The sequence below is a fragment of the Bufo gargarizans genome, chromosome 2 (genome assembly GCF_014858855.1).
Source record: "Bufo gargarizans isolate SCDJY-AF-19 chromosome 2, ASM1485885v1, whole genome shotgun sequence".
NCBI lineage: Eukaryota > Metazoa > Chordata > Amphibia > Anura > Bufonidae > Bufo > Bufo gargarizans.
This window is the reverse complement of record NC_058081.1, coordinates 717,906,547-718,050,725: the sequence shown is the minus strand read 5'-3', so window position 1 is coordinate 718,050,725 and position 144,179 is coordinate 717,906,547. Positions and strand designations below refer to the sequence as shown.

Here is a 144,179-nt window from a genome sequence, read left to right as displayed (position 1 = left end):
TTTGTACATCCCACCACTAGATGGGGATAACACTTAGGTTCTATATATACATAGGTCAGGCCTAGTTAGTCAGATGAGAATGGGATTCAAATTCAAACAGAGATGAGAGTGCAGAGTGAAGACTCCACACCACAGATTAGTGAGTGGAGCCAACTTCACTATGAGGTAGTACCAAGGTGTGAGGCGCAGAAGAGCGTTTTGCTTCTGTGGCAGGACTATACACTTGCATCCCTGACCAGTAGGCGAGAGTTTGCCTCCCTGGAATAGAAACAAGCATCAGAAAGATTCATCGGTGATAATAGCCATTATTTAGGGCCACAGACACCTTTGCGCATGGTGGAGGACTTATAGCTTCTGTCAGCCACACCATACTTCTGGGAAACAGAGTAGTTACCTGTCCCAATATTCAGCTTGGAGTGAAAGGACAAGGTATAGGACTGAGCACATCAACAGGAACAAGGTACTCCATAACCACAGCTCAAATCAAACTGCAAGGTAACCCAAACTGACTCTAAATTGGTCTTGCTAACTTGTATTAAGTTAGATTTTATGCTATCTTTCACATACAGGGCCACCCCTCCCCCCTTCTTGCCTTCTCTGTCTTTCCTATATAGAGAGAACCCTGGTATTGTTATATCCCAGTCATTACTTCCATTGAACCACGTCTCAGTAACATGTATGGATATATGCCGGAATGGGGATTGTAGTACTTCTTCCCTCTATATCTCCAAGTCTCTCTCTGCAGAATCTAAGGCTGGCAATATAACTCTTGCAGTGGGGGCTGTAATTCCCAGCTGAGGGGTACAGGATTAGGATACGGTGGGCCCAACCATGTCCTAGAGTGAAAGGTGTTTTAATAATGTCCCTCTCTCTACAGTAAAGCCTCTATCTATCAGCCTTAAAAGGTTATTTCCATCTCAGACATGGGGGGCATATTGCTAGGATATGCCCCCAATGTCTGATAGGTGTGGGTCCTACATCTTAGAATGGAACCTGCAAAGTCCTGGAGGGCGCACCGTGCATGTGCGCCCGCCCTCTATTCATTCCTATGAGTTCTTCCGTCAGCCCCATTGAAGCAAATACCGTACTGACTGACTCCAATGCTAGGCCATGCTGTGTTATTATGTAATTAATAGTAAACGTACATATGTTCTATATTGATGAAGGGTGGGCCATCCGAACCATTTCCCAAATGCCCTCCACTTTGGCACTAATCTGATATGAGATTATCAGAAATGAATCTTGAATTTCTGTTGCCCATTCTGAAATACTGCACCATGTAGAGTGACACATGGCTAGAACGAGTGCCCTGCTTCTCACAAGCCTCTAACAAGGCAAATATTTGCGGAGACTCAGGGGGATGTTTACCAAGTTACATTAAAAGATATTTAAAATTAGTCATAAAATAAAATGTCAGTGAGATTACGAAACATTTATAGATTGCATAGACGTCACTGGAGTTCATACTCTTGCCACACAATCATTACAGGTCCTGCTTTGGCCCCGGATAAAACATTTCTATAACTGCATAGAGCAGAGTATTTCTCTGAATGGATTAAATGTGGTTTTAGGGAACTAGACATAGATGACCTATCCTCCGGATAGAAAATGAAAAACAAAGTTGGCATGAGATAGAGGACCAATAAAAAAAGCAATTGATTAAATATAAGCAAAAAACAACACAAAGGACTACAGTTAAAAACAATTAAAAAGGAATAATGAAAATAGACTAGGGCATACATCATAAGTGACCTGCCCCAAGACTGATCCCCCTGTTTCCTTACTATAGTACAAATATATCACAAAATGTACAACAATGAGTGAACACCTATAAAAATAAGTACCAAAAATGAAACAAACACAGCCAAACAGCTAATTATGAGGTAAGATGATAATGAAAATATCGCCAAGATGAGTAATGAAAATAAAGGGAGTCTGGTCTGGAATGTCGCCGATATTGTCTGGATATTGTCTGGATATTCTCAGGATAGGTTATCAATATCTGATTAGTGAGGGTTTGACTCCCAAACACCCCTCTGATCAGCTGTTTGAAAAGGCTGCAGCCTCTTCCTAGGACTGTGACATGATACCCATCCATTCCGGTGAACTGCCATACCAAATACAACTGCTATACAATGTATGGGGCTTTATTTGGTATAGTGCAAAGAGGGCACAGCACTGCAGGCTCTTCAAATAGCTGATTGGTGAGGTTACCAGGACTGTGACCCCAATCAGATATTAATGACCTCCCCTGAGGATTGGCCATCAAAATGTAATTCCTTGAAAACCTCTTTAACAAATTTTCTTTGTGGCAGAGTTGAGGCAAGGCATACAGTGGAGAAGCAGACACTAGGGACGAAGTTTCCTCTCCAGCTAAAGAAAATCTGAATGCTCGTCAACTTGAGCTACCGTAATGATCATACAGCATTACTGCTCATCACACATGGTCGAGTCACATTATTATGACGTGTCGTGGGCTAGCCTGGTGGGTATATAAGGTGTGTCTGCACACATATCCCTCTTTGCTGTCATGAGTAAAAAGGGGCGATTATTGGCTATCAAGCCAAGGGTAGCCGTATATCTCAGACTGCGCTGTTTGTGAACTTTTCTCATGCTGCTGTGGTGAAATTGCATAGTGAGTGGACAAATTGCACTATTGAGAATAAGCGACATGGAAATGCGGAGCATGTGCCACTGATGTGAACATCGGCTACGAAGGTGCGCAAGAGTAGACTAACACACTACAGTGGAGCTGCTCACTGCCAGAATGAACCAGGGGGCTACTAGACGTGTGTCTTAAACAACAGTTCAGTGAATTTCCATACTGTGTATGGGCTTCTGAAGCAGACGGATGGTCACTGCACCTCTGCTTGCAAAATTGCATCTGCAGTAAAGGCTTCGGTTTTCACAGCAGTATCGGAATTGGACCTCCACTGATTGGCAAAGGTTTGCCTTCTCCAATGAATCCAGTTTTCTGCTTCATCAAACCATTGCTGGAAGAACTCAAGCTGAAGGTGGCAGCATTATGGTCTGGGGAATGTTTTCATGGCATTTTCTGGGCCCACTCATCCATGTGGAAGGCTCTGTCAACTTATTTGGCTATGAGTCCATCATTGCCGGTCATGTACACCCAAGCTGATTGTCTTCCATAGGGTGGATGGGATTTTCCAGCAAGACAATCTGACAAACTGCTTGAAATGTTCAACATTGGTTGGAAGGGCATGACCAAGACGTCCAAGAACTACCCTGGCCTCCTGATTCCACAGCCTTGAACACAAATGAGCATCTGTAGGACCACCTTGTTTGTTGTGTTCACTCTATGGATTCTCCAGCAGCTGTGCGATGTACTGCAGTCAGCATGGTCCCAGGTACCTGCGACAACCTACTAGGACCCTACTGAATCACTCCCAGCCCATGTAGCTGCTGTCCATGTTCCACATACAGTAGTGGTTACTCTGGTTATTAGCTAGTGGTCATAATAATGTGACTCGACTGTGGCACATATTGAGAAATGTGAACTGTACTTCCTGTGACATGGACTATGAACTGTGATGGTCTAAGTTCAGTTCAGTAGATATATAGTCTGGGCACCATGCAGCTCCCCTAGACTGTGGACCTCAGAGGACCTCCTAATGCTGTAGTAATGCCTACATTTCTCACTGTAATATATCTCAGGAAGTGAAGACATGGATTAGAGGATGGTAACAAAGAAATCATTCTACTAGCAAAATATACTGTATGACAGCAATCTGTGAATGGAGAAATCTAGTATTAGCAATACTTGGACCAAGTGATAAATGCCTAGTTCCCTGCTTAGTTGACATCTATGATCTCTGTTTCCTGATAATCACATGTATATTGTATATTTAAGGCTTCATGGGAAAATATCTGAGATCAATAAAAGACCATTAACACTGGGTACTTATACTCACAATTTGCTTGCTTTAGTTGATTTTGGCTTTTATTTTGTATTTTTGAATGCATAATGGCCAGTTCTTTGTGAACCTACTTTAATCAAATATTTGAGTATATGTTGATAAGGATTGTTTTATTTAGAAAAGAGATTCTGAAGATACTGAGCAGTAAACAGCATGTAGAGATCCGCAGTCCGCAGGCCACCTGATGACATCATCAGTGACTGCTTATTTCATGGCCATTTTAATGTTTCTGTAACCAGTCATTTAGCATGCCTTTCATTTCCTGACCAGGCACATTAGGGGTCATTTAATTTCCAGAAATATGCCTATATTAGGTGTGTTTCAGGAGCAGATTGTGGCGTAACAGTTAGTTGCGACGCAATCTGCAACTTTTCCCCGATCATGCCATGTCTAAAACATAGGGTGTGGTGCGTAAGGGGCGGGGCCGGAAGCCTGTTTTAGGCATAGAAAATGGTATAAATGTAAGCCAGTTGGAAGCTGGCTTTACATTTAGACTGGAGCAGGATACACCAAAGTTATGTAGAGGCTCGTGCCTCTTCATAACTTCAGTGGATCCACCTCCAGATATAGGGGTCACTAAAACCTGGCATCTAAAACACCTGTCTTAATAAATGACCCCCATTGTTTTTAGTGTATGTTTCTTAAAGCCATAACTTTTTTCCTCCTGCTCCCTTTTTGGTGGTTTTATTTACTTATTTTTTTGGTATTTTTCTTTTTGTTTTTATTTTTTATACACAGGAAATGTTAAAAAGGGGAAAATTGTCTCTTTTTTTTAAATATTTTTTTGAAACTAAAAAAGTGCAATTAAATTCTTTATTATTGTATTCCCTTTCCATAAAGAAAATTGTGGTGTAGGGGGTATATAGTTATGACCACTGGGAGCAGGGCTAGAAGGTATTTATTAAATGTGTCCATTTTTAGTGGTCAGAGAGGCTTGATAGCTCAATCAGATCCCTGAGATCCTCTTGTAGATATAGATCCTCAGAGTAATCCCTGCTATTATGCAGGCTGATCAATAAGAATCTGCAAACTATTCATCAACACATTAAGTGAATATTCTGAAGGGGAATACAAAAATCATCAGGGGACGTCATAACAGTTATGTAACAGCAATATCTACTGTATACACAAGAGGTAGTATGCGAATGTTCCTGCTTATTGGAGTCATTCAGATACTAGCAATGTATTAAGGAGCTAGAAAAAGCTCCCAAATGTAATTAGTATAGTGGGAAAGTGAATGTAAACTGTAACTTTGTGCCCTTCGTGTAATGCTGAACAATAGCAGACGTGATGCCCAGTAAATGAGTAATATGTCCACAAGGCATTGTCAGTGACCCAGATCTTTCTGCTTTGCTCACAATGAACATGTTAAATGTAGTTATTGTACAGTAATTTGTAGTACCTTGACTGGGAAAATTACCAGTTCCTTCACAAAGTGCTTCTACCTGTATTCAAACTCTGTAAACTAGGAAGTTATCGTATTCCCAAATAAAACCAAGAAAGATAAAATTGCTGACTGACCACGTGGGCATCTGGGATATGCCTGGGGGGGCCCATGGCCAGAAGAAGTTCCCAGTGGCTTTGTCAGATGTAGGAAGTGCAAAAAATAAAGAGATGTGTGCTTATCAAATGCAATATAATACATAGAATATATTAAAGGGTTTTCCAAGATTTTTATACTGATGACCAGAGATGTGTGAAGTTTAGAAAAATTGTATTCGGACGATTTGCCAAGAAATTTGATTAGTACCGAATTAATTTGTCACGAATCACAATAAATCTGGTGTACCCAGGCCACTCTGTCTAATCATAGAGATTTTGCCACAGCACGGCAAACATGCCAAGAGGAAGCCAGACAATTATATATTATAGTGAATGGGGCCCGTGGCGAACTTCTGGCAGGACATGTGTGCAAGCGTTCGTATGGATCCAGCAGGATGTTCCCTTGCCGAAGCAGCCTGCCGGACATGCCTAACGCTAATGTGAGATCGTGAAAACTCATTTCCGACAGTATATTCTAACACAGAGGCGTTCCCATGGTGATGGGGACGCTTCTAGTTAGAATATACTACAAACTGTGTACATGACTGCCCCCTGCTGCCTGGCAGCACCCGATCTCTTACAGGGGGCCGTGATCAGCACAATTAACCCCTCAGGTGCCGCACCAGAAGGGGTTAACTGTACTATCATATCCCCCTGTAAGAGATCAGGGCTGCCAGGCAGCAGGGGGCATCCCCCTCCCTCCCCAGTTTGAATATCATTGGTGGCCAGTGCGGCCACCCCTCCCTCCCTCTATTGTAATAATAGGTTGGTGGCACAGTGTGCGGCCCCCTCCCTCCCTCTATTGTAATAATTCATTGGTGGCACAGTGTGTGCCCCCCATTGGCCCCCCTTCCTCCCTCTATTGTAATAATTCGTTGGTGGCACAGTGTGCGCCCCACATCGGCCCCCCCTCCCTCTATAGCATTAACAACATTGGTGGCCAGTGTGCGGCCTCCCATCCCCCCCCCCCCCGATCATTGGTGGCAGCGGAGTTCCGATCGGAGTCCCAGTTTAATCGCTGGGGCTCCGATCGGTAACCATGGCAACCAGGACGCTACTGCAGCCCTGGTTGCCATGGTTACTTAGCAATAGTACAATAGTAAAAGATTCATACTTACCTGGGAGCTGCGATGTCTGTGTCCGGCCGTGAGCTCCTCCTACTGGTAAGTGACAGTTCATTTAGCAATGCGCCGCACAGACCTGTCACTTACCAGTAGGTGGAGCTCCCGGCCGGACACGAACATCGCAGCAGCCAGCAGGTAAGTATGAATCTTCTACTATTGTACTATTGCTAAGTAACCATGGCAACCAGGACTGCAGTAGTGTCCTGGTTGCCATGGTTACCGATCGGAGCCCCAGCGATTAAACTGGGACTCCGATCAGAACTCCGCTGCCACCAATGATCGGGGGGGGGGGGGGGGAGATGGGAGGCCGCACACTGCCACCAATGTTGTTAATGCTATAGAGGGAGGGGGGGCCGATGGGCGGCACACACTGTGCCACCAACAAATTATTACAATAGAGGGAGGAAGGGGGGGCGGGGGGAAGGCGCACGCTGTGCCACCAACAAATTATTACAATAGAGGGAGGGGGGGGCGGGGGGGCGCACACTGTGCCACCAACGAATTATTACAATAGAGGGGGGGAGGGGGCCGCACTGGCCACCAATGATATTCAAACTGGGGAGGGGGGAAGTCTGCCCCCTGCTGCCTGGCAGCCCTGATCTCTTACAGGGGGATATGATAGTACAATTAACCCCTTCAGGTGCCTCACCTGAAGGGGTTAATTGTGCTGATCACGGCCCCCTGTAAGAGATCGGGTGCTGCCAGGCAGCAGGGGGCAGTCTTTTACACAGTTTGTAGTGTATTCTAACTAGAAGCGTCCCCATCACCATGGGAACGCTTCTGTGTTAGAATATACTGTCGGATATGAGTTTTCACGAAGTGAAAACTTAGATCTGAAAAAGCTTTTATGCAGACGGATCTTTGGATCCGTCTGTATGAAAGTAACCTACAGCCACGGATCACGGACACGGATGCCAATCTTGTGTGCATCCGTGTTCTTTCACGGACCCATTGACTTGAATGGGTCCGTGAACCGTTGTCCGTCAAAAAAATAGGACAGGTCATATTTTTTTGACGGACAGGATACACGGATCACGGTCTCGGCTGCAAAACGGTGCATTTTCCGATTTTTCCACGGACCCATTGAAAGTCAATGGGTCCGCGAAAAAAACGGAAAACGGCACAACGGCCACGGATGCACACAACGGTCGTGTGCATGAGGCCTTATACTGACTTTAAAACCAGCCTCCAGGGCAAATTAACTGGTCAGGTGTGCATGACTGGTTGGAGATCACCATGCCTCCAATATATACTACAAAGAAAAAATGTGGGGGGTTCAGCCCGCACAACCCTATGCAGGTGCGCATTGCTATGGCGAAATACAGATATCCCTGGATCCGATGAAAGCTGTAATGGCACCGGACGGGGTTAAAAGCAGAGTGTGCCGGCTGAACCCCCCACATTTTTTCTTTATATTAAAATCTACAATAAAAGATGACATTTTTGGGAGGGTTTTTCTAATTTTAATGTGTCTGTTAGGCCTCTTTCACATGGGCGTGTGCGCCCTGTTGCCATATATAGCGGACCGCATTTGCGGATCCACAATACACGGGTGGCGTTCCGTGGGCATTCCGCATCCCGGATGTATCAACGGAAGAAACACCTTCCATACATAGGAGGTAAAAGCATATATACTTTAGTAAAATAAAGTGTTCACTACTTCAACTGAAAGCACAGCTGAATATGGTGAACTGTTGGAGGGGAGATTCACAACCCCTTCAAACAGCTGATCGGTAGGGGTACTGGGAAACGGACCCCCGCTGATCTAAAACTGAACTTTCCTGAGCATAGGTTATTAATATTATCACTTATTTGGTCTGTTATTTCCATCAGTTATTGTGAGCCAAAACCAAGTGTGCTTCAAAAGCACAGAACGGGGGCAAATCTTTTCATTATACTAGTTCATTGACCAGTTTGTTTCTACAGATGTAGCCACTGTTATTTTGACTGGTGTAACACTTTAACGCAATATAAATACATTCCAGTAATACAACAAATCACGTTAACGTGACCATCCTGCCGCAGCTCGTGTCAATATAACGCTGGCTACATCTGTATGAAGAGGTGAGTAGAAGCCTGGACAGAGGGGTGGGCTCTCGATATAGTATTTCCATATCATCCATATACAGATGAGTGGAGGGCCGACTCCGTATTGTCTACGGAGTATATAGTATTTTGACATTGCAAAGTCATTCATCACTAAGACTTAATAGGCAAAAAAATAAATAAACTATTCTATTGGTTTGGTTTGTAACTAGACGGCCTCCAGAGAGTCATGGCCAATGATTCCCGTTCTGAAGGTGTATGTTCCCCAAGGTTCAGTGCAGGTCCGATATTATTTAAGTTCTACAGTAATGATAAATATGATGAGAATAATAAGACAGTTTCTATATTTATGGATGACTCTAATCTTTGTAGTAGTGCAGTGCAGTCTATGGAAGAGGTTTAGAAATGAAAATAATTTTTTATTAACTACGAACTGAATATTTTCAAGAACTTGATGCTGAAAAAGTCTAGAGAGCTCCCTCTAGTGTGATAATGTTGAAATGACAATATCTTTCATGAAGTAGGGTTTCCAGCTACAGGCAGATGACTTATCTATCACCATATAGGAGTAGTTGGATGGATACAGTGCATCCTAGCTGAGCAAATATCAGAACCTTGTGTAGGCAGAGTCTTCATAGGGGACAGAGCTTGCTTGGCCTCATCCACTATACAGACATTGAGTTAAATGGAGAGCTCCCCATAGACATTTATATGATTGAGTTAAATATGAGAGCAGTATGCAGTGAGATCCTACATCCCCTTTAGTAGTGGGTGCAGGCAGAATATTACTGTGTTTTACACTGTTTTTGCACGGATTTTGAGGCTCTATATCATAGAAAACATAGCTGGATCCCTATAAAGGTATATTAAGAAATTAATCAGCACAGAATTTTGGACACATTCACATAAAAATACCTGGTGATTAAGGTTGGACATAAGGTCAGGTTGAACATGTTGTCTGATCTGTGGGCAGCTTGTTATGTAGCAGGATGAGCGGATATATAGTTCTCTACAAAACTACATATAAATCTTCGTAGCTCATTCTGCTCCATGACATAACATGCTGCTGACAGACAGGACTGCGTGAGAGTAGGGGCAGTTTTTTATTTTTTTATCATTGCATTTTATTTCATTTTATTCAGTTTCCCTCTGCAACTTTCAGGTCCATGCAATATCTTTGATTCAGAGGTAGGTCGGATTAGGTTCATTATGATCTCCCGATTCTTACTTAGACCTGAGGACCTAAGCCTTCACTAAAGCCACAAAGGTGCAGGGCCGTGCTCCGCTTTTCCAGCATGTGGAATTCAGATCCATAGTAAGTATTCGGGATCCGTACACTAGAAAAGTCCAGCAGAAGCAAAGCTGAAAGTGCAGAGTGGATTGAGAAATGCTGCTGCACCTCCGTTGTTTCAGTAAAGGCTTCGATTTATAATTATCTTGGACAACCCCTTTAACACAACAAAAGCCATTAACGGTGTCAAGTGAAGAAGTTTTCAGTGCCTGGCCCTGTCAATCGAACTGGAGATGGTGCGGCACTTTCAGAGAGAGCTGAGTCTCTGGGTGTAATGACAACACCCCCATTGCTCCTAGAAGCCCATTAGCTTATATTAAAACATAATGTTTCTCAGCAATGTGGTCACATATGAACATGGAACCAACACAGATGCCTTCAGCTGCCAAGCACACATGGTACAGGTCAGCCAGTTTTATAGGTACAAAACTGCTGACAGATGCCCTTTAATGTGTCAAGTTAACATGTGTATGTCCATTACACAAGACTTGTCCTTCATTATTTGTGTAAGGAATGTCTAGTGGTGAGTAAGTCCAAGTGGCAATAAAGACAGGTCAAGTTACCGTCTGGCCTTTGTCTCGCATTCATCTTGTTTGCCTGTATGGTGTATAATAAAGCCCAGAGTGGGATTACTGGGTCCTTACATCAGAACATGATGGTATGGAATAGAATAATGTCTGGTCTGAAGTTTGGTTCACACAACAAAGTTCTCTATTTTCATGGCAACCTTTCAAGTTCTTCTAAAGTGAACATTACCCGATCTCACCCTTAAAGTAATCAGGTCTGGGATAAGCCGGCCATTACATGTATTGATGAAACCATCAAGATTTACACGAACCACACTGGACTCTTTGTGAACAGCTGAGTAGTTTTTCTTTCAGCAGACATGTCTTGGGTTAATGAGTAATCTCTATACCACAGGCGATATGAAAGGTGTGTGCAGATCCTGCAAAAACAAATGTGAGAAGTCATTTCTCACTGATGGCTTTGAATACATTTCTCAGAGCAAAGGGCTCTGATCCATCCGTGTCATCTCTGTGACTGGGTTCACGTCCTCTATCTCCAGTCACACCTAAAATACACCATATTCCACACTGCAATACCCGGATATTGACATAAAAAGGAAATTATCCAGTCAAACAAAGCCTTGCACAGCAGCTGTCATGTTCCAGGAACTGCAATTGTTGCTTTGAGTATCTAGGTGGTATCTTTTGATACCTCTGTGATGGCAACCGTGGACAACCCGCAACAAAAGCATGATATAAAAGGTAAAAAAAATGATATGAATATTCTGTGGAAAAACTATTAAAGAAAACTTAAGGAAAATTATTGCAAAAACCTAAAGTATATCCGTACTCATAGTGACATATCAAAAGTTTGAGTGCTGTGCAGTGGGGGTTTAAGTGCTGAGACCCCTGCAATCACCAAATTGGGGAGAGAGAAGCATTCTCAAAGAGCACTGTCTCTCCTCACAGCAGGGGCACACTTGAGATGGGTACATAGGGGGTTTTAGGTGTAGAAAGTGGTCTAAATGTAACCCAGCTAGGAAGCTGTCTTCCCAGCTAGATGGCCGTTAGCAGATCCGCAATACCCGGTCCCCATAGCTCTGTGTGCTTTTATTGTATTTAAAAACGCTGATTTGATACATATGCAAATTAACCTGAGATGAGTCCTGTCCCTGACTCATCTCAAGAACAGGACTTATCTCAGGTTAATTTGCATATGTATCAAATCGTTTTTTTTTACACAATAAAAGCACACAGAGCTATGGGGACTGGGTATAGCGGATGTGCCAGCGGCCATCTAGCAACCAATGTCCTCAGCTCTAGACACAAAATCCCAGTGACAGGTTCCCTTTAAGCCCATCTCGTGCAGACAGGAGAGACAGTGCTCTGAGTGAGTGCTTTTTCATTAGTGATCAGCAGGTGCCTCAGAACTTGGACCCCAGCAGATCTAAAGCTTTGATATGTCACTATGAGTAAAATGTATTATAAACTCACTGCTGAGTTAAGCTTGGTTTCAAATCAGGCCTAAATCTAAGGGCTCTATCACATCAGCCTTCTTTATTTCCGTTGTTCTGCTCCGTTATAGGAGCAGAACAACGAAAATAATGGAAGTGCTGAATCATTATGTGCATTTGGCACATAACTGGCAGGAACTGAGCCAAGCAGATCCCACTGACTATAATGGGATCCATTTAGTTTCCACTTGGTAGAACACTGCTTTTAGCTGAGAAAAAACTCCTGCATGCAGGACTTTTCTCTCCGCTATTTCGGATAAAAGCTGTGATGGAGGTTCTGAACAGAGCCCTCAATGCAGATGTGAACATGCCCTTAACTTAGCTGTTTTGCCTGTTATCTGCTTGAAAAGTGGCTCTTGTTTTAGGAATCATTCCCATAGCCATGTCCTTACTTCAGTCTACAAACCATGGATCAGCAAAATATAGATACCTCCTGTATGCATTCTTCATTTTTCTCACTCTCATGAACAAAAATAGATAAAACGGCCAAAAAATATGGTTTTCTTCATAAGGCCTAAGTCTGAAACATTGCATATCTATGTGTGTCATGGTGCACACACGGTTGGTGTAAAAATTCACAAGAAAGAAAGAATTTGGAGAGATATCTCTATGTTATAATGCCCCCAGTAGTACAGAGAGACAAAAAAAAAACCAGAATACTCACCCGATACCCCATCCATGATGCCATCTGTGAAGCGGGCCACAGGCCTCTTCTGGCCTGTGGCTTAGGTACTGGTGCATGTGGTCATTGTGTTGCCTGCATCCTGTCTCAGGCGGTTGAGATGATGTCATTGCGCAGCCTGAGACATAGAGTAGGCGGTCACAATGATGTCATCCCTACTGCCACATAGGCTTCAGGCCTAGTGACCTGTGGCTTGTAAGCATAATTGGCGGGGACAGAGGCCAAAGGTTCACAGCTGCTGTCCCCTCTTTGCAGATGCAGCGCTGCCTGGCTCTCTCGTAGGCCATAGGTTGTCACAGGTCTAGATCAGCATGTGGCCTGTGAAAGTGAAAGAAAGGACAGGGAGCTGGCTAATGCCAAGCGCCTCCTTGCAATTTAGCCTTTGGGAAACCATCCCTCAAGATCCCCTCCATGCTATGCTATTGAGTTAACTCTTTAAATACCTTGATCAATCTCAATCCTGGTATTAAAGAAGTTTTACAGAGAGATGAAGCCCCCTCATCAGACCATCAGTGCTACACAATGCGATCATGGAGGAACTGATTCTTTACTGTGGGGCCTGACACCGAAACAATGTTATAGATTGAGTCTTTTTGCTATTAGAATCAGCTTTAAGTTGTATTTGGAGTCGGCCCCGGGACTAGACACTTGTCAACAGAGTCTATTTCTTATGGGGGTGATTTACCAATATCCTATCAGACTTTATTGAGGATGTGTAGAGATGCAAAAGTTCACCTACAGATGGAGAATGGGCCATTAGATTCATTTTTCTAAACTTCACACAGTGAGCAGGCCAGATGACTTTCAGCAGACATTATCCTTTCCTAAATGCTCTAATGGGAGACATATGTCTTAAGTTTTCGTGAGATTTATCAAACTGGTGTAAAATACAACTGGCATAATTGCCCATAGAAACCAATCAGATTCCACCTTTATTTTTCACAGCTCTTTGGAAAATGAAAGGTGGAATCTGATTGGTTGCTATGGACAACTAAGCCACTTGTTCTTTACACCAGTTTGATAAATCTTACCCCCAAAGGGGTTGTCTCACAAAACATATTCTACAGTTTTCTAACCAGCACCTGGATCTTAATTCTTTTGTAATTGCATGTAATTAAAAATTTAGCATAGCCACTGAGTTGTTTAATAAAATGTATCTGTATATCGCCACCTGCTGTTTGTTCTTTTCTTATTTATTTGACCTGCTCACTGAGAAGGCCGCACATGCTCAGTTTCATCCTTCAACTGCCTCCTGAGCTGTGATAGGGAGAGCATGGACACGCCCCCTGAGCTGTGATAGGGAGAGCATGGACACGCCCCCTGAGCTGTGATAGGGAGAGCATGGACACACCCCCTTAGCTGCAAGCAGAAAAGACACTCTCCTCGAGCTGCCAGCTTGATATAAATCTAGCAGAGCAATAAATGGGGAGATCTCTGGATCCATGTAAGGTACAGGGCTGGTTCTAGCTTTGTTAGGCTTCATTCACATCAGCGTTCAGCCTTTCCGTTCTCCTACTCCGTCATAGGGGCAGGAAAAACAGAAAGGACGGATTCGGCAAATAACTGAGCCGAACGGAGCCTACGGACCCCATAGACCCCCATAGACTATAATGAGGTCCATTAGGTTTACACTCAGAAGATGATTTTGGAGCGGAGACAAAAGTAGTGCATGCAGGATTTTTATCTCCGCTTCAAAAATCTTCCTCTGGGCCTAAACCTAATGGACCCCATTATAGTCTATGGGGGTCTATGGGGTCCGTAGGCTCTGTTCGGCTCAGTTATGTACCGAATCCATCCTTTCCGTTTTCCCTGCCCCATAACGGAGTAGGAGAACGGGAAGGCTGAACGCTGATGTGAACAAAGCCTTAGAAAGAGATTGTCTTGTAGTAATAGTATATGCTGCCTAATTTTCATTTTTCACATTAGTCATGGGATCACCCCTTTAACGCTGTAGTATTTTTATTTCACAGAGCTTCAACTCAGGATTATTCATTGTAGAAGAAACAAAAATACCTGTGCCAGATATACACCATAATATTTCATAACTGCGGATAAGACAAAGTCGATGATTTCAGCCCTGAACACAGCACCCTTTTCTCTTCGGGATTAATGTCTGTGTGCTTGTTTTATGCTTCATTGCTCTCTTTCACTTATTTCTATGGCTAGATTAATCTACAAATCTGGGTGACTACGAAAGCTTTATGTGCTTATGTATCAGAAACACTTCACCAGCAGTATTAGTATCTAGATGTAGAATATTTGAAGGCCCTCACATTCCATTATCACTAAAAAGTCCTTCTTTTTTAATGGTGTATTAACATAATTGATTAGGTCATGTGACCAACTTAGTAGGGTATATGTATCCGGTTCTTAGTTCACATTGTTAAATTGCTTGAGAAAGATCACACAGATCGAAACGTCGCATTTGTATTGGTGAAATAAAGTTTGGAAAGATCAAGGCTGGAGAGTGCTGCAGTTTTCTATTATAATCGCATCTAAAAAGCTAATGAAAGAGTTGTTAAACTATTAAATATCGTAGTCATTGTAAAGATCCGAAAAAATGAACAGTGTTTGACAGTTACTTGTCATTACTTGTTTAAAAATGACCTAGTGATGAATTATGACATTTACATATCTAGTTTATCTTCTAAAGTGTATAACAATGTGCAGGGGTGTAGCTAGTACACAGCGGGGAGGCTGTCATGTACTGACAGAGCGCACAGTCTGGTCCTGGTGGCCAGCGGTGACTGTATTCCCAAGGCTCATTTACTCTATTGGGAAATACAGGACACACAACAGTATAATATACTGGAATCTATATACTGTATATATTAGCCCTACCCCCAAAGAATAATACATTCAGTGACTATATATTACCGACATACAGAGACTAAATAATATCACCATACTGGATAATAGCTTGTACAACGACTGGATAACAAACGGTGTAACATTATGGCTAGAGTTGAGGGAATTTTTCAAAAATTCGAATTGCGGTTTGATCCGAATAAATTTGCGGCAAATTCGATTAAAAATGTCTATTTCCTGGCTGCAGAGAGCTTTTATAGTGGTGTAGAACACTGTGCCTTGCAGTAACTCGCATAGGGAGCCTGCTTTGGTAGTGAAATAATACTGTGAGTCCGTATGACATGCAGATAACAGGCGTCGCTATTAGAATCATTGCACACTTCACTTATTTGGACAGTCACGGGGCCAAAACTGACCAAATAACTCACGTATGAACTCAGCCTTACAGGTCGATGTTAGCGCCAAGAAGAAGCGCACTCCCTTTACACCGTCATCATCTGATTCCACATAGATGTCTACAGACCCTGTTCTATTAAACGCTTATACAAGTAGAGCCTCCCGACAAAGTGGAGAGGGTGTCAGCAGTAAGTTTGCCAGGGTGCCCACCAAAGTAATAATGCTCCCCAAAATCTCACCAATAGAAATAATTATCTGTCAGAGCACACCTAGTAGTAATAATGGCCCCATAATGCCCATACTAGTAATCTTGTTCTCCATAGCCCACCAGTAGTAGTAAAGCTCACCATAATGTCCCCTAGTAGTAATAATTCTCCTTATAATGTAACAGTAGAATGTACTAAAATGCCCCTTTAAACGTGTGCCAGTGCAAAAAAGTCCCCCTAAGGCCTCTTGCACATGAACGTTTTTTTCCCGTTTCTGTTCTGTTTTTTTGTGTTCCGTATACGGAACCATTCATTTCAATGGATCTGCAAAAAGAACAGAAGGTACTCCGTATGCCTTCCGTTTTACGTCCCATACAAATATAGAACATGTCTTATTATTTTCCGCATAATGGACAAGGATAGTACTGTTCTATCAGGGGCCAGCTGTATTTTTTGCGGATTGCAAAACACTGAAAAAGCCAGTGTGCAAGAGGCCTAATAATGTGAACTAGTAAAAAAAAAGCCTCCGTTCTGTGTGCCAGTACAAAAAATACCTCTTCTTAGTGCCCACAGTTGCGCTAATGTCCCCATCGTGCCCCCATAATGTATGCCAGTATAAAATACTATATAGTTCCCCCAGTAAATTCCCCCATAGTGCTTCTCTCCCCCTTCCCCATAGTGCCCCCTAAAATGTGCCAGTAAAAAATGCCCCTTCTTTGTGTCCCCATCAGATGCCCCTATAGTTCTCCTCTCCTCCATAGTGCCCTCCAAAATATACCAGTAAAAAATGCCCTTTACTGCCACCAGATTCCCCCATAGTGCTTCTCTCTCCCATAGTGCCCCCTATAATGTGCCAGTAAAAAAAATCCCCTTCTTACTGTCCCTAGATGCCCCCATAGTTCTTCTCCCCTGTATTGGGCCAACTAAAAAAAAAAATTAAAAAAAATAAGCACTAATACTTACCTCCATGCGGCTGTCACTGATGCGATGCAGGTCTCTTCCTGCCTGTGTCCCGCACTGTAAGCTGCCCGGCTCAGGCGGTGCAATGATAATGATGTCATTGCACCGCCTGTGCTGGCCTCTGATAGGCTGCAAAAATTAGTCCAGACCAGTTGGAAAACTGGATAACACCATCATACAGGGACTGCATATAACTGCTCAGAAGGGGCCCATGTGCTATAGGCAGCCCCCTAATCTCAGAAACATCATCGTCAGAAGTTCACTGTCCTCTCCAAAAACAACAGGAACTTTCCCATGCAACCGGACTACTACATAATGACCATCAACAAGGTACAGATACAGTATCTAATACACATCAGAAGTACAAGATCTCAGGTACCTTCACCTGTGCCATGCCAAATGTAGTCTGGGGGTCTTTGTGTTGTTGAAATTGGTCAAAAGCTTAGAAGAAAAATGAACTTCCATCGCCACACAATAAAAGAGGAAAGGAAAGATCTGCCTGTACCAAAACACTTTTGCAGCAATAACCAAAACATCCCAGACATGAAAGTCTTGATTACAAAAGGGAAATTTTAAATCTCAGAAAGACAGGCGAGTCTAGGAAAACAATCTGACGATCTTTGACACAGTAAGATCTTGTGGATTTATGTCCTTCTACATCTCTAAAGGAATGTGCCCTTCAGACCTCTTGGGTTCATCACATTCATGGACTTGATGTCTATTAGAGATCGATTAAAACTTTCATTCTTTATCTATAATTACTACAATTTACTGCTACAACTGTTTGTTTCCTCCCCCACTCATATTGATCTGCTTAACATCACTTGTCTAATCTATCTCATTATTCCTATGTACTTTGGTGTATAAATATGTGAATCTTCAGATATTGTCTTAACCCGTAGGATACCAGCGCCTTAGCTGTACGGTGCTGGGAACTGGGTTTAACATACCAGCGCCGTGTTCACCCGGTCCTTGAGCGAAATCGCTCAGTGACCGGATGATGATGGTTCGCCCAGTGGTCGGTTCGCGGCAAACTTTGCTTGTTTGCGATTCGCCGAACATGTGAACATATGGCAATATTCGCGCCCGCCATATTCTTTTAGATTATGAAGAAATTTGACCCATGACACATCCATCATGTGGTACAGGACAGCCAATTGAAAGTTTCAGCACATGGACATACCCCCTACCTTATAAATAGACCCTGATCTGGCCGCCATTTTACATTCAGTCTTTTGCCAGTGTAGGGAGAGGTTGCTGTGTGGAGCAGGGCCAGACTATTAGGGACCAAAACGCTATCAATAGGTCCACAAAAGTCCTTTTAAGGACTGGTATAGGTGTACTATTGATAGGTGTGCAGTACAGAGGGGTGTAATACACTTACTTATAATATACTTTCTAACATAGAAATAATATTATAGTGGATTTGTATTGTGCAGCAGTTGTGTGCGGTTCTGCAGCGATACTGCAGCCTACACAGAGTGACAAACGCTATTAGAAAAAATAATTATAACTGGTGTGATATACCTAGTCGACTCCCCAAAAAACTGATAGAAGCGGGGTGTATATACCAATAATATACTTTCTATATAGTGCATTTGGGTACAGCAGCATTTGTTTGCGGTTTTGCTGCGTTCCCTCTGCTACACACAGTGACAAATGGTATTGGAAAAAATAATTATAACTGGTGTGCGCATGCGCGTACGTGAAAATTATATTGCTGATATTTCGCATAAAAAAAAATAATGAATGGCGATCGCAAATTCGAATAAAACATCTGGTATGTCACTGTCCATGTTGTTGGACTATTTGTGCACTTCTAGTAATTATTTCTTGGCTGCAAATATGAGCTGAAGGTTTTTCAGGTTCGCTTGTCATTAAAATGAATAGGACCCGCCGCGAAATTGCAGTTTGATCGCGTTCGCGAACCATCCCGACAGAGACCATCCCGACAGATGTTCATCCATCACTACTCAGGAGGGCAGGCAGCCATCTTCCAAAGGGGCAGAGGGAGGTTTTTCGGCCCCCCTGCAACATGGATCGCTGCGATTGGCCGATTTCTGCAGACCGGCCAAGAGCAAATCCGGATGATTTCTCATTCATCCAGGAAGCTACAGGGGGGTGGAACACGGTTAGTACAGGGGTGACTGGTGCTGAACTGGTCAGCACCTGTCTCCCCTGGGTCAGGCAGGGGACACCAGTGTTTGGCGTCCCCTGCCAGCGCTGCTATTGGTTGGAACAACGCTCCAGCCAATGGCAGCGCTACAGCTGCACAGGAAAGGGCAGATCCTCCCTGCATGCAGCCATTCTATCTGGTGACTGCATGCAAAGTAGACCTGTGCCCCTCTGTGCTGTATCTGACCTGCTGGGATTTGTGGTTCCACACTACTGCTCTTTTCCTGCGATTCTACCTGCTGAAAGAAGAAGAAAGAAAAAGGAAGAAAATAAGAAGAACATCTGGAACTGCTGCAGTGATTTTCCCCCCCCCATTTGCATCAGTTCAAGATCCCTAAACCATCCTCCGTCCATGTCCCCTCCCTCCCCCCCACCCCCCGTCCTTTTTTTACGGACACCATTTGGTCCGTGCTTTAAAAAAAAACAAAAAACGTTTTTTTTTCAATTTTCTAGCTCTGCACAACTTTTTCTGTGCAGCTCTATATTTTTATATATATAGATATAAGTAAATTTTTTTGCTAGTTTTCACTTTTTAACCACTGTAGTGAGTTTTTATACTACAGTTTTTGCACGCACGCACGCACGATCTGTGTGCGTATGTGCGTGCTGCAGAGCACCGATTACTAGTGTGCTCATTTGCATCTGCACATTTTTGTGGGTTTTTTTCTGTGAAAAAGACCTGCAGTTAGTGGTAGGTAGTTAGTTTTAAATATATATATATATATATATATATATATATATATATATATTATATTTATAGTCCAGAAAATGAACGGCACTCCGGTAAATTAATGCAGCACGCCAGACCTGCAGGTAGTGAGGTCACGGTTATGGGCAATCGAGGGTTACTCACTTTTTAGGGGAGAACCCTGTGCAGGCATGCGGCAGTGAAGGAGAGGTAGACACTAGTTCCTCTGGGGCACACTCTGTATGGAGGGACCAGGCCTGATGGTGTGTGAGGTGCCCTGGATGTTGCAGGTATTTTGAGTGCCTGGGGCAAGGTCCCTTTAAGGATCGTGACGCCAGTGCCTGTAACGGTGGCACACCGATTGATAGTAGTAGTAATTAAGGTACACAGATGGTATGGTGAATTAAACGTTGCTTTTACTTGGAAAACAGTCCAACTTTGTACAGACAGTTGATTATGCAGTCCCTTGAATCATATAATACACAAGCAGGTTTATTGCAGTAAGATGGCAGGTATTAATCTTGCAAGATACTTGGATGGTAAACAGTTAATGCTTCACAGACAATGCTGCACTATCCCCACAGCAATTCTGGCTGGCTGGATCCCAAGGCCCGGATGCCTAAATGCTGGCTTTAATCCTTGGTATACAAATTCCTTCCTCCCGCATTGACCCTTGCTTCTATCTTATAGTACCTCTGCCCATCAGCTTACTTATCTGAGCTGGTTGTATTGTTCCTGTTGTGAGGGAAGCTGCAGGTTTCTCCCAGGAGGTTCATCCCTACTACTGGGGTTACTCTTCTGAGCTAATTTTAGACTCAGGAACTTCAGGCTGACTAGGTTATACTTCTAGCCACCTGGACTGAACTAACTCTTCCCTGTCTGGGCCTACATATATATACTTAGGGCTCTCTAGCTCCCTCTAACGTCTGGGAGGCTGAACTACCCCCCTAACAGGCCTGACACCAGATAATATAGGGAAATTAACATTTAACATCACATGAATGCAATAGACATGTTAACCTTTGTGTAGTGCCCACCTTTACCTAGTGGGACACTACATTAAGAACAAATTACTCCTTTATTCACCCGTGCGGTGCAACGTTTCGGCTCAATACTAGAGCCTTTTATTAAAGCAGAGAACTCATAACAATGGTGACATATATATAGGTGAAACAATCAGCATACAAATCATGTGATCCCAATCCAACCAGTGGGTGTGTATCAAAATAATACAATAGAAAAAAGTGCATACAATGTATACAAAATACAATATAGATTAAGTACATGGTCATATATATCAATCGTGATACATAATATATTAATCTTGTGACAAAAACATATTAGGGCTCTTTCACACTTGCGTTCTTTTGTTCCGGCATAGAGTTCCGTTCAGGATGCATCAGGATGTCTTCAGTTCAGGACCGGAACGTTTTTTGGCTGGAGAAAATGCCGCAGCATGCTGCGCTTTTTGCTCCGGCCAAAAATCCTGAAGACTTGCTGCAAGGCCGGATCCGGAATTAATGCCTATTGAAAGGCATTAATCCAGATCCGGCCTTAAGCTAAACGTCGTTTTGGCGCATTACCGGATCCGACGTTTAGCTTTTTCTGAATGGTTACCATGGCTGCCAGGACGCTAAAGTCCTGTTTGCCATGGTAAAGTGTAGTGGAGAGCGGGGGAGCAGTATACTTACCGTCCATGCGGCTCCTGGGGTGCTTCATTAATGCGATTATCTAGTCAACCAATCACATGGCAGTTGCTTCAATGCATGTAGGGCTGTGGTCCTGGTCAAGACAATCTCCTGAACTCCAAACTGAATGTCAGAATGGGAAAGAAAGGTGGGCTACAACAGCAGAAGACCCCACCGGGTACCACTCATCTCCCCTACAAATAGAAAAAAGAGGCTACAATTGCACGACCTCACCAAAATTGGACTGTTGAAGACTGGAAAAATGTTGCCTGGTCTGATGAGTCTCGATTTCTGTTGAGACATTCAAATGGTAGAGTCCGAATTTGGCGTAAACAGAATGAGAACATGTATCCATCATGCCTTGTTACCACTGTGCAGGCTGGTGGTGGTTGTGTAATGGTGTGGGGGATGTTTTCTGGGCACACTTTAGGCCCCTTAGTGCCAATTGGCCATCGTTTAAATGCCACGGGCTACATGAGCATTGTTTCTGACCATGTCCATCCCTTCATGACCACCATGTACCCATCCTCTGATGGCTACTTCCAGCAGGATAATGCAACATGTCACAAAGCTCGAATCATTTCAAATTGGTTTCTTGAACATGACAATGAGTTCACTGTACTAAAATGGCCCCCACAGTCACCAGATCTCAAACCAATAGAGCATCTTTGGGATGAGGTGGAACGGGTGCTTCGTGCCCTGGATGTGCATCCCTCAAATCTCCATCAACTGCAAGATGCTATCCTATTAATATGGGCCAACATTTCTAAAGAATGCTATCAGCACCTTGTTGAATCAATGCCACGTAGAATTAAGGCAGTTCTGAAGGCAAAATGGGGTCCAACACCGTATTAGTATGGTGTTCCTAATAATTCTTTAGGTGAGTGTATAGTGCTCTTACATTTTTCTGTGGTTTAGTTTCTTTAAAAACGGCACTTTTATAATATGTTAATTACCTGGTTACCAACAAGTAGAGCGGTTGCTTGCTGGTAGCCGCCGCATCATCCTTTTAAAAAAATGCCCCCTCCTCCTGTTGAATGACAGGGCCAGCGAGCGCTCTCCTCCTTCGGCTGGCACTGTCTGCGTTCCAAATCTCACACCTGCGCTGTACCGGTCTTCAGTCGGCGCAGTCGCACTAAGAGGAGGACCTCACTCGGCCGCTCCTTCCTCAGTGCGCCTGCGCCAATGACGTCACATCTACACCCGGCGCAGGCGCACTGAGGATGGAGCGGCCGAGCGAGCGTCCTCCTCTCAGTGCGCCTGCGTCGACTGAAGACCGGTACGGCGCAGGCGCGAGATTTGGAACGCAGACAGGGCCAGCCGAAGGAGCAGAGCGCTCGCTGGCCCTGTCAATCAACAGGAGGAGGGGGCGTTTTTTTTAAAGGAGGATGCGGCGGCTACCAGCAAGCAACCGCCCTACTTGCTAGTAGCCAGGTAATTAACATATTATAAAAGTGCAGTTTTTAAAGAAACTAAACCACAGAAAAATTTAATAGCACTATATATTGAATAATCGCAATATAAGGATTTGAACCGCTTGCCATCACACTAACGCCGAAAGGCATGAGTGCGGGGGCTCTCTCAGGTCACACTAACACCGAAAGGCGTCATCTCGTGAGACCCGAGATTTCCTGTGAACGCGCGCTCACAGGAGCGCACGATCACAGGATCGCGCAGTTCAGAAGTTCATCTACAGCCTGCCAGCCGCGATCATTGGCTGGCAGGCTGTAGTTTTTTAAAAGATCCAATCAAAGAGGTATGTCAGACGCTATTTTGTAAATAGCGTCTGATATACCTGCTACCTGCTCCTCTGGTGGTCCCTTTTGCTTGGATCGACCACCAGAGGACACAGGCAGACGAGATTTCTCCTCTGCAGTAAAAAAGATATGTTTGCCAAGGCTTATGAGCTGAGGGGCGGTGTTCATATGCTTTGGCAAACATTTTTTATAAAAAAAATAAAAATTCTGGCAAAGATTTATTCTTGTACCACACTCCAATTTACAGTAATGTCATGGCCCATAATCGATTCCAAGCAATTCTGAAATTTTTGCATTACAACGATAATGCACAGTGTCCACCCCACAATGACCCCGCATTTGACCGTTTGATCAAAATAAGGCCCATCCTTGACCACTTCAACGTAAAGTTCTCAGAAGTGTACACCCCAGAACAAAATGTCTGCGTAGACAAATTCCTATTACTTTTCAAAGGGAGGGTAAGATTCTGCCAGTCCGTGCCCAGCAAGCGGGCAAGGTATGGCATAAAAATGTATAAAGTCTGTGAGAGTAGCTCTGGGTACACTCAGAAGTTCCGGGTTTACGAAGGGAGGGACACCCGGATTGAACCCCCAGAATGCCCCCCTGTCCTAGGAGTTAGTGGGAAGATAGTGTAGGACTTACTGCACCCACTGCTGGATAAGGGTTACCATCTCTACGTGGATAATTAGTACACCAGTCTACCACTGTTACTGCCCCTAGCTTCCAGATGTACTGTGGCGTGCGGCACAGTACGCAACTATAAGAGAGGCCTCCCTAGATCCCTGTTAGGGCAACCACTAAGAAAAGGAGAAAGCCATGCTCTCCTCAATCAGAACACGTTGGCGGTTAAGTACAAGGACAAGAGGAATGTCCTTTTACTGACCACCATTCACAGTAACACCAGCTCCCCTGCCGCTGTACAACCACTGTCCCCAAGCCAGACTGCATCCTGGACTACAATAAACACATAGGAGGGTTGACCTTTCAGAGATCAAGTTCTGAAGCCCTACAATGCAACACGAAAAACAAAAGTGTGGTACAAAAACCTGGCCGTACACATTGTACAGATGGCGCTGTACAATGCGTTGATGCTATTTAAATCTAGAGGCCATCCAAGAACATTCCTACAATTTCAAGAGGTGGTGATAAAGGCCCTAATTTTTTCAAACCAAGCAATGGAGGGTCCCAGTACTTCTGTGCCCGAGTTGTACCAGGGCAACATTTTCCTGGTGTAGTCCCACAAACAGAAAGAACGGGAAGGACCCATAAAGATGGGTGTGTTCCAAAAGAGGGATAAGGAAAGACACCATTCACCATTGCGAAACCTGCCCTGAAAATCGTGGCCTGTGCATCAAGGATTGTTTCAGAATCTATCACTCATCTATGGAATAATTTCATCCTTGAGGTACCCTGTAATTTTATTACCTTATAACTGATTTTGTCCACAGAGCTTGCATATCCACTTTTAACCAACCACTACTTATTAATTTCTGTAATACACCTTTTTGGTCAAAGGTGCCCTTTCCACCACTTAAAATGTTTGTACGGGGGTGCTCTTTTCAAAATGGGGTCACTTCTTGGGTTTTTTTATTTTTGGGGACCTCAGGAATTTTTTTAACATGCGACATGTCACCTAAAATCCATGTCTAGTTACTCAGTCCTGCCAAATCCATATTTTGCAGTTTGCCTCTACAGCCCTGCTGTGCGCCTATACAGCAGGCTACGTGCACATATGGGGTGTTTCCTGAATGGGGAGAAAATGGGGAACACATACAGTGGTGCATTTTCTCCTTTAACCCCTTGTGAAAGTGAAAAATTGGGGTCTGCTAGTAATTTTTCATTTTCACAAATATGTGCTTTGAAATCCTTTAACAAGTGTTTCTGCCTTCTGTGAGACAACTATTTCCTGACAACTACCCTTTCCACCACTTGAAATGTTCGTACGGGGGTGCTCTTTCCAGAATGGGGTCACTTTTTGGGGGTTTTAAATTCTGGGGACCTTAGGAACTTTTTAACATGCGACATGGCACCTAAAATCCATGTCTGTTTATTCAAGCCTGCAAAATCCATATTTTACACTTTGCTTCTAGAGCCCTGCTGTGCGCCCATACGGCAGGCTACAAGCCTATATGGGGTGTTGCCGTATTTATGGGGAACTTGGTAAGAAAATGTGTGGTGCATTTTGTCCTGTTACCCCTTGTGAAAAATGTGGGTGTAAAGAAACTTTTTCTGGAAAAAAAAAATATTTTTCATTTTCAAAGCCAAGTATTTCCAAATTCGGTGAAAAGCCTGATAGGTCAAAGTGCTCACTACACACCTTGAAATACTCCTTGAGGGGTCTAGTTTCCAGAATGGGGTCACGTTTTGGGGGTTTCCATTGTAGGGGTACCTCAGGGTGTCTTCATATGCGACATAGCTCCAAAAAGCCAATGCTGCAAAATCTGTCCTCCAAAAGCCCTCTGGTGCCCCTTCCCTTTTGAACCCTGCCATGTGCTCAAAAATCAGTTTTTGAGCACATATGGGGCGTTGCCATATTCAGGGGGAAATAGGTAACAAAATGTGGGGTGCATCTTGTCCTGTTACCCCTTGTGAAAGTGAAAAATGTGAGTGTAAAGCAACTTTTTCTGGAAAAAATTTAATTTTTTAATTTTCACAGCCAAGTATTTCCTAATTCTGTGAAACGCCTGATGGGTCAAAGTGCTCACTACACAGCTTGAAATACTCCTTGAGGGACTTTTTGGGGGTTTCCACTGTAGGGCCACCTCAGGGTGTCTTCAAATACAAAATGGTGCCTAAAACCATTTTAGCAAAATCTGCCTCCAAAATCCATATGGCGCTGCTTTCCTTATGACTACTGACACATGCCCATAGAGAAGTTTACCGCCACATATGAGGTATTTCTGTAAACTGCATATTGAGGTTTACTTCGCTGTTAACCCTTGTTGTGTTGCAAGCAAAAAATGATTAACATAAAAAAATCTACCAAAAAAGTGAAATTTTTAAATTCAATCTCCATTTTCATTTCATTCTTGTGGAACACATCAAGGGTTAACAAAGTTTGTAACATCAGTTTTGAATAATTTGAGGGATGTAGTTTCTAAAATGGGGTCAATGATGGGGGGTTTATAACTGAATTGGTGCTTAAAAAATGGTTTTGGAAATTTTGGTGAAATTTTTAAAAAATTGCTTTTAAAATTTGAAGCCTTCTAACGTCCTAAAAAGTAAAATTACATTTACAAATTGATGTCAACATAAAGTAGACATATGGGGAATGTTGATTGGTAACTATTTTATGAAGTATTGCTATCTGTCTTAACCACTTCAGCCCCGCTAGCTGAAACCCCCTTCATGACCAGAGCACTTTTTACACTTCTGCACTACACTACTTTCACCGTTTATCGCTCGGTCATGCAACTTACCACCCAAATGAATTTTACCTCCTTTTCTTCTCACTAATAGAGCTTTCATTGGGTGGTATTTTATTGGTGCTGACATTTTAACTTTTTTTGTTATTAATCGAAATGTAACGATTTTTTTGCAAAAAAATGAAATTTTTCACTTTCAGCTGTAAAATTTTGCAAAACAAACGACATCCATATATAAATTTATCGCAAAATTTATAGTTCTACATGTCTTTGATAAAAAAAAATGTTTGGGCAAAAAAAAAAATGGTTTGGGTAAAAGTTATAGCGTTTACAAACTATGGTACAAAAATGTGAATTTCCGCTTTTTGAAGCAGCTCTGACTTTCTGAGCACCTGTCATGATTCCTGAGGTTCTACAATGCCCAGACAGTAGAAAACCCCCACAAATGACCCCATTTCGGAAAGTAGACACCCTAAGGTATTCGCTGATGGGCATAGTGAGTTCATAGAACTTTTTATTTTTTGTCACAAGTTAGCGGAAAATGATGATGATTTTTTATTTTTATTTTTTTCTTACAAAGTCTCATATTCCACTAACTTGCGACAAAAAATAAAAAATTCTAGGAACTCACCATGCCCCTCACGGAATACCTTGGGGTGTCTTCTTTCCAAAATGGGGTCACTTTGGGTGTAGTTATACTGCCCTGGCAATTTAGGGGCCCAAATGTGTGAGAAGAACTTTGCAATCAAAATGTGTAAAAAATGACCGGTGAAATCCGAAAGGTGCACTTTGGAATATGTGCCCCTTTGCCCACCTAGGCTGCAAAAAAGTGTGACACATCTGGTATCGCCGTACTCAGGAGAAGTTGGGGAATGTGTTTTGGGGTGTCATTTTACATATACCCATGCTGGGTGAGAGAAATATCTTGGCAAAAGACAACTTTTCCAATTTTTTTATACAAAGTTGGCATTTGACCAAGATATTTTTCTCACCCAGCATGGGTATATGTAAAATGACACCCCAAAACACATTCCCCAACTTCTCCTGAGTACGGCGATACCAGATGTGTGACACTTTTTTGCAGCCAAGGTGGGCAAAGGGGCACATATTCCAAAGTGCACCTTTCGGATTTCGCAGGCCATTTTTTACACATTTTGATTGCAAAGTTCTTCTCACACATTTGGGCCCCTAAATTGCCAGGGCAGTATAACTACGCCACAAGTGACCCCATTTTGGAAAGAAGACACGCCAAGGTATTCCGTGAGGGGCATGGCGAGTTCCTAGAATTTTTTATTTTTTGTCGCAAGTTAGTGGAATATGAGACTTTGTAAGGAAAAAAGAAAAAAAAAGAAAAATCTTAATTTTCCGCTAACTTGTGACAAAAAATAAAAAATTCTAGGAACTCGCCGTGCCCCTCACGGAATACCTTGGGGTGTCTTCTTTCCAAAATGGGGTCACTTGTGGCGTAGTTATACTGCCCTGGCAATTTAGGGGCCCAAATGTGTAAGAAGTACTTTGCAATCAAAATGTGTAAAAAATGGCCTGTGAATTCCGAAAGGTGCACTTTGGAATATGCGCCCCTTTGCCCACCTTGGCTGCAAAAAAGTGTCACACATCTGGTATCGCCGTACTCAGGAGACGTTGGGGAATGTGTTTTGGGGTGTCATTTTACATATAACCATGCTGGGTGAGAGAAATATCTTGGCAAAAGATAACTTTTCCCATTTTTTTATACAAAGTTGGCATTTGACCAAGATATTTTTCTCACCCAGCATGGGTATATGTAAAATGACACCCCAAAACACATTGCCCAACTTCTCCTGAGTACGGCGATACCAGATGTGTGACACTTTTTTGCAGCCTAGATGCGCAAAGGGGCCCAAATTCCTTTTAGGAGGGCATTTTTAGACATTTGGATCCCAGACTTCTTCTCACACTTTCGGGCCCCTAAAAAGCCAGGGCAGTATAAATACCCCACATGTGACCCCACTTTGGAAAGAAGACACCCCAAGGTATTCAATGAGGGGCCTGGCGAGTTCATAGAATTTTTTTTTTTTTTGCATAAGTTAGCGGAAATTGTTTTTTTTTGTTTTTTTCTCACAAAGTCTCACTTTCCGCTAACTTAGGACAAAAATTTCAATCTTTCATGGACTCAATATGCCCCTCACGGAATACCTTGGGGTGTCTTCTTTCCGAAATGGGGTCACATGTGGGGTATTTATACTGCCCTGGCTTTTTAGGGGCCCTAAAGCGTGGGAAGAAGTCTGGAATATAAATGTCTAAAAATGTTTACGCATTTGGATTCCGTGAGGGGTATGGTGAGTTCATGTGAGATTTTATTTTTTGACACAAGTTAGTGGAATATGAGACTTAGTAAGAAAAAACAAAAACAAAAACAAACAAAAAATTTCCGCTAACTTGGGCCAAAAAAATGTCTGAATGGAGCCTTACAGGGGGGGGGGGTGATCAATGACAGGGGGGTGATCAATGACAGGGGGGTGATCAATGACAGGGGGGTGATCACCCATATAGACTCCCTGATCACCCCCCTGTCATTGATCACCCCCCCTGGTAAGGCTCCATTCAGACGTCCGTATGATTTTTACGGATCCATGGATCGGATCCGCAAAACACATGCGGACGTCTGAATGGAGCCTTACAGGGGGATGATCAATGACAGGGGGTGATCAGGGAGTGTATATGGGTGATCACCCCCCTGTCATTGATCACCCCCCTGTAAGGCTTCATTCAGACGTCCGTATGATTTTTACGGATCCATGGATACATGGATCGGATCCGCAAAACACATGCGGACGTCTGAATGGAGCCTTACAGGGGGGTGATCAATGACAGGGGGGTGATCAATGACAGGGGGTGATCAGGGAGTGTATATGCGTGATCACCCGCCTGTCATTGATCACCCCCCTGTAAGGCTCCATTCAGACGTCCGCATGTGTTTTGCGGATCCGATCCATGTATCCGTGGATCCGTAAAAATCATACGGACGTCTGAACGGAGCCTGACAGGGGGGTGATCAATGACAGGGGGGGTGATCAATGACAGGGGGGTGATCAGGGAGTTTATATGGGGTGATCATGGGTGATCAGGGGTTCATAAAGGGTTAATAAGTGACGGGGGGGGGTGTAGTGTAGTGTGGTGTTTGGTGCGACTTTACTGACCTACCTGTGTCCTCTGGTGGTCGATCCTAACAAAAGGGACCACCAGAGGACCAGGTAGCAGGTATATTAGACGCTGTTATCAAAACAGCGTCTAATATACCTGTTAGGGGTTAAAAAAATCAGATCTCCAGCCTGCCAGCGAGCGATCGCCGCTGGCAGGCTGGAGATCCACTCGCTTACCTTCCGTTCCTGTGAGCGCGCGCGCCTGTGTGCGCGCGTTCACAGGAAATCTCGGCTCTCGCGGGAGGACGCGTATATGCGTCCACCCAGAAGAGCAGGGCCGCCGGCAGGACGCAATCCTGCGTACGGCGGTCCTGAGGAGGTTAAGAGTAGAGAAATTCAAATTTAGAAAATTGTGAATTTTTAAAAATTTGTGTTAAATTTGGGATTTTTCATAAATAAAGGTGTAATATATTGACTCAAATTTATGACTGTCATGAAGTACAATGTGTCACGAGAAAACTCAGAACGGCTTGGATAAGTAAATGCTTTCCAAAGGTATTAGCACATAAAGTGACACATGTCTGATTTGCAAAAATCGGCCTGGGATTTAAGGTGAAAAGTGGCTCGGTACTGAAAGCTTGCGATTGTGTCATCTTTTCAGTTAGCCATTAAGAGGAATCAACCGCTGAGGAATATAATATTTTTCTTCTATTTACTGGCTAGCAAAGTACAAATATTTTTTCATAATATCACAGTTAGGGGTTGTTCACACAAAAGTTTTTTTTGCATTCTGTATACAGGCCGTTTTTTGTGTTCCGTATATGGTCCGTATACGGAACCATTTATTTCTATGGGTCCACAAAAAAAACCGGAATGTACTCATTGTGCATTCCATTTCCGTATGTTCGCATTTCCGTTCCGCTACATTTTGAGTCTTGTCCTATTATTGTCCGCAAATCATGTTCCGTGGCTCCATTCAAGTCAATGGGTCAGCAAAAAAATCGGAACAGATACGGAAATGCATCCGTATGTCCTCCGTATCTGTTCCGTTTTTGTGGAACCATCTATTGAAAATTTTATGCCCAACCCAATTTTTTCTATGTAATTACTGTATACTGTATATGCCATACAGAAAAACGGAAGAGAAACGTAAACACAACGGAAACAAAAAAAGGAACAACAGATCAGTGAAAAACAGACCGCAAAACACTGAAAAAGCTATGTGGTTGTGTGAACAAGCCCTTATGTGCCATTTATAATACTTGGTGTCTTCTTATGTGGCATGGGGGCTACAGATGTAACTGTTATCTCTGTGCCCTCTATAGCTGCCCCTGATCATACGATTGATATAGACAGACCAATTCAATACCTTTGGAAACCCCCACCTCCCTCTTTAAACATTTTTTTTGTAATGTATGTCTGAAAACAAGAAATTTACTACTCAATATAGTTTTTGTCTTATGCATATTCCACAACATTTTGAATAATAAAATTACACATCTAAGCTATGAAGAGGAACCATGGAGCATCAAAATGTTCTATACCCCATAACTGTGCTAGTTAAAGTCTACTGACATTAATACTGTCCCCACTGCTAGCACTCGAGGGCTTAGGCATCCCTATTACTAGACCACCAGTGATGCTGACATTAACTCCTGCTGTAGACAACCAAAAACAATTGTATATAGCACCTGCCCTAGACCTCCTTGAAACTTGACATTAAGCCCATATTGTCAAAGAGAATCAGGGACACTGACATTGAACCTCTGACAGGCTCTTTCAGCAAATAACAGATTGCCGGAGCTCTCTGGATCCGGCATTCATGGAAGACATCTGCTTGCCCCATTGACTATAATGGGGACTAGCAGAAATCTGTCTGCTACCTGGCAAATATGTATACTGAGAATCGACCGGACTAAAACTGCTGCATGCAGCGGTATTTGTCCGGCTGATTCTCTGCATGTTTGCCTCCTTGTGCCCAGATCTCCACCAGTCCCCATTATAGTCGCATATTCGGGTAGCTTTCGGCAATGCCGGATCCAGAGAACTCTCAAACACTAGTGTGAAACTAGCCTTACACTACCAAGTAAGTTGGCATTGCCCTTTAAGTACTTAGACCACCAGGGAAGCTGCCTCTTAGTTATCCAAGTCCAGTAGGGATATTTGTATTACAGCCTTTGACTATCCTAGACTCAATCAACATTGAGTCTATCCTAGACTTTATCACACAGTTTTTTTTATCTGGCTGGTATTTTTTGGTTGTAATGGAGCCAACCTGAGCAACCAGTTGGGTTGGTGCACTTTTAACCACTGCATTCCTGTTACTACATCCAACCTATAATGAGACAGGGATGTATGATAAATGTTTTTTAAATTAAGATATATACTTTAACCTACTTTTTCTAAGGTGTATTCATTTTCTGATGGTGGATTTTTTTTGCTGTGAATTTACCCAAGTTGTAAATACAATAGTCCTTGACAAGCTATATCTTACTGGAGTGGCAAGGTAAGATAGTCCTCCAGGTAACTAGTCCTTTCCTAGAACCGTACCACCCCTTCCCCCAGATCATATTGTAATACATGAGGTAAGTAGTTCCCAAATTTGTAGCTGTGTTTCCAAATGGCTGTCAAACTGAATTCTGAAAAATCTATCTACCCACGGTATCTATCATAACTAGTTTATTGTGTGCTACTCAGAATTCCTTATCATTTGACATGGAGATAGCTGATACTGAGCTTAGTATAAAGTGTTGCTTGGCCTTTCACAAGAATGCATATCTTTCTTTAAAATCCCTCCCGAATAGCTTATTATTAGAAAAAAGGAATGTTTATCTCAATTGTAGAGATTAAATATTCTGTCTCCCCGGAGTGATGTCACCAAACACTGCCTAATCCTATAAAATTCTTGGTGTGAATATCACTAATACTATTGAGCTTCCTTCACAACAGCATGGACAATGGAGTATAGGACTGCAAGTTTGTGGTTGTTTTGTCTGACTTTGGGGTTCTCAAGAGCCATTGATGTGATAACAGGCAAGTATCTCAAAGTCTTTAATATACCTACTAATGCACATTACAGTTTTTCTCCTTTGTGTCTCTGTATGCAGAACTCTCATCTTAACAGTATGTTCATATATAGTAAACTTGGACTGTCCTAATATATTAACAGTTCTAACAATTTGTGACTCAACAGGTCGAATCCGTAATCATGGTCACTATGTCTGCAGTACCTGGGGGAACTATCATTTTAAGACTTTTGATGGTGGTTTTTACCAGTTTCCTGGCGTCTGCAGCTACAACTTGGCCTCTCATTGCCAAGACTCCTATCAAGAATTCTCTGTCCATATTCACCGGTCATTGGTCAATGGTCATCCGTTTATAGACAAGATCACCATCACCATCAAAGATGTGACTCTTCAGATTAAGAGTAACTTAGTAGTGGTGAATGGAGCTATGTGAGTCAAAGTTTATAATGTTCACATCTTTCATGTGTTTAGTTGGTTGGTTGTTTGGGTTTTTGATTCCATTTTCTTTATTAAACCTTTTATGGGGGAGGGTTCATACCATGGGTTAATGAAAATTGGAAGTTGTAGTGGAAGCAAAAACAGAGGGGCTCTATCATACCTCTTCCATTGTGGATTTCAAGTTAATATTTTTGCGAGGAGATGCTGAGAGACACAATGAACTGTACACTGACACATTTCTGGTTCAAGTTGAAGTAGGATGCTAAATATGCATATGAGTGTGTATATATTCACACATGTGAGTCCATGTTGAGGCTCCTTAGGTATTCTATTTGCCACCATATCACACCTCTGTGGAATGCCTCCAGAATTTAATTCAGAGGAGCATATTTTTAAATTTCTTCTGGAATTCTGTATGGAGGAACATTGTAGGCACATAGAAGTTTATAGACTCCACAAAATTGATTTTCTGTATATCACATGGATCGATAATGCAATATATGAACCTTACCTCACCAATCTATTGGATATCCCTTATTCAGTCGATAGGGGATAACTTTCAAGATTGGAAAAACCGCAAAGGTTACGTCCACACGTTCAGGTTCCTGGATGCAGTTTTCGAAGTCAAAATCAGGAGTGAATCATAAAAGGAGAGAAAGTGTATATGACAGATACTATTCCTCTTTTTTGTAATTCACTTCTGATTTTGGCGTTCAAAAGTGAATAAGGAAACCTGACCAAGCTATATATGGAACTACTGTAGCACAATTGCATTTATTCTAGGAATAAATACTATATGTTCATCTGCTTGACTGTTCTTAGGGTGTCAATACATGTAGATTAGCAGCTGTATACCTTGTTTTTGCAATGTGGTTCTTCGGCATGTGGCTTGTATAGGTGAAACACATTATAACCATGAACTTCGCCTTTCCAAAATTCTAGCAACTCATGGTAAAACCTTGTGTGGTCTTGTCATGAGAGTCTTGGCTTCACATCACATTACCATACATGTACAGGCACCTTTATGCCCACACTATTGGATGTTCTTCATTTCTTCCATTCTTCTAGCCCCAACTGTGTAACATAATTGACTTTCTTAGTAACCTATTAGTTTGCTAATATTAGGGAAATAGCCCTGTATTCACTTTTAATACAATGGCGTCTAAAGGCCAACAATCGAAGGGAATAAAGTTCGAAAGCCTAGAGCCTAAGATAGTGTCTGAAAATGATTATGAGATGGGATTTTTGGTCATAAAAATATTCATATACACACTAATAGCCAGCAGTGCTAGAGTCTGGACTGCCTAAAGAGTTAATTTATAGTGATGTTTTTGATAGGAGAACATTTACCGTAATTTTCCATAATCTTGAATACAACAGTTTTTGTAGTCTTGATCTGCATTCCTACAATAATTCAGTGATTAGATTTCATGATCTCTTAATTTCCCCATAAAGCTTCTTGATATGGGGCAGCATTACATGGTTATTTGGCAAAGACTAATTTAATCGGTTTTATATTCTTAAAATAACTATTGTCTCAGGACACCTGAGAAGTTGCTGGAATTGTCCCATGCTTTTATTCCCCTTATCCTCTGGATTATTTTCCCCAGCATTGCATAGCAGCCCAATACTGTTCACCTCATAGTGATGATCATGCAAAACATCTTGTACTCATGCATTCAAGGAAAATCAATTCTCAGATTTTCTTTTTAATATCTTATCTATAGATCTTAACTGCTAAATCGTCTTTTCCCAGAATTGTCTATTGAGCTCGGGAACATATAGTTTTCCATGATTTGTCAGTATTTTCCTATAAAAGGTTGTTTAACTGCCGCCAGAACTCCCCATGCCAACACACATTGATTGACTGTATACTCATATAGTACTTGCCAACAGTCCACAATTATGGACTGTTCCAAATTTTCAGAGACAGTTCTAGCAGTCTCAGGCTGTCCCAGTCAGAAGATAGCCAGAGGTTACGTAAGCCTCTGCCATAAATGGGTAATTATTCTTATTGGAGTTGGGACGTTCCCATGACTAGACTTATATGCCCCAAATTTACCAACAGCAGTGTTGGTAAGTATGCATAGTTCTGGCAGCATCTAAATACCTTTATTGCACTTTGAAGGGTTGACTTGCACTGTGACTGTGATGTTGTGTGCACTTATACTGTTTCTTATTGTTGAACTGCATTTATATGTCTATTGCAATATATCCTGTTCATTTGCACTGTTATTACACTATAGCTGCACTGCACGGTGGAAAGGTTGAATGCACAGACAGCTAATACTGAGAGACTGTATGACTTTCTGCCGATGCAAAACTTTGGAGGAAAAAATTCAGACACATTGATGGACATTTATTAAGCTAATTATGCCATTATTGTGGAGTAAAAAAGTTGCACATTATGGTGCGTGCCATATGTGCGTTATAATTTGCGACTTTTTAGACTTCTCGACACTTTTCCAGGGCAGGGATTAGCGGAAGTAGGTGAGGCTTTGTGCCGCCTGCTGCATTTTTCTATAACTTTTGCAAGAAACTGGCGTAAGTTATAGCTGAAGTCTACACCAGCCTGTAGCTGGCATAGAATTCAGTTTCTAGTGCGCGGCTTCTGCCTCTTAATTAATTAGGCACCTCTCACACCAATGCAGGGAGATCAAGACTGGCGGATGGATATACCAGTCTTGATATATCTCCCCCACAAGTCTAAAGACTTGTTTATAACTGGAAAAACTGCTTATTCATTCCATTATACTTACATTGAATGTCTATAAAAGTCTATGATAGAAATTGTAACAATGTTTTTGCTTAGGCTGTGCTTCTCCACTCCACCACTCGCACTAGAAGGTTCTAGATTAGCAGATCTGATTAAGTCCCAGGGCCGTTTTGTTTAAAACAACTTTATTTTTAGATTCTGAACTTAAATGGGGTTATCCTATGAAAAATATTTATGATCTATCCACAGGACAGGTGATTAAAGAGGACCTTTCATCTGTTTAACCCTAATCTAATTTGGGTCTTACCTTATAGGGCGGTCCCTACTGATGTCATCACACTTTTTTTTTCCAAAGAGCTCCTCCCTGGCTGTGAGCGGTGCGATATGATTGGATGCGCTCACAGCCAGGGAGAAGAGAAGCATTAGAATATAAGGCACCGGAATCAACGGGGGAAAAAAAAAAAAGTGTGATGACATCAGTGGGGGCTGCCCTATAAGATAAGACCCTAATTATACTAGGGCTAAACAGATGAAAGGTCCTCTTTGATATGGGCTTATGTGGGTTCTGACCATTGGAACCCCAACAATACACGCGACAGTGCAAGTGTTCATTCCATTCACTTCTATGGGACTGATGGAGTGCTAAATGGAAGTGTACATTTCATGGTGGAACCCCTTTAAGAAGCATAACTCATGTATAAAACATCTTGAATTCACAGCTTAATGATTCATTTTCAGTGCCAGGACACCTTTCTACAAATTTGGTATTCTCATGCATGAAAACGATGGCTATTTTAAGATGTACACAAAGGTTGGCTTGACCCTCATGTGGAACAGAGAAGATGCTATCATGGTGAGCTATTATTAAGAAGTACCACCAGTTATGAATAATTTGTCTCCAAAATGTCCTAACTAGAAATGAGCTAATTTAAGATGGCAAGATTTGTTTAGTCGTGTATAGAACCTAAAAGACAGTGGAGGCTGAAATGCTGAATATAGATCCTTATTTCAGCCTCGGTTGCTTCACATGTGGGAAGTACGGCTCTGTAATAGGAAATTCTCCAGTGGGCAAAATGCTGTAAAACAGAGTTTCACTAATCTGTAGTTCTCACTTGTGTCTACAGGGTTCTTGATACCAAATACATAATTTATGTGACAGTATCTTGTTTTGTTTCTAAGTGGCCTTTTAGCTATTTTCTTTCAACGCTTCCAGGTATATTTGTCATTTCCAAAGAGCCAAATCCACTCATATCTCCAATACAGTCATGAAATGTCTGTCCAAAAATTTCACGCTTCCTATTGCAGGTAGAAGGTTTAGCCTTTTAAAGGTAATCAGCGACCTCTCTGTCAAACTGTTTGCCTCAGATCACCAAAAGAAAAACAGCATTTTAATCAGGTGAACCACAGCTACAGTGGATATAAAAAGTCTACACACCCCTGTTAAAATGTCAGGCTTCTGTGATGTAAAAAAATGAGACAAAGATGAATCATTTCAGAACTTTTTCCACCTTTAATGTGACCTATAAACTGTACAACTCAATTAAAAAACAAACTGAAATCATTTAGGTGGAGGGAAGAAAAAATAAATAAAATAATGTGGTTGCATAAGTGTGCAAACCCTTAAACTAATACTTTGTTGAAGCACCTTTTGATTTTATTACAGCACTCAGTCTTTTTGGGTATGAGTCTATCAGCATGGCACATTTTGACTTGGCAAGATTTGCCAACGCTTCTTTGCAAAAAAACTCAAAATCTTTAAAAAAACTTAAAATTCTGTTTTTCTTTTTGTGATCTGAGGCTCTGTTCCCAAATTATGATTGTTTTTCTTAATATACAAATTAGGTCTTTGGTGCAACGATGGTGTCACCATTGCTCTTGTTGCACCCAAGCTCCACTTATTTTGATGGCCAGCCCCTCTCTGGCTGCTTTGCCACTGCCTTGCCCTGTCAATCAAAGTAGTCAGGGAAGGGGTGGCCACAGAAATAAATGGAGCTTGGGTGCAAGAAGAGCAATGTTGACGCCCTCATTGCAGGCCTAATTTGCATATTAAGAAAAAGTATAATGGGGAACGGAGCCTCAGATCACCAAAAGAAAAACAGCATTTTAATTGGGTGAACCACAGCTTTGCGTCAATGCAAATGGTTCGATAGGGATGTCGCTGGTAACAGATTTGCTTTAAGGATGAGTAACTTGAAGCTCCTAGACCCTAATGCCCCTAAATCTGCCAAAGGGCCCTTATATGCTAAGTACTATTTATAATACTGGTGTCTTTTTATGTGGAACAGTGGACGATGGGCTCCCTTCCAGCACCAAGGCCTGCAACTGACAACGGCACAAAAAATCTGCTTTGATGTATAATATTTTGAACACAATTTTAAGTAACCCTGTATCTTTCTTCTTCAGGTGGAGTTGGACCCAAGGTTTCTCAATCATACTTGTGGCCTATGTGGGGATTATAATGGAGATCCCACAAAAAATGAATTTCTCTCAGGGGGTAAGTGGGTTAGGAAAAATGTCTCAATGAAACATTCAATCTTACTTACCATTATCTACCACATATTGAGCTATTGTCCATAAAAGTAGTAAAGGAGCGCAAAACCTAGGAGTGAATAATAAAAGTAAAATAGAGATAAACTGACCCAGAGTGTTTGTCAGTCTGCAGGATTTTCTGCATGTCCTCGAAACAAACAGTCTTGTAGAAATCCTGCAGAGAGCACAGGGGTTAATGACTGAGAGGTGGAGCTTAGACAAAGGGCGGGGCTTATTGTTTTGTATTCTACTGCAGACAGAGCAGTGGGGGACGCCCCTGCTGAAACCAGTTGTCCAATAGCCAGACACAGGAGGAAGGGGAGGGGGCATGAATGATCTCCTTTAAATATTTAAGTTTCATTATCATTTTCTCAGTTTTAATTGGAACATGAGAAAAATATAGGATCAAAGGAAAAGATCAGATTACGAAAACTGCTGCTTTTTTATTTTTATTATTTTTGTTAGTGTTTGCTTAATAGTTTATAATTTACTAAGACTGGGCTCACATGATGCTTCTGTTTTATATAGACGTCTATGTTAAAAAAAAAAAAAAAAACTATATCAAATTCGTCATTGTCCTTTTACCAAAGCATAGCAGACTCTGCTTTTGTATGTATGCTTTTTCTTAACACAGAAGTATGTGTAAAATGGATACAAATGGATGGCCTTTTGTTGGCATCTGTTTGTATACGTTTTTGGACATCAGTTGAACAGATCTACGTAATGTGAACCCAGCCTTATCTGTATCGGGGTAGTAAAAACCTAAATGAATGGTGGAACATAATAAGGTTTGAAGAAGAAGTCACCATCAACTGATGTTCTGGAAGTCATAATGTATTCAGTGTATGAGGCATCAGACAGGTTGGGCCACAAAGACCAGACCCCTGTTTCCCTCATGTGGTTTGCACAGGATAATGCTTATTGGATCTCCTTCATCAAAACTGTTTTAAAGTAAGGCTGTCATTGTTGCCCATAGGAACCAATCAGAGCTCAGCTTTGATTTTACCAGAGCATTTTAAAGCTGTCACCAGGATCAACCCTATTAAATCAGACATACTGCCTGGTAGGGTTGATCATGCTGATTAAAACGGTACCTTTCTCAGCTAGATAGCTGCAGAGATATCTGCCTTTTTATTCATATGCAAATAAGCAATTGGAGCACCAGGAGGCGGAGCTGAATCCTTTGAGCACTGCTATGTAACACCCCCTGTGCTCTGCACACTCCCCCTCCACTTGATTGACAGGGCTAGATGTCATACTGAGGGCAGAGCTGTGTCCTACCATCTAAAATCATATACTCTATGTACTATAGCTTCACCACACTGAGATCTGCTCAGAAAGCTAATATACATATCACTGCTGTATTCACAAGCACAATATATGATTATAAAGATACTAGTAAAATGTGTTAGCTTGGAATCAGAGGCAGCTATTGAGCACGGATAGCATCACCGTGAATTAAATGTGGAGAGAAAAAAAATGGGGGTACCCTGGATTCTGGAGTATAACCCCCAACAACCCTGTTTGAGATAATTCCTTCCGCCCTCAGGTCTTACATTAACGGTATCAAACCTCTCCAAATTAATTAACTAACTATTCGCATGTTCAGATACGCCCGGATTTTAGGTCCTGAGCCATAATTCCCCAAGGAAATTATCTTTTTTGGTCAAGGTCCCGACTAACACCACTAACTTTCCTTTTCCCCCTTTGAACTGACTTTTGTGCTTAAATGTGTTTAAATGTGGATATAATTCATTGTCCATATCTGATTGTTTGTGACCAATGTGATCAATGTGATTAATTTAAGAAGGGGACTATATTTGTTATAAAAGAGTTGGAGAACTCCAAATGCCGTCTAAAAAAAGGGAGGAACAGCGCGGCCCTACGGGGAGCACCGCCAGGCGATCAACAGGAGGGTTGGAAAGTGGGTCTAAACAGTTGGGTCTAAATAAGTATTTGGTTCCGAACTCACCCGGGCCTAGATCCCCACAAAAAGAAAAAACTGTGGATCCTAGACTGCAGGGTCCGACACATGAGATGTCAGCCGAAGGGGGAGAGGGGAAGAGGGGAACCCCAGTGACATATACAGAAACAGATGTAAAAATGGTGCAGGATATACTTGGCACGGTTTCACGGATGGAAAATCTAATGGGTAATTTGGTAACTCAGCTTGGGGCAGTACAGACGGATGTTATGGTTATACGAGCTGAGATGGAAAAAGTAAGGCAGCGGTTGCAAGAGATTTAAAAAAGGATCCCTACCCTAGAGAAATCCGTTCAGAAATTAGAGAAGGAGGTGACACTTCTAAAACAGACAAATGTCAAGATGGAACAAAAATTGGCAGACCAGGAGGATAGATCAAGAAGGTCAAATATAAGATGTGTGGGGATCCCAGAGCGAGCGGAGGGAGAAAACTGTACTGAATTTATGGAAAAATGGTTAAGGGAGAATAGTAGAGAAGGTACTCTTTCTCCCCTGTTTTCTATCGAAAGAGCACATAGGGTCCCCACAAAAAATAGGGTGCCAGGGGACTACCCCAGACCGATACTGGTGAAATGCCTTTTATCTAAGGACCGAGACGGAATATTAGCTGACGCTAGAATCTCAGAAAGATACCATATACATGGGGTAAAGATTAAACTCTTCCCAGATTATTCATATAGAACTAACGCACAAAGAAGAGAGTTTATATCGGTCAAAAAAAGATTAAGGGAGGCAGGTATAAAGTACAGCTTATTTTTTCCGGCTAAACTAAGGGTAGAATATAATGGCAAGTTTGTTTTCTTTCAGACTCCGGAGGAAGTTAGCGAATGGGCGGATGGGGAGGGTCTTTGAGGCGGGGGGGGAGGAGGTGATAGGAGCCATAATGCTAAGTTATGGAGTCGCCCGGACTGCTGATCAGCAGAAAGGGGGACTATTTAGATGGGAGGGTATATAGGGGATATGGGTGGGGGGGGGCGTGGAAAGAAAAACGTTTATTTTTTTTATTATTTTTTTTCTTCCCCCTCTGTTAGATGGTTAGGGTCCTTTCATTGAATGTGAGAGGGCTCCGTGAGAGGGTTAAAAGGTACGCTATCCTTGAGTGGATGAAGAGGTTTCTGCCAGCCATCATCTGCCTCCAGGAGACACACCTGGATAAGGAATCAGTGAGATGGTTGGAGAGGGGTTGGATGGTGGCGGGATATCATTCTGTACACACTACTTATTCCAGAGGGGTTTCAATTTTGATACATAACAAGATTAGATTTGAGGCTCTGGCATGTGAGGCCGATGACTATGGCAGATACCTTTTTTTATATTGCTATGTAGAAGGGAGAAAAACCGTACTCGCAAATATATATGTTCCACCACCATATAAACCAGATGTTTTGTATCAGTTGTATGGATTTATGTTGAATAAACAGGAATGTATACTGATTGCGGTCGGCGATTATAATGCGGTTATGGATCCACCCAGGGATAGGATGTCTGGCAGAGGGGGAGGAGCACAAAATGTAGATTTATGTAAACTAGTCTATGAATTTAATTGGGTAGATGTTTGGCGGGTTCAGAACCCAGATGAAATTATGTACTCTTGTTATTCAAAAACACACCAAACTTGGTCGAGAATAGATATGATTTTTGGAAACAAAAATCTAATATCCCAAAACAGGATTAGGACAAAGTATATACCTATGGCCCTGTCGGACCATAGTGCAATGGTAATTGAGTTGGATTTAAAAAATAATAATATTTTGCCGTTTTTTAAATTTAATCCCCATTGGCTATTATTGATCTCAGATAATGAGAGTATAATGGAGGAGTCAAAACTCTTCTTCATGGAAAATAATGGTTCTGTCGGTAGACTTGTGGTTTGGGACACTTTTAAGGCATTTTTGAGGGGTATATTGTTTAAAAAAGTAAATTATTGGAAAAAAAGTACTAGAGAGAACGGGAAGGTACTGGAGAAAAAATTGCAAGAGGCTGGAATGGCATGTATGAGATATCCTACTGTACTCAATAAGAGAGTTTGGGAGGAAGAACAGGAAAAGTTGAAGATATATCAATTAGAAAAAAGTAAGAAAGAATTGCTCTTTCAATGGATTCGGTTAGCCTCGGAGGGTGAAAAGGTTGGTAAAATATTAGCAAATATAGTGAGAAATCAAAAAGGGAAATCATGGATCGGTGTGATCAAAGATAAAACGGGCAAATTATTTACCATATCCGAAGATATCAAAAAAGTGTTCGGGGACTATTTCCAAGAGCTATATAAGTCTAGGGTACAATATTCAAAACAAGAGTTAGATTTATATCTAGACAAGATTGCCTTTAGTAGAATATCTAAGGTCCAAAAAGAATATTTGGAAAAAGAAATAACGGCGGCAGAAATAAATTTAGCTCTGGGGAAGGTTAAACTTGAGAAAACACCAGGTGGAGACGGGCTCCCCTTTGAAATATATAAAACCTTCTTCCAGGTATTAGTTCCAGAATTAAAAACAACACTGGATGAGGCGCGAAAATTAGGCGATCTACCGGATTCTATGAAAGAAGCAATTATTGCATTAATTCCAAAAAAGGGGAAAGAACAAACAGATCCCGGCTCATATAGGCCAATATCCCTCTTGAACACGGACGTCAAAATTTTGGCAAAAGTTTTGGCGGATAGGCTCTCAGGGGTTATTAAGGTAATAATAAATAAAGATCAGACTGGATTTATACCGGGTAGAACAATATACTCCAATACAAGAAGGTTATTCCTTAACATTGAAGCCAATAGATCACACGCAGGAGAGAAAGCGATACTCTCATTGGATGCCCAAAAGGCATTCGATTGCATCGAATGGGAGTATCTATGGGCAGTACTAAGGAGGTTTAATATAGGGGAGGGTTTTATAGGGTGGATCCAGCTAATATATCGTAATCCTAGGGCCAGAGTGGTTGTGGATGGGAGCTTGTCCCTGCCGTTTGCCCTTTCACGAGGCACAAGGCAGGGATGCCCTCTCTCCCCACTGTTATTTGCAATTGCAATTGAACCTTTGGCAAATATAATAAGAAATGACAGGGAGATTAAAAGTTTTTCATATGTGGGTGGAGAAGAAAAACTGTTAATGTATGCAGATGATATTTAACTTTTTTTGCAAAACACTGGGGATCAATTTAACAAAGTGGTAGAGATAATAGATAAGTTTGGGTTTTTTTCTGGCCTAAATATCAATTGGGGGAAATCACACATGTTATTATTAGGAGATGGGCAACTACAGAGAGATACACGGGTGCACGTTCTTAAAAAACACGAAAACTTTAAATATCTCGGCATACAAATTTCCGGAAATATAGAAGAATATGAAAAACTAAATGTCCTCCCCTTAATAAAAGAATTAAGAACTAAAATACACATATGGAAAAGACTACCAATGTCAATGCAGGGTAGGATAAATTTAATAAAAATGGTCTTTCTCCCAAAGATACTTTATGTACTGCAAAACGCCCCAGTAAGAATACCGCAGAATATTTTTAAACTATTTGATAGATTGATGGGGGATTTTGTTTGGAAGGGTGCGATGCCTCGGATAAAGAAGGAAGTCCTTCAGCTTCCAGTGCAAGAAGGAGGATTAGCGCTTCCCAATCTGTTTTTTTATTACTTAATAACACAATATGGGAACATAAAGGATAGTTTAGATAGTCAAGTGGGTAGGCAAGAATTAAATAGATGGGGATGGAAAGAGAAATGTAATCACTTAGAGGTGTTGGAGTCAGGTTTTTTGGGGAAAAAAAATACTGGTAATAGGATACTAAATTTAGTAGAATATGTATGGGGGGAAATTAAGAAGATATTGGAGATTAAAGGGTTTTTGAAGTATACACCGATATGGAAAAATCTTAATTTAAAGGAATTGGAAACAATAAGAGATTATATAGATTGGGGGAAAAAAGGAATGAAATATCTAGATCTGATTTTTGAGGAAGATAAGCTGAAGGATTTTAACATAATGGTGTCGGAATTTGGGATCCCCTATAGTGATATGTATAAATATTTCCAGCTTAGGAACGCATTGCGGACAGTAGTACAGGAGGATAGGTACAGAAGGGAAAAATCAGATAGGTTGGATAAGTTTATTGTAGTAGGGGAAGGAGGTGGAATAACTGCAAAGAGATATAGGCTTTTGATGGAGGGAAAAATAAAAACGATTACAATGCTTGCTGTGAAAAAATGGGAGAAAGATCTAGATTCCTTTACAGAAGAAAAATGGAGAGATGCTCTTGGAAACTATGCGACAGTTTCGGATAGGGGTTCGCACAAGATTTCACAATTTTTTATAGTGCATAGACTACATCGATCTCCATGGATGTTGAAAAGAATGGGAGTTAGAGTAACAGATAAGTGTCCAAAATGCTGGGAGGAGAGAGCCGATTTGATACATTGTTTTTGGAGGTGTCCCAAACTTCATAGATATTGGACGGATATAATAGAAACCGTGTTTTTGCTCCTGAAGGTTCGGTTGCCCAATGATCCAGTAATTTGTATTTTAGGGGCAATTGAACATTTGAAATTAAATAAAAAAATACGACTGGTTTTGAATAAAGTATTATTTCAGGCCAGGCTCCTTATACTTAGGAAATGGATAAAGGTAGATTTACCGACGGTGGGACAGTGGAGAAAAGCAATAGATAATCTAATCAAAGAAGAACGTGGGATGAAGAATTATACTAAAAAGTCACCAAATCTCGACCAGGTTTGGAAAAATTGGTTACTTTAGTTTTTTTTTTTTTTTCTCTTCCACGCTCCCTCGCGTCCTTTTGGGGGTGGGAGGGAAGGGTATGGGGGGGTGGATGGGAAGGGGGAGGGGGAAAGAAAGAAAAAAATGAATAGTATTTATCAATTACCAATAACTGTTTTTCATGTATTGTTGGAGCAATATGTTTTTTTGTTATGGATGTATTTATTGTATGAAATTGAAATAAAGACATATATAAAAAAAAAATAATAATAATGTGTTAGCTTATAAGCATAGAAAAAACATGCATCTCTATGTAGTAATGTTATAGTTTGGTGGTAAGTGCTTATATTGTATATAGATATCCCAAGTTCAAGTCATGGAGAGACTTACGATAAATAAACTATTTTTTTCTGTTATTTTTTCTCTCTCATTTAACATGTAATAAAAGGCTATTCTATAATAAATAATATATAATCATAAAAATAGCAATAAAAGGTCTTACTATATTGAGAATTTTTTTTTTACTTAGAAACTGAAAACTATTACTGGTTTATTCACAGGCACAATATAGGATTATAAAGAAACCAGCAATATTTATTAGCTTTTTAAGCCTAAAAACATTCTCAATAGGATAAGGATATAGGGGGTCATTTATCAAACAGAAAAATACACAGAATTTAGGCATATTTCTGGTGCAGATTGCATGCAAGGGTCCTTTGCGCCACAATCTGCAACTTCTCTTCGCTTGCGCCAGGTCTAAAAAAGTGGGTGTGGAGCGGGCACGCTTGTTTTAGACATAGAAAATGGTCTAAATGTAAGACAGCTGTCTTACATTTAGATGTGGCGGAGGACCCGCTGAAGTTATCTAGAGTTCAGCGCCTCTTCATAAGTCTAGAGAATCCACCACCAGGTATAATACACCGGTCTTAATAAATGTGCCCCGTAGACTATTATTATATAGGTTAAATGTGGAAGAAAAAAACCTTCAAGTCTCTACCAAGATTCAAACCTGGGATCTCTACATACAAAACCCACTTATCACTGAGCTATAGCCTTTCCACAGAGAAAGGATGTGTTTTTTTTCTATGCTTCATCGATCCGAAGTCGATTCCTTCAAACACTTTGTTGTAAGCCTGTCAGAGACCTGTCTCCGTTCAGCATTAAAATACATTGCCTCATTGTAGCCAAACTTAGTTTCAGCCAAAGTTGCGCGAGACTTTGGTGAATTAATTCGATATTTATTTCTGCATGTTGAAAACATTTAAAATCAGGAATCTGAAGTCGGGTTTGGTAATGAGGTACCATCTGGTACCAAACCCCACTTCAGATTCCTAATTTTAAATGTTTTTAAAGATGCAGAAATGAATACCGAATTTATTCATCGAAGTCTCGCACGACTTTGGAAGAAATTAAGTTTGGCTCCAATGAGGTAATACATTTTAATGCTGTACGGAGACAGGATTAAAATCGAAGTGTTTGACCAAATCGACTTTGGTTCGATGATCTGAAGCTCTATTCGCTCAACAAAACTTATAAGCTATCACATATTACTAATGTCCTTATTATCATATATTGTGCCTGTGAATAAAGCAGTAAGAAGTATATCAGCTTTCTGAGCAGATCTCAGTGTGGTGAAGCTATTGTACATAGAGTATATGATATGTAGATGGTAGGACACTCTGCCCTCAGAATGCTGATGTCTAGCCCTGCCAATCAAGTGGAGGGGGAGTGTGCAGAGCACAGGGGTGTTACAAAGAAGTGCTCAAAGGATTCATCCCTGCCCTCTGGTGCTCGAACTTCTCATTTGAATAAGAATACAAATGCAGATATCTCTGCATTTTCTGCCTTCCTCTGGATCAACCTGCAGGTTAACAGGCTGAACTGGATGGACAAATGTCTTTTTTCGGCCATATGTACTATGTTACCATGTATTATACAAAAGAAAGGAAAAAAAGGAGTAGTGTGTAAACTTGCACTCTCCATGTATGCGGTACCCCACAGATTGGAGTGTCCACTGTGCTCTCCAGGAAATTGGAGAAAACTGTGTCAGTCCAGTCCAACTATTCCACCATACTCCAAATGAATCCTCTGGCACTTGTGGTCTAAAACTTAATAGTCTTTATTAGAAACGCATTCAAAACATCCACATTGCATAGGATAAAAAATAGCAGCACTTGGAATGCAGATAGAATGCCAGAGGATTCATTTCCGAGTATGGTGGAATAGCTGAGAGGTTAATCAGGGGAGGGTTTTCTGTCTGACCTCCAGTCAGCGATGCCATACAGGGCCTCCACAGTCATCAGACCTAATGGGGTGCGACTTTAATCTGTGGGAATGTTAAGGCTAGGGGTTAAGAAACGAATCCTCAGACAGTTTTCAAACTGAAATAGCAAATTGACATGCATGTTCGGAATATGGAACAAGTGGTGTAGAAGAAGGTGTTCCTGAACTTGACAGGCACAACTTTGATTAGTCGCTCATGAGACTAATTCCTGCATCTCTTCAAATGGGTAAGTAGGTCCGTATTCCATTATCCATTATTCCATACAAATGACACAAGGGAAAACATTTTTTTTTGTGGCCCACACTGTATATGTTCGTGATCACTATCTTTGTGATGTTTAGATTTTCTAATGGTTTTTTAACCACTTTAACCCCGCTAGCTAAAACCCCCTTAATGACCAGACCACTTTTTACACTTCTGCACTACACTACTTTCACCATTTATTGCTCGGTCATGCAACTTACCACCCAAATGAATTTTACCTCCTTTTCTTCTCACTAATAGAGCTTTCATTTGGTGGTATTTTATTGCTGCTGACATTTTTACTTTTTTTGTTATTAATCGAAATGTAATAATTTTTTTGCAAAAAAATGACATTTTTCACTTTCAGCTGTAAAATTTTGCAAAAAAAACGACATCCATATATAAATTTTTCGCTAAATATATTGTTCTACATGTCTTTGATAAAAAAAAAATGTTTGGGCAAAAAATAAATGGTTTGGGTAAAAGTTATAGCGTTTACAAACTATGGTACAAAAATGTGAATTTCCGCTTTTTGAAGCAGCTCTATCTTTCTGAGCACCTGTCATGTTTCTTGAGGTTCTACAATGTCCAGACAGTAGAAAAACCCCACAAATGACCCTATTTCGGAAAGTATACACCCTAAGGTATTCGCTGATGGGCATAGTGAGTTCATAGAACTTTTTATTTTTTGTCACAAGTTAGCGGAAAATGATGATTTTTTTCTTTATTTTTTTTTTCTTACAAAGTCTCATATTCCACTAACTTGCGACAAAAAATAAAATATTCTAGGAACTCGCCATGCTCCTCACGGAATACCTTGGGGTGTCTTCTTTCCAAAATGGGGTCACTTGTGGCGTAGTTATACTGCCCTGGCAATTTAGGGGCCCATATGTGTGAGAAGTACTTTGCAATCAAAATGTGTAAAAAATGGCCTGCGAAATCCGAAAGGTGCTCTTTGGAATGTGTGCCCCTTTGCCCACCTAGGCTGCAATAAAGTGTCACACATCTGGTATCGCCGTAGTCAGGAGAAGTTGGGGAATGTGTTTTGGGGTGTCATTTTACATATACCCATGCTGGGTGAGAGAAATATCTTGGCAAAAGAAAACTTTTCCCATTTTTTTATACAAAGTTGGCATTTGACCAAGATATTTATCTCACCAAGCATGGGTATATGTAAAAAGACACCCCAAAACACATTGCCCAACTTCTCCTGAGTACGGCGATACCAGATGTGTGACAATTTTTTGCAGCCTAGATGCGCAAAGCGTCCCAAATTCCTTTTAGGAGGGCATTTTTAGACATTTGGATCCCAGACTTCTTCTCACGCTTTCGGGCCCCTAACATGCCAGAACAGTATAAATACCCCACATGTGACCCCATTTTGGAAAGAAGACATCCCAAGGTATTCCGTGAGGGGCATGGCGAGTTCCTAGAATTTTTTTTTTTTTTGGCACAAGTTAGCGGAAATAGATTTTTTTTGTATTTTCTCACAAAGTCTCCCTTTCCGCTAACTTGGGACAAAAATGTCAATCTTTCATGGATTCAATATGCCCCTCACGGAATACCTTGGGGTGTCTTCTTTCCGAAATGGGGTCACATGTGGGGTATTTATACTGCCCTGGCATTTTATGGGCCCTAAAGCGTGAGAAGAAGTCTGGAATATAAATGTCTAAAAAATGTTACGCATTTGGATTCCGTGAGGGGTATGGTGAGTTCATGGGAGATTTTATTTTTTGACACAAGTTAGTGGAATATGAGACTTAGTAAGAAAAAACAAAAACAAAAACAAACAAAAAATTTCCACTAACTTGGGCCCAAAAAAATGTCTGAATGGAGCCTTACAGGGGGGTGATCAATGACAGGGGGGTGATCAGGGAGTCTATATGGGGTGATCACCCCCCCTGTCATTGATCACCCCCCTTGTAAGGCTCCATTCAGACGTCCGTATGATTTTTTACGGATCCACGGATACATGGATCGGATCCGCAAAACGCATACGGACGTCTGAATGGAGCCTTACAGGGGGTGATCAATGACAGGGGGGTGATCAGGGAGTCTATATGGGGTGATCACCCCCCTGTCATTGATCACCCCCCTGTAAGGCTCCATTCAGACGTCCGTATGATTTTTTACGGATCCACGGATACATGGATCGGATCCGCAAAACGCATACGGACGTCTGAATGGAGCCTTACAGGGCGGTGATCAATGACAGGGGGGTGATCAGGGAGTCTATATGGGTGATCACCCCCCTGTCATTGATCACCCTCCTGTAAGGCTCCATTCAGACGTCCGTATGTGTTTTGCGGATCCGATCCATGTATCCGTGGATCCGTAAAAATCATACGGATGTCTGAATGGAGCCTTACAGGGGGGTGATCAATGACAGGGGGGTGATCAATGACAGGGAAGTGATCAGGAAGTCTATATGCGTGATCACCCCCTTGTCATTGATCACCCCCCTGTAAGGCTCCATTCAGAGGTCCGCATGTGTTTTGCGGATCCGATCCATGTATCAGTGGATCCGTAAAAATCATACGGACGTCTGAATGGAGCCTTACAGGGGGGTGATCAATGACGGAGGTGATCAGGGAGTCTATATGGGTGATCACCCCTCTGTCATTGATCACCCCCCTGTAAGGCTCCTTTCAGAGGTCCGCATGTGTTTTGCAGATCCGATCCATGTATCAGTGGATCCGTAAAAATCATACGGACCTCTGAATGGAGCCTTACAGGGGGGTGATTAATGACAGGGGGGTGATCAGGGAGTCTATATGGGGTGATCAGTGGTTCATAAAGGGTTAATAAGTGACGGGGGGGTGTAGTGTAGTGTAGTGTTTTGTGGTACTTTACTGAGCTGCCTGAGTCCTCTGGTGGTCGATCCAAACAAAAGGGACCACCAGAGGACCAGGTAGCAGGTATATTAGACACTGTTATCAAAACAGCGTCTAATATACCTGTTAGGGGTTAAAAAAAATCACATCTCCAGCCTGCCAGCGAACGATCGCCGCTGGCAGGCTGGAGATCCACTCGCTTACCTTCAGTTCCTGTGAGCGCGCGCGCCTTTGTGCGCGCGTTCACAGGAAATCTCGGCTATCGCAAGATGACGCACGGATGCATCCAGGAGGAATAGATCAACCACCTTCCGGACCGTCCGGACGCATCCGTGCGTTAGGCGGTCCGGAGGTGGTTAAAGTGTATGTTGACCTTTAGAATAAGCTGTCCAGTGTGTGTACCTCAGAAATAACACTATTTCTGACCTTTACACATCTATAATTGTCAGTTTTCCCATACATAAAGCTGCTACGATGTCTCCCATACACATCACACAGAAAAGTCAGAAGCAGCAGCATGGAGGACATTGTATGGTAGTACTGAGCGGAGTATCTGGGAACCCAGCCCTGGGATGAGATATCACACTCACTAGAAATTGCAGCCTCGTCTCTGTGTGTCTCTCTGTCTGTCCATTATGTTTTCACCTTCTATCTAATATTATTATCTCCCACTCAGACAAAATTCTCAGTCCGATAAATTTTGGAAATCAGCAGAATGTGAATGATCCAAATGAAGTGTGTAAGGACACAGATGACACTGAAATCATAAACCCAACACATTGTTCTAAATATGTAAGTATGTAACACTGAACACACCAGATGACACGAAGAAGACAGAAAAGAAGAGACAAGACTAGAAATGTCAATCACCCAGTAGATCAAACCATTAGATACATAAACTCCCACATAGAGTGATATAAAGGTGCATAAAATATATTGCTTTTTCAAGTCGTAAGAATGGACAGCTACTATAAATATCTGTGATGACTTTGGTTCCTTATGAGAGAACAGTCAACTGGATCATACATGAAATCATAACTATAGTATGTCAAAGATTTTTGTCATTAATTTGGTATTTTATATATTATTATCTTCCCTTTAGCTCTCTGTATGTAAGGAACATCTAGTCCAAGCTGTGTTCTCTGACTGTATGAACGTTCTGAATCTGGAAGCCTACACCCAGGCCTGTATGATTGACATGTGCTCCTGTGACCAATCCCAAGACTACTTCTGCCTGTGTAGTACCATCTCTGAGTATTCCAGACAATGCTCTCATGCTGGCGGACACCCAAGAAACTGGAGAACTAAGAACTTTTGTCGTAAGCATTTCATACATTAGATAGGATAGATACAATTTAGGTAAAAAACATAAAGCTAGAAGCTTAGATACACAAATATGGCTCCGCACTCATCTAAATGACCATGCTAACAGAGCAAGATGCACAGATACCATCTCACACACATCTAAAGGACCAGGCAAACCAACCACTAGAAATGCAAGTAAAGGTGGAAGTGTGGTTCCTTTCCTCCCATGGTGTCCACAACATGGTCCACGTTTAACAGGCCCTGGCCTCATTCACCTTCCTACACTACCAGTGCAAACCTTGTGTCTCCTCCCTCCAAACCCAGTAATTAGTTTTATTTTTTTTTAAACTTTATTTATAATCAGTTGTCAGATGTATACAATACATATTGTGACACAGAGCAGACTGTAACATAGTACAAATATTACATGCATCCTAGGCTATATATCTTACAGAAGGGTGAAGGAAACTGCACTATGTATATGACACACTGCACTACACTGAAATTCTAATAAAGCTGCACACGTCAATTATATATTAATATATTATATATATATTATTAATAATAATAGTAATAATAATACAATTTATTTATATAGCGCCACTATGTTCCACAGTGCTTTACAAATTCATAGGGTTCATGTATGAAACAAAACTAACTGGAGTCAGGGCCCTGCTCACAAGAGCTTAAGGTAGTTGATTGTGATAAGTAGGATTTGAGCCATTATTGAACTGACAGGAGTGGTGCCGGCCGATCTGCTTCGGGTTTGGGACTACTAGAGGATCGAGTTTAGGGCAGAGGAGTTGGTTTGGGAAAGCTTTAGTCTGGAAAAAGTCATTTTAGGTAGCTTGATAAGCCTGCCTGAAAAGATGTGTTTTCAAGGCACGTTTGAAGGTGGAGAAGTTGTGAATTGACCTAGTATTTCGGGGCAGAGTATTCCAGAGAGTAGGTGCATCTCGAGAAAAGTCTTGAAGACGGGAGTGAGAGGTACGAATTATGGAGGTTATTAATCTTAGGTCGCTATCAGAAAGGAGAGCACAAGTAGGGTGGTAGATGGAGATGAGGGAGGAGATATATGGAGGTGCAGCACTGTGGAGAGCTTTGTGGGTGAGGGTGAGACGTTTGAACTGTATTCTGTGGTGAATAGGGAACCAGTAAAGTGATTGGCACAGACTAGCGTCAGTGTAGCGGTTGGATGGATAGATGAGCCTGGCTGCAATATATATTATATATCAATAAAAAAACAGACAAGTGATAGGGGCTGAGGGAACAAGGGAAAAGGGCCACATCTTTACTGAAAGACAGACACATGAAAAGAAGAGGGAGAAGTAGAGGAGTATCAGTTTGTTGACATGAGGGCTCTCTACAATAGCATAGTCTTTGAGTAGGCTGTGAATTGGTCTATGGTATTCCCACTTGGTCATCCTTACAGAGTTCATTTACCAGGTGTTTCATGGCAAGCCACAAAGAGTCCCTAAAGAGTTGTACAGTGTCAGTGTGTTGATGACCCATCCTCGGAATATGTCATCAATATCAGATTGGCAGAGGTCCAACTGCCGTTCAGCTGTTGTAAGGGGTACTAGTGGCGCTCGTGCAAGCATTGTGTCCTCTTCAGTGTTCACCTGTATGCAGTCCAGATTGTAGCGGCGGTGAAGTGTAATTATAGATTCCTCTCCCGTTCACTTGAATGGAATAAGCAATTGTAATTACACTTGCACCACCGCTATAATCTATACACTGTGCAAGGAAGCATTGAAAACGGTACAGTGCTGGCCTGAGCGCCGCTACCCCTTCTAAAAGCTATTCGAGGGACCATCAATATCCTGACTGCACAACCCCTTTATCATACCGGCAAACAATGAACTTCCACTATTGTTTGTAGTTGCAGCTGTCTCTAAGAAATGTTATGTATACTGTATATGTAGCTTTTCAGCATTTTTATAATTACAGTGGTTTATTGACAACATTTCTGTGTATTTCCAAGCTAAGAAATGTCCTGCTAATATGGTCTATCAAGAAAGCGCCTCACCCTGCACAAATTCCTGTTCCCACCAAGAGGTGCACAATCTGTGTGAGGAGCATTACATGGATGGCTGCTTCTGTCCTGCGGGTGAGTCACGTTGTCTGAATACAGCAATCACTAAAAAAATATGGGGGAGATTTATCAAAACTGGTGCAAAGGAAAACTGCCTTAGTTGTCCATAGCAATCAAGCAGATTCCACCTTTGATGTTTCAGACCGCCTTTGGAAAATGAATTATTTTAGAGGAGAACTTTTTAGACTACTAAAACATGCCTCACTGGTGAGGTACCACCTAGTTATTTATGAGGCGCAACTTGCTTTCCATGCATGCTGGGATCAGAGGAATGGCATTAAGCAGAATTCATACACAGAAGATTTCTTGTCAAAATTTCTGCAATTGTGCTATTTATCTGAACCAGTCTTTTAGACGCCCATGCACATGCTGTAGAAAAAGCCTCACTGAGATGTATTCAATAGATTTTTCAGTTTCTACCGCAATCTACCCATTACACTGGGTTCACACCTGAGCGTTTTACAGCGCGTTCCTACGCGCTGTAAAACGCTCAACAAGGAGAAACCAATGATTCCCTATGGGAATGGTTCACACCTGGGCGTTTTACAGCGCGTACGATCGCGCTGTAAAACGCCCTACGCTCAAAAAAGTACATGAGCTTCTTTGGGGCGTTTTGTCGCGCGTTCCCGTACATAGACATTCGGGAACGCGCGACAATGGGCGTTCGCTTGTCTCTGTATGCGCGATTGCAAACGCCGGTACAATCGCGCATACAGAGCGCTCCTTTCAGAACGCTCAGGTGTGAACCCAGGGTTAATGTACGATGTTTCTGTCCATCCTGTGATCTATAATATTAAAACGCTTGTTCACACCTGGTGACCTTTCAGGCAGACCTTCCAGGTTGGCCAGAGGGACTCATACTTACCTGATCCCTGCAACTCAGTTCCAACTCTTTCGTTTCCCCACTGCTGCTGCAGATATTTGGTCTCCCCACATCAAACTAGATGTTGACTGCTGCAGACCAGAGATCTGCAGCAGAGGTAGTGGAGCCGAAACCCAGCGGTGGGATTAGGTAATTATGACTGGCCGCAGTAGTGATGTGTCCACCATGTGTGATGTCACTGAGTCCCATCAGGCATGAGGGACATGTCACTGTTGTGACCAGTCACTGGCTGCAGAGGCCACGTGACCCGCGTCAAACAGGATGTTGACAAAGACCAGAGATCTACAGCAATGGTGGGGGATCGAAGGAACTGAAACACAGCAGTGGGAATAAGGCAAATATTATTCCCTCCGCAGGTCCAACCACCTTGAAGGGTCTGCTTGAAAGGCTCCCTGGGAAAAACAATTTCCTGTGCAGATTGACAGAAAAATGTATATCTTCTTGTAACAGAATCATGGAGAAAGTGTGTGTTGTGAAAAAGCTCCTAGCTTATTTGTGAAATGGACCCATAGACCCCCATTACGCTTCAAAAAGTTACTGAGTTAGTGCATGGAATAGCACAACAAACTACACGATTCTATACAGAGTCATCCACTTTAAAATGTATATCATTTTGTATATAATCTTCCAGACAGAAGGCTTGGCTACACTCCCCTATGCAGTATGAAAGTCATTATTGCTTCTCGTGTGCTGCTTTACCACGAGGACACATTTAAAAAAAATATAAATCGTGATAATGGGTTAAAGGGGTTATGCAGGGTGATGATATTGAAGACTTTTCAGGATAAGTCATCAAGATCAGTCTGGTGGGGACCCGACTCCTGGCTCACAAGCACCCATAACCACTACAAACATCTAATTGTTTGGGGGGGGGGGGGGGGGAGAAGTAAACTTAAGTGTCACGGCCACAGTTATGGCCTTGACTCCTTGGGAGCCGCATACAGTTGCCCGCGGTTTGGGTAGTTGTTTCAACCGCAGCTTGAGGCATGTTGTTGTTTGCCTCAAGTGCGGTTGCCGCGGACAACAGTGATGTGTGCGGTTCCCTTGGAGTTATGCACGTTTGGTATGTCGGTGTGCACTTTGTGTTGTTTGGTGCGCACGGACATCTTCTAAAAAAGAAAAAAAAACTCGTGAGGGACTCAGACAAGGGGATAGGAGAAGGGAACGTCAACTCTCAGGAATTCCCAAGGAGTCACGGCCATAACCGTGGCCGTGACACTAATATAGATGATCTATCCTGAGGATGGGTCATCAATATCATAGCACTGCACAACCTTCTCAAGAGTCAAAATTACTGTACTTTCTTTTAATTCACCTCAGGTACGGTGCAGGATGATTACACTGACAGGGGCTGCCTACCGGTTGATGAGTGCCATTGCAAACACCAAGGGAAACTCTATGCCCCAGGAGAGTTGATTCTAAATGATTGTGCCAAATGGTAAGTCATGAAAACTTCACAATCCCAGTTGTGATATTGTCATTCAGTGGTTAATGTAAGATACAACGTAAATGTCAAAGTTGAAAGATCATTGAGATTTCACAAAATTCCAAAACTTAGTAGGACAATTATAAGTGGCTTTATGGCACTAGTTTAACAATTTGATCAGACGTTGCACATTGTTTTATACATTTGGCAAATCTTTGGTCTGCAGATGTTAGTCTAGTGTTTTCGCCACCCTCCTACTGGAACGAAATTCAAAAAGTTGCATTTGATAAATCTCCGGTACACCTAGTTTCTTAGGCAGCGTTCACATCTGTGCTGTAAGCTCTGTCTGTATCCGGCATAGCTCCATTCACTGTAATGGGATCTGTCTGGGATCTGTCCGCTTTCCGGAATATACTGTTTACTGTATACGTATGCTTTGTGTAGTATTCCTAATATCCATGGATTTATTGTAATGTTGCAGCCTGTCGGTATTTTATGCTGCCTGTGGTTAGGTGGCATGATTCTACTGACAGGTTCCCTTTAAGTGTATCACAGAGCTTTCATGTAGTGGGGTATTAGGCTGCGACGACACGGCGACTTGTGTCGTGTGACAAAAACTGAGACGGCTACAATGGCGACGTGTCACTTGACTTTGCACAAAAATACAACTTGGATGGATTTTTTACGACTGTCACATCCCAGTTGCAGTATGTTGCATGTCGGAGGGTGAGAATATTGACTCTCATTGCAAAAAATGTCGCACAAATTTTCAGCAACACGTCGCTGTGTAGCCTTAGACTTAATCATTGCTATGCGTTACTTGTTGTCTCTGAAAAGTCTCTGAAAATGGTGTCGCAGCATGTCACATGTCATATTGCAACACCATTGACTTTCATATTAAAAAATGTTGCGCAATATTGCTGCATCATAAATGTCGCGTGACACATGTCGCGGTGTAGCTGTACCCTTAAGCTACTATTACACCAGTAGATGTTATACAGATCACAATAAACGATCGAAGATGTAGTGACTCATTAACCAGGAAAAATTCGTGGATAATCGTTTGTACTGGCGGTCGTTACTCGTTCACTTTTAAATCGTTCCTTTTTATTACATGTAAAGATTAGAGATTGCTAGCAAGTAGACAACTCCATATTATACGAACGGATCTATTAATGAGAAGCCAATTTCTCGCTCGTCTTTGAATCATTCATACTTATTACATCGCACGATTCTAGTTCATTTTCGCTCGCATGCACGAGAATGTGTACGATATTCGCTCCGTGTAATAGGGCCTTTAGTCGGATATGATCAATATCAGCTTTCAGCCTCTGGATATGAACAATGATGTTATCATTCACTGCCAGCAAGCATAGAGCCTGGTTAGGAATTGAAATGTATTAGAAAGTTGCATAACTTATCATCATGCAGTAGTTAATATTAGTTTACATAAATTCAGAAAGCCCCTTTAGAGTGGTTTTTACATAATGGGCAGTGGTCTCGACTCTCTGGTGGGTATCCTGGAGATTCGATTGACAGCATTTTCTATTGCAGTGACTGTGTTGCCGGAAGATGGAACTGCACAGATCTCCCCTGTCCTAAAGTTTGCTCAGTTGAAGGTGGAGCCCATTTTACCACTTTTGATGGGAAGACATATACTTTCCATGGGAACTGTTACTATGCGCTGGTGAAGGTAAGACGTAGTTAAGGGGAATGTCAAAACCAGATAGTGACACTTGTCATTTTTTCTGATCTGTTATTATTTTATGTTAATAGCCTTTTTATTTTATTTCTGAGCATGAGTACTGGGGTGGCTGTCTTGCATGAGCAGTTGTTACAGCATTTAGAGATATACTTTACAGCAACGACCATGCACCATATGCCGCAAGCCCAGGAGGAGCAGAGGATGGGAGTTGTAGTAGCTCTGGCTGAAATAATCATGCACAGTGGCAATCCTCACACCAATGCTCCCTAGGGCCAGTGATAGGAGTTGGACTGCAGCTAACGATTATTTTAGCAATCGAGTATTCTACCGATTATTTTTACAATTAATCGAGTAATCGAATTAGAAAAAATTAATTAATAGACTGTTTTCCTTTATAAAAACTCATCAGACCCCCTGCCATCAGTCCCCAACACCCTTTGTTCCCCCCTGTGCGATCAGCCCAAATGCATCAGTTCCCCCCAGTGCCATCAGCTCCACTATCCCCCAGTGCCATCAGCTTCACCCTGTGCCATCAGCTCCGTTCCCCCAGTGCCTTCAGCTCTCCCCCACCCCAGTGCCTTCAGCTCCACTCCCCCAGTGCCTTCAGCTCTCCCCACCCAGTGCCATCAGCTCTCCCCCACCCCAGTGCTATCATCTCCACTCCCCCAGTGCCTTCAGCTCTCCCCACCCAGTGCCATCAGCTCTCCACCACCCTGGTGCCATCAGCTCCACTCCTCCAGTGCCTTCAGCTCGCCCCCACCCAGTGCCATCAGCTCCACTCCCCCAGCGCCTTCAGCTCTCCCCACCCAGTGCCATTGGCTCTTCCCCACCCAGTGCCTTCAGCTCTCCCCCACCCAGTGCCATCAGCTCCACTCCCACAGCGCCTTCTGCTCTCCCCACCCAGTGCGATCGGCTCTCCCCCACCCCAGTGCCTTCAGCTCTCCCCACCCAGTGCCATCAGCTCCACTCCCCCTTGTGCCATCATCTCTCCCTACTTGTGTCATCATCTCTCCCCCTTGTGCCATTGTCTCTCTCCCCCTTGTGTCATAGTCTCAGCTCCCCTTGTGCCATCTCTCCCCTAAGTCCATCTCTCCAGCGAGTCGTGCGCTCCTGATAAGCCTGTCTGCCCCATAGGCTGATTTTAATTAGTTTCAGTATAAAGCTGTGGCCTGCTCTCACAACATTCATTGGAAGCCATCTGGCGCCAGGAGAGGTATGGAGTGGGCTCGGCATGCATGTTGGTACCTGCATCCCCTGGAAGTAATGGAGGCCTTTATGGCATCAAAAATTGTAAAAGGCAGAGTGGACCCAGCATGCTTGTGGAACCAACACTTCCTATACTTTATGGTGGCCATTACAGCGCATAACAGGTAGTATTTAGTGTTAGGTTCCCATCTTACAGAGATCGCCTTGACATTTCGCAAACGGGCTCAAATGGTTTAGTACAAGATGCATTTGCCAAACATCTCGCTTTATAAATAAGCGTAGCAGTAGCACTTGAATGTTTTTTGTGACTATGGCATTATTGTACTTTATCTGGTTTGCAGAGTGCTGTTGCATTGTCTTTTTTCTCCCCTAAAGCCGGGCCACACTTCAGTTAAACCACGGACACACGGTCCGTGAAAGCCCAGCCTGCCCTCCTCCTGACACCCAGAGAGTGCAGAGTCATTGGTTGCTATGACGCTGTGCACTCCGGCACCCGGCCTTAGTCACGCCCCACCCCTTTGGTGTCACCAAGTTACGTTTCCAGCAGGGGCGCCGCCGACACTCCATCTTTCTGCGCTGCTCTGGGCCTGATGTCACACAGCGCGTCAGGTCACGGTGTGCATATGTCAGGAGGTCAGTGCAGCGTGGGACCATGGACATGCTGTGGAGTGTCCGGAGGCCCCTTGCTGGAAAGGTGAGTATTCCCAGCACATTAAGGGCCAGGCCAGCGGGGGACCAAAAAGTGGGAGTTATAGCAAGCGCTTCACTCCCGCTCCGTGGTCACGTGATACAAACGAATCCTCGATGCAAAACTATTTTTTGTGTTGAATGACTCTATTTAATCGAGTACTCGTTGCAGCCCTAGATAGGAGGGTGCACTCTTTCTTCTCTCAGTGGACACTCCTATGTTGGGGCCTCTATCTGGTGGTACTTGGGTGGTGCTTTGCACACTCTTGGCATTCTCTTGATGAGCTTCAAGAGGTAGTCACCTGAAATGGTCTTCCAACAGTCTTGAAGGAGTTCCCAGAGATGCTTAGCACTTGTTGGCCCTTTTGCCTTCACTCTGCGGTCCAGCTCACCCCAAACCATCTCGTTTAGGTTCCGGTCCGGTGACTGTGGAGGCCAGGTCATCTGGCGCAGCACCCCATCACTCTCCTTCATGGTCAAATAGCCCTTACACAGCCTGGAGGTGTGTTTGGGGTCATTGTCCTGTTGAAAAATAAATGATGGTCCAACTAAATGCAAACCGGATGGAATAGCATGCCGCTGCAAGATGCTGTGGTAGCCATGCTGGTTCAGTATGCCTTCAATTTTGAATAAATCCCCAACAGTGTCACCAGCAAAGCACCCCCACACCATCACACCTCCTCCTCCATGCTTCACGGTGGGAACCAGGCATGTAGAGTCCATCCGTTCACCTTTTCTGCGTCGCACAAAGACACGGTGGTTGGAACCAAAGATCTCAAATTTGGACTCATCAGATCAAAGCACAGATTTCCACTGGTCTAAATGTCTGTTCTTTAGCCCAAACAAGTCTCTTCTGCTTGTTGCCTGTCCTTAGCAGTGGTTTCCTAGCAGATATTCTACCATGAAGGCCTGATTCACACAGTCTCCTCTTAACAGTTGTTCTAAAGATGTGTCTGCTGCTAGAACTCTGTGTGGCATTGACCTGGTCTCTAATCTGAGCTACTGTTAACCTGCGATTTCTGAGGCTGGTGACTCGGATGAACTTATCCTCCGCAGCAGAGGTGACTCTTGGTCTTCCTTTCCTGGGGCGGTCCGCATGTGAGCCAGTTTCTTTGTAGCGCTTGATGGTTTTGTTCTTAAAGTAATGATGACCACTAGTTTTTCTTTACTTAGCTGCTTTTTTCTTGACATAATACAAATTCTAACAGTCTATTAAGTAGGACTGTGTATCCACCTGACTTCTCCACAACGCAACTGATGGTCCCAACCCCATTTATAAGGCAAGAAATCCCACTTATTAAACCTGACAGGGCACACCTGTGAAGTGAAAACCATTTCAGGTGACTACCTCTTGAAGCTCATCAAGAGAATGCCAAGAGTGTGCAAAGCAGTAATCAAAGCAAAAGGTGGCTACTTTGAAGAACCTAGAATATGACATATTTTCAGTTGTTTCACACTTTTTTGTTATGTATATAATTCCACATATGTTAATTCATAGTTTTGATGCCTTCAGTGTGAGTCTACAATTTTCATAGTCATGAAAATGAAGAAAACTCTTTGAATGAGAAAATGTGTCCAAACTTTTGGTCTGTACTGTACGTGCTGTAGTCGGTGAATGGTGCTGGAGTCAGTAACCAGGCCAGATCAAAAATAAACATATATTTTTACTAAAGTACAATATCAAAACACAGCTCCAAGGCAAGTGCAGTGCAGTCTCTTCACAATAACTGTATATAGACAAAGGGCAATAATGATGATAATAGGAGTGGTAGTCCCTGAGCTCCTTCTAAACACTTTGCAACCTTTCCAAAATGATCACAGGCATGCAAAACTCTCAAAAATAAGTATTGCAGTTCCCACAGAAGGGTGAAAATCCTACAAACTGTTGTCCAATCCATGATATTGGTGTGAAAGGTGCTGTTTAATTGTTAATCCTTCCACAAGCAGCAAAGTCTATAGCAATAATAAGCATATACCTTGCTAATATGCATGGCTTTGCATAGACAGGGTTTGGACATCCATTTTTCCTTCCCTCAAGGATTCTCTCCTTCATAGGAATGCTGTATCTTCTGGAGAAATAGTCTCTTTCCTTGCCTACAGCTTCACACAGGTTCATAGGCATCTGCTTCTCTCACAAGCAAAGCCCAAACCAATCTTTTAGCATCTGCCCTGAATGGCAGGCAGAGATAAACTGAACTGGCTGATGCAATACTTACTAGAAAGACCCTCCCTCAGAGGGGAAAGCTAGTTCCCTCTGCTGAGTCAGGGCACAATTAACTAAATAGTGGCACCTATAGACAGCTTTTAGGAAAACATCCAAAGCATAAAAGAAAGCATGAATCATTTTAGTAATGTACGAAATTAACACTTTGCAGGTGTTGGTTCTGGAGTACCGCACATAGACACAGTGGACAGAAGAGAACCTCATTGATTTATATGGGAGAGTTTTCTAGATGTGCTTTGTGGCCTCTCTGTTTCACATCTGTGCTTTGGCTTCCGGTTTTGAGATCCGGCAGAGGATCTCAAAACTGGACCAAAACTGTTCTGTTTGATTTAACACATCAGGATGCATCCGTTCCGTTAAGATGCAGTTGTGTTAAATTGAAATGGAACAAACTGGATCCGTCAGTAAAAACAATGTAAGTCAATGGGTGACGGTTACCGGATCCAGTGCCATTTACTCATTTTGATTTTAGTGACGGATCCGGTTTGTTCCGTTTTGATGACCGGATACTAAACCACAGCTTGCAGCGGTTCTGTGTCCGGTCACAAAACGAAATGCTAGTGGAATTCACAATACATTGGTCCTAAATGGAACCGTTTTGGCCCGATTTTTAGATCCTCTGATCTCAAAGCCAGAATGCCTAAACACTGATGTGAGAGTAGCCTCTCTGTCATTCTAATCCAACTTGTAATAGGTATAAAACTGCAGTAGCGACGCTTATTGATCAGTGTGAAAACTGCTGGATTTAGGATATTGATATGAAAAATATTTTTTTTAGCAGAAATTAAAAAAATATAACATAACACATAAAAGCTTGATTTAAACAGTGGGTCATTTAATGACACATTCGATTTAAATCATTTCATGGCATTGTTCAACTTTATATTTTCTAACCATGGGACAATCTCATGGATGGTTTATATCATCAAGGTTTATTTAAAGTGGCTCGTAAGATATGTAGGCTTGCTTAATAAATAGTAATATGGGACTAATGAAAAAAGAATAATTTAATTCCAGTTAAACCTCCATAGGGGTGGTGTCACACTGAGGTTTTTTGTTTCTGATGGATTTTTTTTAGCAAAATCCAGAAATGGGTTAGGAAGAAATGGAAAATATAAAGGAGGGACCTATATCTCTCCTTCCTGCTGGATCCACTTCTTGCTTTGGGTCAAAAATCTATATTGTACAAACTACCATGGGAGGCTATGTGTAACACTACCCTTAGACAAACGTTTACTAAATTACGTTATCTGCAATGTCAATTAGGGGTTTTTAATGTATTTTTTAATGGGTCACAAAGGGTTAAAAAAAATACTGCCTGACTATTGTCATTTTGATGTTTGTCTGGTCTTCACTGATCTTCACTTCCTGGTCCCAGTTTGACACACTGAAAATACCAGAAGAAGGTCAGCTAAAAAAAAAAAAAAAAAGGCCAGTCATTGGCTGAGGCAGGTCACCATTATGGTCAGTGATTGGCTGAGTGTGATTTTTGAAATGGGTGTACTGAAAACATCTGAATGCAATAATTTGGTTGTACAGTGTAGAACACGGTAACTGCAAAGGGGTTTGTTGGCATGTTAATTGGTTTAATGTAATGCTCTGATTTACTGTATTGTACAGTCCCTAGTTTTGTATAGATAGGTCAGGGTTAACAATCCTGACTCAGCCCCTTTTAAGATGCTAGAAGATGGACTTAGGTCCACCCCTTGTTCAATGTGAGAGAGTGTTGTGTGCTAGCTGAGGAAGAGAGAGAGGAGTTATATGTGCTCATTTTCAGAAAACTAGGCCTGAGTTCTGGAGAACCATCATCTCTGAGACATTTAAAGCACTACATTAAAGTACTGTAGCAAGAAAAGGAAGAACTAGGTCCAGAATCTGCAAGGCTGTGCACTGGAGTCAGTCAGTAAGGTATTGTGCTCGTTTAAGGCTGATCAAGACTTTGCTGCTGTGAAAGGGACATTGCTAATACACCCTTACACATTCTGACATAGTTTTGGCCAGCCATATCTTAATCCTGTACCCCTCAGCCTGCGAATTTCAGGCAAGTTTTCAAGAACTTTACTGACAGCCTTAGATTGTACAGAGAGAGCAAGAGACCTTGGAAAGATAGATGAAAGGAGTACCACAACCCCCATCATTGCTGCTATCCATACATTGCTACTCAGGAAAAACTGCACTGTTATTCGTTTGGAAATGCGCTTTACCACTGTTGGAAGTAATACCACTCCCATTCTACACTTTAGTAAAAAAAGAGACTTTTCTACCACTTGCCTGGTTACTGGCTCCAGGTAGGATGGAGAATGCTTACAAAGAGTATCTCTCACTCTGGAGGACCTGCCTTGTCCTGACATCTCATTGACATGAATGGACACCATGTCATGCTTAATTTCCCCTGTGGAGGCAAGTAAGTAACTGAACACTTACTACCAGGTTTATTGCAGTTTACAGAAGATTGCTGGGAGTATCAGTAGAGTACACTATGTGGTAAGCTTATTGTCAAGGGACCTCCTGTCTAACAAGTAGAGATTGTCCAAAGCCTACTTATTATTTGTGTATACTGTAATAATTCTTTACATAATTGCATGGATCTTAATTTTTACTTTACCCTTGATGTGGTTGCCGAAATTAAAACATGGTCAATCTAATTACACCTTATGCTTCAACTTGTAGGACAGCAAGAGAAATCTGATCTTGGGCAAGCTGATGCCTTGCGGTTCCTCTGAGAGAGAGACTTGCCTCCAGTCTGTTATACTAGTCACAGACAACTTAAAAAACGTGAGTATGGCAGTGCTGACAAGAAAATGACAGCGAAAAACCATATGCTGTGCAGACCTAAAATTAGAGAAAAGTGCTTGACATACTTCATACAGTATATACATAGTAAGAGATTGAAGTAAAAGAGCGGAAGTGTAGCATCACCACTTACTTTATAATGTGCTCGAGCAGGTGGTGCAGTGGGTAGTAATGTCTGTTTTCATATCCTGTCAGACGGTTATATACTGTATACAGGGGCATATGCTGTGAAGATACGAGATGTGCAGCACCTGAAACTACGGATACTGGAAGCCTGTGCTAGCATTTCTCCTGCGGTGTTGCTATTAGTGTGTGAAGAGTGGGAGAAGAGGGTTGCATTGACAATCCAACACAATGGGCAGCACATTGAACACATTTTATAAGTGGTCAGAAACTTGTAAATAACTCATGAAAGAATAAAGTTACGTTAAAACCAAGCACATCATTGTTTTTCTTGTGAAATTCCCAATAAGTTTGTTGTGTCACATGACCCTCTTCCTATTGAAAAAACTAAAGTTGGATTCAAAATGTCCGACTTTAAAATGGTTGCCATGGTCACCACCCATCTTGAAAAGTTTCCCCCCTCACATATACTAATGTGCCACAAAAAGGAAGTTAATATCACCAACCATTCCCATTTTATTAAGGTGTATCCATATAAATGGCCCACCCTGTACATGTATATACTGTATAGACCAGGGATGGCCAACCTGCGGCTCTCCAGCTGTTGCAAAACTACAACTCCCAGCATGCCCAGCCTGCCTACAACTATCAGCCTACAGCAGGGCATGGTGGGAATTGTAGTTTTACAACAGCTGGAGAGCCGCAGGTTGACCAGCCCTGGTATAGACCATATGGAAAGGTCAAAATGGTCCCTGAAATCACTACATTGGTTATTAAAAGGTTTGTTGCACCATAAGAACCTACCTTCTGTCTAGAGAACCCTAGCAATCGGATACTTATCACATTTACTTTGGGTAAGTGATAGGTTCTTATGGTAGGACATCCACTTTATGCCGTAGACTACAATAGATACAAATCTTCCAATTAACTTTTCCAGAGTAATTCCTTATTATTTCAGGTTGTGAAACTCAAATCAGATGGAACAGTTGTCCACAATGACCTTAAGGTTATGCTTCCTTATATCACAGGTAAGGTGTCCAATAGTAGGGTATGTCAAGTGCACATATATAAAATAAGTCCGTAGCTACAGTAAGTACTACATGGTCCTTAGTTGACTGAAAGGGATTTTCTGGGATTACTATGGTTTTTATCAGATAGGCTCACGTAGTTGCTTACATCATGTACACCTTCCCCATGCTTTATCTTTTTCAATTTCGACTCTTCTGACCTGTTTTCACCATGTAAACCAATCCCTCTGGTTTGTTTACGTCCTGTATGTAGCACTTCTTGTTGCTGTATCCATCCAAACCCATGATGCCCTTCACCTTTCTCTGTCACAGCTGTAGCCCCAAACCTTACAACATCAACCTAGTTTACACCTCCTTCCTCCCAGCTAGTTACATGGAAACTCTCCTATCACTTCCCGACCCAGAGCTGCATGGACATGGCCATGTGACCACAGCCCAGAACGGGAGATAAAATCAAATAAAATTACATTACAGCTACCTTCATAAATGATTACTTCAAAGGATGTTGATGCAACCCAGAAAACCCCTTTAAACTCACTCAAAAGTTTGTAGAATTTGACCAAGGTGCTTATAGAACATTCTGAGCAGGTCTCACTATGGGTTCATCTGAGTGATGGAGCATAATTCAAAGAACACAAAATATACCTCCCTGTCATACTCCACCCTTAGGCCATTGATTTCCCAAACCAAAGGATATCAGTTTTACCCAGCTCTCTTTTAAAGATATTAATGGACAGTTTAAGAGAAATGAATGTTTATACTGATAACATCATCAGTAGACTCTGTATATGAGAAAGCAGATTAGATGATAACCGATACCAGATAAATTGTCAGATTTTTGTTTCCTCCACAGCCAACTTTTCCATACTACAACCATCTAAGCCCTATGTTATTGTTCAAACTGCTCATGGCCTCCAAATGCAAATACAGCTAATACCAAAAATGCAACTGTATATCACTAAGGAGAAAGCTTCCAAAAAACAACCACAAGGTAAGTTCAGTTGCAGGCAACACAGGCAGGAGGGTCACCAGGGTTATGATCAATGACACACACTAACATACTACTATGGTTTAAGAGAAATGCGTAATGTTACAGTAGAACATGGAATAATGTGGAGAACAAAGATGTATGGACAATGGACTATATCGGAGGTAAAAAAGGTTCCTTTAAGTCGAGGAGACTCAACTTGGGTTTGTCCAAATTCCTCTTTCTTACAGAAAGTGTGAACGTTTACATGGCACACTCTCAGTCAAGGCAAGGCCGCCAGCGAAGTAGTAGGCTATGGGGGCAGAGGTAGCCCAAGGGTACTGTGCAATCTCTTCTCCAGTGTATAAAAATTGAGGGGCAAATTAGTGCTGCACTCCCATGTTCTATAAAAGAGGATACAGAGTCAATCTTTACCAGGATGAACCCTTGTTGTTTGGGGGTCCTTCTTCTGTATATAGGCCTGGTCAGAATTTTCAGATTCTGCAATGTGCATCTGTGTGCTCTTTCTCAATTTTTGTGAAGGACACATATTACTAACATGAAAGGTTTCTAAAGTTTGGAAAATCAGTAGACAAACTGATATTTACTTGTTGATAAATACAAATGGCCCAGTGGTTAAATTCATTGTCATTAAAAGGGTTATCCACTCCTTTTCAAGTGATAAACTATCCTCAGGATTGGACATCAATACCTAAAATGTTGGGGGTCCTTGCTCTGCAGTAGCTCTGGTGCCGGAACCACACTGCTCCTTCTATTGTGTGGTGGATGGAGCTGGTTACTGCACGCCTGCTCCCATTGAAGTGAATTGGAGCAGCAGTGCAATAACCAGCATTGTCCACTACACAATGGACACAGCTGTGTCGTTCCAGCACTGGAGCTACTCTCACACAGCTGATCGGTGAGGGTGTGCGTTGCTGGACCCCCCACAATGACTTGTAAAGAAGTGCACAACTGCAAATAATAAGCACATTACAATAAAAGCACAACACTCAATTGTTCCCTCGCCAATTTAAATCAATGTATTTTTTATATTTTTATGAGAAATTACAATGTCACTGGTCTTATATCAGTTAAAGCAGACCAAGCAACTTCTATGGGGTCCGGGGAGAGCCCGGGGGTCCGTTGCTGAACTTCCTCTCTTCTTCTCAACATGAAAAACCCTGCATTTTCATGCAGCTGCCACTAGAAGGAGTTCAGTGCAAAGAGGTTATTACTAGGGATGAGCGAACTCGAACTGTATAGTTCGGGTTCGTACCGAATTTTGGGGTGTCCGTGACACGGACCCGAACCCGGACATTTTCGTAAAAGTCCGGGTTCGGGTTCGGTGTTCGTCGCTTTCTTCGCGCTTTTGTGACGCTTTCTTGGCGCTTTTTGAAAGGCTGCAAAGCAGCCAATCAACAAGCGTCATACTACTTGCCCCAAGAGGCCATCACAGCCATGCCTACTATTGGCATGGCTGTGATTGGCCAGAGCACCATGTGACCCAGCCTCTATTTAAGCTGGAGTCACATAGCGCCGCCCGTCACTCTGCTCTGATTAGCGTAGGGAGAGGTTGCGGCTGCGACAGTAGGGCGAGATTAGGCAGATTAACTCCTCCAAAGGACTTGATTAACTGATCGATCTGCAGCTGTGGATCATTGAGCTGCTGATCCTCAATTGCTCACTGTTTTTAGGCTGCCCAGACCGTTTGTCAGTCACATTTTTCTGGGGTGATCGGCGGCCATTTTGTGTCTTGTGGTGCGCCAGCACAAGCTGCGACCAAGTGCATTTAACCCTCAATGGTGTGGTTGTTTTTTGGCTAAAGCCTACATCAGGGTGAAGCTGTCACACCAAGTGCATTTAACCAGCAATAGTCTGTTCATTTTTTGGCCATATACAAAATCAGGGGCAAGCTGCGCCTGTCACCAAGTGCATTTAACCCTCAATGGTGTGGTTGTTTTTTGGCTAAAGCCTACATCAGGGTGAAGCTGTCACACCAAGTGCATTTAACCAGCAATAGTCTGTTCATTTTTTGGCCATATACAAAATCAGGGGCAAGCTGCGCCTGTCACCAAGTGCATTTAACCCTCAATGGTGTGGTTGTTTTTTGGCTAAAGCCTACATCAGGGTGAAGCTGTCACACCAAGTGCATTTAACCAGCAATAGTCTGTTCATTTTTGGCCATATATAAAATCAGGGGCAAGCTGCGCCTGTCACCAAGTGCATTTAACCCTCAATGGTGTGGTTGTTTTTTGGCTAAAGCCTACATCAGGGTGAAGCTGTCACACCAAGTGCATTTAACCAGCAATAGTCTGTTCATTTTTTGGCCATATACAAAATCAGGGGCAAGCTGCGCCTGTCACCAAGTGCATTTAACCCTCAATGGTGTGGTTGTTTTCTGGCTAAAGCCTACATCAGGGTGAAGCTGTCACACCAAGTGCATTTAACCAGCAATAGTCTGTTTATTTTTTGGCCATATACTACATCAGGGGCAAGCTGCGCCCGTCACCAAGTGCATTTAACCCTCAGTAGTGTGGTTGGTCAAGCTGTGACACCAAGTGCATTTAACCAGCAATAGTCTGTTCATTTTTTGGCCATATACTACATCAGGGGCAAGCTGCGCCCGTCACCAAGTGCATTTAACCAGCAATAGTGTGGTTATTTTTTGGCCATATCCCAGTCTAATTCTGTCACTAAATCCATACCGGTCACCCAGCGCCTAAATACTAGGCCTCAAATTTATATCCCGCTAAATCTCTCGTTACCGCTGTCCTGTTGTAGCTGGGAAAGTTATTTAGTGTCCGTCAAAGCACATTTTTTGTTCTGGGTTGAAGTACAATTCCCAATTTAGCAATTTCATAATTTAGTGGTTTCTGCTATATCAGAGCTATTTGAAATCTATCCCTAAAAGGGTATATAATATTCAAGGTGCACATTGGGTCATTCAGAATAACTTCACACACACCCGCTACTGTGTATTTTCAAGTCTAATTCTGTCACTAAACCCATACCTGTCACCCAGCGCCTAAATACTAGGCCTCAAATTTATATCCTGCTAAATCTCTCGTTACCGCTGTCCTGTTGTAGCTGGGAAAGTTATTTAGTGTCCGTCAAAGCACATTTTTTGTTCTGGGTTGAAATACAATTCCCAATTTAGCAATTTCATAATTTAGTGGTTTCTGCTATATCAGAGCTATTTGAAATCTATCCCTAAAAGGGTAGATCATATTGAAGGTGCACATAGGGTCATTCAGAATAACTTCACACACACCCGCTACTGTGTATTTCCAAGTCTAATTCTGGCACTAAACCCATACCTGTCACCCAGCGCCTAAATACTAGGCCTCAAATTTATATCCCGCTAAATCTGTCCTTAGTGCTGTAGCTGGGCGAGTTATTTAGTGTCCGTTCAAGCACATTTCTTGTTCTGGGTTGAAATACAATTCCCAATTTAGCAATTTCATAATTTAGTGGTTTCTGCTATATCAGAGCTATTTGAAATCTATCCCTAAAAGGGTATATAATATTCAAGGTGCACATTGGGTCATTCAGAATAACTTCACACACACCCGCTACTGTGTATTTCCAAGTCTAATTCTGTCACTAAACCCATAGCTGTCACCCAGCGCCTAAATACTAGGCCTCAAATTTATATCCAGCTAAATCTCTCGTTACCGCTGTACTGTTGTTGCTTGGAAAGATATTTAGTGTCCGTCAAAGCACATTTTTTGTTCTGGGTTGAAGTACAATTCCCAATTTAGCAATTTCATAATTTAGTGGTTTCTGCTATATCAGAGCTATTTGAAATCTATCCCTAAAAGGGTATATAATATTCAAGGTGCACATTGGGTCATTCAGAATAACTTCACACACACCCGCTACTGTGTATTTTCAAGTCTAATTCTGTCACTAAACCCATACCTGTCACCCAGCGCCTAAATACTAGGCCTCAAATTTATATCCTGCTAAATCTCTCGTTACCGCTGTAGCTGGGCGAGTTATTTAGTGTCCGTTCAAGCACATTTCTTGTTCTGGGTTGAAATACAATTCCCAATTTAGCAATTTCATAATTTAGTGGTTTCTGCTATATCAGAGCTATTTGAAATCTATCCCTAAAAGGGTATATAATATTCAAGGTGCACATTGGGTCATTCAGAATAACTTCACACACACCCGCTACTGTGTATTTCCAAGTCTAATTCTGGCACTAAACCCATACCTGTCACCCAGCGCCTAAATACTAGGCCTCAAATTTATATCCCGCTAAATCTGTCCTTAGTGCTGTAGCTGGGCGAGTTATTTAGTGTCCGTTCAAGCACATTTCTTGTTCTGGGTTGAAATACAATTCCCAATTTAGCAATTTCATAATTTAGTGGTTTCTGCTATATCAGAGCTATTTGAAATCTATCCCTAAAAGGGTATATAATATTCAAGGTGCACATTGGGTCATTCAGAATAACTTCACACACACCCGCTACTGTGTATTTCCAAGTCTAATTCTGGCACTAAACCCATACCTGTCACCCAGCGCCTAAATACTAGGCCTCAAATTTATATCCCGCTAAATCTGTCCTTAGTGCTGTAGCTGGGCGAGTTATTTAGTGTCCGTTCAAGCACATTTCTTGTTCTGGGTTGAAATACAATTCCCAATTTAGCAATTTCATAATTTAGTGGTTTCTGCTATATCAGAGCTATTTGAAATCTATCCCTAAAAGGGTATATAATATTCAAGGTGCACATAGGGTCATTCAGAATAACTTCACACACACGCTTCTGTGCATTTCCAAATCTAATTCTGTCACTAAATCCATACCGGTCACCCAGCGCCTAAATACTAGGCCTCAAATTTATATCCAGCTAAATCTGTCCCTAGTGCTGTAGCTGGGCGAGTTATTTAGTGTCCGTTCAAGCACATTTCTTGTTCTGGGTTGAAATACAATTCCCAATTTAGCAATTTCATAATTTAGTGGTTTCTGCTATATCAGAGCTATTTGAAATCTATCCCTAAAAGGGTATATAATATTCAAGGTGCACATAGGGTCATTCAGAATAACTTCACACACCCGCTACTGTGCATTTCCAAATCTAATTCTGTCACTAAACCCATACCTGTCACCCAGCGCCTAAATACTAGGCCTCAAATTTATATCCCGCTAAATCTCTCGTTACCGCTGTCCTGTTGTGGCTGGGAAAGTTATTTAGTGTCCGTCAAAGCACATTTTTTGTTCTGGGTTGAAATACAATTCCCAATTTAGCAATTTCATAATTTAGTGGTTTCTGCTATATCAGAGCTATTTGAAATCTATCCCTAAAAGGGTAGATCATATTGAAGGTGCACATAGGGTCATTCAGAATAACTTCACACACACGCTTCTGTGCATTTCCAAGTCTAATTCTGTCACTAAATCCATACCGGTCACCCAGCGCCTAAATACTAGGCCTCAAATTTATATCCCGCTGAATTTGAATACAATACATTGGGCCAAATAATATATTTGTTGTTGTGGTGAACCATAACAATGAGAAAAACATCTAGTAAGGGACGCGGACGTGGACATGGTCGTGGTGGTGTTAGTGGACCCTCTGGTGCTGGGAGAGGACGTGGCCGTTCTGCCACATCCACACGTCCTAGTGTACCAACTACCTCAGGTCCCAGTAGCCGCCAGAATTTACAGCGATATATGGTGGGGCCCAATGCCGTTCTAAGGATGGTAAGGCCTGAGCAGGTACAGGCATTAGTCAATTGGGTGGCCGACAGTGGATCCAGCACGTTCACATTATCTCCCACCCAGTCTTCTGCAGAAAGCGCACAGATGGCGCCTGAAAACCAACCCCATCAGTCTGTCACATCACCCCCATGCATACCAGGGAAACTGTCTCAGCCTCAAGTTATGCAGCAGTCTCTTATGCTGTTTGAAGACTCCGCTGGCAGGGTTTCCCAAGGGCATCCACCTAGCCCTTCCCCAGCGGTGAAAGACATAGAATGCACTGACGCACAACCACTTATGTTTCCTGATGATGAGGACATGGGAATACCACCTCAGCATGTCTCTGATGATGACGAAACACAGGTGCCAACTGCTGCGTCTTTCTGCAGTGTGCAGACTGAACAGGAGGTCAGGGATCAAGACTGGGTGGAAGACGATGCAGGGGACGATGAGGTCCTAGACCCCACATGGAATGAAGGTCGTGCCACTGACTTTCACAGTTCGGAGGAAGAGGCAGTGGTGAGACCGAGCCAACAGCGTAGCAAAAGAGGGAGCAGTGGGCAAAAGCAGAACACCCGCCGCCAAGAGACTCCGCCTGCTACTGACCGCCGCCATCTGGGACCGAGCACCCCAAAGGCAGCTTCAAGGAGTTCCCTGGCATGGCACTTCTTCAAACAATGTGCTGACGACAAGACCCGAGTGGTTTGCACGCTGTGCCATCAGAGCCTGAAGCGAGGCATTAACGTTCTGAACCTGAGCACAACCTGCATGACCAGGCACCTGCATGCAAAGCATGAACTGCAGTGGAGTAAACACCTTAAAACCAAGGAAGTCACTCAGGCTCCCCCTGCTACCTCTTCTGCTGCTGCCGCCTCGGCCTATTCTGCTGCTGCCGCCTCGGCCTCTTCCTCCGCCTCTGGAGGAACGTTGGCACCTGCCGCCCAGCAAACAGGGGATGTACCACCAACACCACCACCACCACCTCCGTCACCAAGCGTCTCAACCATGTCACACGCCAGCGTTCAGCTCTCCATCTCACAAACATTTGATAGAAAGCGTAAATTCCCACCTAGCCACCCTCGATCCCTGGCCCTGAATGCCAGCATTTCTAAACTACTGGCCTATGAAATGCTGTCATTTAGGCTGGTGGACACAGACAGCTTCAAACGGCTCATGTCGCTTGCTGTCCCACAGTATGTTGTTCCCAGCCGGCACTACTTCTCCAAGAGAGCCGTGCCTTCCCTGCACAACCAAGTATCCGATAAAATCAAGTGTGCACTGCGCAACGCCATCTGTGGCAAGGTCCACCTAACCACAGATACGTGGACCAGTAAGCACGGCCAGGGACGCTATATCTCCCTAACTGCACACTGGGTAAATGTAGTGGCAGCTGGGCCCCAGGCGGAGAGCTGTTTGGCGCACGTCCTTCCGCCGCCAAGGATCGCAGGGCAACATTCTTTGCCTCCTGTTGCCACCTCCTCCTTCTCGGCTTCCTCCTCCTCTTCTTCCACCTGCTCATCCAGTCAGCCACACACCTTCACCACCAACTTCAGCACAGCCCGGGGTAAACGTCAGCAGGCCATTCTGAAACTCATATGTTTGGGGGACAGGCCCCACACCGCACAGGAGTTGTGGCGGGGTATAGAACAACAGACCGACGAGTGGTTGCTGCCGGTGAGCCTCAAGCCCGGCCTGGTGGTGTGTGATAATGGGCGAAATCTCGTTGCAGCTCTGGGACTAGCCAATTTGACGCACATCCCTTGCTTGGCGCATGTGCTGAATTTGGTGGTGCAGAAGTTCATTCACAACTACCCCGACATGTCAGAGCTGCTGCATAAAGTGCGGGCCGTCTGTTCGCGCTTCCGGCGTTCACATCCTGCTGCTGCTCGCCTGTCTGCGCTACAGCGTAACTTCGGCCTTCCCGCTCACCGCCTCATATGCGACGTGCCCACCAGGTGGAACTCCACCTTGCACATGCTGGACAGACTGTGCGAGCAGCAGCAGGCCATAGTGGAGTTTCAGCTGCAGCACGCACGGGTCAGTCGCACTACAGAACAGCACCACTTCACCACCAATGACTGGGCCTCCATGCGAGACCTGTGTGCCCTGTTGCGCTGTTTCGAGTACTCCACCAACATGGCCAGTGGCGATGACACCGTTATCAGCGTTACAATACCACTTCTATGTCTCCTTGAGAAAACACTTAGGGCGATGATGGAAGAGGAGGTGGCCCAGGAGGAGGAGGAGGAGGAAGAGGGGTCATTTTTAGCACTTTCAGGCCAGTCTCTTCGAAGTGACTCAGAGGGAGGTTTTTGGCAACAGCAGAGGCCAGGTACAAATGTGGCCAGCCAGGGCCCACTACTGGAGGACGAGGAGGACGAGGATGAGGAGGAGGTGGAGGAGGATGAGGATGAAGCATGGTCACAGCGGGGTGGCACCCAACGCAGCTCGGGTCCATCACTGGTGCGTGGCTGGGGGGAAAGGCAGGACGATGACGATACGCCTCCCACAGAGGACAGCTTGTCCTTATCCCTGGGCAGCCTGGCACACATGAGCGACTACATGCTGCAGTGCCTGCGCAACGACAGCAGAGTTGCCCACATTTTAACCTGTGCGGACTACTGGGTTGCCACCCTGCTGGATCCACGCTACAAAGACAATGTGCCCACCTTACTTCCTGCACTGGAGCGTGATAGGAAGATGCGCGAGTACAAGCGCACGTTGGTAGACGCGCTACTGAGAGCATTCCCAAATGTCACAGGGGAACAAGTGGAAGCCCAAGGCCAAGGCAGAGGAGGAGCAAGAGGTCGCCAAGGCAGCTGTGTCACGGCCAGCTCCTCTGAGGGCAGGGTTAGCATGGCAGAGATGTGGAAAACTTTTGTCAACACGCCACAGCTAACTGCACCACCACCTGATACGCAACGTGTTAGCAGGAGGCAACATTTCACTAACATGGTGGAACAGTACGTGTGCACACCCCTCCACGTACTGACTGATGGTTCGGCCCCATTCAACTTCTGGGTCTCTAAATTGTCCACGTGGCCAGAGCTAGCCTTTTATGCCTTGGAGGTGCTGGCCTGCCCGGCAGCCAGCGTTTTGTCTGAACGTGTATTCAGCACGGCAGGGGGCGTCATTACAGACAAACGCAGCCGCCTGTCTACAGCCAATGTGGACAAGCTGACGTTCATAAAAATGAACCAGGCATGGATCCCACAGGACCTGTCCGTCCCTTGTCCAGATTAGACATTAACTACCTCCCCATAACCATATATTATTGGACTCCAGGGCACTTCCTCATTCAATCCTATTTTTATTTTCATTTTACCATTATATTGCAAGGCTACCCAAAGTTGAATGAACCTCTCCTCTGCCTGTGTGCTAGGCCTAAATATATGCCAATGGATTGTTGCAGTGGTGGCTGACGTGAAGCCTCATTCTCTGCTATGACATGCAGACTGATTCTCTGGTGACATGAAGCCAGATTGTCTGTTACGGGACCTCTCTCCTCTGCCTGGGTGCTGGGCCTGAATTTATGACAATGGACTGTTGCAGTGGTGGGTGACGTGAAGCCTGATTCTCTGCTATGACATGCAGACTGATTCTCTGGTGACATGAAGCCAGATCCTCTGTTACGGGACCTCTCTCCTCTGCCTGGGTGCTGGGCCTAAATTTATGAAAATGGACTGTTGCAGTGGTGGGTGACGTGAAGCCTCATTCTCTGCTATGACATGCAGACTGATTCTCTGCTGACATGAAGCCAGATCGTCTGTTACGGGACCTCTCTCCTCTGCCTGGGTGCTGGGCCTAAATTTATGAAAATGGACTCTTACAGTGGTGGGTGACGTGAAGCCTGATTCTCTGCTATGACATGAAGACTGATTCTCTGCTGACATGAAGCCAGATCCTCTGTTACGGGACCTCTCTCCTCTGCCTGGGTGCTGGGCCTAAATATCTGACAATGGACTGTTGCATTGGTGGCTGACGTGAAGCCTGATTCTCTGCTATGATATGAAGACTGATTCTCTGCTGACATGAAGCCAGATTGTCTGTTACGGGACCTCTCTCCTCTGCCTGTGTGCTAGGCCTAAATATATGCCAATGGATTGTTGCAGTGGTGGCTGACGTGAAGCCTGATTCTCTGCTATGACATGCAGACTGATTCTCTGGTGACATGAAGCCAGATCCTCTGTTACGGGACCTCTCTCCTCTGCCTGGGTGCTGGGCCTAAATATATGAAAATGGACTGTTGCAGTGGTGGGTGACGTGAAGCCTGATTCTCTGCTATGACATGCAGACTGATTCTCTGGTGACATGAAGCCAGATCCTCTGTTACGGGACCTCTCTCCTCTGCCTGGGTGCTGGGCCTAAATTTATGAAAATGGACTGTTGCAGTGGTGGGTGACGTGAAGCCTCATTCTCTGCTATGACATGCAGACTGATTCTCTGCTGACATGAAGCCAGATTGTCTGTTACGGGACCTCTCTCCTCTGCCTGTGTGCTAGGCCTAAATATATGCCAATGGATTGTTGCAGTGGTGGCTGACGTGAAGCCTGATTCTCTGCTATGACATGCAGACTGATTCTCTGGTGACATGAAGCCAGATCCTCTGTTACGGGACCTCTCTCCTCTGCCTGGGTGCTGGGCCTAAATTTATGAAAATGGACTGTTGCAGTGGTGGGTGACGTGAAGCCTGATTCTCTGCTATGACATGCAGACTGATTCTCTGGTGACATGAAGCCAGATCCTCTGTTACGGGACCTCTCTCCTCTGCCTGGGTGCTGGGCCTAAATTTATGAAATGGACTGTTGCAGTGGTGGGTGACGTGAAGCCTCATTCTCTGCTATGACATGCAGACTGATTCTCTGCTGACATGAAGCCAGATTGTCTGTTACGGGACCTCTCTCCTCTGCCTGGGTGCTGGGCCTGAATTTATGACAATGGACTGTTGCAGTGGTGGCTGACGTGAAGCCTGATTCTCTGCTATGACATGAAGACTGATTCTCTGCTGACATGAAGCCAGATTGTCTGTTACGGGACCTCTCTCCTCTGCCTGGGTGCCGAGGCCTAAATATCTGAGAATGGACTGTTCCAGTGGTGGGTGACGGGAAGCCAGATTCTCTGCTATGGAACCTCTCTCCAACTGATTTTGGTTAATTTTTATTTATTTAATTTTTATTTTAATTAATTTCCCTATCCACATTTGTTTGCAGGGGATTTACCTACATGTTGCTGCCTTTTGCAGCCCTCTAGCCCTTTCCTGGGCTGTTTTACAGCCGTTTTAGTGCCGAAAAGTTCGGGTCCCCATTGACTTCAATGGGGTTCGGGTTCGGGACGAAGTTCGGATCGGGTTCGGATCCCGAACCCGAACATTTCCGGGATGTTCGGCCGAACTTCTCGAACCCGAACATCCAGGTGTTCGCTCAACTCTAGTTATTACGGTAACTTTATAAATTCCTGTGCACTGAGCTCCCCCTAGTGGTGGCTGCAGGCAGCCAGCTTTGTAATATATTAAGTAAAGGGAAAAAGTGATTAAGAGTTATTGTTTGGTGTAAATACATTGAGAAATATGCTGTTCAGCATGAGCACCATGTTTATGAAGCACCTGTTTTACTTTTTCCGACAGTAGGAAAAGGTAGGATAAAGTGAGTGAGGCCAAAGCAACTCCTTTTTATTACAGTTTTTTAATTAAAATGTCTACTGCTCAATAAAAAAATGTAAATTCCTCAGAATTCAAGGTGTTGCACTTGCCATGATAGTGTTTGACTCCGGCATACTGGGAAACTAGGTGGGGCAGTGATGCACATATTAAATTTTGCTATAGGTGTATATAGGTATTTGTGGACACCCCTGTACAATATCATACAATAAATAGGACCATATTAAACATGGAAAGCTTTTCCTTTATAACTCTTCAGGTCTTTGTGGGAATTTTAACTCCAAGGAAGGAGATGACTTTACAACACCTGGAGGTCTTGTTGAAGCCACAGCATCAGCCTTTGCCAACACATGGAAACTTCTGGCCACTTGTCGTGACATGTCGGACTGGTTGGACGATCCTTGCAGCATTAGCATTGAGAACAGTAAGAATTTATGTTATTGTCTAACATTGCAGACATTACGAATAGCCATAAGAATGAATTAAACAAGACTGGTGTCAGGGAAAAAGCATCTTATGTTCTCAGGACTATAGTTGTGGACCCACCTTACTTCAGAAAAACTTACAAGGTACAATAAACCCACCGTCACTACAGAACTGTATAAACCGGCTTCTACTGTTACCTTTGTATGCTTTCTCTTGTAGATTGTATGTCCTCGTGGGCAGGGTTATCTCTCCCTTATCAGTCTATTGCTTAGTCAACTCATGTATATTGTATTCATTGTTTTATTGTCTCATGTGATGAAGATAAATCATTCAGTATTTCATATGTACAGAGCCTGGGAATTAATGGTGCTTTAATTGGGGTTTCCAGGCTAAGGATGTTGACCAAACCTAATAATAGGTCATTAGTACCAGATCATGGGGTCAGACTACAAGAACCTCCACTAATCATCTTTTACATACAGTTGCCAGAACTACTAATGAGAACACAGCTGGAACCACAACTCTTTTCAAAGAGTAGTGGCTATGCTGGGTTATTGCAGATCGGTTCCTATTTACTTGAATGGGAGCTGAGCTTCAGTAACCTGGCATAGCTACTACGTAGTGAACAGAGCTGTCTGCTAGTGGCTCTGATCCCTGGGTAATTTCCTAAGAACAGCTGATAGGGTGGGGTGCTGGGTGTCAGACCCCCACCGATCTTATATTGATGATCTATCCTAAGGACAAGCCCTTTAAGTCAATTAGACGTAGCAGGTTTTATTGGTATCCATTTCAAAACCAATTTACCATAACATCATAACGCCATGACATCTCTGTGTACACACCTTTAGCTGCTATTTGCATGGAGTAGTTACTGATCTCAATGCTTTACCTTTTTGCCTTTCCAGAAAATTACGCAGACTATTGGTGCTCTAAGTTAGAAAATGTTGAGTCTCCTTTTGCCAAGTGTCATTCCACAATAGACCCTACTGAATATGCAAAGGTTTGTATTATTATACTATAACTTTGCATAGGTTTGTACAGCTATCTTCTCTTGTACATCTCCAAAAGCTACCCTTCGGATTAAAATAAAAAGTGAACTAAGGAATATTTTGCATAACTGGTGCCCCTCATTTGGAAGCTACTGCTGCTGTTCCTGCTACTTTATATGTATTTTAAGTCTCAAAACTTGATATGTATTTTAAGTGTCAGCCACTGGTTCAGCCAGTTTTTGAAAAGGCTCTGTGTAGGTGATATGTAGGATGGTCCCCTCTAAGTCCTTTCTATATATATTATGCAGTCTTCCCAATTGACCAAAGGCATACAAGTCCCAGTGTGGCAGGCACCTGAAGCAACTTACCCTAACCACATGCAGTAAAGTCAAATTTTCTTCACTTTATCTGCCCATGCACTCAAATTTCTGTAATGGTTTGTGTGATTCTCTCCCTCAGACGCTGACTCTTGGTGCAGTTGGTTTTTCTGGCATCTTCACACAACTCACAGGCTTCAGCCACGCTCAAAGGCTTTGCTAGACTCAAAGGCTGCAGCCAACCTCACAGGCTAGCTCAAACTAGACTGTAAGCCAGCCACAAAACACACAACTGTAGTGCCTGGATAAATGTAAAATATATTTTTGGTAGATTGGAGACACTTTATTGAAGGACATAGAAAGCAGGAGACTCCGTTCTGGAAACAGGTAGGACCATAATAAGGACTTGTAGTATTTAATCGACCCTCTTATTTTCACCCCCAGAGATGTCGCTATGACTCATGTAGCTGTAAGGACAGTGAGCATTGTATGTGTGCAGCTCTCTCCTCCTACGTCAGAGCCTGTGCCACGAAGGGGATCATTCTGTGGGGATGGAAGAATGGAACCTGTGGTGAGATCAGAATGATGAAAAATATTGAATGCTAATTTACATAAGACAGTTATAAGAAAAATCACTTATGATGCTGTGAGTTCCTGCCTGACCATGGATCTAATGCACTGTACTTATATAATGCCATGAGTACAGTACAGTAGTCCCATGGTCAGGCAAGAACTCATAAGTCAGTCATAAGTGATTATGACGTTGTGAGTTCAGGTCCGATAAGCATTGATTGGTTTGGGAAATGCAGCTATCACACGTGGCTTGTTTCCTGGACCGAGCACACTCTTGTGAAACGTCCTTAGGAATTATAAACACCTATAAACAAATCACCAGATTGTACATCTCATAAAAAACATCTCATAGTGTACATTAAAATGGGGCAAAGATGACACATACACAGTAGATGACAAAACATTCCTGGCAGTATCCCTAACAGTATATAATCTAAAGGGATAAATATAGCAAAACAGACTAGGAAAAAAACTGTTCAACTGATCTCTAGAGAGTTCGGTACCTCAAAATATAAAATGCACATAAACCTGACATGAAAACAGGTGTACATGGAAATGTAACCATATTATTGACCAGGAAAGGAAGAAATCTGTGACCTTAGGAATTACCTGAAATTCTGCATTCATTATTAACAAAATGTGGTCTGATTGTCACAATTATAGACAAACAGAATATAAGTAAACTAGTAAGCCCAACAGTTCATGTATTTTATCAAGCACATTAAGTTAACATCAACAATGCAGGGAGCCTAAAGCAATAGGTAAACATCAATCCATGGTTAGACAAATCTATGAATGAAGAAAATGCAAGACTGTTGCCACTAGGAACTGGTGTCCTGTTAACATCACCCCAAAAGCACAACTAGTAATACTGAAAATCATGAGAAAGAACTCAAGGGTAACAGCGAAAGACCTACAGAAGACTCTACAGACTGCAAAAACCTTATGTTCATGTATCCACTATTAGGCCACTTGCATACGGAGGGTCCGCAATACATGGGGCACTGGCCCGTGTGCACTCCGCAATAACGGAGACGCAGAACGGAAACATGGATCGGAACCCCACTAAAGAGTGCTTCTGTGGTGTTTCTGTCTGTGCCTCCGCACCGCAAAAAAATAGAACTTGTTCTATTTTTTTACGGTGTAGATGGATCACGGACCTATTCAAGTTGAATGGGTCTCGATCCGTCCAGGACGTGGCATGGACGTTGCCCGTTCATTGGGAACTGCAAATTGTGGTCCCTAATGCACAGAACGGATGCACAACGTTTGTGTGCAAGAGGCCTTAGAAAGGCACTGAACAAGAATGGTGCTCATGGAAAGACACCATGTTGGAAGCCGCCACTGTCAGAAAGAAACACTGAAGCCCATCTCAAGATGACCACGATCACCTGGATGTTCCACAATGCTCCTGAAAAAATGTTCTCTGGACAGATAGCACAAAATTGGCTCTTTTTAGAACAAATATACAAAGTAAAAGAACACTGCACACCAACACCAAAACCTCATCCAAACTATGAAGCATGGTGGAGGGATCACCATTATTTTGGGCTACTTTGTGGCCTCAAGGCGTGGACACATGCAAACATTGAAGGAACAATGAATTCTAAGATGTAAGAAAAAAATTTTCAGGATAATGTGAGGGTAGCAGTCAATGACCTCAAGCTGAAAAGAAGTCTGATGCAAGACAATGACCCAGGACACACAAGTCCTGACCTTTACCCTTTAACTTGAAGAATGCTGTGCAGGCAAAGCATCCCATATATACTGATGAACTGAAAAATCTTCCTCAGCACTGTTCAAATCTTATTTGCAGCAGTACAAAAATTTGGTGGAGATTTTTGCTTCTGGAGGAGAATCTACTGGTTGTTAAATGAACACTACCATCAAATACATTTTTAGGACAAATTAACATCTTACAGTAGGACGTGAATAATCTGTGCAATTATATTTTGCACAAACTGGTGGAAATGGTGAAAATAATATTTAAAGTCATTCCATGTATTCTGCTTCCTTTCTGAGCTCTTTAACTTCCGCCTTTGTTTGGTTTTTAAAAACAGCAAACAGCCTCGCTTGACTCTCTGTCAGACCATCACTGAGGCCAGAGAGGGAATGTGGCAGGCGCAGCACTATGAGGTGCCTTTTGCGCTGTGGCATTAGAAGAATTTTGATATCTCTGACTTTTAGTCTAACCAGACTGTCTATTACTCTGTAATTCCTCTAGCGCCGTTCTATGGAAACAGTAGGTTTAAAGAGCACACCAAATGCTTCAAATAACTTCTTTATTAACTTCAACTTTTCTTCATATATAACACTGCAGCCTCCGCAGCAGATAGTCCATGTGCAAAACATGTGTTGAAAAGATATCACAAAATGGCGGTATGCATAAGATGGTGGTTCAACTGTTCAATCTTGTAATTTAACATAAAATGGTGGATATATTTCTCTCTTGAGTATCTGTACTCTCACTTTAAGTTATTTAAGCACTTTATGATCTCTCTAAGAAGTATATCTGAGGTATAACTAATAGTTCTGCTTGCTCAACTTGGTTTTCAGTTTTCAGTATGCAATTGCCTATGTTCTGGTATGTTCGCAGTTTGTATGCTTGCAATTTGTAGCTTGCAATTTAGTGGAACTGTAAGTAAACACACATATAACTGGTTCAGTATACAGTTCTTATCACTATACTAACAGTAGGAACATTATATAACTGTTTTAAATACCTATTTTGGCCTCTTGTTCCCATAAAAACACAGCTCTCAGTGGAGTGAATGTCTCTTCAGCTCCTGTCTCTGATGAATAATGATTCTAGCAGCTCCTGCTAGGGGAATACCCAAACAGGTTGTATGTGAGGCTGGCTGTGATTGGTGAAAACTTTTGCTATGTGAGAAGCTGGCTGTGATTGGTCTAGACTTCTGCCCAGCAACAACAGATTAACACTATACTTTCTGTTGTTTCTGCTGTGTCACTGAGCTTACCTTACATTACAAAATTAATCTTAAAGGCATATTATCTTTTTCTGCTTCTGTGAACACAAAATATAACAGTTATATGATTTCCAAAACATGATGTCTCAGTAAATAACTCTTTTGTCTTAAACACATAAACATAGGAACTGTATTAAGGCTATTGGCAGGTCTAGCTGTATACACATATAAGCTATACTAGCAACCTAGGACAGGCCTTAGATGGCCAGCTACAGGGAAAGAGGATGAATGACTCAATTAGACCATCACTCATTACACTGATAAGTGCAGTGCTCTTCTGTGGACATCTTTATCTAGGCCTATTAAGAGAACAATAGAGGTGCCATACTGTTACCCTAATTCTACATCTACTACTATTATACCAATAGATAATATATTCCTCTCAAAGCAGCAGTAAACCAACAAATGATTACCAATATATATAGGAGGTCTTATCACTTATGCTGACTGCTACAGAGTGACAATATTTTGTTTTTTCACTTGCATAGTACTGCAACAATGAAAAAGAAAGACAGCAAAAAATTCTAAAAAATACTGAGGGACATTTATCAAGACTGGCATTCCCCTACTGGACTGAGATGCGATTAATGTATTAAAAGGCATTTCTGCCCTGCTATGCACCAGAAACTGAAGTCTACATCACCTAGGGGCTGACATAGACTTCAGCTATAACTTAAGCCCGTTTCTGGCACAAGTTATAGTAAATCTGGTGGACCATGCTAAACCCCGCCCCAAATCACTAATTTTCCCCTTACAGTAATAAGTGAAATGTGATAGATACAGAATGGCATTAAACTGTATGAGTGAATGAATAGCCATCCTCTGTTTTATCCCCCACAGATAAGGATATTACATCCTGCCCATCTAGCCAAATCTACCTGTATAACTTGACCACCTGCCAGCCGACCTGCCGGTCCCTGGCAGAGGATGAGAAGGCTTGTGGTAGTGTTTTCACCCCAGTAGATGGTTGTGGGTGTCCAGATGGACAGTATTTGAATGAGAAGGACCAATGTGTACATCGATCTAAGTGTTCCTGCTATTATCATGACACTTACCTGAAACCCAGAGAGATAATCAGCACAAAGGATAAGCACTGGTAAGTGTGGGACGGGAATAAAGATTTGTAGTTGATAGTTTAGTAGATTTACTAAATGGTCCAGATTCCAAAATACCTAGATTCAACTTTCATGAATTAGTAAAACATTATGCTTTATAGGCCTTATGCACACGACCGTCTATATTTTGTGACCTGAAAAAAAACGTGGATCCACAAAATAGGGATGATGTCTGTGTGACGTCTATGTTGCATCAGTTTTTTTTTTTTTTTTTGCTTTCCTATTGACTTCAGGAATAGGCCAAGAATAGGACATGTTCTATCTTATGCAGAAAGGACATAAGCAGGCATGGGATTCAGCCAGTTCCCTTAGGTTCTCCAGATCCGGTTGCTAAAATGACAGCGGCGGCAGCTGAAGATGAGCACTTCCATTCCATAGTTTAGCTCCTTAGGCTTTTTAAAAGTTGGGTGGTATGTGTTTGTAGTGTATATATGGTGTATTTATGTCTATGTGTGTTGTATAAATATATATGGTGTATGTATATACTGTATAAACATGTGTCGTGACTCCGCGTGTCCACCGTTGAGATAGGGAACCTGTTGTTAAAAATTTTAATCCCACCCCTGAACATACAGATGCAGAAAGCACACTGATCATACGTGTCATTTCTGCATTCATATGTTCGTTCTTTCCTATACTTGGCCACAAAATCTAGACCATGGAGCTCTGCACATTATAGTACAACGATGGAAGAGTGGAATAAAGACCGGAGGGCAAGCACTTGAGGACTACCCAGGGGCGTAGGAGAAGCATACAAAGCGGCTGCTTTGGGGCCCATAACTCAGAAGGGGCCCACATAGGAGGAGGACTAAAAGATATTATTGTCAGGGCCCATCGACAGTATTATACAATGACATTATGTACAGTAAAACTGAATGAAACAGAAAGAGCAGCTGCCGGGCCTCATCTGAGTGCATGATCTTAACTAGCCTCAGTAGTGGAGGTTACACAGGAGTCGGGAATTGCAAAGAAGTTGCTGGGGGAGGAGGGCCTATTCAAAAATTTGCTGTGGGGCCGGTCATTTCTAGTTACGCCACTGGGACTACCAGTTGCTTACCACTGCATAAACTCTTCCTGGGGCCTTAGTTTGACTAGATGATCATATACTGTATCTAAACTACCGGATTTAATGGAGAGTGTACTACATAAGTCATCATTCCTTTGTTTAGTTACATAGTTGATACTTTAAAAAAAGACAGAAGTCCATCAAGTCCAGCCTGTAATCCTACTGTGTTAATCTACAAGAAGGCAATAATCCCACCTCTGCTGACATGTCTGCTGCATTCCCATGTGATAACCATTCTGGTGCATCTATTGTTATGACTCTATGTAGTGTCATTCCTAGGATATGCATTGTCTTATAGATGCGGGTCCCACCACTGGGACCCGCACCAATATCGAGAATTGAGCCCCACAAGGTGATGGCTGGAGGACTCCGGTCTGGCCACCACCAAGTCGGCTCCCCATAGAAGTGAATGGGAGCATACCGCGCATGTGCGGCCCCGCTCTCATTCATTTCTATGGGGCCGACGGAAATAGCCGAGCCCGCGCTAGGCTATTTTTGCCGGCCACATAGAAAATGAATAGAGGGTGGCTGTGCATGCGCAGTGAGCCCTTATTTACTTGTGGGGCTCCGTTCTTGATATAGGTGCGGGTCCCAGAGGTGGGACCCGCACCTATAAGTCAATGAGGGCATATCCTAGCGATATACCCCATTGTCTATGAAGAAACAACCCCTTTAAGGTAAAAATTCCATCCCAACTCCAAATATTCATTTAGCCAAACATTCAAGAATGAATCTGTTGATCAATGCCCCTTTCTCAGATATATAGTACCCATAACCTGTGATATGTATCTCTCAGATCATGATCAGACGTGATTTTTTTTAATTACCCCGCAATTAACAATTATAAGTTGTGTAACACATTAGTGTAACACATATATTTATTAATTTCTTTCTTCTTGATAGCATCTGCCAAAATGGGAATCTTGCCTGCACTGATAAGGTCAACAAAAGTAAGACGTAATTTGATTAATACTTCCAAATGACATGTATAGTATTCTATCTATGCATCACTATGAACCAAGCACAAGGTCAAATCAGTGAGGACTAAACTCAATAGGCTTTAGTGATGACTGAGTAGATTTTTCTTAGCAAGTTATGTATACGAATGGAGTAGGGTTAACACTCCTGTTTTCTGAGATTTCTAATCTAAGCAAACACCTTCAATTGCTTTTCAATGGCTTTTGTCTCAAGATAACACGATGAGTTAAGAAATTTGAGTTAAGAGCTGGAGTGCTAACCCTATTCCATATCAGAAATCTCAGAAAACAGGAGTGTTAACTACTTAAGGGGGCTATGCAGGCAGTATATATTGATGACCTATCCTCAGGATAGATCATCAATACATGATTGGCGGGGGCCCAACACCCGGCACCCCACCAATCAGCTGGTTGAAGAGGAGGTGGCTCTCCATGTGAGCGCTACATCCTCTTCATTACACTGCCTGTGTATTCTCAGCGCCCCAGTGTAATTACAAGTACCTACTCCATTTTTAGCGAGTGCTTGTAATTACACTGCGTCGCTGCGGCAAGGGAGACAACGTGCAGCGTAATGACGAGGAAGCAGCGCTCGCATGGAACAGCTGATCAGGCAGGGGTGCTGGGTGTTGGACCCCCACTGATCAGACATTGGTGGCCTACCTTGAGTATAGGTCATGACTATATACTACCTGCATAACCCCTTTAAGGGGAACCTGTTACCTCCGTTATGGTACAAGGGCAACATAAAGTTGTGACTAAGACACTGAAATCAGCAGTCTGTCACCTAACTGCTAAAGAAAAGCTGCTGCCGAGACTTACATTTTAATGCTGGAGAAGAGTCAGGCGCTGACCGAGAAGAGTCGGGCTTATTCATGAACTACAACTTCCTGATGATTGGAAGTTTTCTTAGTTTCCCCCTTGGAGAGAGCTTTATTGGTGGGTGCGTGGGGACAGATGGAGCTAATGACTAAGCCGGACTCTTCTCTGATAGCACATGACTCTTCTCCAGCGTGCACTGCCAGAATTAAACTGCAAATTCTCAGCATCTGCTTTACTTTAGCAGATAAGTGACAGAGCACTGATTTCAGCATGTCTCTCACTACTTCATGCTACCTTGGTGAGGACAGTATAGACCAGGTAAGAGGTGTCCTTTATGAAAGAATACAACACAGATATGACTTGGCAACCTTGACTGTGCCCCTTAATACCTATGTGGAGACCGTTGTCTTTCTTTCTGATTTTTAAGCAACCATATTTGCTCTCACAAGGCTGCTTTTTGCCACCCAGTCCCCAGGGGTCACCGTTCAACATTGTTTTTTCAAACAGGGACAAGGAATGATAGAAATATTGTTTAATATTGGAAGGAAGTAACTAGTTTCTCCTGTTAGCCCTGTTGTGTACCCCAAATTAGGGTTGAGAGAATTCAAATATCCAAAGTGGACATTAATACGAATTTCAGGGAAAATTTGATTTGCCGCAAAGCCGAATTTCCTTATGCTTTGTGGTAACTAATCAATATTACCTGAAATGGCATTAAAAAAAACATGCTTACCTCATCTATTTGAACGCAAAGAGGCCGCCGTGGCCATCTTAATTGAAGATCTTGCACCACAATGCCTAGCGCGATGACATCATTATACACCTTGCGAGATTCTTCAATCAAGATGGCTGCGGTGGCCTCTTTGCGCTCAAACGGATAAGGTGAGCGTTATACTTTTATTTTTTTAACCCCTGAAAGGCCTCCATTTTACATCAGATGCCGCTATCAGCGATGAACGCAGCATCTGAGGGGTTCAATGACTGGGACCGGTGCAATCACTCTTCCCCATCATTGAGCCTGCAAAGAAGTAATTAGTCAAATAGCAAATTTCTTTGCAAAATTCGGCGAAGCAGTCAAATCAAAGTTTTCATAACTTCGCTCAACATTACCCAACATATTTGACCCTTTTTTCAATAAAAAAATAAATGGTACTATAAAATGTGATTGATATAATCTAAAATAATAAGAAAAATGTATAATTTAGAAATGATAATTTACTGAGCAGTGGCATTAGATTGGGTAAAGCAGAACTGTTCAAAGCTTCAAGTCTTAATCTAATCCTATTTACAGCTTGTCCTGGAGGGAAAGTTTACTTGGACTGTGATAAGAGACAGCCCCTGGCACCAGGAGCTCCTATACGCAGAAGCTGCACGACTCTGAGTATTGAATACGTAAGATGAGATTGGATTATTATGTTTTTATTTTAATTCTCAAATAACCACCTGGATTTTGAGTCAGTGGTGTACGTACAGTAGAAGAGAGGGGCCCCGTGGCAAAGTTCAAAATGGCTCCTGCATTACAGTGCCAGGTTTTCCTACCATGGTCTGTTTGCTTTCCAATTCTACATCCTTTACATCTAAGATTCTAATTCCTTTCCTCGTGCTTACTAACAATGAAGTTCCTCTGAAGAGGGGAGCCCTGTATTGTTTCTTACCATCTAGTAGCAAATTAGATATAACCAATCGGGTCCACTTTTCATAGCAGATGCATGACATGTCTCACTGTTATGTACATCTTTACGTTCCGTAAATAAGTTATATAATATGTGTTATAAGTATATGAGGCATGTTTTATTATTACATATATTTTATATGTTACAGGCAATGTGTAAAAGGCCTAAAGTATTCAGGCAAAGTATGAAACACTTAGGGGCTCATTTATTAAGACCAAGTGATTTACACGCCGGTCTTAATTGTCTTTTTATGCTGGAGGAAGAGGCAAAGTTATGTAGAGGCGCATACCTCTACATACCTTTGCCACTTCCTCCAGCAGGGTGTGCATCAATCTTAAATCTACACCAGCTCTGTTGCTGCTGTACATTTAAGTAATTTTTTACGTAAAAAACTGGCATACAAAATGATGAATGAGATGGGCCCGCCAGCCCGCCCTCTTTGCTAGACCTGTCATAGAACTGTCGTGAACGGGCAAAATCGCAGATTGTGTTGCAAAATGGCATGTATCAGTTACTACATGGGCCCCCTCATAAACAAGCCCCACGGGTGGACTGGAAACTTAAGGTGGCCCTGGAAAAAAAACAAAAAGTGGCCTCATGTTGTAGGCTGGCCCAAATTGACAGAAGGCAGGGCAACAGAAGTAGGCAGGGCCAGCATTACTGTAGTGCAGAACAAAAGACCGCCCCAGCAGAACCAAATACCACAGTGCAGCATAAAATACTGCCTACATTAATTAATGCTGAGAGCATTATATGTATCTCGGTAGCATCCCTCTGGGCATCGTAGGGGCTATGGCCAGTCTGCCCCTGATGGGCCCCTTAATATTTCACACATTTCCTAAGTACTCTATATAATCCTAAAGGCAAACCAGCAAAGTGTAAAATACTCCCTTCCAAAGGTCGTCGACAACCAAACTGGCAAAGTATAAAATACTCCTTTCTAGAGGATGTTTCACAGTGACAGCGCCATCAAATCTCCCAAAGCCATAAAATCACCCCTAAAAAGCAAAAGCGCCATAAAATCACCCCATGACATCATAAAGGTCAATCAGTATATATGATGTTATAACTAGTGTTGAGTGCGAATATTCGAATATCGAAAAATTTTAGCGAATATCGGCACTTCGCTAATTCGAGAATATTTTGAATATGGTGCTAAGAAATTCTATATTTCAAATATTCTTTTTATTTTTTATTTTTTTAATTGTTATATTTTTTTCTTTCCCACTTCCCTAAAGTTGTTCTTACCTGTCCTTTGGATTCCTGGCTTCCTGGCTGCTCCAGTGCCCGTTGCCGCTTCTGCCGACTTGCGATTTCAACTTAACACTGCTATATTCCATATTCGTTAATTGTAGCCTAATATGGAATATAACAGTGCTAAGTTGAAATCACAATGCGATTAATATAACTCGAAGTAATCGCATGGCGATTTCAACTTAGTAATGCTATATTCCATATTTGTTAATTCTAGCCTAATATGGAATATAGCAGTGCTAAGCTGAAATCGAAATTCGATTAATTCAAGTTATAATAATCGAATTGCGATTTCAACTTGGACTGGTAGAATTAGCGAATATGACGAATGTATTCGTCATATTCCACAAAACGAATATAACAAATGTATTCGTCATATTCCACAAAACAAAGATAACAAAGTATTCTGCATCTTCGTTTTAGCTACCTATTCATCAACTTCGCTAATTCTAGCAATCATATAGGAAAGTTTACTATAGAGACAGCTAAGTTTAATTTGCTATGCGATTATATTACTTTGCTTTTTTTATAAATAGAATAATTATAATAATTATCAGGTATTATAATTATTATATTTATTAAAAAAAAACTACCGTATTTTTCGCCGTATAAGACGCACCGGCGTATAAGACGCACCTAGGTTTTTGGGGAGGAAAATAAGAAAAAAAATTTTTTTAACCAAAAGGTGTGCTGTGGGTTTGGAACTAGGTGGTCTGTGGATGGCACTATTACTGGGGATCTGTGGATGACGGACACTGTTATGGGGGGATCTGTGGATGACGGACACTGTTATGGGGGGATCTGTGGATGACGGACACTGTTATGGGGGGATCTGTGGATGACGGACACTGTTATGGGGGGATCTGTGGATGACGGACACTGTTATGGGGGGATCTGTGGATGACGGACACTGTTATGGGGGGATCTGTGGATGACGGACACTGTTATGGGGGGATCTGTAGATGACGGACACTGTTATGGGGGGATCTGTAGATGACGGACACTGTTATGGGGGGGATCTGTAGATGACGGACACTGTTATGGGGGGAACTGTGGATGACGGACACTGTTATGAGGGAACTGTGGATGACGGACACTGTTATGGGGGGAACTGTGGATGACGGACACTGTTATGAGGGAACTGTGGATGACAGACACTGTTATGGGGGGATCTGTGGCTGGCACTGTTACAGGGGGGGGATCTGTGGATGGCACTGTTATACATGTGTCATCCACAGACCCTCCCAGCCCATAACTGTGCCATCCACAGATCCCCCGCCGCTCCAGTATACTAATATAATATGTCTTATTCAGTTAATAGTTATTAAATATGCCTCTTTATTCCTAAAAGTACCTTAAATCCTAAGCGCTTTAGTACAATGCCGGCAGGCCGGGCAGCCGGCGCGGCGCGTCACTCACTGACGTCACTTGCCTGCGCCGCCTGCTTCATTCATAAAGTAGGCGGCGCAGGCACGTGACATCAGGGAGTTACGCTGCCGCCCGCCCGGCCTGCATTGTACGGATGCGCTTAGGATTTAAGGTACCATTAGGCATAAAGGGGCATATCTAGTAACCATTAATTGAATATGACATTTTATTAGTACACCGGAGCGGCGGGGCGGGCCTTTAGTACAGTGACTGCACCGCCCCGCCGCTATTGCCGGCCCCAGCTCCTCCTCCCAGTCCCTCCCCGAGTCCCCGCTCGCTTTACATCGCATCCAGCGATGTAAAACTGACTGCATTCGCCGTATAAGACGCAGGGGCATTTCTCCCCCATTTTGGGGGAAGAAAAAGTGCGTCTTATACGGCGAAAAATACGGTAAGTAATATAAAGTAATATAATCGCATAGCGAATTAAACTTAGCTGTCTCTATAGTAAACTTTCCTATATGATTGCTAGAATTAGCGAAGTTGACGAATAGGTAGCTAAAACGAAGATGCAGAATACTTCGTTATCTTCGTTTTGTGGAATATAACGAATATATTCGTCATATTCGCTAATTCTACCAAGCCAACCATAGTAAACCAGGTCCAAGTTAAAATCGCAATTCGATTATTATAACTTAAATTAATCAAATTTCGATTTCAGCTTAGCACTGCTATATTCCATATTAGGCTAGAATTAACGAATATGGAATATAGCAGTGCTAAGTTGAAATCGAAATTCGATTATTATAACTTGAATTAATCGCATTGCTATTTCAATAGGAGAGTAGCCTTTAAGTTAAAATCGCAATACGCGATTATTTAAATCGCATATTAATCGCGATAACTAGAATAATGACGAATATTCAATTTTGGCGAATATAAAACGAATATTCTATCGAATATTAACAAATTTCGTCGAAATCGAATATGGCACCTGCCGCTCATCACTAGTTATAACCTAAGTTGTAAACAAGGTTGTAAATAAGGTGTAACAAGTTCTAAACTATGAAGTGCATTCTAGCCTTCCTTGTTGCAACAAGTGAGGACAATAACGGTCTCTTTCTCTTGTTTTTCAGTAAGAAAGTTCTGTTCTTCAGCTTTTTTTATGACAAATGTAGTTTGTTTTGCATTTCTCGTTCTTTCCTTCCTTCCTTCTTTTATTTTTTTTCACATCAATAAAGGCTTCTTAACATTTAGTACTTGTTAACATTTCATACTTTGCCTAAAGAGTATTGGTCATTCTTTATATTGCCTAGGCAAAGTATTGAAATAACATGTATGGATTTGTGCTTTATTAATGCAGTTCCAGACAGAGTGTATCTCAGGGTGTGCTTGCCCCAGTGGACTTCTAGATGATGGAGCCGGAGACTGTGTCCCTGAAGATAGATGTCCTTGTGTCCATAATGAAGACATTTATCCGCATGGATCCCAGGTCAAGGTGGACTGCAATACTTGGTAACATCATAAGCTTTATAATAGCCCCTGTTTTTTTTTCATTTGTAGTCAAAATAATCTTATTGAGCCTTATCGTTGAGCGAATCAAACATCTGAAGTGTAATTCAATCCAAAGTTTAGGAAAAATTTGATTTGCCACAAATCTGAATTTCCTTGCGCTTCGTGGTAATGAATAGTTTTTTTTCTAAAATGGCTGATGCATGTGTTACAAAGTGAAAATAAGATGTGACCCATAATGTCGTACAGCCAGCCAATTAGCAGATAGCAATCCACTGTGATGTCACAGCCCTATAAAAGCCTTATCCCGCATGGTCTCCAGAATTTCACTGTGAGCTGAGCATGGGGAGAGACGTGACATGCGCTAGAGACAGTGTGTTAAAAAGCTTTTATTGCAGAATATTGGATAGGTACTGTGTAGAGAGATCGTAGGCATAGTTTTTAGACACTGTAGGGAGAGCATAGGGAGACAGTAGGGACAGTGAAGGCTCAGTGTAATCACCCTGTGCATCTTGTTCACCTGCTGCACCATTCACTCTCACAGAGATGTGACAAGCGCTTATGCTCTAGGGACAATGTTTTAGAAAGCTGTTAATAGGAAAATATTGGATAGGAAGAGTTTTTAGAGACTATAGGGAGAGCATAGGGGAGACTGCAGGGACAGTGCAGGTTGGGTGTAATCGCCTTGTGCACCTTGTTGAACTACTGCCATAATCCCAGTTAATCTGTTAGTTTATACATAGAATTACTGTGCCTCAGTATTAAAGAGCGGTCTAATATATCACCGCCTGCATATTGTTGAACTGCTGCCACAATCACGTTAATCACCGTTAAGCCTGATGTAGCAACCATTGCATTTCCCACCGGCCTGCACCCCCTCTCCAGCAATCAGGGCTCAAAGTCAGAAGAAGGAAGCTGTCGTTCCTTCCCATCGACTTAAATGTCGTCCATTGCTCCTGATGATCCTCCTCGTCACTCATTTTGACAGCGACACTCATACAACGACGCAGAAGCTGAACGTGCACCTGGCCAAGTTGCTGGTACTTCAGTCACTCGCTTTCCATGTAGTTGACTCTGAACATTTCATACAACTGATGGCTTGTGCCCATCCAAGGTGGAAAGTCCCAAGCTGAAATTACTTTTCCAAAAAAGCTGTACCAGCCCTGCACACGTACAGTACAGACCAAAAGTTTGGACACACCTTCTCATTCAAATGGTTTTCTTTTTTTTCATGACTATGAAAATTGTAGATTCACACTGAAGGCATCAAAACTATGAATTAACACATGTGGAATTATATACATAACAAAATAGTGTGAAACAACTGAAAATATGTCATATTCTAGGTTCTTCAAAGTAGCCACCTTTTGCTTTGATTACTGCTTTGCACACTCTTGGCATTCTCTTGATGAGCTTCAAGAGGTAGTCACCTGAAATGGTTTTCACTTCACAGGTGTGCCCTGTCAGGTTTAATAAGTGGGATTTCTTGCCTTATAAATGGGGTTGGGACCATCAGTTGCGTTGTGGAAAGGTCAGGTGGATACACAGCTGATAGTCCTACTGAATAGACTGTTAGAATTTGTATTATGGCAAGAAAAAAGCAGCTAAGTAAAGAAAAACGAGTGGCCATCATTACTTTAAGAAATGAAGGTCAGTCAGTCCGAAAAATTGGGAAAACATTTTTTAGACCTTCTGATAGGGATACAAAAATGGAATACTATAGAAACATGCTGTGTAGTCAGTTGGTTGCTGCCTATGAATGTCATCGCCCATCTTCAGGAAAGTCTAACCAGGGGGACCCTCTGCGCTCATGCTCTACTGCCATGACCAACTTTAGTCTGGAGTCTATGATGAGCTGTTTTCTTCAGCAGTTTGGTTTCAGTCACCTACTGAAGAAACCACCCAGCAACAGCAGTACATGCAGCAGAACCTCAACTAGCAGGTGGTGGCATATTGGACTCCACCCTGTCAACCATGATCAAAGATCCCCTGGACTACTGGGCATGCAAACTTGAAGTGTGACCCCAACTCGCTGAGTTTGCAATAAGTATGCCTAGCCAGTAGTGTGGCATCAGAGGGGGTGTTCAGTGCGGTGGATGGCATAGTTATCCGTAAGAGAACTCCCCTGTCCTTCCAAAATGTTAAGAGACTAACCTTCATAAAGATCAGGCGTGGATTAACCCAGATTTCCAGACGCTGGTGCCTGATGCAACAGAATAGATAATTCTGCCACTAATGATCATACTGTAGTCTTCTGACACACGGGAATAGTCTTCAAAATGGGCCGTTACTTCTGGCCACGTCCTGCTGCCGCCTTTCTGATGCTGCCATCTGCCTGATGCCACCCGCCTGCTTCTTCTGCTACCTTTCCTGATATGTAGGTGTTTTTATTTGTACATGTACAATTTTTTAAAAGGATATGCATGTCACTGGGCCTTCCTATCACGCTGTTTTTGGGTTTTGGGGTTTTGCTACTACTGTGATCTGCCATCCTGTGCTGCATGTCACTGCTGCCCCCCCACTCTGTCATGGGGTGACTATTGTCACGGTCACTGCTACTGCCCCCCCTCCACACTCTGTTATCAGTCTACTATTATGCCTGTTACTGCCACTGCTGTTGGCCCCTATCCCCACTCTGTTATGGGGCCACTATTATCCACTGGTTATTTTTCCTTTCTTCTTATCTGTCAGAAGAACAGAAAAAATAAATTAAAAAAGGATCCTGAATTTTGAGCATCAGTAAGGCCTCTTTCACATGGTCAGTATTTGATCACAATTTGTAAGTCAAAAGCAGGAGTGGATTCAAAACACAGATGCAAACATTTCCATTACATTATGTCTTTGTTTTGGACCCACTCCTGTTTTTGGCTGACAAATACTGATCGAATACTGATGCAAAATACTGACTGTGAACAAGAGGCCATAAAAGTCCTGCATGCAGGACTTTTTTCCTTGTAAAAAATCTGATTTCCGCCGTAAATGGTCAAAACGAATGCAAATTGAGAATAAGTCCTTTTTCACACGGTCAGTATTTTACATCAGTATTTGTAAGCCAAAAGCAGGAGTGGGTCCAAAACTCAGAACAGATGCAAATACTGTATTTCTATTACATTTTATCTCTGTTTTGGACCCACTGCTAATTTTGGCTTACAATTACTGATTAAATACTGACCGTCTGAAAGAGGCTGTATGGATGCTTAAATTACAGGCTTTGTTTTTTTAGTTCTTTGTTATTCTGATGGATCAGAAGAACGGGAAAATAAATTGTGATGTGAGCACAGCCTTACTGCTGCTGCCCCACCTCCCTTTTCTGTCATGGGGCCACTATTGCCTGTGTTAAGCCTCAAGCACATATCCGTGGAGCACGGGCCGCGAGATACCGGCCTGGATTCCTGTTGAGTGCAGGAGCGCACGGCGTCATTGGTTGCTATGACGCTGTGCGTCCGCTGCTGTACAGTAATACAATCTTATTATCTATACGAGTGTATTACTGTACAGCAGCGGGCGCACGGCGTCATAGCAACAAATGACGCCATGCGCTCCTGCACTCAGCAGGAATCCAGGCCGGTATCTCATGGTCAGTGTTCAACGGACATGGGGATTAGGCTTTACTGCCACTGCTGTTGGCCCCCATCCCCACTCTGTTATGGGGCCACTATTGGCACTGTCAGTGCTACTGCTGTCACCCTCCCCACTCTGTCATGGGGCCACTACTTGAATCTTGGGGCACTGCACGGTTAAGTCCACGTTGATAAATTAGACCTGACGCTAACATAGACCTGCAATACTGATGCACAGTATTAGCTATAGCTAACAGAAGGGATTAAAAAGCATGTGTTTGAACTGCCACAACATGCATTAAAAGAACATATTTTTTCTCCATAACTTTATTGGCGCAGCCTCCATTTCTTAATTTTGTTCAATTAAGGGGCCATTTGGACACAGCACCTGCAGGGGCACGCACAGGATTTTGGCCTTACTGAAGGGTGCTGTATGCTTTTCTTTTTGTTTAACAGAAAGGGATTAGCTATGCTACTGCACAGTGATGTAGACCCCAATAAATTACACCTGTAATACTGACGGCACAGTAGCTACAGAACGGATTAACTATGAATGTGGGTGCACAAGAACGTAATGCATACTGCCAAACACTCTCCCTGCAATCTCCATGCAGTTTAACTTCCGAGCCTTCACAATGAGACTGTGCCACCAAGTGAGATGAATATGGTTAGGCAGAGTGGCCCGGGTACAACTGATTTATCGTGATTAGTGACAAATAAATTCTTAACAAATCAAATTTCTTGTCGAAGTTCGGCGAATTGGCCTAATCAAATTTTTCTAAACATCTTTACTTGTATTTCTTGTAATATTCATGGTTTACTGGCAGGAGATTCTTTGTGTCTTCACTTACAGTTTTTGCCAGAAAGGAAAATGGACCTGCACGAATAGTGGCTGCTATGGAACATGTACAATCTATGGAAATGGTCATTATATCTCGTTTGACAGTAAAATTTATGACTTTGATGGGAATTGTGAATTTGTGGCTGCCCAGGTAATTGACCCAATATTAATCACTGATGATCACCTAGCAAATACTTGAATGGTAATCCATTCCAACCTAGATATAAAGAAAGCTCGCCAGATTATCTACTGATTTTAGCACATTTGCATTTAGTAGCATTGGAATTTAGTATAGAAAGAAGCAGATGAAAGATAGTCTATTGTAGCTGTGCATGGGTTAAACACATGATGAAGAATAGTGAAAGTGATTAGAAGTATATAGAGATATTATTAAGGGTTGCACCAACTGGAGAACACCTTCTCAGGATGAAGCTGCATCAGCAGTCAGCAGATCGTATTGGGTGCTGGTGATCTCATGCAGAATCCCCCTGCGTTCTTGTGTTGGTAATGCTATATATGAAGTCTATATGTGTATAACCCTTACAATGAGTAATATGTGTTGTGCCTTTAAAGGGAGAATATAGAAAAAATATCTAATAAACAACAATGTTCCTGTGACTTTTGCTCCATATGTTTGAACTTTGTACTCATTTTTTAAAATATCTATATAATGTATTTACTGTGTGTGCAGTTTAATGTGTATTTTACTAGTTCATTATGTTTATTAATAGTCAAAATGTACGCCTATGCTTAAAATCCTAGGACTACTGTGAACCCGACCGTTCTGGTGGCAGCTTCAGTGTCCTCACTGAGAATATTCCATGTGGTACCACTGGAGTTACATGTTCAAAATCGGTCAAAGTCTTCCTAGGGGTATGTACGAATAGGTGAATTAAAGAAAGAAATGATTGCATACATAAGTACCACTTTGAGTTAATAAAACATTTTTTTATACAAATTTCAGAATACTATGCTAAGATTATCAGAAAAACATATAGTGAAGACTGTTGGAGAAGGAGGAAAACATGTAGATTATCAAACCCGCGAAGTAGGTATTTATTTGGTCATTGAGGCAAGTAATGGCATTCTTCTAATTTGGGACAAGAAAACCACCATATTCATCAAAGTATCACCTGAATATAAGGTAAGAAGGTATCAGAACCCTTATCTGTGAATTTGGGTGCGAGGGTCATTATTTTTCTGAACTATGAATACAACACCAAAGGCTAAAAGCTGCTTTATAATTTTAAAGCTCTAATACTGACATTCAAGATAGCATATACTGCATTCATCACCACATACTTTTAGATATATATTTTATTAAAATCTAATTTGGATTGCTGCGACGCTCGTCATGCAGATGTCTCAGGCAGATATACTGTACTGTAGATATATATATATATATATATATATATATATACAGTATATACACACACACATTTTGGCCCTCTGCTGACCTAGATCATCACATAAAAAAACAACTACCCCTTCATCATCATTTTGCATCTCCAGGAATAATATTAGAAAAAAAGAAACAGTTTTTCTAACACAACAACGCCACTTTTGTCCATTGGCTATGTCGGTATTATTGCTCAATCTCATTTAAGTTAATGGTGACCGAGCTGCAAAAGAAGACACAACCCAAGGCAACAGTCCTTTAAACCTCCCCTCCTCCTCCCCTTGATCTCCAGGGATATAAGGTATTGACCTATAACACCTTAGAGCACCATAGGCACTTACATTAGCCCCTTCACTACCCTAGATCACCAGACACATGGTATTAACCCTTAAATCACTCGCCAACTATGATCAACCTCTCAAATCACTCCACGTAAAACATAAACCCATGATGTACTACATATAGAGAATTGCGAGAAAAGTGAATAAAATAGGAAAGGGGAGAAAAATCTTACCATCAATGACACCAATGCATTAGTATGACATAATATGATATCATATATTTTGTTATTAATAACTGTTTAAATAATGTCATGTCTTCTCTAAAAAAATTGATGTGTGCATCTTCCTCTAAATGTATGTACGTTTAATCAATTTCTATATAATATCCCAAGAATTTATGTTCTTATTTTCAAGTTTTTGATTCAGTTATTATTTTTCTAGGGAAAACTGTGTGGTTTGTGTGGCAACTTTGATGACAATTCACAAAATGATTTTAAAACCAGACACATGATACAAGTCGTTGATGTTTTGGAATTTGGAAACAGCTGGAAAGTGGATGCCACGTGCCCTGATGCTACTGATGTACTCAACCCCTGCAGTCAAAATCCTCATCGACATTCCTGGGCTGAGAAACAGTGTGGTCTAATCAAAAGTCAAGTTTTTAAAATCTGTCATAGCAAGGTAGTAATTAGCAAATATATATGTTGGATCAAAGAACAAAAAAAAACACATTGGGAAATTTACCAAACCAGCAACCAATCAGATTGATCAGATCTTTCATTTTCCAAAGGACCAAACCTCTGAAGAATGTAAAGTAGAATCTGAAGTCAGTTTTGCACCAGTTTTGATAAATCTCACCCATTGGTTCATTTGTATATAGGGAGAATATAAGGACTGATGTGGGCATTCATCGCCTCTGTGTCTCATTATCATCATTGATGGTCATTTGAAATGTGAATGATGCCAACAAGACTGCTTATGCATCCTAAAATGGCAAGACTTCAATCCTTGAGCCACAGGTTTTGGGTCAGAGGGGCATAAGGTTCTGTTTTCAATATCTGTTTCTGTTGCTGTTCCCTCTCTCCTTCCATCATCAAATTTTGTTTGCCTCATTGGAGAGGTAGCCAGTCTAAAACTTAACTGACCCTTGATAGGCTGTCCCAAGAGTTCTAATTCCAGAGTGTCCCAATGTTGATCTGGCCTTTTTTTTTAAGTAGATCTTGAAGGTGCACTTCAATTTCTTTATCTTGCCACCTCGTGTTCTCTGGCCTTGACTAGGCTGAGAGCACAGGGCTTGTCTGAGAAGTCTTCAGTTGGGCATTTGATGCAGTTACCAGTCCAGCAGAGTTGGTTTTGCAGGATCTTGGCCTTGATACTGGTCATATGTGTCTTAGTCTTCTGGTGGCTATGCTGATAAAAACTCTTGAAAAAATGTTTAGGTGACAGGTAACCAAGATCTCACTACCATACAGGAGTGTAGGGACAAATATGGACTTGTGGACGATTAGCTTGGTTTTTGTTTGGGAACTTCCACATGGTCAGGTTTCCTGATTTGAAAGCCAAATTCAGGAGTAGATCATAAAAGGAGAGAAAGTATAAAGGACAAATGCCACTTCTTTTTTTAAATGTACTCCTGGTTTTGGCTTCGAGAACGGAATCAAGAAACCTGATCTAGGAGGAAGCAGTGTAAGTTTGAAACTGGCGCATGTGCACTGCATATCTCTGTGCCTCTGCCCACAGTGGGCAGAACACTGTGCATGCCCAGCAGCGATGCGCGAACGGCCTATATGGAAATATGATGCCACAGGGTTGGCCTGAGCTTACTGAGGGGTGGAGTTAGGCGCGAGTAAGGCAGGGGAACTTGGGTACTTTTTAGAAAACTCTCCGCCCCTGGGCACTTGCGACGGATCATTAGCATATGATAAAAACGACTTTTTGGGCGATTTGAAGCATCTGAAAAACTAAACACAGGTAACATCTGTGTCATGTCTTTGTGGCCCACTAAACAATGTGATCTGTTTAAAACCGGTTAGGTAGGAGACAGACTCCCTTTAAGAGGTGATAATTCTGGCTCATTATCAAGGGTTCTAGAAGGAATCAAAGATAAATCTATGCCAGTCAGTTTGTTGGTGTAGATTTCTTGTCTAATGTGTGCCAGTTTTCTGGTGCACATGTTGTTAAATGAGTTTGCCAGAGGAGGTACCACCTGTGACCCACCTTTTTCCACTCATGCCACCCACTTTTTGTAAAAGTGATGAGGCAGGTGGCAAAAAGTAATACGTTTTGGTGCAATACAGCACAAACTGATGTGTAAAGGTGATCCATCCCCTCCCCTTATTATATTTATGATTCTACAAACTTTCTTTAAAGAAATATGTTGTGTGTTTCATGGATCGTATGCACATCCACATGAATTAATATTCTTCTAGGTTGATCCAATACCATTTTATGAGGCCTGTGTAAATGATGCCTGCTCATGTGACAGTGGTGGAGACTGTGAATGCTTCTGTACTGCAGTTGCTGCCTATGCTCAGGAATGTACCAAAGCAGAAGCCTGTGTCTACTGGAGAACACCAGACATATGCCGTGAGTTCAGTTAACATAATAAATCAAACCTACATGGGAAATTTAAAGGGACACCAAAGGAACTGTGCTATACCAAGTGCAGGCCCTAAGGGGGTGTAGGGTAAGAAACCGTGTTATGTCAAATGCTGGGCCTAAGAGGGTGTAGTGTAAGGAACTGTGCTATGCCACGTGAGGGCCTAAGGTTGAAGAGAATGACACAGATATTCCTCTGACATCTCCTGGCACTGACCCCATCTGACCCCATTTGACACTGTGTTTATATCTTGTGCTGGTTCTGACACATGTCTTTGTTTTGGACTGTGGCCTGATTTTGACTTAGCTATTGGACTCTGATCCGGTCCTGGTTTTGCCTGTCTGGTTCTCTTACTACTCTTTTACCCCTCTGGGTTTAGGCCCTGCACTTAGTCAAGTCAGAGACTGTTGCCAAGTTGTGGGCTGACATTTAGGGCGGATCATGCAAGTAGGTAGGGAGGGTGGTGATGGTGGAGAACAAGGCTGCACTGTTCCCTCCCCTACGTGACATATATGTTCAATAAAGATGTATTTAGACCTTTTTAAGCTCTCCTGTCCAGTTTTTGGTTTGATCTGTTCTCTGATGTAGCACAGAGGAATATCCTTTGGTTTTGTAAGCCCTATTTTTTTTCAATAAAGTACAGTATAATTGTTTATATAAAATGGAATTATACTAAGGCTACTTTCCGTCATAGGATCTCAATGCCGGAGGAAAAGGCTTCAGTTTTGTCCCCGTTCATTGTCAATGGGGATAAAACTGAACTGAGTGCACGAGAATACATTCCATTCCATTTGGTTGAGTTCCCATGCCGGACAGAATAACGCTACAAGCAGCATTTTTGAGTGGATCTTGGGATGCGGAGCAAGATGGATCCGGCATGAAAAACAATGTCAGTCAATGGTGCCGGATCAGTTTTCTTGGACACAAAAGAAAACGGATCCAGCAATTGACTTACAATGGTTTTAGTGCCTTATCTGTCATGGCTATTTTAGAGATCAGATCCGTTCATAACGGATGCAGACGGTAGTATTATCCTAATGGAAGTGTTTTTGATGACCCATTATGAATCCAGCAAAAACGCAGATGTGGAAGTAGCCTAACAGATTGAAAGTGATGCTTATCATGCTAACATATATTCTTATGTAAAAGATAAGTACCGATGAAATTTCTGTTTTATTATAGCGATATTTTGTGACTACTACAACCCTAAGGGTGAATGTGAGTGGCATTATCACCCATGTGGTAATCACAGTGTAAAAACGTGTCGTTCCATCAACAACATCTACACTAAAGTCACCATTACTTATCTGGAAGGTGAGTGACTACAGAGAAATTATAATTCAATTTTTATATACACTATAGATTATTATCACAACCTATTTAACCAACAACCAGTTGGTAAGATGTATGTCATCATATAGAAACCCAACAAGTAATCCAAACGGAACACCCATATATACACAAAATATGAAATTGTATCAAATACATACAAATAATAACAAGACCATGAAAGACAATAAATCAAAAAAATGTGAAGCAGCAATACAGGTGATGTTGCAAGTGGTAGCTCACATGCTGACCGGCATGGTCTAAGATCCTGGAAGCAAAAATAATAATCTAGGCAGCAAATCAATACCAGCAGTGCCTAAAGAGGAAATGACTATATACCAATTTTGGCCTAAAAACGTGTCTGATGTTCCAAACGAGCCCTGTATAAACAAGCATCCACATAAGGTCCCTGCAGGTAACCTGAAGTGGGCATACAGGCAGCAATAAGCTAAAGGAAAAAACAGACAATACCTGGGCTATGGTGAAAAGCAGGGATCCAACCTCCGGTCAGCTGTGAGCACACATTTGGCAAGTTTTTAGGCCAAAATTGGTATATAGACATTTCCTCCTTAGGCACTGCTGGTATTGATTTGGTGCCTAGATTATTATTTTTGCTTCCGGGATCTTAGACCATGCCGGTCAACATGTGAGCTACCACTTGCAACATCACCTGTATTGCTGCTTCACGTTTTTTAGATTTTTTGTCTTTCATGGTCTTGTTATTATTTGTATGCAACTATTTAATAAAATTTCATATTTTGTGTATGTATGGGTGAGTTTGGATAACTTTTTGGGTTTCTATAGATTATTATCGTTATAACATAAGATTTCTGTATATCTGTATGAATTTGTTATTAATTTAGTTGTAATTTTATATTAATTGTTCAATTTAAACCCCTCTTCTTTAACATGCATTTTGTGGTTTAAGGTTGCTACCCAACTTGCCCAAAGGATAAACCTATTTTCGATGAGGAAAACAAGAAATGTGTGACCAAGGAGCAATGTGGTTGCTATGTTAATGAGGTTCACTACAAATCTGGAATAGAAGTGCCTCATTATATGAATTGTCATAAATGGTAAGAAATTAAACTTTTACATTGTTGTTGTTGACTTGGGGCAGATGAAACACAATTTTATTTTTCACGGAGTGTTCCAATATTAATAGTCAAATATAACATATGAATGTTTTCTCTCATGTTAGTGTCTGCTCTTCAAATGGAAACATTGACTGTCAAAAACAAGGTATATTTCATATGTATTTCTAAAAAAATATTCTATTCATATATAATTATGCTGTCATTCTCATGATACATAGAATTAAAGGAACATTTCACAGAAATACTGATATATTATGCTATTTATCTTTTCATGACCTGAGGGAACAGTGGACAAAGAGTTTCAAAGAACACCAAGGGTGGAAGTGATGCAGTCCTTCTTCAGGCTCTGCACTAGATGATGATCTAGAATGTTATCTATCAAACGCAAACAGGATGGGGTTGGGAAGGTTTAACTGGGAAAACCACTTCCTTGCTAAGGAAACGCTGAACACTAATTAATATATGGCACAAGATAAACTAAAACATCATTTTCTCAATTATGGCATTATAGGCATGCTTTTTATGATATTTAACTAGCAGTATGAGCGGTTTGGCAAAGTTCACTGCCTGGTTCACTTTAGTCTAGTTTTTGAAATTTTTCACACCTTTTTGGAACATTTTGTTTTAGAATTTTGTTAAAGTGGTTGTACAGGATTTTATTACTGATGACCTATCCTCAAGATCCTCTGATTCTGCAATCCATTGAACATTTCTTTCTCCTGACTTTTTGTTTGTAGATGCCTCTGCTTGTTCCAGTACAACACCCATCACCACCACCTCTATTACCCCTGCGACCATCTCTCCAACTGCACCTACGATGGGTAAAACTACATTGGATTATTCTTGCTTTTATTTGTGATATGTTTACAATGTTCTTGAAGAGAACTTATCACTATGACAGATCTAGTAAAACAAGGACATCAGTACAAGGCATACTAATAGGTACAACTGTGCACACTAAACAGACCCCCCAAAGAGTCAAAGAGAAGGCACTGGAAAAAAATATATCCTCATTCCATGTTCTTGTTCAAATGACCCTTCGAAGCCAGTCAGCAGCCATTTCAAAGGATCATGCGATACAGTTTGCAACTCCTACATCATAGGAGTTGTAGAGCGTACGTCACACAGTTACTATATGTCCCTTTGAAGGGGTAATTATTAGATGAAATTATACCTCATACACAAAGCCGAATTAAGGCTCCTTAAAAATTTCAAGTTGCACAGAGCTGTAATCAGGTACCTATAGATATGGGCCCATATCATTCCTTCATTTTTCAATTTCATACGAATGCATAGTAAGGTTTTCTCTGACATTCCATAGGTAACCAACAGAAAAAGACTCCTACTATATTCTATTGGATGCCGTATTGTGGTGCATTGCTTCTAGAGGAGAATACCTCCAGGGCTTGCTTGCTTGTGGGGTCACCATAGAACAGCATATAAAAGAGACATTGGGGGGAATTTATCACAAAGGGAATATTTGAAGTCAGGTTTTCTTGAGTCTGTGTTGCCGTACTTTATGCCACATTTATCAAATGTCGCATGTTGTTTTATAAACTTGTCTTTTCCTTAAACCTAACACTTTTGTCTAGAAATAAGTACTCCACCCTCCTACTGGAGTGAGATAGCGACTTTTGTTGTGACTTTTAAAAAAAGTCTCAATGATAAATATGGAGTGAAACTCATTAATACTTACATACACCTACTTTTCCACCCACATTGCAAAACTGGAGTGAGTGGTGTAGATATTCAAAAGTCGCAAATTTTTGTGCAAGTGGAAACCCAATTTTGCGACTTTTGAAGCCAAAAATCTGGAGTGAAGGTATGATAAATCTGCCCCAGTGTCTAGAAGGTATTATTGTATCTAGAGATGAACAAAACCATTCTAAGCAAATTGATTTGTCTCAGATTTCCCAGAAATTCGGATACCAGTTGAATCTTTTCCAATTCGATTTGGCTGCCGTCCGTTTAGCCATAATTGTATATGTCACTGTCACTTTGACATTACCAATGCTGTCTTGGCATTAAAAAGTTTGAAAGGGGTCAGAAACAGTCATGGGAGACCCCAAAATGTCATTCACAACTTTCCAGGGCAATTGGGGTGCTTTCCTTTTGGGTTGAAATGTATTACTACCCAAAATTAATCTCCTAACCAGTTTGTTAGAATTGAACCCAAAACAAATTTTAAGAAATTTGCTTATTTTTAATTGTAGCTATTGATGGCATGAAACAGTACTGACCAATGTATTACGCCACTTTTTTCACTTCTCATTATTTCCCATAAACCCTCTGGTGAGTCAAATATACTGATGTAGCAAGTGTTATTCGAACCGCTATTCTAATAAAAATGTTACCCATTAAATATGCTGCGGCAGTTTGCTAGATCAGTAGCGAATGATTCAGTTAGAAAGAAACGGCATGAAACAACTTACCTAAACAATATAGAATTATCTGATGTAGGAGACAAAAATGAAGATATGGTGAAAGAAATTATTTCTAAATTTGGTTTTAGTCACTACTACGACTCCAGTGACCATTGGGACCCACCACTCTTCAACAAGTAAGTTGTTTTTTTATTAATATTTTTCAAGAACAATTCTAAACGGGTCCAGGTAAGGCCAACATTTAAATGATGAGTCAAACAGGATAATAACATAGATTGGTTTTGGGCTTTATTATTTGATACATTATATGACTATTCATTTTTGGATGATTTGTCTGGACTCTGTATGTAACCCATGTACAGTTGATGTGTTGGAAAAGAAACAGGGTCAAAAAGAAATCTTGTGTAATGGAGACAGGGTCTACATCAGTGTGTCTCTGCTTTTCTAAGACTGAAACCTCCTAGTCAAAAAATTTCAACCAAGTACCCCCAAAGCTATGGTCCTTCACAGTTCCATGAATAAATAAAAAAAATGGAAATCAGACATCATTGAGTATATGGCAATCTTTAACAAAGCTAGAACCAGCCGTGTAGCTCACATGGATCTACAGCTTTCCATATTCTGCTCAGATTGCTCTGCTAGATTCTCTTCAGGCTGGCAGCTTAGAGGGCATGTCCTTTTTGGGGAAGGGGATGTCCTTTCTTCTACAGCTCTTTTCCTGTAACTGTAACAGCTTCTAACAGTAAATGTGGTGGCAGCTGAAAGAAGAAAGTGAGCATGTGCGACCACCTCACTGATATTACTTAGGAGAAATAATCAAAAGAACAAACAGCAGGTGACACTATACAGATATGTTTTATTGAACAATTCAGTGGCTGTACCACATTTTAAATTACATGCAAACACAAAAGAACCCAGTTGCTGGTTTAAAAAAAAACATAAAATATTTTTTTTCGTGTAATATACTGTATATATTAAGCTGACAGCATATAGCACTGTAATATTCCCAGAAGCATAAATACATGAATAATGCAATCACAAATAATACAATATAATATGCATAAAACACAAAATAAATAAAAAAAGTAAAAAAAAAGTCTGTCAGTTGACAATGTTAAATTGTTGACAGTACCATTTTGGGCTGGCGAAAGCTGTATATATACCTTTTGTGGACCTTTTATTATCAGGAGCAGTGTGAATATGAGTTTTTAATTAGCCATGCTTTGCTCCTGCAAGTGCCCTGGAGACAGAGCTTCAATGAGAAGTGCTTTCTACTCTGCGTTAAGCTGCGTCACAGTTCTTCCCCTCTCTATATATAAAACTTCATATTCTCACTACTCCTCATAATAAATGCTGCACAAAAGGTATGTTTGTCCTGCTCTCCCTGGCCCCTATTTGGTGCTGTCAAAAGTTTAGCATAGTCAAACCTGCTGTTAGATTCCACGTATTGTCGCTCAGTTAAGGCTGAGTTCACATCACCGTTTAGCTTTCCGTTCTTCTGATACGTCAGAAGAAGAGAAAAACCAAAACTGTGTGCAGGACTTTTTTCCATCTAAAAAAACGGATCTCAGACAGAAAAGGCCTCAAACGGATGACAACTGCTGCAACAGGATCCATATTTTTTTTTTTTACAGGGTCCTGTTTTTTTCTTCTTCTCTCTTCTTCTGATGGATCAGGAGAACGGAAAGCTAAATGGTGATGTGAACTCAGCCTAATGTGGAGGCTCACTATTTCCCCTAATATATACCTTACATACAAAGCTTATTTAGTATTCCCATACAGTGCTCAATTAATACCCCCCAAACATTTATTACTTACTACCACCATCCAGGGCCCAGTTAATGCTGTATGCTACCAGTGCATTTAATGCCATGTCCACAGTACAATTAATGCCATATTTAGTTGCCAATTAATCACACAAAGCACATTTCAGGCCAGTCTTAGACAAACGTGCAGTTTGTGAAACAGGGTCTGTGTGAGAGTCACATTTCTTGGAACGTCCAACCCTGATCCCTGCATCATAGTGATTGTAGTGGTCTACCTGCATCTCCTGGACTTCCTGTAAAAATGCATCTGCTTTAATATATGTCACGTCTTGTGTGTTCCCTTGTAGCTTGTGCTTATGAAAAAGTGTGCCAGTGGACCCAATGGCTTGATGTAAGTAAGCCAGGAGATGATGTGGGTAGTGGTGACTATGAAACATATGACGAGATAAGGAAACACCATGTGTTCTGTGAAGTCCCAGAACAGATTCAATGCAGGGCAGCAAATGCTCCCAATGTCAACTTGGATAACTTAAAACAGGTTGTACATTGCAATGTCTCATATGGACTCATCTGTAAGAACAGTGAGCAGAAACTAGATGACAACCTTTGGCAAAAGTGTTTTAACTATGAAGTCCAAGTGGAGTGCTGCCAGTGGATATGTTCTGAATCCACCCCATTAACCACAACTCCTAGTGGCATCAGTACATCTACCACAATCCTGGAGACTACAACCAGAAGTCTAGATATAACTTCAGGATCTGCACTTTTTTCATCCTCCATTACGCCAGAGCTGGCAACGCAAGGTAAGAGTTGGTTTAGTTAGTAAAACTATTGTCCAAGAAAATAGATTAAAAGGTTAATGGGCAATTGGAATCTTTCAGCAGGTTGAAAAATTATTGTTTGCCGGCGGCAGATCGTGCCATGTATTCACTATCTGCTGCTGGCAAACAGTGATTCGGTATGGGAGCGAGCAATGGCATTAGTGATCACTTCTCCCCATACTGAGGAGGAGATTGCTGCATGTAATAGCAGAAGTCTCCTTCACTAACGAACAGGCGATTGCTGGGAAGGAACGCTAGCTTCTCGACAATCACCTTGAGACCTGCGCATCTATGATAAGGCTTGCTGCTTCTGAGGATGTGCTACAGAGAGTCAAGCTACTTTCACACCAACGTTTTCCCTTCCCGGTATTGAGATCAGTCATAGGATCTCAATACTGGAGGAAAACACGTCGCCATTCATTGTCAATGGGGACAAAACTGAACTGAACGTTCCGTTTGGTTGTGTTTCCATTGTGAACTGAGAGCAAGGCAGGTGGTTTGGGCTCCGCTGGTACTTCAACAGCACTGCGAGTCTCTAACTTTGGTGGCAATATACACAGCCACAATGTCAGTTTGAGTTGGGGACACCCATACATCCGAATGAAATCTTGGCACAGAGCCTGAGCTGCTGACCCAGCTGTCTAGTCCTTGGTGGCGGTCACCACCCCAAATTTGGAGAAGTGGTCCACCATTACGAGACAATACTGTTGGATGGGCCCACCATAAGATAGTCTATCATGATGATTTCCAAAGGTTCCTGGGTCACTATGGTTTGCAGGGGAGATCTCTGTTCTATTTCCTTATGGATCTCTCAAGTTCAACCGCTTTGGCATATTTCTTCAACCATTTGACGGAGACCAGGGCAGTAAATCAGTCGCTGTAACCAACTAAAGGTCTTCTCGTGACCAAAATGTCCATTCTAATTATGAGCCTCAACCGCCAATGAGTGAGCCAATACACTAAGCACCACAATTTGGTATCGAATGTCGATTTCAGAAGATAGATAGACCTTTCGGCATATCACTCCATTTTTCATCTCCAACTTCTCCCACTGACTCAGAACTGTTAATATCTCACGTGTCAATCGTAGTAATGAGCGGCATAGGCAATATTCGAATTCGCAATATTTAGCAAATTTTTAGCTGAATATTCTCAATAAATTTGTGAATTAAAAAATTTGCAATGGCAAAAATCAGCAATGTAATATGCACATATTGCACGCACACATTTTCTTTAACTATAACAAACACAAAGGCTATATGTCAAAAGCTATGTATGTGCTAGCCAACAATCTATCCATGATACAGGTAGTCAGCATACCTTACAATGGCAGCCTTGTGTGCAATGAGACATTCAAGACTAGCTCTCATCTGACTGAGAGCCAGTAAGCTCCAACTTGTTTCTCGGCCTTTATGGCTAAGATCATGTGTAGTATCTGTTCTAATCTGTCTGGTTGAGTTTCCTCCCGGGATGTAGAGCAGAGAAACACTGTGTAGTACCCTTTCTTCAGTGTACCTCCTTGCACTGTACTCCGCCCATGGGGAGGGTTGTGGATGCCCAACCTATAGACGTTGAGCGGAACAGGGAACCACGGATCGAAGCCTTGAGGCCTTGACAATATGAGGAACGGTTACAGTCCACTCATCCCTTTCAGCCGGCCTCAGCTGCATCGGAGGTTACTTTCCTTACTTCCTCCAGAGTGACATAGATGTTAGCCAGCAGCCTTCCTGGGGTCAGGTCTACACTCTGGTCCTGGGTGTTTACACATCGGAGTGGTACTCTCCCATTGCGAACTACTGCCAAGGAATGGGTTACTAGGGAATCAACACCCCCTTCGGCTGCCTGCAGTGGTTCTACCAAGAGACTCACAGATTGAACATAACCCTGTTCAAGGGGACTATAGTAGAATGTGGTAATTTCAATAAGATTCACAGAAACACCAGTCTTCTAAAACATAACCTTTAATGATTCAATAATAAAAGCCAATACACCCTTATAGTGGTTCTACCAACACAGCTATGCCTTCTAGTTTCTAACAGGTGCCTACAGGCATGGACACTATCGTCTCCCTACTGGCTGGCAATGTAACTTTTGTATGCAAAGGGACCAAAATTCGAGCCAGAGGACGCTGTGCATCCAAACTTTTCTGTAAGCCACATGTTGATCACCCAATATAACCAGATGAGGAGTGCCTGCCATATTTGAAAATGTATATTACAATAATCTGTGATTGGGTAAAATCACTATCAAGCAAGAGCACCCGTCCTTTCATACCAGGAAAGTGAGCCGCTATATTCTTTAATCAGATTCTACAACAGTTTCCACTTTTACTACGTCCGCTTGTGCAGTACGGACACTGAATGAACAATATTCCCAAAACTATCCCTAACTGACCCTAACTTCACAGTTGGGTGCGCACCGCCCTTTTTCCAAGTGGTCCAGGTGGACCACTTACAGTCCGTAGAAGAGCGCGGTGGAGCCCAATGTCGTTCCTTTCTTTGATAGCGAAGCGTCCTCTCCTCACGGTTATCACAATATCTGAAGCAATGAAATCCTCCTCAGCAGGCAGGGAAACCAAATGGATGCAATGGAGTCCAACAGCCGGGGTTTTGCAGTTACTGTCCGGTACTCAACAGCACTGCGAGTCTCTAACTTTGGTGGCAATACACACAGCCACAATGTCAGTTTCACTGATTAGCCACTGAGCACAGTCTCTTCAGCGTGGCTCCACTAAGCCTACTGTCTCTTTATACTCCGTCCACCTCTGGACTGAAATGCATACAGCTTGGCTGCACAGGAAAGTCCTCTATAGCTCCACACACTCTCAACACAGCACAGACACCTATCTTTTCTCTTGCCAAGATGGCTGCTGCTCCCTGTCTCGTCACTTCCTGCTTCTCTTCTCACACACTGCATAACAGGCAGCTGACATCATCATAGGGGCGTGTCACTCCAGCATCATATTACAATGGCTGCTGTCTTAAAGGACCAGAATCACAGAAACACATATATATTCAACTTTAACACAGTTTAAACAGACTAATGAAACTTGGGACATCATTGGGCTGTTTCTTACACCAAACCGGACACAAAACCGCTGCAAGCATGGGATGTGGAGCAAGACAGATCTGGCATGAAACACAATGTAAGTCAATAGTGCCAGATCCGTTTTCTCAGAAACAAAAAAAAAACGGATCCGCCCCCCCCAATGGCTTTAGAGACTAATCCGTCATGGCTATTTTAGAGATAATACATCTGGATCAGTTCTTAATGGGCGCAGCCGGTTGTATTATCATGATGGAAGCGTTTTTACTCATCCATGACGTATCCAGCAAAAACGCAGATGTTAAAGTAGGCTAAGTCTACATGCACACATTGAGGATAATGCAAGATTTTTCTGCCCAGATTCTCATGAGGATAAAATGCACCGTAATACGGTACCAGTAAAGTAAATTAGGTTAGACAAATCTCACTTTGCTTTTTTATGCGTGAAAATTGACCTACGGTGTAGATTGTGAAATCTGCAGCATGTCAATTCTTTTTGCAATTTTTTGTTTGACGTTTTAATGCAAGAGTGAGATCTGCAGCAAATCCACGTGAATTCGGCATCAAAAACTATAAGTAGCACAAGCGGATTTTGGTACGGATTTGGTACAGGTCTGGTGTGGCAACGCACAGAAATCCACATAAAAACCACATAGATTTTCTGTTTTGAAACCATGACCTGTGTGCAGGTAGCTTCAGGACCCATGCACACAACCGCCTGTGTTTTGTGGTCTGCAAAACACGGATGCCGCGTTCCTCAATTTGCTGAACGGAACGGCTCACCCATAATAGAAATGCCTATTCTTGTCCACAAAATGCGGGTCCACGGAACAGAGCAACAAATGGGGACAGTACACAGAGTGTTGTCCGCATCTTTTGCGGCCCCATTGATGTAAATGGGTCCGCATCCGAGCCGCAAAAAATGCAGCTCGGATGCGAAACCAAGCAACGTTCATGTGCATGGGGAGCCCTTGGGGTGCAGGAGTTCCTGTTTCTCCATGTGTAGTGCTTAGACCGACAGGATTCCTGCTAGTCTCTGCCCTCTGTTACTGAAAAATAAATACAATTACAGATTTCAGAGGGAAAAAATGCAAGTTACAAATCAATTATTGGGGAGATTTATTAAAACTCGTGTAAAGAAAATATGGCTTAGTTGTCCATAGGAACCAATCAGATTTCACTTTTTATTTTCCAAAGAAGCTCTAAAAGATGGAATCTGATTGGTTACTAAGGGCAACTAAGCCAGTTCTTTACACCAGTTTTGATAAATCTTCCCCATATGGCCTGACAGTATTATTCCTCATGTAAACCCTCATGACAGCTTATTCTAATAAGCACATGGAAGCACTGCTAGGCTATCTACTAACTTACACATGCTGGCCTGACGTCAGCACCAGGTAAACCCACAGCATTTGGGGGGGCTCATGATGACATGAGTAAGCATGCTCTATATTTATCAAACTGAGCACAGGGTGGACATCAGACCCACTGTGACATTCGCTTTGCATTTTAACCCACCCTACTGATTATCCTGAGCTGTGCTTGGGCAGGAGAACAATACTGGTTTGCCCAACCACACCTTGAGAAGCAGTGTGAGTTCAGGGAGAGACGCACGTAAGCAGTCGCAGCTTTTCCCTACATAGTGGTCACAGTTCAGTCACTCTACTCCACCATTCCAAAATTTAAAACATAAAGAAAAAATTAAAAAGTAAGCATTTGTTTATTTTTTTTACATTTTCAAATAGAATTCCATTTATTTCATGAGGAATATGCATAAAATTTCAAAACAGTGTTATTTTGTGTGCATTCTTTTAATTGAAGGGGCTATAGTGTGAACTATGCTATAGTTACAAATCTGGGGGGATTATGAAACTTTGGATATGAGTAGGGATAAGTGAACCCTTCCTATAAGATAGGGCCAGGGGCTATTCATAGTATTCAGTATATTGGGCAGACTAGATGGGCCAAATGGTTCTTATCTGCCGACACATTCTATGTTTCTATGTTTCTATGTAACCTGTGGAAGTTCGGGTTCGCCGGCTTTGGCCGAACTTCAGGTCAAAGTTTGGGTTCTGGACCTGAACTTGACCCCGAACCCCATTGAAGTAAATTGGGACCGAACTTCACTTTATTATTTACTGTTATAACATGGTTATTTCGGAAAATAATAGCATTCTTAAGACAGAATGCAAAACAATATGGCCATTTAGGGGTTAAAAAACAAACAAAAAACAACTCACCTCATCCACTTGATCGCTCTGCAGCAGCTTCCTCTATGTTCACTGAACAGGACCTGCCAAAGGACCTGCGATATGCGTAATGACGTCACCAAGTAGGAGAGCGCTGTGATGTCATTGAGCACATGGCAGGTCCTTTGGCCATATTGTTTTGCATTCTGTCTTAAGAATGCTATTATTTTCCGATATAACTATGTTATAACGAAAAATAATAAAATCATTTGAACACCGAACCCGGACTTCAGTGAAAAAGTCCGGGTTTGGGTCTGGGTATCCGAACTCGCAAAGTTCGGTACGAAGCTGAACTTTACAGTTCGGGTTCTTTCATCCCTATCTTTATGATAAAGAATAGAAAAATGGAATTCACAACGATGGTTTAAACTCAGACTAATTCCTTATTCACACGTCAGTTTTCGGTCAGTGATTTCCATCAGTGAGTTTGAGTCAAAACCAGGTGCCTCTCTAAACATAAAGCTGGTGCAGATCTTTCCCTTATACTTTATGTCTTTGGAGGCTGTACGCCTGGTTCCGGCTCACAATCACTGATGGAAATCACTGACCGAACACCGACGACGTGAATAAGGCATAACTTGGGTTGTTTGTTGCTGTGTGAGATTTCTAGTGATATAAAAACTATGTTATGTTGTTTTTATCTCTTGCAGCACAAAGTTGTACACCTGTTTGTTCATGGTCGGAATGGTTTAGTGTGAGCTACCCTACATATGAATCAGGAGGGGATTACGAAACGTACGATAATATCAGACAGGCTGGACATGATGTCTGTGAGAGGCCACTGCACATTTCCTGCAGGGCAAGACATTGGCCAAATAAAGCACTAGATGAGCTGCAGCAGAAGCTGACCTGTGACGTCTCCTATGGGCTTATCTGTAACAACAAAGAACAGAACACGGCACCAGTGTGTTTTGACTATGAGGTCCGTGTCCACTGCTGTAGAGTGCCAGATAGGTGCTTACATACAACTCCTGAAAGCTCAGGACACAAGTCCAGCACTTCATTAACCACCACTACTAGCAGTCCTGGGACAAACACAACATGGACATCAAAGACCACAAAGCTCAGTGAGACAAGTTCTCATACTTCTATCTCCACTCCAAACAAAGAGACTTCTACTTCTACACGTGTGACCTCTTCCCCAACTACAAGTAAGTAGAGAATAAGCTCTGAAATATATCTGTCATACACCAACACATATGAAGTAATGAAAATCAAGTCAAATAATATTTTTAGATCATCGAAGACTAAGTGTTGATGGTCATTCACCAATAAGTGTGAATGTGCACACCTGTTCACTTTCAAGTAATCCCTACCAGATGACATCAGCAAGGATGCTATGGGGCTGTTACAGATACAGACCCCCCTGGTTGGTCTCATGCCTTTTGCTACTGGGTGGTGAGAATCTAAAGAGGAACTGAGTATGCAGGGTATATAAACACCAAGTCCCTTTATTACGGATGGAAAAACACAGCACCATAGCGATCCATCATTGATAATGATTTGCTAACGGCAGAAAGTCTTACTGTAATCAACCCTCACCTTCAAGAGAGCCAGTACATGCACGTTAGCCAGTGTAGGTAACGCTAAATAGATAGACAGATATGAGATATAGAGATAAATAAATAGATAGATAGACTCATGAAAAGTTGTCTTACATAACTAGAGTCTAACATTTTGGGATTTTTGGGATTTCCCCAGCTGCATGAAAAGGGAAGGTCAGTACAAAACCTGAAGAGGATTTACCTAAATAAAACAGGAATAAAAAATATAGGGAGGTAAAGCGAGATCAGATGGTTTTCTGCACAAGTTATAGTAATGACTATAATGGAATAGCAGTAAGTCCAATAGGTTGGCACTGCAGGTAAATACTTTGTGGTGCTCGCGTCTGAGGATTGGCATCCCACGAAACAAAACCAATAAAGGACCGGCACTCACTATAAATTGTCTGCAAAAAGTTCTTGTTTATTGTCACCTAATCCTGTGACGCGTTTCGACACTCGCAGGTGTCTTTATCAAACAGTTTGCGTCACAGGATTAGGTGACAATAAACAAGAACTTTTTGCAGACAATTTATAGTGAGTGCCGGTCCTTTCTTGCTTTTGTAGAATAGAATAGCAAAGGTATTACTTGAAGTTATTCACAATGCTAAAGAACCAGGAAAATTCACAGTTCAAACTGTGGCAGACAAAAAACGCACCCTAAACGCATGATTGTGGATGCGGTAACCGATTGCATGCATTTCCTAACTGCATCATGACTACATCAAAACCGCGCCGTGTGGCCATAACCTTATGTGTTTTTATTGACTTTTTGGAATTTTTTGACAGAGGTGCCAATGATAAACACATTTCATGTGAACAGATACCGATAATCATGCGTGTCTCTCTCTTAAAGAGTTCGCATGGGGTTAAGTATGTTAATAAAATCTGATTGGCACCTTGTGCAGTATAAGAGAAAACCATTATTCCACGAGTAAGGACAAGCTGTTCTATGCCCGTACGTTTTTACCTATTTGTACAAGATGTTTGTAATCTTTCTATAAAGGATAAAGGATAAACAGTTTTATGGCGTGCTGGAGAATCACCTTTACTATATTAGATTTTACCACTGTATGAAAAGGTCACTTGACCTACAATCCAGACGGGGAACTTAAAGGGGTCCTCTCACTTCTGCAAATAGCATTTATTGCATAGAGGAAGTTACTACAAGCAGCTTACTAATGTATTGTGATTGTCCATATTGCCTCCTTCGCTGTCTGCATTCATTTTTCCATCACATTATACACTGCTCATTTCCGTGGTTATGACCACCCTGCAATCCATCAGTGGTGGTCGTGCTCGCATACCACAGGATAAGACGCTGATGTCTCTGGTGGCCTGGAACGTGGTACCGCACATAGGCTAATCAGATTTCTTATAGTCTGCAAGCACGACCACCGCTACTCGATTGCAGGGTGGACGTAACCTCTGGGAACCAGCAGTGTCTAATGTGATGGAAAAATCAATCCAGACAGCAAAGGAGGCAATATGGACAATCACAATACATTAGTAAGTGCCTTGTATTAATTTTCTCTACATAATGAATGCTATTTTTCTGAAGTGAGAGGACCCCTTTAACGTGGCCCTATAAAAGAAAACTAAAAGTGGCCCTATGTTGTAGGTGGGTCCAAATTGACAACATAAGTAGACAGGACCAACGTAAGTAGGTGCTGCAATACTCAGCAGAACCAAATACCACAGTACAGCATAAGACACTGCTGCCCTCAGCACAGTATTGAACTGCATCGCAGTGATGAGGACGACCATACAGTTGAATACAGGAGGTCACAGCCAGATGCATACGTCCTGATGGTCCTAGCATTACAAAATGTTGAGGGCATCAGATCACTATGTACTGAGCCGGCGGCCATGTGGAGGGCTTGGATGGCCTCCTGGGCATCGGCCCGTCGGGAAATTTCCCTGTAGGGTCTATGGCCTGTCCACCCCTGCCTATGATCAAGGTGGATGATTCAGAGGAAGCAATTTCAGATAACTTTCCATGGCTAAAAGACGCAATAAATGAAAAGAATTGAAGTCCTTCACTTAGAGCAGGTGTCTGCAACCTATGGCCAAGTTTGCACAGTTGGTAGATCTCCAGCTTGCTGCATCACTGGAAGGAAGAATACGGAAAAGGTTTCCTGTTTCAGGTTGTAATGCTCCAGACTGGTGAATACAGAGTGATATAAACTCATGTAATAAGAGCTCACACTGTTAAACTGGTTTTCCTATTAAGGCTACTTTCACACTAGCGTTTTTCTTTTCCGGCATAGAGTTCCGTCACAGGGGCTCAATACCGGAAAAGAACTGATCAGGCATTTCCCCATGCATTCTGAATGGAGAGTAATCCGTTCAGGATGCATCAGGATGTCTTCAGTTTAGTCGCTTTGACTGATCAGGCAAAAGAGAAAACCGCAGCATGCTACGGTTTTATCTCCGGCGAAAAAAACTGAAGACTTGCCTGAACGTCGGATCCGGCATTTTTCCCCATAGGAATGTATTAGTGCCGGATCTGGGATTCAAAATACCGGAATGCCGGATCCGTCCTTCCGATTTGCGCATGCGCAGACCGATAAAAATGTGAAAAAAGATACAAGACGGATCCGTCTGTCCTCATGACAAGCGGAGAGATGGATTCGTTCTTGCAATGTATTTGTGAGACGGATCCGCATCCGGATGCGTCTCACAAATGCTTTCAGTCACATCCAGATCGGCGCATCCGGCAGGCAGTTCCGATGACGGAACTGTGCGCCGGATCACACTGCCGCAAGTGTGAAAGTAGCCTAAGCTACATAGTGGTACATTGCTGCAGTTTGTAATAATAAGCATCTTTGTGATGTCATTGCATTTTTTATACTTCAGTATTTATAAATGAGCCACTTACAAAATGAACCACAAAAAGTCCCCTATCAATCCTCTTGCCAGTGGTATGTCCGCTCATTCTGGTGGTCTGGCAGGTGTAACGTCATGTCTGCAGACTTTTACAGTAGCCAGAAGATGAAGATGACAAGGACTAAAAATGAAGTATACAGTATAAAATGGCCCATTATGATAATTTCTGCATCACTTTGGTACTATTACACTTTTTGGGAAAACCCCTTTAAAGGTAGCTCCACTTTTGCCCAGATTGGTATTTGGAAACCTCTTCTCCCTTTGTGTTTTGCAATGCACAGATGTCTGTAACGGTCCGTTTACACGTCCGTGTGTGTTTTGCGGATCCACAAAACACGGACACCGGCAATGTGCGTTCCTCATTTGCGAACCGCACATCGCCGGCACTAATAGAATAGGCCTATTCTTGTCCGCAATTGCGGACAAGAATGGGGCATGTTCTATTTTTTTCGGGAACGAAAATGCGGACCCGGAAGGGTGGTTCTGCATTTCCGGATCCGGGTTGCACGTCGTGTGGCCTCATAGAAATGAATGGGTCCGCAATTCCGGAACAGAATTGCGGACGTGTGAATGGACCCTTAATGGTAATTTTTTTTGTCAAGACCTGGTCTTTTTGTATTTCTTCTCCATACACAATACACAGTCACATAGGATAATGGTGAACAGAGCAGAGTAGATCCAGTCAAAGAATGATGAATTATCTCAGTGCATTGGCATGAGTGAATAAACCACTTTTTGATTGGATCCATTGGGAACAATGCAATATCTTTACCCTGGATCAAGGTTACGGTTGCCGGCACGCACTTTGGATTTTCATTGAAGTGCTGCTTTCTTCGGGGCATAAGATATTGGCAATATAAAATAAATAAATATAAAATATAATAATAAAAATAATATAGTTCTATTCACATTTAAAAAAAAAAGTAACATACTGTAGTTTGAAAGGCTAAAAGAGAGGCTTGCATCCATCCAGTTCATCCTGTTATTCTGCAAAGTTGATCCAGAAGACAAAAGCCAAGGTAGAAGCCAATTTTACTTATCTTAGGACTCGGGAGGAAAAAGTCCTTCTCAACTTTAATAAGGCAATCAGAATAGCCACCTGGATCAACATCCCTTCTTCAGAATTCTATACCCTGTAATATTATTATACTCAAGAAATGCTATCAAGTGTCTGCCCATTGTGAATGTTCTAATAAAATAGCCCTAACCCGTTGGCGTCGTATAGCTTTTCACTGTTTCAGATATTTAGAATTTATGTGAGTTCTTTTTCCTCTTTTTACAGCATTTGGAATAAACATCAAGACGCCGCGGACAACATTTAAGACTACTGTGAAGTTACCCCAAGGTGACTATAAAGGAAACCAGATATATTTATATGAAATACATTTCACATACAAACAGTACAGAATATGATGTTGAAATTCTTGGAAATTTGGGAAAATGCATTTGCAAACCATTAGAGCTCAGCCGCATCAAACCATTAGAGCTCAGCCGCATCAGTGCTGAGTACCAGTAACTCTCTCAAGCTGCTGCGCCCTCCCACTGCCTAGACATGCGAGTGGTCCTATCCTGGACCTGTGCCATTTGTATTTTTCACCTAGTTTGGTCTGTAGTCCTGGATGTTTTTTTCTGTCATACCCTATTTTGTATCTGTTGTCCCCTGATGAAGCTGATGGGGGGAAATGCGTCGGGTCATTATAGGGTATACTAAGGTGATATCAGGAGGTTCCAGTGCAGGGTACACCCACCATGAGGGTGTATCCCTGTTATTAGGGTTAGGTAGAGCCTCCTTAAGGATAGTACCCCTCCCTGACAGGACCCCTGCTGACGTAGACCCCTGTCACTACATTGGCTTATTTTCTTCTTGTTTGTGAGGGCCCATTGTGTTATCTCCATATTTTTATGATTTTTATCTATGAATATTAAAGTTTAAGTTTTAGAGTGTCATGCAATCTGTGCCTAAAAATGCATTTGCATTTGAATTTATATGCATTGCAGATCTAGCAGCGCTGAGTTTCAATGTTCCAGAATAGAATTTGTAATCTGGCACACCATATCAATCTTACAATGTCTGTGATTTTTTTAATAGGACTCCAGTTAAGGCTTATGTGCAGTCTTTCTTTAACTCAGTGAGATACCATGATTCACAAAAGATTCGGTTAAATGGTCACTGCACCTTACTTTTAACTAATGTTACACAAATCAATAGTACAGGGGAATATAAGAGACTTTGTAATATATCTTATCAGGAAAAATCTCTCTCTCACCACCTTCTCCTAAACCTTTATATTCTCTGCTGAATCCGTCTTGAGAGATGAGACAGACTGCCAGCTCACTGAAGGATCACTATCATGCTCCCCACAGAAGTCTTTGAAGTGGGAGGAGCTGCAGTGAGAGAGCCACAGACACATTCAGCCCATAGACGTCTGTGGAGAGGGAAGGAGGAATGAGGAGCTGCAATGTGAACGACACAGACACATGCTGCCTATAGAAGTCTATGGAGAAGGGATGGATGAGGAGGAGTGAGCTGCTAGAGGGAGAAACAGGCATTTTTTTTTTATCTTATAAGATATTTCTTAGGCTACTTTTACATCTATGTTTTCAATTCAGGTTTTGAGATCCTGCAGAGGATTTGGCATCCATTGACTTACAATGAATCAGGTTTGTTCAGTTGCAAAAGTAGCCTTACAGTCACCTGTACTATTGATTTATGAAAAGTTTATTGAAAGTCCAGTGACCATCTAAAGGGATTTTACAGAATTTTATTACTGATGACCTGCCCTTAGGATAGACCATCAAATATTAGATTGGTGGGGGTCTGACTCCTGGCAACCCCACCATTCAGCTGTTTTGAAGAGGCTGTGGCATGTGGGCGTCTTCATTACCAGGCACAGTGCCATACATTTTGTAGAATCTGTGCATTATGCTGTGCCCCATGATGCTGACATAGCTACAGTACCACATGCAGCTGCAATAAAATGTATGGTACTGTGAATGACAAACGGCTGGTCAGCAGGGATACCTAAGGATAAGTCATTAGCATTAACTTTCCAGACTACCTTTCGAAGATAAATTCCGCTCTGCTACATTTGAAACTGAACTTGGTATTATTTGCTGTGTGTACAGTTGCTCTTGTTATGTTACTTTGTAGCTAATTAAATATTTTCTTATTTCAGTTCATAATACTGGAAGAACAACTAAGAAAACCACCATCACATCTCCAGCCAGTACAAGTAAAGCGGAAACAATACACATAGGACCTGAATCCACACCAACCCCAACTACTGAAGCTTCATTCACTACCATCATATCATCTCCTAATACCACACCTGTCACCATCTCACCAAGCACTCCTCCTGCTAATACCTCTTTTATATCACCTACCACTTCCACCACAGCTTCACCTCTTGCTACTTCAAGTACAAGTAGAGTGATTTATACTCCTGAACAAATGATCACCACAGAAGGTGGCACGACTTCCACCGTGACATCTCTCCCTAAAACACCAAGTGAATACGCCACTTCTGAATCTGTATTAACATCAGCCACTACTGTTTCTGCTACTGAATATTACACAAGAATATTACTCAGAACTGATGAGACTTCATTGACCATGGAACCTAATAAAGCCACCTCTACTACTTCTCTGCCGATCACAGTAACCACTACTACTTCTCTACCAACCACAGTAACCACCACTGCCTTATTGACTCCATCAACTACAAGTCAGGGTACATATACACCTACCAAATCTATGCCAATCACATCAGAAGCTACTGGTACCACCAATACATTTCCTTATACTACAGGTGAAGTTACAACAGTCAGCAAACCTACTGAAATAACATTAACCGTTGAAACAACTACTGCAGGTTCTACTGCATCACCTCCTACAACCGGCAATGTATCTCCTACTATTTCTACAACTACTAGTAAAGAATACAGACATCTGAACCTACTTCACCCTCAGCTATGACTACCAGTTCTAGTACAACTGCTTCTATAGATACAACCATACTCACAGTTTCTGAATCTGTTCCAGCCTCAACCACTGCTGCTACTGAGTCCACCACAGTTTTTCCTGTTACAAATAAAACCACCCGAGTATATACCAGTAAGAACTTTATAGAAACCTCTCCCACTAAGTTTACACTAAGTTCCACTCCTTGGTTTCCAACTTCTAGTTCCACTCCATCACATATTTCACCTGAAACTACCCTATATAAACATACAATTCCAGGTTCCTCATCTAAAGCCAATACTCCTAATAATAGAAGTCCCACCATAACTCCTACTTTGACAAGCAAAGTGACTACAAGGTACATCAGCACTGTTTCCGTACCATATGTGAGTACTAAGCAGGATGATACTACTGCTACGACTACAGCAACTGCATCTTATACTAGTCTAACAAAACTTACAACCTACAAACCTACGAAAACTATACCAGGATCATCCTTTGAACCTATTTCAACATTGACTTCAGAAGCTTCTTCAATCGGTAGCTCACCTTCTTCTACATCAGGAAGTAGGAGCCATATGCCATCTACTATCCAATCAACCACAGAAAGTACTATAAAAAGTACAATTCCTTATTTAACAGGTAAGGGTAAGTCATAAGTTGTTGGCTAAAGGGAACCCGTCACTTTGACCAGGGTGTCTGATCTGAAGGCAACATGTTTTGGAGCAGGAGGAGCGGAGCAGACTGATTTATAGTTTTGGGAGAAAAGAATCAGCATAAGCCCTGTTTCGTTTATTTAAATTCCTGCTCATTCTGGGCTTAAGAGGCCAGTGGAGGTCCTATTAGTTATTGACAGCCTTCTCTGAATGACTATGCATACACAGATAGCTGTCAATCACTGATAGGCCCCGCCTCCTTGACTCCAAAGCCTAGAATGAGCAGGAATTTAAATGAAAGAATTATGAGTTTGAATTAACCTTTTCCCACAAAACTCCATATAAATCTGCTCAGCTCCTCCTGCTCTAGTAACATGCAGCCTACATTTTCAATGTGACAGATTTGCTTTAACAAAGGTCTTTCAGGCTTTAATGTTGTCTGTAACAGTAATGTCTACAACTATGCCATGATATTGACAAAGTTAACATGGCAAACATTAAACTATTTATATTCTGTAATTTATATTTGAAAAAACAAAACAAAAAAAACATTAAAATATATATCGACGTATATATTACTTGTTTTTGACAGATATCAGTAAATTATCTATGACTACTACTACTACTAGTCAAGAGACATCTACTACCGGCCACACTATGAGGCAGACATCAACTACAACTAGTTCAGTAATCACTTCTCTTCCTGAACCAACTACTGCAAAAGAAACAAGTATCTCATCTTCTACAACATGTGTTTGTATGTATAATGGAACCACATACCCCCCAGGTAAGTGTGTCTATATCTAAGTTAGTTTTATATGAGGTGTGAGATTACCAGTTCTATCTCTTCCTGTAATGTATTTGCAGTAAATCTCTTGTATTCAGTTATAGTTTTGTTAAACTGGCAATTATTACAGTAATATCCTAATAGCAGACATCATCAACACACATTTAAAGGGCATCTGTCAGCAGTTTTGTCCCTATGACACTGGCTGACCTGTTACATGTGCACTTATCAGCTGAAGACATCTGTGTTGGTCCCATGTTCATATGGTTCCGCATTACTGAGAAAAATGTATGTTTTAATATATGCAAGTGAACCACTAGGGGCAATGGGCTCAGCTGACACATTAATCACCGTTTCTGGACAGCTGTTATGTTGGCAACCCGTGTCCACCACTTCCTCGCTGTCCCGGGTGGGCTCAGGCTCACCCTGTGTGTATTGGGGCTAGTGGTTAATGAACTTTGTAGTACTGTTAAAGTTAAAGGGGTTCTCTGGGCTTTTAATATTGATGACCTATCCTCAGGACAGGTCATTAATATCAGATTGGTGGGGGTCCGACAACTGCGCCCCCCCGGCTGATCAGCTGTATGAGGAGAAGGCGCGCGCACGGTGCACGTGCCATCTCTCTTCTCTTCTTGCTGCTATGTCTATGGCAAAGCAGCGGTGAGCAGAAGGAGAGACAGGAGACAGCACACGCACACTGCGTGCGCCGTCTCCTCATATAGCTGATCAGGCAGGGGTGCCGGGTGTCAGACCCCCTCCACTCTGATATTGTTGACCTATCCTGAGTATAGGTTTTATGGATATCCACAAACTCTGCCTGCCCTGATCTTGGCCTGGCTCCTGGCTATGAGTATTGTCTGCTTCCTTAGGCGATTTGCATCATTGTCTCTGTGCCCCATGGGTCAGCTGCTAATTACATGAGGACTATTCCAGGAGATAGCGGCCTGGTTGGTTTCCTGCAGTGAAGTCCAGATCCCTGTATATGGGTTAAAGGGTGAATAACAGGGAACCGCCAAGACAATGGCCTTTAACCCAAAGACAATTTGGTTAGTTGGCTCAGTGGGTCTACGCCCAATGCCTGTTACAGCAGCAGATCATTCTGTGTAAACAGAGATCTGCTGCCGAGAAACAATGAACTTGTATGTGGACAATCAATGTCAGTAGTCATCAGCTTGCCACATACAGTTGAGGTAGTTGCTGCATGTATAGGCAGCTCTCATCTTCTCTGGTGAGCAAGCAGTTCTTGGGAATGTACTGTTCCTTCCTGATAAGTGCCTGCTCAGTTGACTCCTGTAAATATGCCGTAAGTTGCTGCCATTTACTATTAAAATGTATGTTTTTATTTAATCCCCAGGGAAAATAATCAGCAAAGTAACCAATGAAACATGGTGCCATGAAATCATTTGCAGTATGAAATGTAAAATTGAAATGAATAACTGGCTTTGCTCCACATCTTCTCCAGCGAGTACCTCAATTCCAGCATTAAAATCAACATCAGATACTTCACCCCATTTTACTAGCACATCACCACAGATGGCCTCCACAACATCCAGCACAACTCCCTTAAATGCAAGTCACAGTAAGACAACACCTATGTTCTCATCAACAACTGAGAAACGTGGTTGTTCCTTTGAGAAATATCGAGAGGTGAGTAACTTCAGATATTTAATGAGCAATTAGCTACCGATGTCACGGCCATTCACAAATATCATGAGGTCCCATAGCAAAACTTAGTATGGTCCCACTGGTGAGATTAGTGATGAATTACATTTTTTTTTACTCAAGGAGTAATCTTTTAATATGAAAGTTACACGTTTGCCCACTTCACCTGACAGACAAAGTGGAGCGGGTGCTTTATAAACATGGCATTCATTCTGGACTCCATATTTTTTAAAGTATTACACCCGACTGGCATAAATACATTGATAAATCGCCCCCATAGAGCGCTAAACTCTCTGCTTACATTTACAAGGTAAATCATAAAATTGTCTGCCTGCAGCCTTCAATAGGGGGAAAACAGTGCATAGAAAAGTATACAGTTACCATTGAGTTTAATGGAAGCTGTAAAATCTCTTTGCACTTTCCTCGCCCTAGTTGTGGCTGCTGGAAAATGTAGTGGATTCAGCCTCTATCCTTGGGATATGTCGTCAATATCAAATTTGTGGGGGTCAGCTGTTTTAACAGGCTGAGCACTGGAAAGGGCACCGAAACAGCACAGCTCCGTAGCTGCTCCCATTTAAGGTGCTCCCAGAAAAAAAAAATCTGTACCCACCATTTGTAAATGTTGTACTCACAGTAACTTGTGCAAAATGGGTAATTTTGTGATTTAGCATATTTTTACCCTCCGACAATTGTAGCCATTGCCATACAGGACCCTCAGTGATACTCACCAGATCACTGGGAGGAGCGCTGAAAGCCCGGGAATCTGCTGTGTGGACCAGAAGTCTGTTTCTTTATTCATGAGAGCTTTAGTGTCAGTCATATAGAAACTAATCAATAAACTGAAATGTATATATGTATATATTTTGAACCAATTCGTTCTCTTTCTACATTAGTCTTTGGAGGATCTCCGTTAGGCTAGTTTCACACTAGCGCTGGGAATCTGGCAGGCTGCCCCGGTAGGAAACAGCCTGCTAGATCTCTTTGCATTCGCCATTGCCGGAAGCTTGAACACGCAAAGGTGTTCTTCTTGCTGATCTCGGCATATTTGCCGCCATAGGCGTAACGATCGCGGTCGCAAAGGGCGCAAAAGCGACCGGGCCCGGCGGGGGAGGGGCCCCGCTGCACTCGCATGTAATGGGAGCGCTCTGATGTATGAAGTGCAGTGACAATGCCAGGCCCCGTCAGAGCACTCTTCAAACATGTATAATATGCGCCCCTGGCACTCACTCACCCGGCAGTTCTTGTCACTGCCGGGCTGTTTGTTTCCAGAGTGAAGCAGGGGGCCCTCTCCCTGTTCCATTGTTCTTCTGAGATCCGGCATTCCCCCTGCAGGCCGCACATTGCGCTGCTGGCTGTGGGAGGAGCGGTGAAAGCCCAGGACCTCCAGCACATCAAGCAGCGCAATGTGTGTTTTTTTCTCTCATAAAGCTGCAGACTGGAGGCAAAAGGGGGGCCACAACTAGAGTGAGGGGGCACAAAAGTGGACATATTTACTGAGGGGGCACCTAATCTGGCATAACTACTGTGAGGGGGCTCCTAATCTGGCAAATCTAATGTGAGGGGGCATATAATCTGGCATAACTACTCTGAGGTGGCACCTAATCTGGCATAACTACTGTGAGGTGGCACCTAATCTGGCATAACTGCAATGAGGGGGCACCTAATCTGGCATAACTACTTTGAGGGGGAACATAATCTGGCATAACTATGGTGAGGGGGCACTTAATCTAGCATAACTACTGTGAGGTGGCACCTAATCTGGCATAACTACTTTGAGGGGGCACCTAATCTGGCATAACTACTGAGAGGGGGCACATATCTGGACATAACTACTGTGAGGGGCACATAATCTGGTATAACTACAGTGAGGGGGCAAATATCTGGGCATAACGACTGTGAGGGGGCACATATCTGGGCATAACTACTGAGAGGGGGCATATATCTGGGCATAACTACTGTGAGGGGGCATATATCTGGGCATAACTACTGTGAGGGGGCACATATTCTGGCATAACTACTGTGAAGGGGGCACATAATCGGGCATAACTACTGTGAGGGGGCACATAATCTGGCATAACTACTGTGAGGGGGCACATAATCTGGCATAACTACTGTGAGGGGGCACATAATCGGACATAACTACAGTTAGAAGGCACAAAAGTGGGCCTAACTTCTGTAACAGGAACAACGGTGGGCTTACTAAGGGGCCACAATGTGGGCATTAGTATTGTGTGGTAGAACTTAGGGGAAATGTCCTAGATTACCCAGCTATACATTGGCATGGCTCAGTCTTACAGGCCAGCACAGAGCCTCCTGCTGGTAATTTCACAGGGGCAGTCACATCCCTTCCTTATGTGATTATTCTTTTTTCTATATCACCACAGGGACGTTGTTCTGGATCCAGTGGACATCACGCCGACGGCAGCGACACAATGTCACGGTCAAATTGTTGTTTGACCGTGACGCGGTTGACGTGCAGACTGGTTGCCAGTGGCAATGTGTTGTTGTCGGTTTGCACATGCATTTCCCCTTTAAGGTGTGACTCCCTGCGGTTTGGTGTGCGAGGGGTTAATCATCTAGCTAGTGGGGATTTAGGTGTGTCCTGGGTGTGGCCACTAGCCTGACTTTATCTGTGGCTTCCTGGCTGGGGGCAGTTGTACTCCAGCCTTGTTTGGTGATGGAGCTCTGCTCCTTTCCTGGGTTATTCTGCCCAGTCCTTGAGGGCCACCTTGTTGGACATAAATTGTCTTCCTTTTGTATGCTCCTTATACCCTACCTCACTTGTTGTATGTTAGGTGTGGGTTTATGTTCAGGGTGTGTTGTACGTCTTGATCGTTGTTACATGTCTGGGCTCTTGTTGGTTTTGACGTTTTCCCTGTGTGTTGTGTCCTCCGGAAGGGGCTTGGTTTCCTGGAGGGGTGAACTACTAGCCTGTATGCAGCGCTGCCTGGGGCTGCCATACACCTTGTGGCATGGGGGTTCTGGCGGAGTCTGATGTGTTGGATACCTGTGTGAGTTGTTGCTACGGAATCCTGTTTGGTGTTAGGGCTCCTGTAAATATGCATGGGTTCCAGTCGTGGAGTCTTCGGCAGGTAAGTGTGTTGTCTTGTGTTCTTACCTGCCGATCCTCTTGCTGTGTATGGTCTCTCCTTTCCCTGCTACTAGGTCTTTAGAGACTCCTGTTCTTCCGTGTCTTGGATGAACAGGACGTCTCTCCCCTGCTCCTATGTGAGGGATTATCAGGGCGATCTCAGGGTTACAGGTTTCCAGGGTATGAGCCGTCCTACCATCTGGGTCTGCTTATATGGTGAGGAGTTAGGGAGAGGATTAGGGACGCTATAGGAGGAGACCCGCTTCCCTTTTACTAGCTTCTTGGCCTAGCAGCTATTCTTTATCCTTTTACATTGTACGGTGGGGGGTTTCCCCCAGTCCCCACCGTGACACACCCTGGATGAGCTGGGATCAGATTTTATTAGTTAGGACTGGGTGAGTATAGCCATGCTTTGGGCTAAGTGTAAAAAAAAATTGACGCCTCTTTGTATAAATTGGGGAAGGGGGGGATCCAAAGTTTGCACTGGGGCACATAGCACTCTAGTTACACCACTGTTTGCTGGGTTGCAGACGGATTTTTGCTAGTCCCCATTATAGTTAATGGGGCTGAATGGCGATGTTCAAGCTTCTGGCAATGCTGGAAGCCTGCTGGATCCCTAGCTCTAGTGTGAAACTAGACTTATTTTCTAAAAACTTGTTTCCCCAGCCAAATGAAACATGGAGGCTCGATAATTGCACACTGGCCAAATGCTTGGAAAACCACACGGTAGAGATTATTGAACTGAAGTGCAAGTCTCCACCTATGATCACCTGTGCCAATGGGTACTCACCAATAGCCATACCAGATGAAGACCAATGCTGCTGGCACTGGGAATGTGATTGTAAGTGTTTTCATATAGCGCTACCAATACATTTGTCTTCACCTTTGTAGTTAGTATATCTCAAATATTGTATTCACGAATGGTCACTACCAATTGCAGATATGAATTTTATAACGCAGGTGTTTGCTCCGGCTGGGGCGATCCACACTACAAGACATTTGATGGAACCTACTACACTTTTCAAGGCAACTGCACCTATACCCTAGTCGAGGAGATAGAGAAGAAGAATAACTTCACAGTATACTTGGATAACTATGACTGTGGAACAAAGGACTTGGTATCCTGCCCACGAAACATGATTGTGCTCTATAATACTCAAGAAATCCAACTTGTGGTTGGTGGTTCACAAGACACCGATATACAGGTAAAAACTTACCCAGCGACCCAATAAACAGGTTCAGGATAAACTTATGACTGTGCAAGCAATTACATTGCCTCTTTCTCTTTCTGAAGGTTGATGTAAATGGAGTTATGGTAGGTACCCCATATCAGAAATATGGGGTGAAAATTTACACTATTGGCATCTACTACGTGGTGGAAATACCAGAACTGGGAGCTAATATTACATACAATGGCTTGACGTTCTCTGTCAAACTGCCTTATGACCGATTTGGTCATAATACGCAAGGACAGTGTGGTGAGTTCAAGAAAGTTTTAGTAGAAACGGATTACAACTCGGGGTGGTGTGATGGGTCCTTTCTTTCTTTAAAAAACAAAACAATTGCATCTTCATTTCTTTGTCACATAGCAGATAATGAAAATGTAACTGCATTTGTCCAGTTTCTATATATTATATAGTTTTAAGTCATATAAAGCTCAACAATGAAAGTTGACTGCTTAGTTCTCCTAATACAGGCACGTGCACTAACAACCGGTCAGATGACTGCAAGACACGTGATGGTGACATTGTATCAAAGTGCGAAATTATGGCTGATTCCTGGATCATAGAAGATCCCAAAAAACCTGGATGTGGCAAGTTTAAGACTGCAGTGCCTCCTACAGTGACTTCTCCTTCCCCTACTTGCCAACCATCACCACTTTGCAGCCTCATTATGGGACAGTATGTATTTATTCTCCATATGATCATGTGTGCCTCTCTTTAGCCTGCAGACCTAAATAATTATTGGTGTTGAATGTTGAATTTTGTTTCTAAAGAACATTCCAGAAATGCCACAAGATTGTGCCACCAGAAGATTACCACAAGGCTTGTGTGTATGATAGCTGCCATATGTCAAGATCCAAGATTGAATGCTCCAGCCTGCAGCATTACGCTCAACTCTGCGTAGATAAAGGAATTTGTATAGACTGGAGGAGTCAAGCCCCAGAATGCTGTAAGTTTTTTCCGGTTGACCAGGAAACCCTAAAGCTGAACCAATTCAAAAAGATTTCTTTTATGGTCTACTTACTACTAACCTTCAGAAGGTCATCATCTAAATGAGTCTTCTGATTCTTTAATATTTATGACCTATGCCATTTGTAACTGTCACGTCCACACACAGAGGGGGAGGATAGTGACCACTGCGCTCCACCCTCACCCCTGGCCCTGCCTACTTGCCTCATGAGTCCTGATGACAGGGGGCAACTGGACGGCAGTCCCTAACTTAGAATATGTGCAGGGAAGACAGACAAGACAAAAATACGGAACGTGAACGGACCGGGTCAGAACCAAGAGAGCACCCAGTACAGAGGGTTAGGCAAAGAATGGTCAGGAGAAACCGGGGTCAAATACCAGAAGAGTAGAGAAGTACCACAGGAGTCAGCAGAGAGTAGTCAGGTGGGAGCCGAGGTCAAAATACCAGGAGGGACACGCAGTACAGGAGGAGCAGGCAAAGGATCATCAGGGAACAGAATCAGATAAGTATTCAGGAGTCAAACAAATCGCCAGGAACCTAAAATTAACAGGCAACCTGTGGCCAGAAGGCTGCCTGTTAAATACTGGCTAGCTGGGGTAATGTGATGTGGCCAGCGTCACATGACCCGCAGCAGGAAGTACAGCTGAGCACCGAGTGCCCAGCCCGGCGCTCAGATCCTGCATGGTAGCTGGGGACACTGGGGACGCTGGCCATGCAGAGGAGACATGTCCGTCCCGCCCCTTATCACCAAGGAGACGAGGACGCTATGCGCGTCCTCGCTCCTGCACAGAAACGGGACGCTGAGGAGAGTGAGCGCCCCGGTGTCTCCTGACACCATTCCTCCCCTGCCAATCAGCTGTTTGCTCCAGAACAGGCACCAGAACAGTACCTTACACTGTGTAGTTGCCGCACCTCAAAATAATGCCTTGTTTAAATGGGAACAGAGCAGGAATAACCAGACATGGCCACTACGCAACATACAGAGCTGTGCTTTTCTGGTGTCTTGTGTCAGGCTCGGCAATTCCTGTGAGCAGCTGATTGGTGAGGATGCCTGGAGCCAGGCCTCTGCCGATCTGATATTGATAATCTGTGCTTAGGATAGGCCATCTATCTTAAAAAACCTGGAAAACCCCATTACATTTTTTATTTTATTTAAACATGTCCGCTCAACTAATGTAATTCCTTCTATTTCAGCCATGCCATGTCCCTCTCACAAGGTCTATAATGCCTGTGGTTCAGCCAGACCAAGAACATGTCAAACCACGTAAGAGGCTCTGTGCTTTGTATTCCGATAACTTTTTTGTAAAGAGGCGGTTCTTTTCTATAAGCTCGAACTCCTTAGGGCTAAATTGTTAAACCAGTTTATGTATACGTGGTTTATTATCAAAAGAAACCATCACTAAAGTCATGTTGATCTCTCCGATAGGGTCATGCAGCATGGGTAAGGGGTTAGGCATAGCGAGTGAAGAGATGGCCTTCTTACCTGTCCAATAAGATGTCTGTTTACTTAAAGGGGTTTTGTGGGACTAAAATATTTATGACCTACCTTCAGGATAGGCACTGCCACCAATCAGTTGTTTGATGAGAACAAATACCCCGCTCTAGTGAGTGATTTTTATAAAGGTTCCTGTCTATACATTTACAGTATATATATTTTCATTGTGTTCTAGCTCAGAAGAACATTTCATAATGAAACATGATGAACATTTGGTTGAAGGATGTTTCTGCCCTGAGGGCACTATACGCTTCAGTCCAGCTGTGGACATATGCATGTCAAGTTGTGGTAAGGACTGATTGGTCACGATTCATTTTTATTAAATAAATGATTAAATAAATTAAAAATATAAAGAAAAACGTTAAAAAACATTTATTTTCTTTTTTGCAATTATGCCATAATATACTGTTAAGGGTGGGTTCACATCAGCGTTATGTATTCCGTTATAATATGGTTATAGCGGAAAATAACGGAATACATAAGATGGAAGTCAAAAAGGAAGCCATTAAGAGGCATTCCGTTTTAAACCTTAATAATACAAGTCTATGGGCAGCATAACAGACCCATTATGCAGGAGTCCAGTCCTGCATAATGGAAACCAGGATGGATCCGTTATGCTGCCCATAGACTTGCATTACGATGGAATGCAAAACGAAAGCCTTTAAAAGGCATTCCGTTTTGCTTTCCGTCACAATAGAAGTCTATGGGAATTATAACGGATCCGTCTGGTTCCCGTTAATATTACTGCCAGATTTCCGCGATCAGCGATAAATGCGGCCTATGAAGGGTTCAATGATAGGGGGAGATACGATCGCCGTGCCCCATTATTGTGCCCGCTACTTACAATGGAATGCGATTCGTGACAAAATAATTAGTAATGAATCAAATTTCTTTGTGAAATCTAATTTTTGATAACTTTGCTCATCTCTAGCTAAAACTAAAGGAGACTTATACGACTCTGATCACATCAGTAATACTGGCACGAACCTTACTTTATGCTAAATATTTCCCAGGAGTCCACTGTTGATGGTGTACCTTTAGAATGTCATCAATATCTGATCAGTGGGGTCAGAGCCAGCAGTTTCAGGAGGCCATGGCATTCTGATACACTGTGCCCTCTTTCTAGGCCAGTGACGTCATTTTCATTGGACACATGGCCTATTTGCAGTTCAGTCCCAGGGCCACAACCTCTATACAATGTACAGCACTGGAGCCCTCACCTCATCAGACAGCTGATTGACGGGAATGTTGAGAGTCGGATCCCATCTGACCAGATATTGATGACCTTTCTTGACGACAGGTCATCAATATTGAACTCCTGGAAAACCCCATTAACACTTATTTCAAGGCAAACACTTGTTGCCCTTATTCTTAAGTATATTTTTCTGACACTTGCTTGGGTAACTTTGCCTTATATTTACAATGTGTTTTCTCTTTTAGGATGTGTTGGTCCAGATCATGTACCACGAAAGGTATGTCCCTTCCCCCGAATTATTGTTACCATTTCCACAGTTTTTATATATACAGAATAGAAAAATCCAATGGAAAAATCCATTTATAGTCTTTTCCCGAAATTATTAAGCTGGGTTCACATCACGTTTTTGCCGTAACATACATTTTGGGAAAAAAGCATACAAAAGGGCCCCACTTTTCTATCCTTCAGAATCCGGCAATTTTTTTTTATATTTATACTTTTTTTATACTTTGTGGGGTTTTGCTCTGGAAGATAGGGTAAGTGGACGCAGTACAGAGGGAAAAGACAAAACTTCAGTGTTTATTCACACTTGAGGCAAATGCACAAAACAATGCGGTACTTTACAGTCTTGATGTTTACTTCACACACAATGGAAAGTACATCTTGGTGTTACTTCACACAAATTGGAAAGTTCATACAAGACAAGTCACCTTGATGTCAGTTCTGCCTCCAGCAGTCCACGGCAGGCTTTAGGGGTCTGTTTCTTCGGCCCATGGATCTCAGCCCTCCAACCTCTCACCAAGCCTCAGATCTCAACACAGAGATCCTGCTGCTGAGCCCAGCTGCCTATTTAAGGACAGCCAGGTGCTGCCAAAATCCTGGAATGGCAAAATAAAATCCAGTCCAGTATTTGAGCCCACCTGGCTGCAAATCAGCCCAGCAGCACACGCGGGGAGGAAAATACCTGTTTTTCCAGACCATTCCCCTCACTGTGTCACAACTTATATTTTTTACAATGGAACTCTATGGTAAAACATATGCCACTGTGTTGCACCCGCCTGAAACATTTGTTTAGCGCATACGTTTTTTTGTATATGTTAAATGGATGGCAAAAATGTAATGTGAACCCACCCTAAGAGGAATCTTTTGCTGTTGTACTTACAGTACTTGTATGGCTATCTTCCAGAGAGTCTGTCACCAGGAAATTCACTGGTAAACCATCCACAATGCCTTGTAGGGCTACCTCAGTTGAATGTGATACCTTTCACTTAATGATCCCTTCCTTCATTCTTTAGAAAAAGTTAACTCATAGGCAAATAAGCAGTTAAGTGCACTGGGGGCGGGCTCAAGCCACTGTATGCACAATTGCTCCTCCTATTTCCTCTGCCATCCCCTCCCTTTCCATCTTGATTTAAAAGTCAATGTTCCTGCATGGTCATCTTGAATGGCCTGCTCAATCAAGTAGAAGAGGAAGCAGGAGGAGCACAGGATGGCTTGCTGAGGCCTCCGGCGATGAGTTGCACCTTAATCCTGCTGGAAGAATGCGGTATTACAGAATACCCGCTTAGGCCTTCAGTGTAAAGCGACTAAATGTTCTAGCTAGTAGAGGAGGCCTGAGCCGGGGAGTCTTTTTTTTCTTTTTCTTTTTTACTTATTTGTGAATATCCAGCCCTTATGCTTTTACATGCCATCTATATCAGTTTAAAGCACTTGTATAAGTAGAATGAAGAAAACTTGCCATAAGGATACAGCCACACGGTCAGGTTTCCTGATGCAGTTTTTGAAGCTAAAATCAGGAGAGAGTAAAAAGGACAGATACAGTTCCTCCACTTTTTTGAATTCACTCCTGGTTTTGGCTTCCAAAACTGAATCAGGAAACCTGACCGTTAGTGTTGGGCGAGCATCCTCGTCCGAACACCATTTTGACTCAAGTCTCCTCTCCGCACGTTTGTTGGCTACTACGCAGCCAATAAACGTGCGGGGAAGTACTGGCACTCACTGTAATGCCGTAGCCATGTTGGTTACATTACAGTGATTGGCTGGTCGGAACGCGTCACGTATAGCACCCGATGACACGTGGTTCGGCTCAGTCAGGTAAAGCTGCAGCAGAGGGGACAGATAGTGTAGGGAAAGGAATTGTCTTTTATTTTTAGGCAGGGTTTAGTCTTGAAAGGTGTTAGAGAGCCAAAAGTCCTTTTAAGGACTATTGTTTTTACCTGGCTGCAATATATATTATTAGCGCAACCTGCGCTAAATTGCGTGCAATTGTTTGGCCGCTGCTGACAGTGACACAACCTGTGCTACCTCTGTTGTGTTAAATTTGCACATCCTAAACATCTGTGACATTCAGCGCACCTGTTTGGCCGCTGCTGACAGCGACATTACCTGCGCTCCTTCTCCTGTATACCGTTTGCACATCCTAAATATCAGTGACATTCAGTTTAATATTTTTCGCCGCTCGTGACAGCGTCATTACCTGCACTACATCTCCTGTATACCGTTTGCGCATCCTAAATATCTGTGACATTCAGTTTAATTTATTTGCGCATACACTTACAAAACCTGCGCTACTCTACGTGTGACATACATGCAAGCATATATACCATTTAATATGCTCAAGGCGAGCAGTAAGGGACGGGAAGTGGCCATGCTGCTGATGGTGCAGGAAGAGGCTGTGGCCATGGGTGCTGTGAAACTGTGCCTGCTGCAGAGCACAAGAAACACACTCACCCACGATACCTAGCTTCATGTACCAGTTTGCAGGGTGGTGCAGAACACGACTCTCGAAGTCACACCAGTGCGACCAGGTGGTCGATTGGATTGCAGCAGATAATGTCAGTTAAAGGGAACCTGTCACCGGGATTTTGTGTATAGAGCTAAGGACATGGGTTGCTAGATGGCCGCTAGCACATCCGCAATACCCAGTCCCCATAGCTCTGTGTGCTTTTATTGTGTAAAAAAAACGATTTGATACATATGCAAATTACCTGAGATGAGTCCTGTATGCGAGATGAGTCAGGGACAGGACTCATCTCAGGTTAATTTGCATATGTATCAAATTGTTTTTTTCCCACAATAAAAGCACACAGAGATATGGGGACTGGGTATTGCGGATGTTCTAGCGGCGATCTAGCTACCCATGTCCTCAGCTCTATACACAAAATCCCGGTGACAGGTTCCCTTTAAGCACCACCCTGTCTTCCACAAAGTCCAGTCTCAGTAGCCAAGAGTCTGGTCAACATAATTCTCACCCTGATCCTCCTCCCCCCCACAATGGAGAGTCTTGGCAAACAAGTGATCCACGAGGAGCTCTTTTGATCGCCATTCCTTGATTTGGGCCTCTTGCCAAGCCCTCTTGAAGAGGGACATGAGGAGATCTTGTACACAGACACAGTTGCCAATAAGTCAACGGCAAATAGTGTCTCAAGAGGTTGATGATGAGGGTGAGACACAGTTGTCAATAAGTGAGGTTCTTCATAGGTCAGGAGGATGACTAGAGTGAGTAAGTGGAAGAGGAGGTGAAATCACTGACCCAACCTGGGAAGGTGGCAAGCCAAGTGAGGACAGCAGTACAGAGGGGGAGGGATCTGCAGCACTGGAACAGGCTGGAAGAGGCAGTAGGGTGGCAAAAGGGAGAAGGCGGGCCACACCAAACAGGCCCACAATTTCCCTTTCAAAGGGGTAGGTGTTCCGCAGTCTGGCACTATTTTGAGGAAAGTGATGACGATAAAAGAATTGTAATTTGCAACCTGTGCCGTACCAAAATGAGCAGGGGCGTGGACACTAGCAACCTCACCAGCATGATCCGCCACATGGCATCAAAGCACCCTAATAGGTGGGCCGAACGCCTGGGTCCACAAACAGTGTCTGCAGGTCACACCACTGCCTCCTCTTCCCTGTGTTACGTGCTGGCCAATCCCCTTTCCAAGACGCAGCCCGGATGCCTCCCGCCATGCACCTGCACCATCAGCTAACACATTACCTTCTGTGTCCCAGTGCAGTAAGTGTACAGATGTCCATATCCCAGGCCTTTGAATAAAAGCGCTAATACCCAGCCACCCACCCACAGACCATAGCACTAAATGCGCACCTTTCCAAATTGCTGGCCCTGGAAATGTTGTCATTTAGGCTTGTGCACACTGAGGCTTTCCGCCGCCTCATCGTGGCGGCTGTCCCAGAGTACTCTTTCCCCAGCCGCCAATATTTTTCACTGTGTACAGTCCCAGCATTACACCAGCATGTGTCCCGTAACATCACCCGTGCCCTGACCAACGCAATTAGTGGGAAGGTCCACTTAACTACTGACACATGGACAAATGCTTTTGGCCAGGGACGCTACATTTCGCTGACGGCACACTGGGTGAATGTTGTGGAGACCGGGAGCTAGTCATATCCTGGGATGGCACAGGTGCTACCAACGCCAAGGATTGCGGCCCCTACTTCCATCAGGATTTCCGCCACCACCTACATTAGTGGCTGCAATCCCTTCTTCTCCTCCTCCACCTCCTCCTCCACTTCCACTTCTGAATTCTCATCTTGCAGCACCAGTCAGCCATCAGTCAGTAGCTGGAAGCAGTGTAGCACTGCAGTGGGGAAGCGGCAACAGTGTGCTTAAGCTGATCTCCTTAGGTGACAAACAGCACACCGCCACTTAACCTACAACCAAGCATGGTTGTGTCTGATAATGGCCGTAACTTGGTGGCAGCTTTGGAGCTCGGCAAGCTCACACACATACCATGCCTAGCCCACGTGTTCAACTTAGTGGTTCAGCGGTTTCTCAAAACCTAACCCCAATTTATCTGAGCTACTGGTGAAGGTGCGCCACGTGTTTGCCCATTTCCGGTCTGGCAACGCTGCAGCAGTGCTTGCAATTGCCAGCTCACCGACTGTTGTGCGTGGTGAGCACGTGCTGGAACTCCACGTTCCACATGTTGGCCAGGCTTTGTGAGCAGCAGAGGGCAGTAGTGGAATACCAGCTGCAACATGGTTGTCGCCTTTCCAGTCAGCTTCCGCTCCTCACAAGCGACGAGTGGGCATGGTTGTCTGACCTTTGTGAGGTTTTATGCAACTTTGAGGAATCAACACAGATGGTGAGCAGCGATGTTGCTATTATCAGCATAACCATCCCACTTCGGTGTCCACTGAAATGCTTGCTGCTCACAATGAAGGCGGACGCTTTGCATGTGGAAGAGGTGGAAATGGGGGAAGACAGTACACAGGGTGATAGCCAGACCACACTTCGTTCGTGTTCTCAGCCCAAATTGGATGATGATGAGGAGGAGCAGGAGACGGTTGCCTCCGCTACAGAGGGTGGTACCCATAGCAGGTTTATTCCATCTGTTCAGCGTGGATTGGCCGAAGAGGAGGAAAAGGATGAGGAGATTTAGAGTCATCCTCCTGATGAGGACAGCGAAGTCTTGTCTGTTAGGACTCTGGCACACATGGCTGACTTTGTTATGCTGCCTTTCCCATGAACCTCACGTTATAAGCATTTTGGCCACACCGATCACTGGTTGATCACTCTTCTCGACCCCCGCTACAAAGAGAACTTCTCATCTCTCATTCCTGTGGTGGAGAGGATGAGCAAAATGGTGCAATACCAGAAGATCCTTGTGGATAAATTGCTCCAAAAACTTCCAGCTGACAACAGCAGAGTACGTAGTTCCTTGGGCAACCGAGGAGGAAAGACGAGGGGAACACACAGCAGTTCCAACAGAGGCAGGGCAACACTCTCCAAAGCCTGGGACAGTTTCATGACCTTTTCCTGTGAACCAGATACCCTCCCCTCTTCAGAGCAGGGGGTGCCTGGTTTAATGTTCGGGTTCTTCTATTGACTTCCATTGTGCTCGGCATCCCGAGGTGTTCAACTCGAGCACCCGGGCACTTTGGTGCTCGATCAACACTACTGACCGTGGGCCTGTACCCTTATGAGATGCAATGACATATATCTGGGGTGCAAATATTAAATAATTAGTGGGTTATTTCTGTACAGTTTGGAGAAAAATTCCAATTCGGCTGCCAGGACTGCACTTGCATTGAGGGTGGTAGTGGAATAACTTGTCAAAAACACAAGTGCAAGAAGAGGACTGAAGTTCACTGTGACTTAGAAGGTTTCTATCCTGAAATCCAGACCAGCCTCTCCGATCCCTGCTGTGAAGAGACTGTGTGCAGTAAGTACTGCTTGTTTTGCCATTAAAGGGAATCTGTCAGCTCAGAAACACCCCCGTAAACTAAGCGGTGTATAAGTGTAAGTGACGGAGTAAGTGACGGAGTAAGCGGTGTATAGTGTAACTGACGGAGAGTCCGATTATGTCATTTTTATCTTCATACTCTCTTGGGTTCAAACACTGTGCTCCCACAAACTGGCAGTGAAATGCATTGAGAGGACTCCTGAGCTCATGCATATAATGGAGAGGACTCAAAGAGGAGTCCTCTCAAAGCATTTTACTGCTGGTATGTGGGAGCACAGAGTTGGAACGCAAGTGAGTATGAAGATAAAAATGACACGCAGTAACTGTACTCAGCACCACTCACATTATACACCGCTTACTCTAGTTTGAGGGGTGTTTTGGAGATTACAGATTCCCTTTAAGGGATTTTCCAAGTTTTCTCAATGATGGCATCTCCTATTAATGTTAGTATGTTATTCTTGAGGTCCATTGTGACCTCTAAGTTGTATCAAATGCATCTTGGCAAGACGTAGATGACAGATGTATGGGAGTGTGAGTGACTGTAGGATCAGAACTTATAATCGGTTACCATGGGGACACATAGGTCTGCAGGTGTTGTTTGTCATTTTAGATGCACCAGGATCATTTTAAATTGATAGCAAAGATGGATATAAACTTTAACTCTTTTCTTTCTGACTGCTTGGAAGGAACACTGACGAAGTCTCTCGATCATGACAATGAAAGGGATGTGGAAACACTACAGACTCTTCATAGTGCTGTTAGACATAGTGCCATTCTCGTCCTTAGGCCTCCTGCACGCGAACGTGTGCTTCCCGTTGCCGTCTTGCGGACCACATTTGCGGATCCGCAATACACGGGCACCGTTCCATGTGCATTCCACATCACGAATGGGTCCGCAAATCCGGTTACTTCAATGGGTCCGCAAATCCGGAGATGAGGAATGGAAGCACGGAACGGAACCCTACTGGAGCACTACGGAGTGCTTCCGTGGGGTTTCGTCCCTTACTTCAGTTCCGCAAAAAGATTGAACATGTCCATTAAAGTGAATGGGTCCGCGATCCGCTGCGGCTGCCCCACGGATGATGTTCATGCATTGCGGCCCGCATTTTGCGGGCCGCAGCACGACCACGGGGCGCACACATTCGCGTGCAGAAGGCCTTAGGCTGTGTCCGGTGGGATGGGTGGAGTGTGACTATACTGCAACACCTGACACAGCTCCTGGACAAGAGTGACGCTATCTATGAATATTTAGAAGGAGCTGACACTCCACTGAGCGCTCCCGCAGCTGGAATTGCTGTGATTTATTTAATGTGTATTATTTATTTTTTAATATCCTACATTTCTGAAACAGAAATTTTTTGCGAATTAAACTATGACAAATAAATGTAGGACTCCATCCAGGAATGTACCAGTCACTTAATGTGCTGAGGTAGTGTACTTTAATCAGCGATTCCCTTTGCAGAGTGTGACAGAAGTAGATGTGAAACTGTATCTCCCACCTGTGAGCTCGGCTATAAAGCTGTGGGTAGCATTCCAGAGGGACACTGCTGTATTCAGTATCAATGTGGTAAGAGCTATTCTATCTATCTATCTATCTATCTATCTATCTAACTCATATCTGTTTCCTGTCTATCTATCATCTTCAAATGTTTGTCTTTCCTGAGTTTTCCCAAAATGTTTGTATAATGGCTGTGCTTCATTGTATAGTCATAACTTAAGGTTAATAAGTCTTTTTTGGGGCTTCCTATTGTCTTTTTTAGCCTAATTATTCCCCTCTTCTGCTGCATGGCTAGATGCATTTTTCTAACAAGCAGGGGGTGTCTCCCTTCTACGGAAGCACTGTACTGCTGTGACGTCCTTTCCCTTACTTCCCTTATATGTTTGTTGTAAGCTCTTGAGCTCACAGAACAGATAAGACGGGGAGATCACACTTACAGACAGCTGCTCTTTTATCAGGCTCAGGATCTCAGCTCGTTCTGACACGCCACCATTTCCTCTCTACTATTTTCTTTGTTTCTGTTATAATGGATGGATCTCAACCTGCGGCCCTCCAGTTATTGCAAAACTACAACTCCCAGCATGCCCTAATAGCTGTAGGCTGTGCATTTATAGTGGTGTCAGACATAGTAGAGAAAAGAGAAATAAATCACCAAGTCTTCCTTTGCTTCCTACCTGTCATTTTTATCTTTACCCAGGACATTTTCTTCCATTTATAATACACTTTTTTCTACCTTGGCCTTCACCCTTGGCGCCCTGCGTTTGTATCCTACATCTCCTTTCACAGAATTACAGGATTAACCCTCTTCCATTTTTTCCTAACCTCGATTCGTCAGACATAGTGCCATTCTCTTCCATGGATTGTGTCCGGTGGAATGGTTGAGTGGGACTCTATTGCACTACGTGACAGAGTGCTGATGTCTGTATACTGTATACAAGGAGCTGACACTCAACTGAGCGCTCCCGCAGCTGGAATCGCTGTGATTTATTTTTATGTTTATTATTATTTATTTTTTATTATCCTACATTTCTCAAACACAACTTTTTTGATAATTAAACTATAAAAAGTAAAAGTAGAACTCCATTCAGGAATGTGTCAGTCACCAGCCTTCATTTGGTAGTGTACTTTAATCAGCGATTCCCTTTCTGTCCTTTAATATTTAAATAGATTTTTTTCTATATGCTGTTACTGATACATGTTGCCTTGAAGACAGTATATAAAATCAACTATTACTGTCTTTACAGTTCCAAAGAAAGTTTGTGTGCACGGCAATGCAGAATATATGGTAAGGGAAGCTTGAAACGAGAGATGTCATCTGTTGGTATATATGTACACAGTTAGTTATTCAGTGTCCAAACCCTTAGCAAATGAACAAATTGTCCATTGCAGTTGAATATTTATGTAAGTACATTTTTTTCCTATTTCCTGGACCATATAGCAGTCAGGCTACGTGACTGCTATGCTGTAGGGGCTTGGCACTAAGTGCTTCTATTACTTGCTGTGACACTATCATAGCAGATATCTGCAGCCACCATTAGGGGGAGCTCACTGTATACAGATGTATACAGCCCGACGTATCTCATCAACGTCGACAGTATTCAAACTCGAAAACTCAGTGGGGGTAATTTATGATCAGAAATACGCCTATATTAGGCGTATTTCTGGCACAGGGATATTTGAGCTGCAAACTATGACTTTTCTCCTTTCGTGCCAGGTTTAAAAAAGTGGGCGTAGCGTAGGAAGGCAGGCCCATCTCATTCAAGGAAGCTTGCTTACATTTAGACCGGCTCTAGTGCAACGGGCCCACGGGTTTCAGCGTCTGGGGTATCCCTTGATCCTTAGTAGGTTTCTACGAAATATGTCCCTCTTATAGAGCAAGTAAACGTGACGCCAGCTGCGGTTAAGCCTGCTGGACACCCCTGCAGCTAATGTGAAAGTACCCTAAGAAAAATTGCACATGGAGGACCTGGAATAAAAACATAAGATAAAATGGTTATTGCATATACAGACATAAGCAGGGTGTAGGAGTGGTAATGCCACTTGGGGGCGTAACACTGGATATGCCGAAGCTATGTAGAGGCCGGGGCCTCTACATAAAGTCAGCAGATCCACTGCCAGCGCAGAGGCTTATTAAGACCCCCAATATTTTCAGGTAACATTATGGACACCATGAGAGATCCTGATGGACCCC

At 42.6% G+C, this 144,179-nt stretch overlaps 1 protein-coding gene and 1 pseudogene across 1 annotated transcript; both read left to right on the top strand.

Annotated features, from left to right (window-relative positions):
• The first annotated feature begins 32,765 nt into the window (after positions 1-32,765).
• LOC122926355 (mucin-2-like) lies at positions 32,766-132,877 on the top strand. Its single transcript, XM_044277730.1, has 43 exons — positions 32,766-32,784; positions 33,002-33,263; positions 36,727-36,841; positions 38,392-38,482; positions 51,253-51,368; positions 51,679-51,895; positions 53,866-53,991; positions 56,180-56,297; positions 57,840-57,978; positions 62,286-62,290; positions 64,789-64,882; positions 65,982-66,051; positions 66,905-67,042; positions 78,642-78,806; positions 79,714-79,808; positions 80,559-80,685; positions 84,515-84,770; positions 86,759-86,805; positions 88,943-89,043; positions 93,310-93,461; positions 97,872-98,010; positions 98,622-98,732; positions 98,824-99,003; positions 99,981-100,220; positions 101,969-102,125; positions 103,321-103,452; positions 104,396-104,543; positions 104,669-104,709; positions 109,062-109,517; positions 115,480-115,980; positions 116,066-116,134; positions 120,542-120,604; positions 121,870-121,920; positions 122,436-123,191; positions 123,284-123,862; positions 124,469-124,663; positions 126,018-126,310; positions 130,083-130,257; positions 130,377-130,621; positions 130,711-130,894; positions 131,113-131,317; positions 131,413-131,588; positions 132,804-132,877. The coding sequence occupies exons 1-43, from the start codon at positions 32,766-32,768 to the stop codon at positions 132,875-132,877; spliced, it is 7,623 nt and encodes a 2,540-aa protein (XP_044133665.1).
• Positions 110,931-111,039, top strand: LOC122929925 (annotated as a pseudogene).
• Positions 132,878-144,179: the final 11,302 nt, after the last annotated feature.

Coding starts and splice junctions, on each gene's coding strand:
- LOC122926355 (XM_044277730.1), top strand. Junction 102,126..103,320: donor GAGAACACCAGACATATGCC/GTGAGTTCAGTT, acceptor GTTTTATTATAG/CGATATTTTGTGACTACTAC. Junction 120,605..121,869: donor TACTGTGAAGTTACCCCAAG/GTGACTATAAAG, acceptor TTTTCAATTCAG/GTTTTGAGATCCTGCAGAGG.